We start from the raw sequence: 144,179 nt of genomic DNA, 5'->3' as shown, positions 1-144,179 counted from the left end.
AACAGAGAAAATGGAAAGAGGAGCTCGAGCCTTCATGCCCACGATCAGGGAAAGTGGAAAGAGGAGCTTTAGGGTAAATGTAATATGTTGGGGAGGGGTTGCAGCTTCCATGTCATCACAAAGATGACTGGCTACCACTGCCCACCCAAAAAAATCCTTCTTTCATTCCTTTGCGGGCTCCTTCTTCAAACCACCTGCCATCTTGTGGCAGAGTAGAAGCAGAGGATGTGCCATGCTTGGCCTTTCTTGATAAGAAAAGGATTTCACACCCCCTCTGGCAATCCTTCTCACTTTCGCAACCCCTTTGACAATTAAAAAACTCGCATAGGAGAAAACAAAAAAACACCCATCTGGTATCACAGAGCACACAACAACTCCATGCACGATCCTGCTCAAACATCATCTTCCTTTCTCAAGAAAAAACCACTCTCAGAAAATGAAAAAGGTTTCTTTTCTCTTCTACCAATTAATTCACCACTCCATTGTATTTATAACCTTTTAACACTTCATTTGGTGATGCTCATTCACGTGAAAAATCATCATTTTGGTGTTTTTCAACATGATTATAGACTCTAGAAGACATGCCTATCAAATCCACTACATCCTGCTAAGGCTCATCTATTGTGAACAATTTTGTTTTGATTTTATTCCTCCTTGATTCGACAAATTATGCTTCAGAATCCTTGACAACAAGCAATCTAAGCTCTAATTTCTCAGAGAAATCATGATCTCCCATCTCTAACTCAGAAGCTATCCAATCCTTTTGTGCCTCTGGAACCGTCATCCTCACTTGTCTAATCAACCTCGACTCAGGAGAAACCTTCAAACTAGTCCCTCAGGAATGAGTCGGCATCCAAGCCTTAAAAATTCCTTGTACATATTAGCTTGCCACCACAGTTGTCGCTAGCTCTCATGTTTGTTTAATGTTAGCATTTTTAGGTTGCGAGCTAGCGACCAAATAGTTTGTGGTTAAGTTTTATGGTTATCGCCAGCTCGCAAGGTAAAATGTCTGAAGACGTGATCAAGTCGTGAGCTGGCGACAAGTTGGTTTGGGTTTACATCACGAGGTCTCTAGCTTTTTGGGTGTTAGTGTTTTATGTTACCGAGTTGGAGATTGATAATGAAAATACTTTGGTCGCGAGGTCTCGAGTTGGTCTGATGTCATACATTATAGCCGCGAGAGTTAGCGAGTAACTCATTTCATACAATTGTCACTAGGTCTCATGTTTGTTTAATGTTAGCATTTTTAGGTCGCGAGCTAGCGACTAGACAATTTGTGGTTAAGTTTTATGGTTATCACCAACTCGCGAAGTTAAATCTCTGAAGACCTGATCAAGCCATGAGCTTGTGAGTGAAGTGCTAGCGGTTAAGAGAAACAATTTTATGTTGGCAAGTACGCGACAAGGGTTAAAGTTACCACTATCTCCAAGTCACCGCGGTGACGAGGACTTAACATTTTGTGGTCGAGAATTGGCGAGTGCAATTCAGTTTCCCTCAGTCACTCAATCTCGAGGTTATGAAGGCTTAACATTTTTAGCTTGCGAGTTGGAGATAGAGTCGTAAGGGCTTGTCACTAGGTCACGAGATTTTCTAATGGGCAGTCTTTCAGGTAGAGAGTTGACGACTATGTGCCACGTGTTTTAATGACTTAATATCTTGAAATCGCCAATATATTTTTTTATGGTTTGAAAATAACTTGAAATCGCCAATATTTTATTTTTATGGTTTGAAAATAGGTTGAAATCGCCAATATTTTATTTTTATGGTTTGAAAATAAGTTGAAATTGCCAATATTTTTTTTAATGGTTTGAAAATAGGTTGAAATCGCCAATGCAAATATTTTTTTGGTTTTAAAAACATTACAATTCACCCATGCAAATATTTTTTTGGTTTTAAAAACATTACAATTCGCCAGGATTTTTTACAAACTTTGAGCGATCACGGCTAATTCGCCAATGGAGATTATTATTTTTTCTCCGTAAACCGCAAAAATTCACTAGTAAAATTAAAATTTTCCTCGAGAATTATATAGCTTTCACCAGGTTTTTACACCTTGTCCAAGGGGGGGTTTCTTAAATTTTTCCCTGGCGGTTGGTGCTACTGATGCTACTAATGGGATTATTGGTGTTGTTGATGCAGATGATGTCTTTGATGCTACTTATGGGATTATTATTTTTGTGGGTGTGGTTGGTGTTGTTGATGGCTTTGATGCTACTAATGGGATTATCAGTTTTGTGGGTGTGGTTGGTGTTGCTGATGGCTTTGATGCTACTGATGGTATTATCAATTTTGTGGGTGCAGTTGGTGTTGTTGGTGCCGCAGAGATAATCAAGGATGGCCTTCTGGGAGTAACTAGTTGATATAAGGGTTTGTTGGGTTTTCCTTTGAATTTAAGCTTAGGAAGAGATTCCTTCTAAAAACCTACTCTAGTGTTATCTTTAGGTTTCAACTTCAGTTGTAAGGGCTCATGTCATCCTTGTTTGCAATGTCACAAAGCACTTTGACCGTCATAGCCCATTCTTTGCATGATAGTGAGGCCTTTGACATATTGATCAGTGGGAAGCTTAGCCTTTGGGCTTTCTATTTTGATAGGGTCTTTGTAGATCCATTCTACCAGGTCCTCATCCATGGTTTCCTCCTCCTAACTCTTACCAGGGATGATCCTAACTCTTACCAGGGATGAATTGCGCCAAAGTGCATGCTTGCTTGGCCAGTGGTGTTTGAAGCAACTTTTGAGGTTTTCCATGAGTTCTAAGGGAGGTGAGTAATTGTCCAACACAAAAGAGTTGGCTAAGATTATATTCCCCGGGACATTCCTCGGCCATTTTCATTTTCAACTTCTCTTGCTTTGGTATAGGGCTGATTGAGCTAGAAAGAGAGGTTGGATTAACATATGATGTGGAAGGGATAGCTTCTCTGTTGTTAGGTATGGTGATCTCTGGCTGATGGTTGATGTTATTACAATATGCAAATGGATTTGCATGGCCAAGGATTGTGATTTCTACACCATTATAGGGAAACTTGATACACTGATGATAGGTAGATGGAACGGCTTGCATGGCATGTATCCAAGGTCTTCCTAACAAGAGATTATATGGAAAAGGAAGGTCTAGAACTTGGGAGACTATATGCTTCACCACTGGCCCGATGCTGATAGGTAATACAACAACTCCTCTGGAAGAACGCTATGCATCATCATAGGCCTTAATGGTTAACTTTTTATTGGCATCCACTGATTCTACTGCATACCCCAGTGATGTGACCAACTGCAAGGTGCATATATTCAAGCCAACTCTATTGTCAATCAAGACTCACTTGATTCTGTGTTGGTTTACAAATCCTTCAATGTGAAGGGATGCATTATGTGGTTGTTGGAATAAAGCGTTATCACTTTCAGAAAAAAATGAGGCATGGTGATGACTTGAGACTACCAACCATGTCTTGAAATTGATTTGTGTTGAGGTTGGTGGGGACTAACGCTTCTTGAGGAGCTTGATCCAAGATTTTTTTGTGTGAGGGGGATAAGCGCAAAAGCTCTAATATGGAAATGAGTGTGGGCGTTTTATCCAATTGTTCCACAAGATTATATTGCTTGTGCATGGGTGTTGTTCCTTGTGGTGTTGCTCGAATGGTAATTTTGTTACAACGTGTAACAGTGTTGCATACAGGATTTGGATATTTGATGGTGAGAGTTGCAACTTGTTCATCAACGTCATAGAGGTGATTCACAGTATAATTATATGCAACTTGTGTATAATTAGTTGTAGCATCTGTGTTTCACCCTGAGGTGGAAGGACCCCTTTGATCATGTGATGGAAGTGGATTTTTGAGTATTAGATGATCATCATTGGATGTTTTAGGATCATGTGCTTCTATTTCAATTTATCCTCTATCAATAAGATCTTAAACAAGATCTTTCAATCGAAGGCAATTGTTTGTTTTATGCCCTTTTCCCTGGTGAAATTCACAATGTTCATTATCTCTCCACCATGGAGGCTTGACCTGAGGTTCATAGTTAGATGTTCTTGGTAAGGTCACAAGATTGGAAGAGACCAATTGTCGCAATATTATTTCGATGGGTTCTCCTAAGGGTGTGTACGTGTGTTCTGGCTTGTAGTTCTGTTGCCTTTGTTTTGGTTCTTCTTGTGGCGCATTGCGACCTTGAGTTTGTGGATGAGTGATGGTGTTGTTTTTAGGAGGGGGATTTTGTTCTGCAAACCTGACCACAGGTTGTGCAATTTTTATTGTTTGTGCATCCACTATCCCATCATTGACAACGTTCTTGTTCTTGTTCCAAAAATTTGGTTTATCACTATTATAACGTGGACGAGGGTTGTCTTTGGGTTCATTGTAGATTTTGATAAGTCCCTTATTGATAAGGGATCTTTCACATTTTAGTCCTTGAGTGATCATCTCTTCAAAGGAATTTGTACCCTTCATGTCTAAATGGAATTACATCTCGTCATTCAAGTTGGAAATGAATATTTCCACTAGTTCTTGTTCAGGCAAAAGAAGAGAACATCTACTAGACAGTTGCCTCCACCATTGCAGGAAAGCTGAGAACAACTCCCCTGGTTTTTGTTTGGTGTTGCATAAATCTGCCATCGTAACATCTCGTTCTATGTTATATGCATAATGAGCGATGAATTTTTGAACTAGTTCCTCAAATGTTTTAATTCCATCTGGTAATCGGGAAAACCATTGCGTGTTTGTGCCTCCCAAACTCTGAGGAAAGAGGCACATTAGATATGTGTCCTCATAGGCCACCTCTAAACAAGCTGAGTGAAATTCTCATACATGATCTCTAGGGTCTCCTTTGCCCCTGTACATTTTAAACTTGGGTATTTAGAACCCTCGCAGAAAAGGTGGCATAATATCATTAAGGGAAAAGGATATGGACAAATATCGTTAAGTGAAAACCAAGTAGTTTTCACACCACTATTGAGTTGTTGAGCAAGATTTTCTACTTGTTGTCTCAACATGTCTATTTCTGAAGGAGGGGGAGGTGGAGGATTCCCTTGATGATTAAGGTCATAGCAGAAGTAATCTCTACCTCTTCCACTATAGTTATAGCTATATTGCTCAAATGTTTGTCGTATCTGTGTGGTATCAAAGTTAGAGGGTAGTTTAGCACCCTATTGAGCAAGTCTCAGAAAATGAGTATCTGCATTGTTTCTAAGGATTTCATCAAAGAGTCCATTGAATTTGGGATTGTGTTGAGCTCTTTCTATATCTTCAGGAGTTGGAGTGCTAGGATCCTCATCATTAGTGCCTCGTCCAATGGCCTCTTGAAAATCATTGAGGTTTTCTTCCTCCTCGTCTTTGATCTTTGGTTGTCGGTTTCTCATTGATCTTGTTTAAGCCATTTTTTTGAAAGTTTGAGGTTGGTGAAAGTGATTATGAGGTGGTGATGAAATGTTTGATGGAAGATAAGTGTTTGTGAAATGTTTAGAAGATGGATCTCTAACACTGAAGGTTGGATGTTACCAAAGTTCTTTGTGAATTGCTCTTGTGTTTTCAACAATTTTGATGTGATAAGGTATAGCAAGGTTTGAGATGTGTTACAAACCAAGCTACCTAGCAATGAGAGGATGCACTCATAAACTAGTTTTAACCTGTGTAGAAATACCTCTTAGGATGATTGATCCTAGATGTAGAGACACTCTAAAAGTGATTTGTTGGTTTGATTTAAGCAATTTTTAAAAGAACTCAGGACAAGACCTTTTTGTGTTTTGAGAGTTGAATGGTTTTGTGAAGTGTGAAGGTGAAAGTGGATAGATTGGGGACCTCAATAAAAACTTTTTGTCACAAAGGGGGTTTCCATTTCTTCCTCTCTCTCAGGGGTTGGTGGTTCCCCTCGAGATTTGTTGTAGGTGATTCAATTTTTTGGAAAGAAAGACGGGTTGATCTTGCCCCCTTTGTTTTTGTGATAATCCAGGGCTCTATATTGAGTAAAAGCTCTATTTTTCAAAGGCTCCTTGTCAAATTCGTTAGATTTTCCTAGAAGATACAAGTGCATATGGCACAAGAAGGCTCTGCGTGAGAGAAAAATTTGTCTATTGATATAGAAAAGCTTCCTTCTTTTGATAAGAGCTTTTGAACTCAATTGTCTCTTTTTCAATGTAGTCTTTTGATGAAGACTCCCTTTTCTCAAAATGTGAGTAATGGTCATACAAATTGATACTTTGTTTCACTTGTTGATGTTTGTTTTGTTTATGTGAGATTTTGCCAAGATCAAGAGGCAATGGAAAGCACAAATAAGAGAGACAAAATATATGATAGAAATAAATTGTATTCTATCAAGATGAAAATACTGATCAACTAGATCATCAATCAATCGTTCATTGCATACAATGAATATGAGCCTCCTTATATAGGCAAGGCTATATGGATATGTGAGCACACAAACATGACATGTGGCTCAATAAGAAACAAGGGTAGGTAGGAAATAGGTGTTGGTAGGTAGGAGAAACAATATAATATTCCACATGAGGTGGATCACCCATTGAATGTGGAGTGTAACAACAAGATCAACACCATAAAAGGTGGAAATTCTCCTACACACAATCCTAATGTTGCACAAACACCCAAGTGTCTCATACCCAAACTACTATGAAATGCATTTCCTAAGTAAACTTAAGTAAGGTGTAATAATATCCAAGATGAATAATTATTTACACCAACACCCCCCCTTAAGTGCAACTTAGGGGAATGCACTGAAGTCTATAATGCAACTAAGCAATGCAAGATGGGTCCCGACTATGAGGCCATGCTAGGTACCCATGTACAAATGCAAATGCATGCAAACCAATGCAATGAAATCTCTCACAAAGCGAGGAAAGAGATAAAAAACCAATGGGAAAAAACCCTCCCCCAAAAGAGAGATGAAAACTAGATACAAAGAACTCTCAGAGATATATGTGAAGGACAAAACCCCATGTGAGGAAAAAGTCCCCCCCATATGAGAGAAGAAGAAGAGAGACTAGGAAGCCCCCCCTCATTCTAGAATCTGCACCAATGATAGAAGCTCGAAGATGAATGAAGAAACTGCTCCATGAACGTCGAACAACATTCCTCCCCTTAGGAAGAAACAAAACCAAAGGTGTATCCATGAAGTTTCCCCAACCATGAATGGAAGATGTATGAAAAAACCTCATGATGAATGAAATCTCTGAAAATCACTCAAGTGTCCCCATGTCGATGCTGAAAGATACCCCCTCCAAAGGTGGTAAATTGTGCCACACTGCTGAAAAAGGCACTCCAAGATCTAGTGGAGATGAATGTAGAACAATATCCAAAGACTCATATGTCTCCTCAAAAGATAAAGAGACCTCCTCCAAGTGTTGTACAAAAGTATCCACAATCATGTCAACCTCTAAAGATTGATCATGTAGAGAATGCACAAGAGGGTCAGAGTGATCCCTCACAACAATCGAAAAAGGATCATCTTCATCAAAGAGAAGATGAATGTCATCAATGGTGTCTCCCAGATCTGCAATGTAGGAGTCCATAAACAAACCTGCAATGTCCATCAAGTAGGCATCCCAATCAACTGAAGCTGGAAGACATGAAATATCCTGCTGCACCGAATCATAAGAAGGCAAAACTGTCGCACTAGTTGCATCATCAGGTGTAATAGGTGGTGTGATATCAATAGAAGGAGATGAAATGCAAGGCTCAAGAATGGGGTCACATGCGAGAATCCCTAAGTTCAAATGCCCAAAGTTCTCCTCAAAATCTGAATCATCAACATAGGAAGAACCAACCTTATCAATAGGACCAAAATTTGAAAAAGAGTATAACCAAGATGCATGATCAACCACCCCAGTCGCAATGATAGCTCCACTCTCCAAGTCTCTAATGATAACTGAATTAGGTGTGAACTCCACAATTTTCCTAGTTGCCCCATGTGTGATTTGATAGATGGAAAGAAGATTATTTGTCAAGTGGGGTACACACAACACATCATTGAAGGAGTTATCCCCAATGGCAATAGATCCTTTCCCAATCACATCCATGTATGTATGATTGCCCATCAAAATTTGCGGCATGTGGAAAGGCTCAAATGTAGAAAACATAGACTGCAAAGATGCCATATGATGAGAAGCCCCTGAATCTAGAAGTCATCTCCCTGAATCATGACTTGTAGTAGCACAAAGAGCTTGTCCCTTTCCTTTATCTGTCCCAAAAGAGTGATCCTTTCCTTTATCCTTGGAAGAAGAAGCCAATGTAGACATTCTAGAAAGTAGGTTGATTCTATTCTTCGCAAGAAGATTCTTCAACTCATCAATATCCTTCTTATAACAATGATGTTCATCATGTCCTGACTTCTTGCAATATCCACAAAAAAAATTGTCCTTATATGATTTCCTCTTAGGTGAGAATGGTGAATCACCTTGTTGTGGAGAGGAAGATTGTGCTCCATCTTGTTGTGGTTTAGACTTAGGTTGATTTTGATTCTTGCCTTTTCCTTGATTACTTTGATTCCCTTTGTTAGTCACCAAAGCTTGTGACTTTGAAGATTTGAGAATCCCCATCGTGGTCAACTTAGATTGCTCAAGTATTGACATCTCCGTGAATGAATCAAATGAGGGAGAAGTGTATGAGGAACCTTGAGCTAACCTATGGGTGTGAAAGCTAGATACAAAGGCTGCATACTCTGAAGGAAGCTTGTCCAACAAGTTATAAACCAATTGAGAATCCTTTTTATCAATTCCACAATCCTTTAGCTTTGCTCTTATCTCAGTTGCTTTTGTGACACAATCTTGGATTGTATCAAAATCCTTGGGATCCAAAGTTGTGAGTTCACTATCAAGCTTGTAGCCCTTAATCTCATCAACTCGACCATACAATTTCTTTAAAATATCCCAAGCCTCTTTAATTGTTGTACACTTATCAATGTGAAAAATGAGGTCATTTGAAAAATACTTTCTAAGAGTTCCAAGTGCCATAGCATTCTTATTAAGCCATTCAATTTGAGCATTAGGATTAGCCTTAGGATCAGGTGGTGCTGTAATAATTTCATTTACATAATGAATGAGTCCTTTTTCCATTAGCTTACTCCATGCCTTAATTTTCCATTATGCATAATTATGAGGAGTTAAAAGTGGAAATTTAGGAGAACCCATAGCACCAAAATGAAAAAACACAAGATAGAGAGAGGCACAATCACACAAGACATCCCCCAAAAATACTCAATCAAGAAATCCCCCCAAAATGGTGATTTTGGCACTTTATACTTAGTGTGTATATAATGGGCCACTTGCAAAACAAGGCAAAGTGGACTTCTGATTTCTATTTACAACTTCTCAAAATGAGATCTAAGAGACTTCAACAAATACTGCTAGTGATCTAAATTGAGATCCAAGCAAAATGCAAGTACCAAATATGCCAAAAATGGCCAAATACTGAAAGTACAATTTCTACTTAAAATCACTGCAAACAGATGGCAGATTATGAAAGTAGATGAAAAAAAATGCACTTTAAAAAAAAACGACACCTGAAAAGGAGTCTATATGAGCCCAAACGAAGCCTCCAAAGTTGTAAAAATCGGGATTTCATGATTTCTGAAAAACTTGTATCTGAAAATCATAAAAATTCTGCACCACTATACAGATCACAAAATTCTACCCCAAAACAAAAAAAATTGCTCGAAAAAACGAGTCCAGATGAGTGAGATATCGCTATTTGAAAAATGCTTGTAAAATTATAATTTCTGGAAAATTTCGGCCACAGCGTCAAACTTCAAATGCCTCTAGATTTGGCCTCTGAAGTCTGATTTTGATGAAACAAAAGGAAAAACTAATGTTCTTGGACCTCCTCAATCCAATGGTAACTTCAGATTTGACCCATCAAGCTTCAATAATAACTTGCAATAGAAAACTCCAAAATGCAAACCCCAAATAACATCAAATTTCTCTCAATTAGAAAACCAATGACACTCTAATGGCTTTGATACCATGTGAGATTTTGCCAAGATCAAGAGGCAATGGAAAGCACAAATAAGAGAGACAAAATATATGATAGAAATAAATTGTATTCTATCAAGATGAAAATACTGATCAACTAGATCATCAATCAATCGTTCATTGCATACAATGAATATGAGCCTCCTTATATAGGCAAGGCTATATGGATATGTGAGCACACAAACATGACATGTGGCTCAATAAGAAACAAGAGTAGGTAGGAAATAGGTGTTGGTAGGTAGGAGAAACAATATAATATTCCACATGAGGTGGATCACCCATTGAATGTGGAGTGTAACAACAAGATCAACACCATAAAAGGTGGAAATTCTCCTGCACACACTATCCCAATGTGGCACAAACACCCAAGTGTCTCATACCCAAACTACTATGAAATGCATTTCCTAAGTAAACTTAAGTAAGGTGTAATAATATCCAAGATGAATAATTATTTACACCAACAGTTTATCAATGCTGGATGTAAATTTGTTGGATGAATACTTGGTTTAAAATTGTTTTGAATTTCTTTGACAAGAAAACACAACAAGCACACAAGCACAATAACCTTGCCCTTTTTAAACAAAAGGCAAAAATAGGTGTGGGTCTAGATCAACCCAATCATGAACTTTATTGACCCATTTTACAAATGTATTTTATGTTTCCCAAAACCTAAAGTCGGCCCAAATTGTTACTGGTTTGACACAAGACGAAGACAACTCAAACACACTTTTTATCCCTAAGGTCAAATGGTCAGTTGCAATATTTTCAGCCCACATCTTGATATTTCTTCGACTTTGATACTACATACCTTATGAATCCCATTGTGGCAGGTAAGGATGTGATATACTAAGTCTTGCACGAGCATACCAGATAGATGATCCCTATGATGGGGGAGTCACCACTTTCATCAAGATACAAGTAGCCTTTCAAAAAGCCCTATTTATACTCAAGGAAATATGTATGGTGAGTATCTTGGGGGCAAAACCATCTATGCTCTTGCACTGAACTTTTCACAAATATCCTTAATCAGTAGAACGGGTGGGCTTCTATAATAAAAGGTGTCTAGTAATGTTTGATGTTTTTGGATGTAAGTTCATTCTGCAGTGACTCACTTAAGAGCCTTGTAACTTGTGGTGGGGCCCATATGTCTTTTCGGCAAGTTACACTATAGGAATAGCTACACCCAAGGCTACAGCTTTCGCTCTCACTTGATTTCTATAGCGGCTCAAAGGATTTACTATGCAAGGTTGTTCCCAAGAGTGATGTGTCTCTTGGCAAGCCTCTCTTAAAAATAAAAAATTTCGAGCGTTACTAACACTTTTCTCTTGCACCTAGGACCACGAGAGCCAAGGGAGAGGATAGTGTGTGTTACAAATGGGAGCACACTACAGATTTTGCACAAGTATGCCAAACACTGAAAACACTTGTTCTTTTTAACTAGTTTATTGCAATGTGATCTATATGCTATTTGGAGATTTTGCTCCAACAACCATGGTGTTCTTTTTAACTTCACAAGGCAATTTGTTTTCTAACTAGGAAATTGAAAATCTTGTTCAACAAAATTGAAAGCACGTTGCTCAAAGTAAAAGCGATTTTTGGAAAAAAAATGGACAAGTTGTTTGTTCTTTTTAACTTGCAAAGTAAAACGTTGATTGTGAATTTTATCCTTTGCAAGAAATGAAAGTTGTTTGTTTGTTTTTAAACCCAAAATGAAATATTTGCCCCTAACTTGCAAGAAAACAAAGTTGTTTGTTTGATTTTGTGGTTCTTTTTAACTTTGCAAAATGAAATTCTTTTTAAGCCCCAAACTGAAAATTTTGTTGATTTTTAGTCCAAAATGAAAGATGAAGTTTGTTTTTAAACCAAAAAGTAAAGTGAATTCTTTTTAAATCTAACTTTAAAAGCAAAGCTTAGAAAAAAAGAGATAAACTTCCTAATCCCTAACTCCTCGAATCCTACAAAATAAGAAGTCAGCAACCTGCACAAAAAAAAAAAAATAGTTAGCGAAAAAGAAGGTTTTTCGTGGGCTTCTACAAGCCTAAAATTTTGATTTTTTGGTTACACAATTTTTTTTTTCAACTCTCTATTACACAAGCACTACTATGTGTAAACACAAAAGTGCTACTTTAATACAGACGCACTGGAAGACTGATAAAGGTGCTAAAATAACAACAATAATGCTACAAGATGGACATACGCACTATTTAAATCTATCAAACATAATGAAAATTATGTTAGATAGAGAGCGCAAAGGTGCTAAAAGAGTTACATCAGCATTATAACAAGGACAAAGGCACTAATTCTAAACCAAACATGCTAGAACTCAGACAAAGGTGCTAAATCCCCAGCTATCAAAGGCGCTAAAACGCATCTCAATAGTGCTAAAGTGCAACCTGTGTGTAGCAGTTTGACAATTTTCACAAAAAAAATTAGTTTTTAATCAAAAGGTTGCGTGTTTGATTTAGGTCAGATTCACCAAAAGATGCATTGCAAAAAGGATGCTAGAAACACAAGATTCAAACGTTAGTGTTGTTACTATCAATCAAAAACAAAAGAAGAATGAAACTACAATCCTAAGCATGCATATCAAGAGAGATACTAAAAAGATTATAGAAAGCACGCAAAAATGGAGGAAATACACTAAACCCTCCCAAATGCTCTCCAACATGCTCATAGTTGCTCCTCCCTTGTTCCTCTCCTCTCCAAGTTCCACATGAGTGTAGCCCTCAACTTTTTGCACTACTATGGATGTCTTATGGAGATTCAAGATTATGAAAATGATTAATTATGCAAATGCAAGCTAAATATGAGAAAGTATCTAATTAATCTATGTTAATTTTATCCAAAATAACAAAGAAAAGTGCTCCTAGATGCTCTCTCAAATTCGGTATAAGTTTGATGCATACAAGATTTCTGGATTTTTGGATCCTTTTGAAGAAGGAATGGGCTCTATTTATAGGAAAAATGGAGAAATGGATAGTTGAGATTGAGTAATCTCAACAAGGGCTAGGATTGATGGGTTTATGATCCATGTGAGGGTTTTCAACCCAATCCTAGGATGACAAATGTCAACATGAGATGGCTTGACAGGAGAGAGAAGAAGCATTAAATGCTTGAGATGACATGAAGGTTACATTGGGAGGTAAGGTTAGGCTTGAGTTAGTGAATAAAGCTTTTATCCAATGAATAATGCCTTTATCCAATGAACAAACTCTTGTGCAAGAGTTAGTGGGGATAACCATGGTCAAAGCAATGAATGCTTGAAGAGACCCGTGAGTTAAATGGGGGTTGAGTTAGAAGGAAAGCCTCTAACCATGTGGGCAATTTGAATTAACTATTAATGGTTATGTAAGAGCCATAAATGGTTATGTAAGAACCATTAATGGTTTGGAAGACTTTAGAGGTTAACTTGTTGAAAACATAAAGCCTTTAATGCTTTTCAAAGACTTTAGAGGCTTTGAGAAATGACTCCAAGTTGCTTATGAATGTGACAATAATCAGGAGATGGGATTAGGCTAATTAGAAATGGTTTAGAAGAATCTAGAAGAGGTTTAGGAGGCAAGTGGGTTTGGTGGGTGAGAGAAAATAGGATTTTAATTAAAATAAAATTACTTTATTTCAACCAAATAGTGCATCTTGCATTTGTGGGAGAATGCAAGTGGAGGGGTAGTTTAGGGTTTTAAATAAATATTTTATTTATTTATTTAAATGAGAAAAGAGGGTTAAATTAAATAAATGTGCTTTATTCATTTAATTGATTTAGAGTGTGGCCTAATGAATTAATTTAAATAAATTGAATAATTTATTTAATTAATAGGAGAAGAGGTTGAGGATGAAATTAATTAAATATTAATTTAATTAACTGATTATTGATGGTTAAATAATCAAATAAATAGTAAATATTCATTTAATTAAGTTGACAGATTTATGTGACTACACCTTCTATGAGTCAATCCAAGTTTAGTGTGCCCACATTTGATGTTGTGAGCCCTCTTTCTCTTGATATTGTTAGAGTCATCCCTCCTAAACACGTTGAAGTCCCTCATTTGGAACTCTATAATGGAAAAGGTGATCCTTTAACATATGTCAAGATTTTCTAAACTTTGTATACTGACTTTGCATATGATCAAAGATTGCTTGCCAAACTATTTACTAGAACACCAAGAGATAAGGCTTTACAATGGTATTGCTCTTTGCCTTCCTATTCTATTACTTCTTTTCAACAATTAGCGAATGCTTTTATTCAACAATTTCAAAACAACACAGGTCCTAAAATCGCTTTGACTGATTTAATGCATTGTAAACAAGGTATTAAAGAAAAAGTGATTGATTTCATTGGTAGATATAAGCATTTGTATTCTCAAATTTCTTTTCCAGTGCCTGATAATATTCAAAGAATTTTCATTTCTAATTTGTAAAAAGACATTAGGGACAAACTTCTCCTTTTTTAGCTTACTTCCTTTCCGTAGTTGTGCGCAACACTTCACAATTATCAACTGAATGTGCATCAATTGGAGCAATCTACTCCTATGGCTCCGAGTGATAAGGGTGAGAGTGCTCAAAAAATGTTTGTGAAGTTCAAATCGAATAAAGGCTTCATCAAATTCAACGACAACATCAACAACAACAATGTGAATGCTACAACAGGTGTGCCTACTATTTCTAAATTTTTCAGAAGAGAAAGACAATTTACTCCTTTGAATGAATATGTACATAACATTATGTCTTAGTTATTACAAAGAAATGTTATCAACCTTCCTCCAATAAAACCAGTTGACCCTTCTGAGGCAGCCTCACCTTACTTTAATAATAATTCTTTTTGTTAGTTTCATCATCAACTTGGTCATGATACTGAGAAATTTTTTGCATTAAAAAGTAAGATTCAGGACCTAATTGATAATAATACTATATCTGTGGCAGGTTTGAATGATAAGGGAAACAAATCAGTAGCTCATCCTAATCAAATTCTTAATATTTTTACCAATCCTTTACCCTCTCATACCTCTAACATTATTGAGACCAAATATAGCTTTTTCTCTCCCTCTAATCTTACTACCACAACTCAAAATTTGGTGAATACGGTAGAGAAACAAGAATCACCTAAGGACTCATGTATCACATTTGACCCTAGTGAGACCATTAGAGCACCTGATGAACCTTTATACATAGTTGTGAAGATTCAAGACAAACCTTGTCATGGTGTGCCTATCGATCCCTCTTGCATGGTAAATATCATCACTGAGGAGTATCTTTTCACTTTACATTTTCATAAACCAATATATGATGATACCAATGTGGTCATTAAGTTATTTGATGGATTTTCTTTTCCTACCATTGGTTCTATCATACTCCTTATTAAGGTTCACACTAAATCTATAGATGTCAACTTTGTTGTCATTCCTTCATCTGAACAATTACGTGTGAAGTTAGGTTACCCTTGGCTATCTTCCATGAAGGATATTGCTTCTCCAATCCATAAGTGTTTGAAATTTCCCCACAATGGAGAAATCATAACTGTTAACCATAACTTATTTCGACCAACCGAAGGAGGCCTAGGTGTTCCTATTGATTACTTTTGGCCTAAACAATTTCAATCTCGTCCACCAAGAAGTGATGCTCTCTTTCAATCTTATCAGAAATAGAAGAAATATATGATCTTATCCTTAAGCCATACCTAGAACTCCAACACTTGATATTCCCACTATTCTTGAAGATGAAGTTCTTCCTCTAATGGATAGAACTAATCTTCTTCCTAAGGAAGATTCCCAACCTATTCCTATGAATGAAACTATTCCTTCTCCTAAGAAGAACAATAATATTCCTCCTAAGGCTAGACATGTGCCTCCTCCTCATGATGGACTTGGTCTCCTTCCTACACCAAAAATTCCTCCTTTATATGGTGCAGTTTCGCCTCCTTGCTCTTATAGAGAGAAGAGATCTGCCTCTCCTCTTGTCCAACCTAAAAGACCTCAACCTAAACCTCCAACTACCAAAGATGAGAATATTTATCCTTCAACAAATAGTCCTCCTTTCATAAATATTCCTCCTTCTTCACAGCCTTCCACTAAGACTCGATGTAATCATTGTGCGAGAGATCGCCGACGAAAACGTCGTGCTAGAGCTCGTGAAGTTGTTTCTCAATCTCCCAAAACACCAACAGTTGACATGATTCCCTTTTCTCCTAAACAAGATGTTGAACCTAAATCTCCAAATCATAAGTTGCAAAAAACATATGATGGTTTTACTTCTATTCATGTTAGAGCTCCTCTTTCTATAAATCTTGATGAAGAAATAGGTGAAAATGTTATTCATGATGTCAATACAACTCCTAATGCTTCTGATAGTGAATATGAATATGTTGATATTGACAAACATTTATCTACAAATTTTTCAAAAGCCTTAATCCTAGCTCCTAGAATCGAACAAAGTGACTTGGCACATGAGCATAGTCCTTATTTGGATATTGTGATAGCTCCATCTGCTGTGCTTGATATCACTCCTCTGGCTTGTTTCCCGCCTTCCCGAAATAGTGATCAGCAAGATCGGGAGGTGGATGTTGTGCTGGACTAGCTGCATTAGCATTGTAGATCCTCTACCTCTCTCTCTTTTCTTACTTTTTTGTGACCATTCTTCTATGTGTATCCTTATTCTTCTATTTGTTGTCCCTAGTAATGTCTACTTGAGTACGATGCAAAGAATTGAGATCTCTTTTGGTCTCTTTCATGTTGACTCAAAAGACACTTGTGTTCCCTTTCTTCCAAGGTGGTTTCCTTTCTTTGGGGAATGATGACTATTATATGCATATATATACATGATATACATGAGTTATCATACAACGTACTGACCTCGAGGAAAACGAAACTACCTCATGCTTTGTGTTTTGTGTTCATTATCCTTGGGTTTATTCCTTGATTGGGAGCTAAATCCTTGTGATAACGTGATCCTTCTCTCTCTCTCTCTTGGGTGTATCCTACCTTAAAGAAATCGCTCTCGATAAGGCATGCACGATCACTTTAACGTGGGGGCATACATTCCACTCATATTTTCCTTCTTGATACTTAAAGTTACTTGGTGAACTTGACCTTACTTTGTAATTTTTTGGTATCTTTTCTTTTTCATGACTCATAGTGAGGGGGACCTTACTACTTGCAATCATGGTTCCTCCCTTTTGATCTTCCCTTTTACTTTGTCAATCGAAGTCGAAAGATCATTAGTCCACTAGGGGCTTGGTGTATCTTGCCTCCTTGACATGGTGAAAGTCTTTTCAATCTTGTTTTCTTGTACTTTATCGGTAGTATTGGCATATGGTTATACTCCCGCTAAAGTGGGGGCTAAATGTAACATCATAAAATTGTGACCTTGCAATTTTCAATCGCATTTGGGTCTTCACATTGGTGAAACAAATCCCTAAGCCTGATTGGAGACTTGGGACGTGATTGCACCTCTTGAAACATGCATTTCCTCACATCTGACACTTTCCTCCTGCACTTCTTGTCCTGGATTAGGGTAGGATAGGGGTGTGGCATCCCTATCCTCCTAGGATAGGGGCATGGCACCCTTGTCCTTTCCCTATTTAGGCCCCCCTCCATTTAAGTCTTGCGTTGGGCTTGTCAATGAGAAGTGGGAAAAAGGTTTTCTATGTCGGCCTGAGACAAAAAAAATTAGTGACAAACCCTAATTGGCAAGTATAGAAGATGAATTTTCCCCTCTCATTTGGAGAAGTTAGATAAGTTGATAAGAACAATATAGGTTCAATAAGCGAAATTGGACAAACAGGTAGAAATTGTGATCCTAAGTGAAATAGCATTTCAAGCATCCCTTTCAAGCATTGAACATCTCAAGTCTCCTTTCAAGGCTAGGTGTTGCATTCAAGTCAAGGATTCAACCATTGAAGAGGAGATCCCTATCAACATTCAAAGCATTCAATTCTACATATCCTTTGAAACAACTATCAAAATTTCAATTGCATCCTCTTTTGAGGTGAATTCTACTTCAATCATTTACTTGCAAGTACTTTTCATCATTTGGTTAATTCCAAAATCAGGGTTTGACCTGAAGGCAAACCCCCAATCCCAACAACATTTCCTATCTTTTCTATTTGTAGGTTGCAGGTGTGCAGTTGTATTTGCAGGTTTAAGCTTCATTTCTAGAGACGGAAAATCCCTTTTCGGTGTGTGAATTTCTCTAAGGACCGAGTACACTTTCAATATGGTCCTGGCAAATTTTGCTCAAATTTATAGGGGAGCTTCATCTCGGCATTTTACTACTAATTTCAGGTGCACAGCTTCATCCCACATTTCTATCTCAAGTTATAATCATTTCTTTGCTATCTTTACACTTAGTCTCAATTCACTTAATTCATCCTATCCATTCTAAAAGAGGAGTTACTTTTACTTTCCAAATTCATTATCAATTCACTTAGCATTCTATCTCTTTCCATTGATGTTAGATCTAGTGAATTGAACCACCCTCTTTTAAATGTAATGCGTGAAAGAGGTTGAAGAGGATCCTTTGTGAAACCTTTCACTTCATTCTTGATGAGGGTAAATATTTCCACTTGATCTTTCCTCTTTCCTTTTTCACCATTACAAAGTCATTATTAAATTTAGTTCATAAAGGAAGTGGTCTTTGGAGGATTGAGAGATTTAAATTTGGATTTATCAAAGGTCTAGTGAAGATCATGCATGGTGAAGAGATAATTTTTGGCTTATATTTCATATCTATGAAATACGAAGAGAGATGTAGGAAATTAGGGATGACATACTTTATGTTATTGTAAAATAATTGTGGTTGGGGTTACCCTTATAGAATATAGCATTGTTGGATCTTCATAGTGAAGAAAGATGTATTAGCATAAGTTTTGTAAGCCTTTTCAATAAATGCATTTTATGCACTCTACATACACACTCCTACAACTTCTTCAATAAATTACCCAATATAATGCTAATAAAGCAAAAACAAGCCTAAAACATTCAATTTTTTATCCATGTAAAAGAGAAAGAAATTCAAACCTACAAACACATAGATTGTTCTTATGACGATGTGTTGGACCTTTTCTTTTTTGGAATCATCACTTGGAATATACTTCCAGTAGATCATCTATACTTTGATCCTTAGGAATGACGTATCTTATTAAATGTCCATGATAGTAAAAGGAAGATATTATAGTTTTGTATTTGTTATCTTATGATGACTTAAAAATTATTGATTTCCTCATTTTGTTCATATAAACATTGATCAAATTAACTTTCCTCTTTATAAACTAATATGTGATGAATCTTTCAAACATGTATCTGAAACCTAAGAATATTTTTTAACCGAGTTGCTTCCTTTGAGTGAAATTAATTTATTAGAACATAGGATATGAGAACTACTAAAAGTGATAAATTATTTTCTTTTTGATTTAATGAAAGAGATAGTAAGGAATATTGGTGGATGGGACAAATGTAAAAATAAAAGTGTTAAGAGTAACTTTTTTATTTCGTTTAGTTAATTATTGCTTTTAAGATATACTTGTTATAAATATATTAACATTTTAGGTACTTTTGGATATCCATATTAGTTAAATTGTGATATCAATTGATCATAATGACAACAAATAGTTAGTTAAGTATATCATTCTAGTTCTAAAATCGGTTTTAGTTAAGATGTCATCATTACTTACTCATTATAGTTTTTATAATTATTTATATCTTTATTACTTATTTTAACAACAAAGTTTAAAACCTATTATTTACTTTACATTGCACTTGATTTATTAAGTATTGCATATTGTAGAGAATCGTATGATTTTGTTTTTAATAAACTTTATCAAGAAATTTAGGGAATGTAAGGACACTTGGATTGAAATTATTTATATAGCATCTTCTTATTTAGCTAGACCAAGGCAATTTGTTGATAAAATAATTGGAAATCTTCTTTTCAATCAACCTAGGAATAGGTTGGTAGTTTTAGTATTTACATTTGTATTTTAGAACGAAATTCAAGTTATTGACCTACATTATTATTATTTATATAGTTAGCATCATGTGGATAAAACATCGATAAAAAATCGATAAAAAATAAATTATTTTAGTTGTCAATGTTCCAAAGAGGGGTAGATTATAACTGTAGGGGATTTCTCAAGAGGGATAGATTATAACTATGGGGGATTTCATAAGTGGTTCTAACATTTGATCTTATTATTTCAAGACCTTATTAATTCTTCAAGGAGATGATTGAGACTTATGAATGGCTTAGGATTGCAAGGTTAATGTCAATTTATCCTAAAATTATCTCACTTGACATTATACATTAAAATTACATCCAAGAGATACATTAAAAAAAGAATCAAGTACAATGATCTAGGTCAATGGCCTTCTTGCACCAAGAGAACGTTTTTGCGGATACTAGCTTTGTAAGGGGTTCTTGCACAAAGTGATACCAAACATCAACACGCTTAGTATGAGCACAATAAATGGATTCTTGGCCAAACAGGTAGCACTCTAGCTATCACATATGATCCTCACAACCCTACAATCAAAATTAGTGTCAATACCAAGTCTTTGTAACTATACTTTTCTCTAGTGGTGCACAAGGCAACTTTGGGATGCCTCTTACTCATCCAACTCAATGCTCCTCAAAATAAATTAAATGCATAGCTACTAGTGGACCTTCGACTATCCAAGTGTCCTGCCCAATTTGCATCAACAAATCCCCGTATGTCCAATGATTTAACCACATCATCAATACCATGATAAATAAAATAGTAATAATAAGTACTTCAAAAATATTTAAACACCCGCTTAACGAAAGTCTATTTCTCTTTACCAAGATTAGACATAAACTTGGTCAAAAATCCCATTACTTGGGCTATATCGGGTCTAGTATGAAAACCATTACATACATCAAACTCCCAAAGACACTAGCATTAGGAGCCTTGGACATATCTTCACAATCATCATCAAAACTTGGAAACATGTCTAAACTCAACTTAGTACCAATTGGAATATATTGTTTGGCTTAGTGTCACACATTAAACCTTTACAAAATAGTATCAACGTACTTATTTTGGCTTAATCAAAGCGTTATGTGAACTCAATCTCTTGTAACATCCATCCTGAGAATATATTTTGTAGCCCCCAATTCCTTCATATCAAATGTTCTATAAAGTTGAGCCTCGAGTTCTCTAATCATCACCTTGTTGTTACCAATAAGCAACATGTCATCAACATACAAGACAATGATTAATATTTGATCATCAATAACCTTAATATAAACATAATGATCTCCCTCACTCCTCATATAACCCAACTTTAATAAAAAAGTATCAAACTTATCTAGTACCACATCTTAGGTAACTGTTTCAAACCATACAAAGATTTCTTTAACTTGCAAACTAATTATTCTTTCCCTTTCACAACCAAACTATTTGGTTGTCAAATATAAATCTCCTTCTTAATATCCCCATGCAAGAAAGTAGTCTTAACATTGATTTTCTCTATCTCAAAATCACAAGTAGTAGCAATAGACAATATGAATATAATAGAAGTCAATTTTGTAATAGGAGAGAAAATTTCACCAAAATCAACTCCCTCTTTAAGGGAGTAACCATTGGCCACTAATTTGGCCTTGTATCATTCTAGCTGACCATTTGCTCCAAACTTCTTTTAAATACCCATTTGCATCTAATGGTCTTGGACTTCATTTGGGAAAACTTACAAGATATTATATGTCACAATTGCCTAAAACCACCATCTCCTCTACATAGGTAGCATCCAAGACTCACTTTCCTCTGAAGAAAGAGCCTCCTTGAAGGATCCAGGTTCATCGTCAGTACTCAACAAAGAAAATATACAACAAAAATCTAGTGGGCTATACCTGTCAATTAGATTTTGTTGTCTTATGGAACTCCTAAAGGTAAGAGGAATGGGCTTAACCTATTCATTTTCCTATGTGCCCATCATGCACATCATTTGAACTTTCAAAACCCTCTTCTTCTTCTCTACCCTCAAATCCATCTAACCATTCTTTCACATGTACATCTTCCTACTTCTCAATCGTTATTTTAAAGTGCATTGTCTTTATCTTCTCCTTTGTTTGTTCTTCACTTGAGTAAGATCTAAACTCTCTGAAAATTTCATCTCTAGAAATAATCATTTTTGGGTCAGAAGATTTCAAAGCTTATAAACTTTTACATTCTCAATATAACCAACAAAGATGCATTTATGAGATTTTGGATGTATTTTAGATTGATTCTTCTAAGAAACATGAACAAAAGCTTCACAACCAAAGACCCTTAAGTGTGCAATTGAAGGCTTTCTACCTATCTGTGCTTCATAAGGATTTTTGTTAGTAAGAGTTGAATGAAGGAGATCTATTAATTAAATAACAAGTAGTACTAGCAACTTATGCCCAAAAGCATCTATCAGGCTTAGAACTACTTAACATGCTATTATCTCTCTCCATTATAGTTTGGTTCATTTTTTCTACTACCACATTTTGTTGGGGAGTGTAAGGAGTAGTCTTTTGTCGAATAATACCCACGTGCTTACATAACTCATCAAATTATCTAGAACAATATTCACCCTTGTTGTCAGCCCTCAACACTTTTATCTTATAATTTGATCACTTTTCCACCAAGGCCTTTAATTCCTTAAACTTAGTGGAAGCTTCAAATTTAGAATGCACAAAATAAATCTAATCTAAGTGTATCTCAAGAAATCATCAATGAAGGAAACATAATACCGAGATTTACCCAAAGAAAAAACATCCACTGGACCACACACATTTGAATGAATAATTTTTAAGGATATCTTTACCTTATAAACTCTATTAGGAAATGATAATATATTATGTTTATCAAACACACAATTATCACATAAATCATCTTTGCCAATAGAATAATTTGAAAGACCAAATCAACCAACTTTTTATTTAGAATGTTCCTAAGACCTTTTTCACCATTATGACCCAATCTCTCATGCCATATCATACATGCATTTGTTAGAAAATATTTAGCTGTTAGTTGCTTTATTACAACTAATTATGCTCTCTTGCTTAAGTTCACCTAGGAGTGCTTGCTTATGTTTTAGCTTTTGTGCATTTAGTTTAGATAGAATTGAGCTTTATTTAGGTCCTCATGTTTGCACTCTAGTTCTCCTAAATTTAGCTCAATGCTTTCTTTATAAGCACCTCATTGTACAATTGCAATTAATCATGTAATCTTTGCTTTTGATGAATATGGCATATTTTTCTTGCTACTCAGATTTGTGGAAGGTGTTCTAGTTTGTTGTTTGATCTTGCAAGCCTGTGTTACAAAATTCAATATGGTATCAAAGCTATCAAAATCCAACATGGTATCAAAGCATAGATTCAGCAAACCCCTTCTCAAGATTTGAGGGCTTCTTTTCTTAGAAGTGTTGTAGGGTCAAAAATTTGCTTCTTAGTGAATTTTGAAGTGGGGAAATTTTTTTATTAGCTTTTCGAACAAAATAAGCGTTAGATTTTTTTTCGAAAACTATTTCTAAAAAAATTTCTATTTTCAAAAAATTTCTATTTATAAAAACTTTCTCTTTTCAAAAAGTTTGTATTCTTAGAAAGTTTCAATTTTTGGCAAGTTTCTATTTTCATTTTTTCCCCTTTTTTATGCCTTCTTCAAGCCCTTTTGACATACAGTTGCTTTTTTTGCTATATCTTGATGATACAGTGTCGGTTTTTTGTCAATCATATACTCTTGGAAAGTTGGTTCAAAGGCCTAGATCTACATTTGCAACTGGTTTGATCTGATTTTTCTCCTTGTGACTATAGCAAGTTGTTGAAGTCAACTTTAATTTATGTGCTTCTAAGGCTATAACTTGAACAAACAAACTCCATTTTTTGACTTTCACATATCATTAGAAAGCTCTCAGAGTCCTATATTTAGATATGTTGTTATTCTTTCTAGATTTTTCCCAAGATAACTTTTATTCAATATCTTGTGTTTTCACTTCATGGTTGATTACTTTGTTTTTCATGCTCATGGAAACTTTTTGTTTGCGTTGGATGGCTTCTCTTGGGCTATCCTACATGTACTTCTAGCACTTTGCCCTATTTGGGAATTTTGAGCATCCTTTTTAAGCACTCTTTACTTGTAGACACACTAAGATAAAATGCCACTTTAGTGTATGGTTTTTGGAGATCTTGGACATTTTGTTGTACCTTATTTTGTACATGCACTATATTATAAAGTATCATGGGGGGGTTGTGTAGTGCCTGTTGTTTTTCCTTCACACATTTGTGGACGGTGAGTGTCCCTCAACGACAACATCGAATCCTCGAGATTCTTGTCGCATGTGTGTGTGCATTGGTTGCGTACCCTTTTTTTGTTATAAGTACTTTCTTGTGCATGTTTAGATGTTTGTTCTCCTTCATGCACTTCATGGTGACACATAGTTTTAGTGGACCTATAATTCATCTCCCTTGTCAAAATTATGAGGGGGTTTCTATTGTTGGTGCTAATTCTTCTTGGGTTTCATTTTGGAGTGACCCACGTATTCTGTATTTGTTCCTATGTACTATCCAGATGCACTAGTTGTATTTTGGTGAGATGGAGCTTTTACCATATAGACACTCTTACATTCTAATTTTGTGGAGGCAACCTTCCATCTTCTATTGATCTGTGTTTTTCATACTATCGTCACCTGCATTTTCAACTAGTTGTTTACTCTTGCATAGTTGAGTAGTGTCATTGGGGTCACTTGTGCAGATTTATGTGTCATTGGGGTCACTTGTGCAGGTTTATGTGTCATTTGTATCTTCAACTGATAGATGTTTTGCCTTTGTTTTTCATTTGCTTTTTCAAGTACTATTGTTGGAAGCATTCATGTAGATTGTTGTCTTTTTGATCTTGATTATCGTCTTGGTTTCAAAGGAGGTTTTGCATTCAACACTATAGTAGTTATCATTCTATAGTTGTTTGTAGCTTCTTTGTGCTTCAAGGATGTTCTTCATGTTCATATTTTTCTTGGGCATTTTCTTGGAGGCTTCTTAGTCCTTCATTCCTCTTTGTAGTTCATTTTTCTTTTCATGTAATGCATCTCTCATTTTTGGAGAGGGATTTTATCCGATGTGGTTTTTCTCCTTTTATCCATTTAGAGAGACTTCATTAGTTTGTACATGGGTACCTAATTAGGCTTTTTGTTACCAGGACCCATTTTTGCATTCATTCATTTAGAGTTTTTTTAACTCAATCTAAGTTTCACTTAAGGGGGGAGTGTTAAAACATATTTAGCTATTAGTTGCTTTTTTAGAACTAATTATGCTTTTTTCTTAAGTTGACTTAGGAGTGCTTGCTTCTAATTTAGCTTTTGTGCATTTAGTTTAGCTAGAGTTGAGATTTATTTAGCTCCTTATGCTTTCACTTTAGTTCTTCTAGATTTATCTAAGTGCTTTCTTTATAAGCACCTCATTGTACAATTGTAATTAATCCTATAATATTCACTTTTGAGGAAAATGGCACATTTCTCTTGCTACTCTCATTTGTGGAAGGTGTTCTAGTTTGTTGTTTGGTCTTTCAGGCTTGTATTGCAAATTTTAACATGGTATTAGAGCTATCAAAATTCAATAGCATTTTAATTACTAGTTACATTGATAGGGTTACAAAAAGTAGAGGCATTAAGCCTAAACAATGTCCCTACCTAATATTCTTTAGCTATCACCAAACTCCCTCTTACTAACCTGCAATGAGACTTGTGAAATGCGACATACACTCCAAAATCATTCAACTTAGATAAAGAAAGAAGATTTATTTCAAGTCTTGGAATATGCAAAACATTATCAATGGTTTTTACTCTTCTATCATTGATACATAACTTTACCTTCCCTTTACCAACAACCTTCTTCGTACTCTTGTCACCAAGGAAAATGTCTCAGCCATCATATTCTTTGTAAGAGGATAACCACTCCTTGTTAGGGGTCATGCAGTAGGAGACACATGAATCAATAAGACAAGCATCATCACTAACAATGCTAGCATAAATAAATAAAGCATAAGAATCATCATTAGAGGACCTTTTTATGGAGGAATCAACATTCTTTTCTTTAACTCTACATTACCTCTTCACATACCTCTTTTCCCACAATTCTAACACTTTACTCTTTCTAGGGGTTTTTCATTGTCCTTTAGAATTCTCCCTCTTCTAATCACCTTAGGCCCTTTTTCTTTGGACCTTCCTCGCACGTGCAAGGCATCTTCAGAGCTAACGTTCATAGACTTTCATCTCACCTCTTTTGAAAGAAGTATGGCAAACAAGTTGTCTATATTTGGCTTTGTACTACCATTGCGAATAACAACACTTAGATTTTCCCAAGATTTGAGCAAAGAGAAAAGAAACAAGATATGTTTATCTTCATCTTTTACTTTCACATCTATCAATGCAAGATGACTTATAATCAAATTAAGAGAAGTCAAATTATCTATAATAGATTCAACCTCTTTCATTTTCAAATAAGATAACCTTGTCTTGATATTTAACTTACCTGGACAAACTTTTAGTTTGATAAATGTCACAATCCTCTTCCACAACTTGTCTGTGGTGACTTTTGCAGAGACATTCAAGAGGACGAAATTGGTGAAACACAACGAAATGGTTCCTCATGCCTTCTTGTCCAATTTCTTCCAAGCATCATCATCCAAAGTATATTCCTCTGGTTTCCTTTCATGTGAAACTAGCAACGACTGATCTCTTTCCTCCAAAATATATTCCATCTTCAGTTTCTACATCTCGTAGCTATTGGCATTGAACTCCTCAATATTTATGCTAGAAGTAGAAGTCATGACTTTCAATCCTCTTATCAAATCCATAAAACCACACAACAAAATCTTCCACTATGGCAAAAAACCTTCAACACTAAAAGAGAAAGGCAAACCCCTCTCAACATAATCGTTAGATCTAATACAGACGAAATTGGTGAAACACAATGAAATGGTTCCTCATGCCTTCTTGTCCAATTTCTTCCAAGCATCATCATCCAAAGTATATTCCGCTGGTTTCCTTTCATGTGAAACTAGCAACGACTGATCTCTTTCCTCCAAAATATATTCCATCTTCAGTTTCTACATCTCGTAGCTATTGGCATTGAACTCCTCAATATTTATGCTAGAAGTAGAAGTCATGACTTTCAATCCTCTTCTCAAATCCATAAAACCACACAACAAAATCTTCCACTATGGCCAAAAACCTTCAACACTAAAAGAGAAAGGCAAACCCCTCTCAACATAATCGTTAGATCTAATACCAAACGTTGAGAAACAAGGAGAAGAAAGCATGCAATATTAACTTTCTTTTGTGATTACAAATTTGAAAAGATCACCAAATCTGAAATGAATAAGTGATTGCACCATTCAACATAAATATAAAAACAACCATACCAAAAGAGACACTAGATTTACGTGGAAAACCCTTTTGGGAAAAAACTCTACTAGATAACGAGGGCAAGTATATTATTTTTGTTTTAAAGAGAGAACACCACAATAGTACACTTTAATATAATTCTCCAAATGATCTTAAAACTAAATGGAAACCTCAAAGAACTATTATGAAACAATTATGCCTTGGCTCCAACTTATAGCCAAATGGGAGGGAAAAGCACTGCTATTTTTCCAAAACAAGAGGCCAAACCACATGTGAAAACCCATTCCTTGGGTAATTAATAGTCAATAGACACAATAAAAAAACAAATAACTCTTTAAGTGACTCATCATGGGTGCGAAAACCATAGCCACTTAATCTTTACACATTTGAGTGCTTTGTAGCTTGTAGTGACTATTTAGATCCCCAAATAGACATCTTTTCTCCTCCCAAACTTGGTCTCCTTATTCATGAACCTTCATGTTTCAATATGGATATGGGAAGGAGTTTATTTTGTCCATTTTTTTTATATTTATCACCTTCATGTTCACCTCTTGAAAATTTAATTACAAATATCCATAAAGTACAAATATTTAAAATTTTTCCCACATGTCCTAGGAAGCACTGTCCAAGGAACATGGAGACTTATAAATGGGTTAGGATTTCAAGGTCAATGCCACCTTATCTTAACAAAAGTGACAACTATCCTATGTGTGCCCCAAGTAAAAAGTATGAATAAGACCAATGATGAAATAGCCAAGTAAAACACCCTGTTCACACAAACATATGTAATCACTATTGTAGCTCAATTCTTCTTGGAATTAGTCTTCAAGCTTTCAAAAAATGTCTCATTATATTATTAGTGATCATGATCCCACTTTCACCAACAAGTCTTGACATAAATTATTTTTGTTACAAGGAACTTAATTAAATATACCTTTAAATTGATGGCCAAAGTGAGGTTGTCGAAAAATGCCCTGAAGCATATTTGAGCAACAAATTCTTGGCTCTCATTGAATGGTTGTATAATACCACTTAACACAAGACCACTAAGATAACCTTATATAAGGTTCTTTATGATCATCCCCCAAGTTCTTTGGTTACTTATATTCCATATTCTTCCAAGGTTGAAGTAGTTAATAATTCCATTGCTAAACATGAGGAAATTCTCAAGGTCCCTTATGATATTTTGGCACAAGCACATAATAATGTGAACCGATAAATGGATTAATGTAGAATACAACATACTTTTATAGTTGTTGAGTGGGTATTTTTACATCTTCAACCTTGTAAAACATCCTTGCATAACAAGGTGGGTCATAAGTTGCGTCCAAAATTTTATGGGCCTTATTAGGCAGTGCAATGCACAAATGAAGTGGTGTACATACTTGCACTCCCATCCTCAGATTTCAAAATCCACCCAATTTTTCATGTCTCTTGCCCCAAGAAATTGATTGGGCATGATCCAAGAGTTCCATCAAAACTGCTTACACGAGATCAGGAAGGGTTTGCCTTTTTAGAAAATGAGGCTATATTGGAGAAATACACCAAGCAACTTCATATTCTATGTACTGAGGAGATTTTATTCTAATGGAAAGGCTCTCTAGCCTAAATATGTTATGTAGGAGCCAACCATTATTCTATCTAAATTTCCTTATTTTAAGCATTGAGGATATTTTTTTTGAAGTGGGAGATAATGTTATGAACATTTGTTCTATTATGTGTAGTAGTTAGTAGTTCGTATTGTATCATGTGCATGCACTTTATAATTCATCCTCATGACAAATTAGAATATAATTATTTATCTCACATGCATACGATAGTTGTATTTGTCTTTAGAAAGATTCTTTATATTTTAACAACTTCCCAAGTGAAAGGCATATTGTATGTTTGCGATTAGAGTGTGTGATTTGTTGGGAGGCCACCTGCTTGAAGGAGCATTGTGAAGATAATAAAAAATGCCTTTTTATACCTTTTTGCATGTTTCTACATGTATTATCTTAATTTATCTCACAGATTATTTGCATTCCCATTTGTATTCAAGACATGAAATCATAAAAAAATTCTAATCACACCCATCCTAACACACATGAATCGTCTGGTAATCATTATAGAATTCATATGCACGATTGAAGCTCGTTATCTATCCAGGTATTTTTATGTACAACTAGCACAATGAGAAACCTTGAGATTGTGTCATAAATTATCAAAATTTACTAATTTATTGTATAGAGAGTTTACAAGGTAGAATCTAAAAAGAATCATAGGTCAAAGTCCCAAGTATAGAGTTAGATCTATATTCACGAAGGCGACTCAACAAAAGACAAAGCTATATTTAGATTCTAATTTTCATAAATCATTATATAAAATTTCTATAGATTTTAAAGTGCATCAATTTCATTGCATTCATTGATCAAACACTTAAATCTTTGATCATAAAGCTAAATATTATATTTCTTTATTAATTAATATTTATAATATAATTGTACTTACCATATAATAATCCATACTATCTCACTCCAAAAACTACAATTAATTTAAATTAATTTATTCTTGGAATTAACTAACCTAGATTACCCCAAAGGAAACTGGATCATTATTTTCCCTTGTTATTGCAATTACATTTATATATACATTGAATCAGCAACGGTCCTCTTTTATAAAGTTAAAGATAAACGTTGGTTTTGCAAGTGTAAATGATGGAGTTGTGAAAGTTTCGGACAGTTGCTAAAGGGTTTCAGAGAGTACTTACATACTCCAGAATTGGGTTTTACAAGGGTTTTGGAGAGCTTTGAGAGATTATCAGGAAGTGAATAGCTCTCCGAATTACGGTAGCAGAGCTTCCTGTCTTTTGCAGTAATGGGTGTAGGCTTAACTGCCGTGGCGGAGGAAGATGGGCAGCTCCATTTAGACACAGAAAACGGTGAAGAAATCAGACATGTTCAGTCACAAGTGGCCATTGTGCTGGGGAATCGAAACCCCGAGCAGCCTGGGACGCTCTACATCACCACCAAGTATGGTTAATATCTGCGCACTGTTCATTCTTTTTTTAATTTCTGTTGTATGTGTGTTTTTCTGGTCTAATAAGTTCTACCTGTTTAATTGCATGGTGAGAGGATACTATTTTTTTGGCTAAATTTGGGTAGCCATGGGCTATACATTCCATTAAATTAATCCAAGGCTTGCCCCTGGTCTTGTCAGTAGTGCTTTGCCGCCCCAAAATTCAGTCGTGGTATGCAACTCGAAATTATATTATCTTTCCTGTTAGTTTGTTCCAAATTTCCAAGGACCAGCTAAGACTCAGAGTCTAGGACCTCTCCTAGGCTGCCGGGTCACTCTAGAACTCAACTGCTAGGCCCTCGTTAGTCCAGATTCCAGAATGTGGGTTGTTTCCAACATTCTTTGGTTAAGGTATAATGAATCCAGAATAGCTCAATATCAAACCGGTTGGGTTCGCTGCGGTGCCACACATTGAGAAACGACTTCAATGTAATACCATCTGCTGTCCTTCGAGGTACTCATTTATACCCTGCTCCGTTCATTGAGGTACGCTGCTAAGCCGTACTCAGTGTTAGATGGTTGTGTTACTTATTATTATACTTTACTTTCTGGATGGATGAAGCGTGGCATCCAGATTTGGATTGTTTATCTAATTCATTACATATAACTGTTTTCTGTTGAAGTATGCTGCACCCAGAACTAGATTGATATAATATTGAATATTATCGTCATTGTTGTGCCACACCGAGAATTGGATGCGGCATGTTAATAAATATTATGATGGCCTTGTGTGTTGAGGTACTCTGAACATGTTTGTGCAACGACACGTACATTAGAGATAAAGAGGCACTTTGCCATAGAAACCCAGATGAGTTATTCTGCCATCTCGGAGGCTGCCTTTATATGAGTACAATTTGAAAAGTTTAGGATAGGAAATGCAAGGGGAATCATCGAACAGGATCACAAGTAGAAGTATTAACCCTGAAAAGAAATCAATAGGATCTTGAATTGCCTTTCAACTCCTTTCCACTTACTGTTTGGTAAACATGTTTCCAAAAACCCACATGGAATGTGCTTCTTTATGGTCCATATTGTCTCAGCAGAAATGTTAATGGTCCTGTTGATGCTACTAAAACCATTGGTAAAATAAAAAAATTATTTATTTTGTTTCTAATAATGTTATATCCATTTGTTAAATAGAGAAATTCTAGTTCATTTCAGAAGTCACAGGGCTTATGATTTCTTTTCTTTTTTTCTGGCAGGAGGTTGATTTGGTTGAGCGATGAGAATAAACAACATGGTTATGGTGTTGATTTCCTGTCAATTTCTTTACATGCTGTTTCCCGAGATCCTGAGGCATACTCACTTCCTTGTATTTATGCACAGGTACTAATTTTGAATATTTTAAAAAGTAGAAATTTAAAAATAGTATTGTTTTCTTTGTTGGGAACTTGCTGCGTTGGTTATAATGAAGAGAGGTCTGGTTATATTCCTTAATGGGAATATTTTTACTCTTAAATTTTGACTCCTAAACAGTAATGATACACATTCCTGTCTCTAATGGAATGCAGATGGAACAGATCCTCACCAACCCCAAATCTAGTGATATCAATACAGGGTCAATTATTGATCAAATCCATAGTGCAGTTCATATTTTTTGACGTTAATTGTAGTATTCTCTTCTTGTCACTGGAATCTACTGAGTGAAATGGACCATTAAGCTTAGATCACCTTGAAAGTTTTGGTTCAGAAGTCGCTGTTGGGTGTATTCTATTCTACTAAAAATATCTGCAATTGCACTTAACTTTGCTCAGTTGTCATCTGCATTACCACATCCGTGGAGGGTATCTAGTAGGTCTTCGACCTACATCATCACCATTACCATCGAAGTTGATCCGACCATGGCCCACAGGACTGAACTTTGAGTTATTAACCTGTACACCTCCTTTGTGATTACATTGGATGCATTTGGAAGCCCTTAGAGATTAAAGAATAAATTAATCAACATCCCAAAGGTAACCTCTATATATACTTTTTGTCATTCATAACAATCTTCATATATTTGCTTGTAGAAGACATACATACATACATACATACATACACACACATACATACAGAATCTTCGAATATTTGCTTGTATAAGACATACATACATACATACATACATTATCTTCATATATTTGCTTGTAGAAGACATACATACATACATACATCCTAGTGCTTCCCGGTGATGTGTCCCTTGCCCATTTATCCTTTCCCAAATAGGGGACATTTTGGGGATGTGAACTAGGGAACATCCCCTCTCCGTTCTCTTTTTTGTCAAAAAATTTGCAGGGTATGTTAGGGGACAGCTAATCATCCCTAGGATGGCCAGGGGTCGTCTAGACTTTCCCCATCTTCCCCAAGGATGGCTATGTTGAACACTACCGAATGCTAAGAGGGGGGTGAATCAACATATATTAAAATTTGATTAGATTAAATCATTCATTCCATTAGGTCTTCAGTATAACATTCATTACACAGATGAAAGTAAATAACTGAAACAACAAGTACGCCCACACGAGAACACCAGGATTTTTATGTGGAAAACCCAAACTGGGAAAAACCATGGTGAATCACACTCACAAATTGCTTACAAAGTTTTAGGCCACATGTCGGGGAGCTCACTGCTTCGGACTTGCAGGCTAAGGTGCACAACCTTAGGGCAAGATACAAAAGACTTGCACAACTGAAGATCACTTCTTTAGGGCAAGATACAAAACATTTGTTTAGATACAATAGAGTCAAGAGATTGAACTGCAAGAGAATGGCATCTACCAATATGTGGATAACAATTCACAATTTAATACTCGTTTGATCCAACCTTCATTACTACATTGTACCACATTCGAACCTTTGAATTACTTCACATTAGCTTCGCATGCCACATATAACCTTAGACTCGCGTCATACTTGATTTACTCAATTATTTTGTCCTTTATCTATTAACCGGATCTACAATATCCTCTATTAGGTCAGCCTATAAAAGATGTAGCGTGTTTGTGCACTGTCGACTCCAAACGATTTGTTAACCACATGTGGAAGGCAAAAGAGGTGTGAAGATTCACACCATTTCGACACACCTTCCAAATATATCCAAAAAGGTTCTACATTCACCACACGTCATTGCTCGGACCAAAACACATAAGTCGGCATCACAAGATAAAACATTTTACTCATACCAATCTATTTACTTTTTAGTACTAGCAAGTTGAGGAATGCAGTGCATTCCTTCGAAACATTTTGTAACAACATTATCCTTGAACACAGACACAAATAACTCTTATAGTATAACATTTGTCCATCTGAAAATTAAAATATGAAGAGATTGTTCTTTTATAACCATTCCTCTCTAATCTAGACATCCATTTGATACATGTCCGATACAACCAAAAACCATCAAAGATACTATTCACCGGAACAGTTACTTGAAGTAGTTATACTATAAGTCACCAGGTTTGGCCGAATTTGAACCTTGAAGTTCGAAATTCGCCGAACTTGAAACATTCCCTAAAAATTTGATTAAATTCGAATAAAAATTTAGGGCTTGCGAAAAGCGTTTTTTTTGCGCGTTTTAGGGTTTCGTCGGGTTTGTTTTATAAATACGGGCGGCCATGGACAGAGTTGCAGTCACAGACGCCACGCACTAGTTCCAGTCGCCATTGCTACGTCACCCACGGTTGACTTGCACACGGGCCACCGCCATTGCTACCCTGACCCGACGTCGCCCATGGTTGACCTCCACACGGTTTTAGGGTTTCGTCGGGTTTGTTTTATAAATACGGGCGGCCATGGACAGAGTTGCAGTCACAGACGCCACACACTAGTTCCAGTCGCCATTGCTACGTCACCCACGGTTGACTTGCACACAGGCCACCGCCATTGCTACCCTAACCCGACGTCGCCCATGGTTGACCTCCACACGAGCCATCGCCATTGCTACCCCGACCCGACGTCGCCCATGGTTGACTTGCACACGGGCCACGACCATTGTTGCACAGGTAGGCTTCGACTTCTTTGTTTTTTTTATTTTTTTTATTTTAGGTTTATTAATTAAACAACATTATAATTAAATTTTTTTAGGTTTATTATTTATTTATAATGTTTATAATGTTTAAAAATTTATAATTTTATATTAATAGTTTGTAATTTTATATTATATATTATTTATATATTTTTTATTTTTTTTAGGTTTAATATTTTTATAAGCAATTTAATAATGTTTATTATAAATTTTATTATTATTTATTTAATAATGTTGTTTATTTAATATTTTTTTAGGTTTATTATTTATTTATAATGTTTATAATGTTGTTTATATAATGTTTATAATGTTGTTTATTTAATATTTTTTTAGGTTTATTATTTAATAATGTTGTTTATTTAATATTTATAGATATATTACATGTATTTATTAAATTTTTTAAAAAATTACATACGGCGAATTTAATTCGAATTTTATACATTTCGAATTTTTTCCGCATCGAACTTCATTCGAATTTCAAAGCTGTCGAACTTCGAATTCGAATTCGAACTTGGTGACTTAGGTTATACTGTTTCCAAACCAAGCAAAAAGTCACCAACCTTCCGGTAACACAACATACAATCAATATTTGCCATCCTGAACACCTTCAGATAGTTTCCATGCATTTGCACAACATCTGTACATACTTACACCATCTACACAGAACTCTATAGTCATTTGTCATAGTCAAATCAGAGAACCTTCAATGCCATCTCACTGTTGCTCCACAAGCCAATATATCCACACACTTATCTCACATGCACCTTCCTTATTTTGGACAAAGACAAAATATCCATATAGTCTTAAAAAAACCTTATTTCATCATCATAGATATTTACTAGCATACTACATATAATCTGCTAGACTCCTTTGTACCATGTTTGGATCATCTAGACTTCAGAACCAATTACCAAAACTCTGAATCCTCATCAACTTCAATTTTATATCCTAGTAAGTTCTTACATATCCAACCATTGTATCAAAACTCAATCAAATCACTTTCAGACCAACATCCGGACCACCAACAAGTTTGACATCAATGACAACGTAAACTTATATATGTGCAACAATCTCCCCGTTGTCATTGATGGCAAGACTTGCGCATATACAAAGGGCAAAAACAGACCATCCAACAGTTATCCATTAAATTAGCATACTTTATGTTCTTTAAGACTACAAAACTGTCTCTTGTATTCATCAAAAATATCAGAATCTTGCACACTCCGGTCTACCTTTTCAGCATTTGTAAGTAACTTGATAAAAAAAGACATCCACAACTCCACTGCATCTTTAAAACTACAAAACTGTCTCTTGTATTCAGCTCTTTGTCCTTGTTGTAGAGATAACTGTGAATGAAGCTCTCAAATCTTAGATCTCACAACACCATTACCATCTTTGTAAATATCAAAAGAGTAGGCTAACTCAGTGAGCTGAGACTCAATTGAGTCTATCTCATCCTTAAACTTCTTAGTAGTAGTTGGCCATCTCAAATAGTAGCGGTATAACCACACAACATCATCAACAACCTTTTTGAAATTTTCCACATTGAGTTTGAATTTTTGATGTGCCCTTACACATTTCTCTGTCATCTTATCAGCCATGTCCACTTCTGTACAGGATTCCTTTGAATCACTACTATTAGCACATTCTGAAGCCATGTGTTTAAATAAGAATCTCCACTAACACTTCCAGAAGCAGGTCAACAATGTCCATTAGGAACAATGTTGTTTTGGAACAGATATGTAACCAATGCTTGCTCAATAACCACCTAATCATACGTAGGTACTGCAAGGTATAGATTACCTGTGTCCTTCAGACCATTAGGACACCCAATTATGTCAATTACTTTGTCAACCTCGAGGATTTTCCCTAGATGATGTAGGGGAAGCCACCAATCTTTCTTCTTTCTCAACATTAACCTTCTTTGGTTCACCTTCATCACTCTCCATAACTATAGTATTTGCACTTTCCTTCACAGTCAGATTCATATGCTTGAATTTCAATATCTTATGAGTAGAGGAAGAGGCCTCTGTAGATAAAATAGATAACTTCTTGGCTCTTTTGACTTTTGAAGTACTTCCTTTTGAAGTCATGCCAACATCACCTTCTGTCTTTCCAACACAATTTCTCATGATTTTATCAAACGTTCCAAATCTTTCTTCACTTAGATCCTTAGGCAATGTGAGAAGAATTTGTGCAATAGCCATACATTCATCCTCAAAGACTTCATAGAGAAGCTCGGAAATCCATGAATTCCGTGACACTACTGCCTCCACTACTGCCTCCATGAAACAATTATCCTTATCCGTACCAAACCACAACATTCGGAGAAATCCTATTTCTGATAATCATCTCCTTCTGAAGATCCATGACGAACTTACAACAAGCTTCATTACTGTCATCCAACTTATCTAAATATTCTTTGATTTAGGCACTAACAATTATGTCTTTTCTCCAAACAACATTTTTCTTTCTAGGCAATGCATTTAAGAAATAGACTATCAAACAAACAATAAGAGATCCATACTGAAAGGGGTACTTTTCATCCTTGGTCATTTGAAGATTGTCTAGTAACTGACACCTCAAGAGTTCACACAAATCATAGTCTTTATTCGCCTTTACCATCTGATAAACAACATAAACTGATGTCGAGGCGGAAGATCCCTCCCTGTTTCTGAAATAAACCTATACGAAATTCCCATCATTGCATGCCTTACACCTAGATCTGTAATGCTATCAATTTGAAGAGCTTGCTTGTCAGAGACAACCCCAGTTAGTCTATTCACTTTCTCATTCTTTACGAATTTCAGAACTGGAACCTTTTTGGTAGAACACAGACCGGTTACATCTCTTACAGTTTCTTTGGAAATCAAATATGGCCGATATAACCACAAGAAATTCTCTGTTGGATATTTGTGTCATTGATGTCAAGTTTATTCTAAGTTGAATTGAGCTGCCTAGTTATTTGCTTGAGCTACTTGAGCTCCTTGCCTGTTTGCTTGAGGTGCCTGACTGGTTGCTTGAGGTGCTTACTTGCCTGGTTCAGCTACTTGGTTGCTTGCTGGAGCTGTCTGTGTGCTTGCTAGTGCTGCTTGTGTGTATGTTTAAGCAAGCTGTATGCTTACTTGTCTATTGTCAGTAGGTTGGTCAGCTTTTTATGCCACTTCAACTTTCTATGCCACATCATGTTGCTTGGTGGGACCAGATTCTTCCTTGGAGCGATAAGTTTTTTATTTTTTGAAATCGTATATACTTTTCTTGAATATCGTGGTAGTGGTTCTTAAAAACTCTTTATGGCATACTTGTTTTCAGAACAAAGCACATAATTATTTTGGTAACGGCATGGACAAAGGTCGTGTTTTTTTTGAAATCTCCCGAATTTGCTAATTTTGTGGTTGAAGACGTTTTTCTTTGGAGGCTGTCGCTTTGCGGTGAAATTTATTTTCCATGGTTGTGTGATCTCCGTATTGGTTGGATATTCATGCACTTTCCAATTTTTTGACTTAATGGATTCAAGCGCTTAGATTCAATAGAGGTCGTGTCTATTAAAAGCGCAAAAGACATGATGATTTTTTTTTTGGAACTTGCTGTAATTGGTGTATTCACTGCAATTTGACTTGCTCCGTTTTTTCTTTAAGGTAGCTGAAGCTGCGTTTGTTTTTTGATGAGGTTCGACAGATATTCTATGAACTGGAGCATGGGTCAAAAGAGTGTTGTTCGTGATTCAATAGAGGTCGTGTCTATTAAAAGCACAAAAGACATGATGATTTATTTTTTGGAACTTGCCGTAATTGGTGTATTCGCTGCAATTTGACTTGCTACATACGATTCCTAAGTGTATGCAGTTGTGGTTTCATGGGATAAATTTTTTTTGTGTTCGAGGGGTGTGTGCTGGAGCGATATATATTTCTGAGTATGAGTTCTAAGTTTTTTTTTAAAAAGGTAGTGTTGTCAGATTCTGTAGACCATGTGCTGGCTGGAGTTAACAAATTTTTGTAAGGCGAGTTAGTGGAGGGAGAAGAGATAAGGGCTTCTAATTTTATCGAGCACACAAAAAAATTGCTCTGTTTTTTCTTTAAGGTAGCTGAAGCTGCGTTTTTTTTTGATGAGGTTCGACAGATATTCTTTGAATTGGAGCATGGGTCAAAAGAGTGTTGTTCGTGATTTTTGATTTGGAAGTATGAATGTGGCTGAGTTTGTCTTTGAAGGTGAAATCGTGTTGGGTTCTGATATTTATATGCACATAAGTGTATCGGGATTATATTTTTATTCTCAGACGTTAAAAACACTTATATGTGGTGTTGTTTTTTTTTGATCGATAAAAGGCCGTAGCCAATATTTTATTATTTTTTATAAAAAATATTACATCTCCATTCAGTGTGGGCACCGGTAGGAAAGAATGGAGATAAGAAAACCTCCGGTCTAGCCCAGATCCCTTCTGGAATCAGAAATTATAAATAACTGTACATTTTTACAAATCCTCATCTGAGGATGTAGGCAGACATAATAAGACATTTTAGATTCTATCCGAACATAATATCTTTCAGCACTTTCCGGATGGATCCATCTTCTCAGATATGGCTAATCCACAAATGCTTTGAGCTTAAACTTTGTTATTGATATAATAAGATTGGTATTTTATGGGTGTAGTTGTTGCAGGAAGAGTTGAGTTTGTGCCTTGACTCGTGCGTGTGCTACTTCTCAGAACTGAATTGCATTTTACTAAATGAAGAAGAATTCTCTTTGTTGAAAGAGCAAATTTACTTCTCAGAAGTTGTGTCTAATCTGAAGCTAAATCGAGTTGCCAGAGTAGGCTCTGGAGATTGAGTTCCTTTTCCTAACATCTGAGATTTCTCCTTCTTGGTATTCTGTTTAGCACAACGTGTCTTGAAGAGTGGTTAGTCTGAGTTTTTCATTCTTTGTTTTAGAGAGTTGGTGCTAGTTTGAGTTTTTCATTCTTTGTTAGAGAGAGTTGGCACTATTTGTAATACAGGGGTTGGAGCTTCTTCTAAACACAGTGAGTGCTGTGAAGAGAATTGGTGTTCTCTTTCTGGTTGTGTATTTTGTAATTTGGGTTGGTTCCCATTCTAAAATAGTGAAGAAATTCTTGTGTCGTGGTTTTTACCCGAAAGGTTTTTACACGAGGTAAATCTGAGTTCTGGTCTTGCATTTTGTTTGCATCTTTTTATCTCTTCATGTTAATTGGTTCTTGAGTTTGCTGGAGTATTGAAAATTTTGTAACACTGATTCACCCCTCCCCCCCCTCTCAGTGTGATTCTCAATTGGTATTAGAGCAGGTACCTTCTAGTTAGGCTTAAAAGCTTGAAGGTTGATTCTGTTGGAATTTGAAAATGAGTGCTTTAGAAGGATTAGCAATGAATAGAGCTCCTCTATTTGATGGATCAAACTATGCCTTTTGGTGTGTCAGAATGCGAGCCTACTTGATGTCACTGGGTTTTGATGTTTGGAATTTTGTTTCAACTGGCTATACTCCCTCAAAATCCTCCGTCTACTACTGATGAAAAGAGAGCCTTTGAAAACGATGCAAAGGCCACAAATGCTATCTTGTGTGGGCTGTCAGAATCTGAATTTGTGAAAGTCATTCACTGTGACAGTGCTCAAGCTATGTGGGATAAACTGAAAAATGCCTACGAAGGAGATGAAAAAGTGAAAAAGGCCAAGCTTTAGACTCACAGAATGCAGTTTGAAAGTCTGGAAATGAAAGAAGATGAGAATGTTGAAGCATACTTCCTAAGGGTTGATGAGGTGGTTAATTCTCTCAAAGGCTTAGGAGAATTAGTTGATGATAAAATTGTTAAACAAAAAATCTTAAGGTCTCTACCATTATTGATGCAAAGATTTCTGCAGTTGAGGAGATGGCTGACCTTGATTAAATGACCATTGATGAGATGAGGACAAACACTAAATCATCTAATAGAGACTGCCTTCAAAGCCTCAAAGAAAGGCAAACAAAAGGAGCAAGTGTCAAGTGATAGTTCCGATGTTGATTCAGATTTAGAGGAAGCCTTGTTCATGAAAAGAGTAAAGAAGGAATTCAGCAAACAAAAGAAGAAGATGCCTCTCAAGTGCTTCAATTGTGGAAAGGCTGGGCATTTTGCAGCTAAATGTCCTTATGAGAATGATGAAGATAGTGGAAATGAAAAGAAGCGTAAGTTCTACAAAAAGAAGTTCAGAGGAAAAGACAAGAAGAGTTGGAAATCTAAGAAGAGTCTATATTCAAAGAAGGAAAGTGACTCGTCTGAAGGAAGTGAAGAAGAATCTCTTAGTGATGAAATCCTATTCATGGCCCTAGAAGAATCTCAAGTTGAAAATCATGATGATGAAGATGTTTTGATCAAGAAGATGGAGAAGTGGATCTTGAACAAGAGTTGATTAGCGCTCTTAGTGAAATCAAAAGTCTTAAGATGAAAAACTTGAATCTAAAGTTCTTGCTCAAGGAGGAAACTGAAGAAAAAGATAGAAAGTCACAAGCTCTTGAGGACGCAAAAAAACAAACAAATGATGTGAAATTTCAGATTGATGAGGCTAAGAAACTTGAAGAGGATTTGAAATATCAGATTAAGGTTAAGGCTGAAAGTTGTGAAAAACTTGAAGCTGAGATAGCTTCTCTAAGGAAGATAGAAAAATCAGCCACACTGTTGAATCATCAAGAGATAAATTAGAAAGGTTCACTTTCATTGGACAATTTGTTAGCTTTTCAAAAACAATCCTCAGACAAGAGTGGTGTTGGTCCCGACGAAGGAGAAAGTTCGAAGGTAGGACAACAAACTACTAATGGATAAAACTGAAGGTTTAATCAAAAATAATACTCTCAGACAACCTTTCAGTGCTAGACAAGCACACTTAACGAGGTTTAATCATTCATTCTTTCACGGTTATTGTTTTGCTTGTAACTATTTTGGACACAAGGCAACAAGTTGTAGAATGTCTTTTAGAAACAATCTCAGTTTTGCAAGCAAGAACTCTTTTGCTCCTCTGAGAGATTATACTTATGTTTGCTATAAATGTAATAACATTGGGCATAGTGCAAGAATTTGTAAGAATCACAGGACATTTTTTCGAAGAAAGATGTTAAGAATAGTGTGAAGGAAACCAAAGTTTGGAGGAAGAAGGAGGAGGCTGAAACTAAGTCCTTGATTGTGCAAACATCTCTTCTTGCACAAAATGAGAGAGACATTTGGTATGTGGACAGTGGCTGCTCCAGACACATGACCGGAGATCAGAGCAAGTTCTTAACTCTCAAGAAATACACTGGTGGTAAGGTTAGATTTGGTGGAAACTCATTTGCTAGAGTTGTTGGTAAAGGTACACTCATGTTGAGTGATGGTAAGACTAAATTTGAGAATGTGTTGTTTGTTGATGGCTTGAAACATAATCTACTTATTGTCAGTCAGTTGTGTGATCAAGGTCATAGTCTAATCTTTAGTTCTGACTGCTGTAAAATTAGTAAAGATGGTGTTCATATTGCTGAAGCTAATAGGGCAGTGAATAACTTATACATTCTTGCTGTTTAAATGTACTTGATGAATCTTGGTTGTGGCACAAGAGACGTGGTCATATAAGTTCTGATAATCTTGTTCAGATCAGCAAGAAGGAAGTGGTGAGAGACTTGCAAAGCTCACTAAACCATCTGATATAGTGTGTAAAGATTGTCAGTTGGGCAAACAAAATCGTAGGAGTTTTAATGCTAAAGAGTACTCAAGCACAATGCCTCTAGAGCTGGTTCATACTAACTTGTGTGGACCAACAAGAACAACAAGCATGCAAGGTGAGAGTTACTTTATGCTATTAAATTATTAATTGATGATTACTCACGTATGACTTGGGTGGCCTTTGTGAAGGAAAAATCAGAAGCCTTGGAGAAGTTCAAAGCTTTCAAAGCTTTGGTTGAAAATGAGAAGGGATTGAAAATCAATTGTCTTCGATTAGACAATGGAGGTGAATTTACCTCTAATGACTTCGTGGGTTTTTGTGAAAAATATGGTATTAAGAGACAATTTTCAGCTCCTAGGACACCTCAACAAAATGGGGTGGTTGAGAGAAAGAATAGATCAGTCCAAGAGATGGCAAGAAGCATGATGAATGAATCTAAGGTAAGTGATTGTTTTTGGAAAGAAGCTGTTCATACAACCATAAATATTCAGAATAGGAGTTTTGTAAGGGCAAAGCATAACAAGTCACCATATGAATTATGGAATGGTAGGGAAGCAACTGTTGTAAGTATTTAAAAATTTTTGGAAGCCCATGTTATTTTAGGAGAGATGAAGATAATTTAGGCAAATTTGATCCTAGAGCAGATGAGGGTATTTTTCTAGGATATTCTTTAAAAAGTAAGGCCTACAAATGTTTCAATAAGAGATTGCACAAAATAGTTGAAATTGTAGTAGCAAAAAACATTTAGGAAAAAAATTGGCAAACCAAAAGTACAAGATTTTTTGAAAAAATCGACAAAAAATCAGGAAAAAATCGGATAAAAAAACATTAAAAATTGTAGAAAAAGAGGGAAACTATTTTTTTTAATAATTTCAGGGCATTTCCATAGCATAGAGATATAAAGAGCAAATAAAATAGAGTTTAACTTGTAATTGTAGAAAATAATTTTTTGTTGTTTATATTCATATTACTGATTACATAGGCAAATAATCAGTTAACTTTTTAAGAGGGCAGTCACCAAATACACCAAATAGTTGTCTAAGTATTAACTAAGTCAATGAAGTAACTGAGATCAAAAGTTAACAAACAAATAGTAAAAGTAAAAATCATTTTGAAGTGATCCAAGAATTTCATTGTGATTGAGGCAAGGAGTTTTGTAGGGTTAATTCAATATTTTAGAAAGCTTATCAAATCATGTTCCACAATTACAATGCTTTTTATCATAGTAACAAAAATCATTTGGGGAAAAAATCAGCAAACCAAAAGTATAAGATTTTTTGAAAAAATGGGTAAGAAATTGGATTTTAAAAAATCGTAAAAATTTGCAGAAAAATAGACACAAACTACTTTTTCAAAAAAACTTAAGGGTATTTCCATAGCATAGAGATATAGAGAGTAAATAAAATAGATTTTAACCCATGAATTGTAGAAAATAGATTTTGTTGTTTATATTCATGTTGCTGATTACATAGGCAAATATTCATTTAACTTTTTAAAATGGCAGTCACCAAATACACAAAATAGTTGTCTAAGTCCGAGATCAAAGATTAGCTAAGTCTAGAAGTAACTAAGATCAATATTTATCAGACTGAGATCCAACTATTGTTAAGAATTTAGTAAAAGTGGAAACCATTTTGAAGTGATCCAAGACTTTCATTGTGATTGAGGCAAAGAATTTTCTAGGGGTATTAGCCAAGTCTATGAAGTAGCTGAGATCAAAATTTATCAGACAGAGATCCAACTATTGCTAGGAATTTAGTAAAAGTGGAAACCATTTTGAAGTGATCCAAGACTTTCATTGTGATTGAGACAAGGAGTATAACCCCTGAATTGTAGAAAATAGATTTTTGTTGTTTATATTCATATTGCTGATTACATAGGCAAATAGTCATTTAACTGTTTAAAAGGGCAGTCACCAAATAGACCAAATAGTTGTCTAAGTCTGAAATCAAAGATTAGCTAAGTCTATGAAGTAGCTGAGATCAAAATTTATCAGACAGAGATCCAATAATCGTTAGGAGTTTAGTAAAAGTGGAAGCCATTTTGAAGTGATCCAAGAATTTCATTGTGATTGAGGCAAGGAGTTTTCTAGGGGTAGTTCAATATTTGAGAAAGCTTATCAAATCATATTCCATAGTTGCAATGCTTTATATTCCCTAATGGCAATTGGTAAGGCTTTTATATGTGGTAGAATTCAACAAAAGGCATTTGTTTAGCTGAAGTAAAAGATTAGCAAGCCACTGGTTTTGGCAATACCTAGCATGCAACTACTATTTTAGGTAGAGACAAATTTTATTGATTGTGTGTTGGAGGGTCTTTTATTACAACTATGTAAGCTTGTTTGTTGTCATTCAGATTTATTTCGTGGAGCACTTTAGATATATTTCTCACATAATGAATTGTATGTCTTTGTTTGAGCAAAAATGAACTATATCAATTAAAAATTAAAAATCATATATCTATATCTACATATATGAAATATGTCTTTGAACGTTTAGTGTTGTGGTAGAAAAACTCCATTTGTGAGGTAGCCACCAAGGTTCAAACCCCTACTAGGCCATTGAGCTCATGGGCTTTCTATCCTTGCTGGGTTGTTGAGCTCATGGGTTTGAACAAGTGTGGGGAATGATGAACCCCCCGAAAATGGACAAAATAACAAACTTTTTCAACGTTGATTCCACATTGACTCTGATTTTGTCTCAGACCAACCCTATTTCTAAGCAATTCAGTAATTTCATGCATTTTTCTAGGGTTTTGCAAGTTTTTACAATAGTTTTTTTTTCCCTTTTTTGCCATTTTCTGGGTTTTTAACATTATTTTAACGTGATTTAAATGCAAAAAACTTTTAAAATTGGGTCAACACTTGGTCAATGATTTTTTCAGGGAATAAATTGGCTAGCTCCAGGATTTAGGATTAATCGGGTATAATCGCGATTTTTTGCAGACTATTGCTTCATTGGTTGAAATCACTAATGTGAAAATTCATGAGATTGCTGATTCTTCTAAGAGATTGCAAAGTTGTGATGATAGCTTGTAGGGTGATGAAGCTGAAAATGTTGGCCAGCCAATTCCTACCAATCCACATGTTGGGACAGCCAACAACAATGTTTGAAATACACTTACTAACAATCAAAATGAAGGTGCTGATTCACATTCTGAGGATGGAACAACAGAAAATCAGTCAAGTATAGCAGATGCGTCAGCTGGTCCTACAATTTCACATGATAGAAACACAACTACAATCAGAACTTCTCTCAAGTCTACATCAAGATTTGTTGAGAAAAACCATCCTATAAATCAGATTATGCAAGAGGACAAATCTAGAGCTTAAAGAAAGGTAAACTACTATGAGGATGATGATATTTCATTGCTGTCCATGATTGAACCAAAGACCTTTGAAGAGGCAACAAAAGATAAATCATGGGTTTTAGCTATGAAAGAAGAGTTAGATCAAATCAATAAGAGTGAAACTTGGGAACTTGTCCCAAGGCCTAAGGACAAGAACATTATTGGCACAAAGTGGGTCTTCAGTTTCAAATTGAATGAGGATGGCCAAGTGGTGAGAAATGAGGCAAGGTTGGTGTGTAAGGGTTACGCGCAAGTTGAAGGTATAGATTTCAATGAAACCTTTGCACCATTTGCTAGATTAGAGGCTATTAGAATGTTCTTAGCTTTTGCCTCTTTTAAAGGCTTTAAAGTTTTTCAAATGGATGTTAAATCTACCTTTTTGAATGGTGATTTGAATGAAGAAGTATATTTGGAACAGCCTGATCGATTTGTTATGTCAGAGAATAAGGATTATGTGTGCAAGCTGAAAAAGGCACTTTATGGCCTTAAACAAGCACCTCGTATTTGGTATGATATATTGAATAATTTTTGCTTCAGCAGGGGTTCAGAAGAGGTGTTGCGGACAGCAACTTATATATCAAAGAGGAAGGTAAACATAATCTTTGGAAGTGATTGTGGTTGTTTTTGTTGACGATTTAATCTTTGGAAGTGATTGTGTGTAGATGTGTGAAGTTTTTGCAAATAATATGAAGGAGTTTGAAATGCCATTGTTGGGAGAGCTGTCATTTTTCCTTGGGTTGCAAATTCATCAATCTAAGGAAGGTATATTTATTTCACAAACTAAGTATATTAGAGACATTAGAGAGATGCTAAAAAGGTTTAAAATGGAAGATTGTAATCTTGTTAGTACTCCTCTGGTGACTAGTTGTAAACTCAGTAAGGATGATGAATCATCGCATGCTAATCAAACTCTCTATAGGTCTATGATAGGTAGCCTGTTATATGTTACAGCCACTAGACCTGACATAATGCAGGCTGTAGGCTATGTTGCAAGGTTTCAGGCTGCCCCTAAGGAGACACATGTTCATATAGTCAAAAGAATATTCAAGTACCTTAAAGGTACTATGGAGTATGGCCTTTGGTATCCAAGTGGAAATGATTTCTTACTTACAACATACATAGATGCAGATTGGGGTGGCTCAATTGATGACCAGAAGAGCATGAGTGGAGGTGCCTTCTTCCTTGGTAAGTGTTTGTTTCATGGCATAGTAAAAAGCAAGTTTAGGTTTCTCTTTCAACTGCTGAAGCAGAATATATTGCAGCAGTGTCCTGTTGTACATAAGTTCTTTGGATGAAGCAAACTTTGCAAGATTTTAAGGTAGATTTTAGTCATCCCATTTATATTTTATCTGATAACACGAGTGCTATTAACATATTAAAAAATCCTGTGTTGCACTCTAGGACTAAGCACAATCCAATTAAGTATCATTTCTTACGTGAACAAGTAATCAGTAGGTAAAGCTTGAATATGTGTCTACTCAGAATCAGCTTGCAGATATTTTTTTACGAAGCCCTTGCCTAGAGATACTTTTGAGAGGTTAGACAACAGTTAGGAGTGGTTTCACTCCATCATTGAAGGGTTGTATTTCTCAGGGGGAGAATATGTTGCATTATCTTTAGCCCCTGTTTAATGTTTGTAGATTTGGTTACAGTTTTGTATCAGCCTCTGGTTATTTGCACGATTGAATTAGTCATTGATGTCAAAGGGGGAGCAAGATCTCGGGGGGAGAAGTTCTGTTTTTTTGGCTTCAGGTAGTTGCAGTTGGAAATGGAGGTGCCATCAATGACAAAATGGGGGAGATTGTTGGATATTTGTGTCATTGATGTCAAGTTTATTCTAAGTTGAATTGAGCTGCCTACTTGTTAGCTTGAGTTGCTTGAGCTCCCTGCCTGTTCGCTTGAGGTGCCTGACTGGTTGCTTGAGGTGCTTACTTGCTTGGTTCAGCTACTTGGTTGCTTGCTGGAGCTGCTTGTGCACTTACCAGTGCTGCTTGTGTGTATGTTTAAGCAAGTTGTATGCTTGTCTATTTTCAGCAGTTTGGTCAACTTTTTATGCCACTTCAGCTTTCTATGCCACATCATGTTGTTTGGTGGGACCAAATTCTTCCTTGGAGTGAGAATTTTTTTTTTTTTTGAAGTCGTATTTACTTTTCCTGAATATCGTGGGAGTGGTTCTTAAAAACTCTTTATGGCATGTGTTTTTGGAACAAAGCAGAGGTAATTATATTGGCAATGACATGGACAAAGGTCATGTTCTTTTTGAAATCTCTCGAATTTTCTAATTTTGTGGTTGAAGACGTTTTTCTTTGGAGGCTATCGCTTTGTGGTGAAATTTATTTTCAATGGTTGTGTGATCTCCATATTGGATGGATATTCACTCACTTTCCAGTTTTTTGACTTAATGGATTCAAGCGCTTAGATTCAATAGAGGTTGTGTCTAATAAAAGCGCAAAAGACATGATGTTTTTTTTTTTTTTTGGAACTTGCCATAATTGGTGTATTCGCTGCAATTTGACTTGCTGCATATGATTCCTAAGTGTATGTAGTTGTGGCGACGTGGGATCAATTTTTTAAAAAAAGGCAGTGCTGTCAGATTCTATAGACCACGTGCTAGCTGGAGTTAACAAATTTTTGTAAGGCGACTTAGTGGAGGGAGAAGAAATAACGACTTCTAATTTTATTGAGCACACAAAAAAATTTGTTTGTTTATTCTTTACGGTAGCTGAAGTTGTGTTTTTTTTTTGATGAGGTTTGACAAATATTCTATGAATTGGAGCATGGGTCAAAAGAGTGTTGTTCGTGATTTTTGATTTGGAAGTATGAATGTGGCTGAGTTGTCTTTGAAGGTGAAATCGAGTTGGGTTCTGATATTTATATGCACAAATGTGTATTGGGATTAGTTTTTTATTCTCAGATGTAAAAAAAACTTAAATGTGGTGCTGTGATTGATATAATAAGATCGGTATTTTATGGGTGTGGTTGTTGCAGGAAGAGTTGAATTTGTGCCTTGACTCATGCGTGTGCTACTTCTCAAAGCTGAATCGCATTTTACTAAAAGAAGAAGAATTCTCTTTGTTGAAAGAATTAATTTACTTCTCAAAAGTTGTGTGTAATCAGAAGTTAAATCGAGTTGCTCGAGTAGGCTCTGGAGTTTGAGTTCCTTTTCTTGATATCTGAGATTTCTTCCTGTTGGTATTTTGTTTAGCACATGATGTCTTGAAGAGTGGTTAGTTTGAGTTTTTCAATCTTTGTTAGAGAGAGTTGGTGCTCTTGTAATACAGGGGTTGGAGCCTCTTCTGAACACAATGGGTGCTATGAAGAGAATTAGTGTTCTCTTTCTAGTTGTGTATTTTGTAATCTGGGTTGGTGCCCATTCTTAAATAGTGAAGAAATTCTCGTGCCATGGTTTTTACCCGAAAGGGTTTTCCATGAGATAAATTTGAGTTTTGGTCTTGCATTTTGTTTGCATCTTTTTATCTCTTCATGTTAATTGGTTCTTGAGTGTGCTGGAGTATTGAAAAGTTTGTAACACTTATTCACCCCTCTCAGTGTGCTTCTCATCCTTATGCATTCTGCTTAATATAATCCTTATTACTTCTTCAAAAAACATAGGAAAATCACTCCATGTATCCAATATAATATGCCCTAGATTGGCATATTCGGATTTAAGCTTCTGCAAATCATTAGTTAAATGGGTTCTCCTAAAATTGAGTTTGCTATGATAGAACATGTGTAGACATACTCTCCTTACAAACCGTAGATCATAACTCTCAAGTGCGTTGAATGCAACACTCTCCAATGACTCCCTTATCCTATAAACTAACACAATTTCCATTTTGTCATCTCCACACATCTTTGTAGCAGGTCAAATCTTTGAAAAATCAAGTCTAACATTCTCCCTTACCATCTTTGACTACCATCCCAATTGCAAGGCCATATAATGAATTGTGGTAGAATGCAGTACACCCCCCAATGGCTCTCTCTCTATAATACAACATCCAATTACATAAAGAGTTCCAAATCTTCCGGATTCTCTCAAACTCTTTGGGTTAATTGAAAAGTGGATCCCTCACTTGTCACTTTGCCCATCCTTCCTTTGACTCTTAACCAATGGTTTCCCTAAACATTTGTAACAACCAAAAATTCTAAAAAGGAAAAATATGGTAAGTTTTACTAATTCTAGAAAAAGAAATTCATTTCTTTCATGTTCAGCTGAAATTGAAACTGTTAATAACTAACTTAACTTTAACTAACTAACCATTTCAGCAGAAAGAAAACATTAACTAACATCTAACAGCTTCATATCATAAAGTAAAGAGAGAGAAGAGTTTAAGAGTTTACAGAGTAAAGACCTTTCCGATTTACAAATGTTTATCTCATTACAATAGGGAGAGGGAGACCATCATCAAGGGCTTTTTCGCCCAATCACGGACATAAGTCCCTCGTGCCACTTCCTACTGAAAGGGCCCAACCCTTCACGAGGGAAGCAGATAGAGGATAGGACAAATGCCAATGAGCCTTTGAGCTTGGCGTTTAGAATCTAAACTGACTAACCGGTCATACACTATAGGTACCCCCTAACTTGCATGACAATCTGGCTAGTGGTGTATCTGACTCTTGTGAACTGACAGATGTATGCTGATTGCTGCACCACCTTGGCCAAGGTTTCATAATAAGCACATAGAGCACTGCCCATGTTCACCACCCATACTTGGCCTATTTAAAGAAGAGTTGCATACTTGCAACTTGCTCAAGGGTCTAACTGACCTTTGGTAAATTAATTATAAAGGGGGAATGGTTTATCACAATCATGGAGAGACTAACATAAGTTGCTTCTTAGTTAGGGTGCTGAATTTGTCATACTGGGATCTAGTTCTGACAGTTATTTCAGGCTACTCATGGTTACTTTCCTAGAACTAAGTATGGCTTCCAACCACAAACAACACAAAAAAATCAGGATAGAGCTAACCCAAGGACACGGTCAGCTTTGATCTACATTAACAATGATATAACATAACATAATTTATCAAGGAATACAGACTACTCTAATCTAATATCAAATATGATATGACAAAACAATACTAATGAAGAATACGGACTGCCTTAATCAAATATCAACAAGGAAATAACAGCTTCACATACTTCATGCCTCAGATAATGAGCATGTAGTTCACTTTACAACAATACCATTAGTCGGTATGCCAATAAAGATCCCTGTGATTAAAATATCACTATTCGATGCTTATAACAATATCATATAGATCGAATATAGCTAACAAGCTCAAACTCATTTACAACTTCACCTAGTCAAGTGTTCATTGCCATACAATATGATGCAATCATTGAATATAGTCTAAAGAACGAACCTCAGATAAACAAGAAAACAGAGACAGAGGAACGTTTCTCTTGCCTGTGAATGGATAGAGAATCCCAAGACTTTCACCGAGCTCAAAGCAATTGGCTTGTTCAATTTTCAATGCAATAGAGCTTTCAAGCTAAATTCCATGCACAACAAGTCAATACTACTGCCTTCCCCAAACCTCTCAATCCCAACAAGCATGAAAACATAAAAGTTTTTACCAATTGCAAAGCAACAAAAAAGATGTCGCATATCACTGAAACAGGACGCCCGAACCTTGGTTCGATTGCAACATAAATAACAATCTTTGCTAAAGCCATGCGAGCTCGGTGATTAAGCACTGATGCCCAAAACATAACGTCCAACAGTTTCACAAGAAGGCCTCTGCCAGCAAGATGGTGGCCACTCCGACTTATTGTCAGTGGTCTCCAAGATAAAAGGCTTAATCAATAATGGCGATACTTCGCATACTATCACACAACAAAACATAAATGGATATATTCATATCCATAGATTATCAATGTACGTGTGTGGGTATGAATATGTTCCTCAACACATTAATCGATAAAAATGCCTATGGAGGCAATAATGAAAAAGAGAGACAAATAACAAGATTACTCCTCATCAAGAAAATAGATTTAGACCAAGGATACTCAACTACACGATGATACTAGGGTGACAAAAAGATTATAGGTCAACATCAACAATAAGGTGGTATAAACCTTTCTGTACCAATGCCGAGATGCTCAAAGTATATGTCCGATTAACCGGACCTAGGACTCATTGGCAATATTTTTTTCTAATATTTGTGACCCTCTCCTTGATGATACTCTTCCTCCTTCTTGAGCGTCTTGAGGTTCCTACAAACTCTTGGTCACAAGAAAATTCAATTAGTCACATCTTAAACCGTTTTGTCAAATTCATAATATGCTGCTAATTTAAATAACTTCAAAATTCATTTTCCTTAATTTCATTCATAGAAGAATAAACAATGCCATTGATTAACTAAAACAACGCATAATAAGCAATTTCCAAAAATTAAGAAAGAGGGATGTAACAACATCAATTCCACAAGTTTGATGATCTACTCATAGCTCATTGCATTGCTTCAATGGCAAATGGTCTATATAGGTCCTCATTGGAAGTTGTCTCAAGATGAAAATTCAGCTCCATAAGTTCGATGATCTCCTCACAGCTCATGACATTGCCTCAATGGTCAACGGTTTGCATAGGTCATCATGGCAAGATGCCTCAGATGAAGATTCATTGTGAAACCACCTCCGAGTCACAACCTCAAGAATCTGGCGCAAATTCATTCCGCACACCTAACAAAAATGTTGACATTAACTTTTCTTGAACTATCCGCTAGATATCCGGTTTTTCCTCCTTAACACAACTGTTGCAATTTCCTCAGTTTCTTGATCCGCACTTCATTTATTGTGGTATGATTTATTGCTATTCCTCCCCTTGCGGGAGAATTCCCTGTTCATTATGCTCTGCATATGCTCTTCCTTTCCAAGGTTCAACTATCCTCTCGAATACATGAATGAGTACTTATTTCTGTATAGCTTTAGGAACCCATTAGTCCAACCATAATTTAGCTTTATATAACTTGCCTTAGATTTACCTTTCCACCCTTTGTTCTAACACATTTTTTTTGAATAACTCTTTAGTCTACATATGCGACAAGGGTGTAGATCCCGACACATTTCTCTCCTATGTCATTTTCTGTTCCAATGAGTACATTGCAGACATTGCTTTCCTTGAACTGATTTTTTTGATTTGTTTGCTTTCCTTCACACTTCTGTCCCACTATTGGCTCAATGGGATCTTTGATTCCTTGACCATGTTTTCCCAATCCCTTTCCTTCATAACCCATTCTTTTCATTATCTTGAAGCCAACACTCTTTCCAAACCAACTTCTGTTATTTCCATCCTAAGTGGCAAACACATCATCTTCATTCTTACATCCTTCAACTACATCATACTTACCAGATGTATCATCCAATGAACATATTATGCCACTTGTATCACAAGAGATGTCACACATTGGAGGCCTTGATCTTAGATGGCCATTCTCCTTTGGTAGCTGATCATTTTGTTACCTCAATTTTGATATTTCGTTCTTTTGTAAACTCTTTTCCTTTTCCATCCTCTTTAGTATTTCTTCTAATTCCTCATTCTTCATTTTGATCTCCACAGACAACTCACCCTTTCTTTTAGTTCTTCAACACTGCTTTCAACATTCTCAAAAAGTTCCAACTTTTCTTCTAGCTTCTCATTTTTCCTTTTCACATTCCTCAACACTTCTTTCAGAATACATATCAAATGTTCATTTTCCTTCTTTACTCTTTTTCCAACCTTTTCCATTGAAATAAAATGTCAAACTTCAAAGATTGAAATGACTTACCAAGATTTGTTGTAATGACTTGATTCTTCTTGGTTATTTGGTGGCTTCTATGGTGTTCACATATCTTCTTCTTGGATGCCTCTCAATGAATTGAAACTCTCTCTTCTATCTCAACACCCCTCAACGGTCAACTAGCTTTGATACCATTTGATGTAGTCAAGGATGGAGTGTCTGAAATGATCCGGAACATAATTATAATATAAAACAATAGGAACATGCAAAGAAGAATCCGCACAACAAAACCTCAAGACACAAGAATTATCTTGGGAAAAGCCTCAAAGGGAAAAATCTTGCCTCAAGATGGACCTCTTTATATTAGATGACAAAATTCATTACATTCGCCCCTAAGGTTTCATACGTGCTAGGCTGTAGGCTAGAGTTACAACAACCCCAAGTAACACTATGACACCTTCCGTAGATAAGTCCTTGCCTAGTACATTGCTACTGTCATGTCCAACACCCCGCTCGTCTTTATTGGCTTCCCGTTCTTCTTACTTGCTTTCGGTTCCTCTTTCTCATGTCTACCCTCTTGGAATAATCGCAAGTCACACTTGTATATCATTTGCAACCCTCCAAGACAACTTGAGTTGGCCACAAGCATAAACCTTCACCAATCATGTAACATGGCAGGTCCAAAAGCCCACACGTTACTCTAAAAGAAAGGAACACACTATGCGTTATCCAATGTAGCTTATTTAGTTCCCAATGGTCATCCATGCTATCTTCGGCGAGCACACGTTACAAACCTCTGACACTCCTATTTGGAACATCAACCCAATCAGTCAACTTGCACAGTAACCAATCTATCACTTCTAACTTTCTGTCCACAAAAGATCAACTCCAAAAACTTTGGAATCTGATAGAACATGTGTAGACATACTCTCCTTCCAAATTGCAAATCATAACTCTCAAGTGTTGTTGAATGCGAGACTCTCCAATGACTCCCTTATCCTGTAAACTAACATAGTTTTCACTCTGTCATCTCCAAACATCTTTGCAGTAGCTCAAATCTTCGGAAACTCAAATCTAACATTCCCCCTTACCACCTTTGCCTACCATCCAAATTGCAAGGCTAGATAATGAATTGTGGAAGAATGTGGTACTCCCTCATGGCCCTCTCTCTATAACACAATATCTAATCACAACAAGAATTCCAAATCTTTTCGATTCTCGTGGATGCTCCTGCATCATTGTTCGCCATGAAGGTCTATGCAGTTTTGAAGGTATTAATTTGGGCTTTGTGGTGGGTGCTATGCCCCTCGACCCCACTTTATATTGTAACATGGAATGTGCTATGGGCATTGCTCTCAAACCACATGAGGGGTACAACCCCTTGACATCGTTGGGGGTTTTGCTCCCAAATGCCCATAAAACTATAAGTCTAACCAAGCAATAGACCAATGATGAATCATGATCACACAATCTACAAAATACATATTCCCTATTGCAAATCTCTACATCTCCACAATTAGAGCCAACAATCAAGGATTGTCTTATGAAATTGCTATCAAGATTCAACTGTGTAGTTTTCGAGTCGACTCATTAATATGTCTATGAGCTTGACTCGAGAACTACATAGTTGAATCTTGATAGCAATATTATAATTTGACTTGCTGCAGAAAATATCTCCTACTTATCAAGGATTATCTTGTTTTATAAATTGGACAACTTGTTTAGTATACAAGTATTGCTATAGGCAAAGTTGGCATTCTACAATCTTAATATTTTTGAATACGAGTTAAGTCATAGTTGGTAGGAAATGCTATTTTCACAATGCAAAAAATGTATTTGCACATACAACTCATAGAACAATGCGGTCTATTAGTATCCCATTTGAGGTCAAATTGGAACATAACCAATTATCTTTTTACTCAACCATTCCTCTTTGTTAATGAGTTTGACAACAAAAAAAGGAATTTTTCAAAGGTTTTATAAAAAATTTAGTAGTAAATCATTCACTTGAATACGCACACTGGTCAAGCATGTCTTTAGTAACTCATGCTCACATGTATATATATTAAAAATCGTAATCCTATTCAATTATACACACATTGGTCAAGCATGTTTTTATTAACTCGTGCTCATATATATATAGAAAGAATGTCATAATCCAATTCAATTACCCATCCTCACAAAAGTTATATAATGTCTATGCTGTATTTTAAATATACAATAGTTACAAGACTTGGACATGGCACAAACTTGACAAGCTAATATATGATGAACTTGGTGCGAGTGCCTAGATTTGGCAAATTGAAAATATCGTGAATATAGAGATATTAAAGGATTTAGAGCTTTTATCATGCACCCTTCAATAAATAAACTCTAAAGACACAATAAACTAATCAAATAGAAGCTACTTTGATGACATACACAAGTATACATCAATTACATGGCTACAAAAGTGGATTTTAGCTGAAGGAAGTGATATTTATAAAAATTATAAATATTGTCAAGTCTTATATGTGCACAAAAACTCGTGCGTTATGGTATCTATGGCATTGAAAACAAAAATCATAATATGGTAGAATGGAGCTTGTGTTGCTTACCCAACATTTCTAGCTCATTTGTTTATTCAAAATTTTTTAGTGCCTAAGGTGATCCCCTAGTGTGTAGGGGCATCAAAAGTTTCTCACCAACTTTCTCATATCTATTATACATAACAAAAGATTTTTCTTAAGGGCATCACCATATGTATATGTGTTCTTTTCATTGTGGAGTGTTACCTTTTAGTAATTTGAGTTGAGCAACATCACATTGTTTATGTTGCATATGGTTTTCAAATCCATCATTGTGCCAAGCAAGTTCTTGGCATATATGTGAATATGGCATTGGTACAAGTAAAAATAATATTCAATTTGTTGGATAAGGTGTTGTACGTCTTGTGAAACATATTAAATTTTGTGAAAGTTGTGGTCCACCTTGAAGTGTGCCACACTTTGGGCAGTGCAATATTTTCATAGATATTGTGTGTAGCATTGGAAATGAATTTAATTTGTAGTCCCATAAAGAGAAATCATTTTGAGCATTTTAATTGGAGAGAGGGTTTGTGTTTGTCTTGGAGGTTGTAATGACTTTTGAGTGTACAATCAAACACTTGGCCACCTACAGTTGGGTGGATTGTTTAGAAAACTTAGGAAGTTTTGTTTTTTACTCTCTTGCCTATACTTTGGAAATGTGACTTGGGTGCTTTGATAAGAAAACTTAGTAAGTTTTGTTGCTCTCTTGCTTGTATACAGAGTGCCTGAGATGGGATGAGTAAGGTTGTTGGGAGATAGGTCTATGCTACCAAAATAGCTCTAGGAAGTGAGGTGAAGATTTCCTTGATATTAAGGTTAAATTCTCTCATTGTGTAAACATCTTATTGTGTGAAAATTGAAAAACTAAGAACCCACAAATTGTAATTAAATTTCACCATGATTGCACAAAATTTTAGTCATAAATTGTTGTCAATGGGATTAAATTACAATGATAGATAGATGACTTATATAAACCTCTCATTCAAACTACCCACATAGATTCTCGAATGGCCCACTATCAACTACTAAAACTTCCTATTAAAAACATGTTAACCTTTATTTATTTATTATGCAAGACTCACTAACTTTTGCACCCTTATTATCACCCTAAATAAAGGTAGGAACACTAGTATTGTATTGGGACAAAATACCCAAAATATCACACCATCAAGGACACATCCTAATTTTTTATTTAAGACTTAATAATTATATCAACCAAGATTTAATATTTCCAAGTTTTGTCCTTTATTATATTATTTTAAACAAAGGTAGGATAGTGGTACTATATTAGGATAAACAAACCAAAATCACACACCATCAAAGACACACCTAATTAATTGTTAATTTTAGATCAGACTGATAGCAATCAACGAAATTAACAGAATGAATGTAATGTCCCCGTTTTCGTGAGCATCAGAGTTCGAGGGATTAGCCTATTATTTGGACTCTTGTAGGCTAACATTCAGGATAGAGTCTTTGTGGCAGTTCCACTTCTTCAGTTCAGTCTTGGTTTCAGTTCCAGGGCCTTTGTAGTCAGTGTATGGGCTTAGTTGAGGGACTTACTATTTATAGTAAGTCAATCTAGTAGTTGTGATATTTTTAGTCAGGGCACTTGGATACATGGGGGTTATTCAGTGTTGACCCCAGCTTATGACGACACGTCAAAAGATTGAATATTGAGGGAGTTATTAATATTTTGGTGGTTAAGTTATTTAATTAACTTATATGGATATTATAAAGTCATAAAGTGACTTTATTAGAATTATAAGCCACTTAAATATTATAAAGTGACTTTATAAAAAATTAAAAGGTCACTTAAAATATTAAAAGTTATTTTAAATCATTTAAATGTAAAAGTGCGTCCAAGATGAATTTAAACTATTGAAAAAGTGATTTAAATACATTTAATGTATTTAAAATTGCATTTGGGCGTACTTTCTTGGAATTTGTGCTTTTGGGGATCCAAGGGAAAAAGAGCAATTCAAACTCCATTATTGATTATTTGACATTGCTTGTATTTTCTCTGTGGATTGTCTGAGACAAGGGTTTCAGAGGGCTTGCTATTGAAGAATGTTCATTCTTCATGGATTTGTGATTTTGAGGCTGTGAAAGATCAGCTGAATTATTACAAACTGAGAGGGCTTCACACAGAAGTTTTCAGGTGCTTCATCAGAGGTTATTTGTGTTAGTTATTTGCAGATTTGGAATAAGGAAGGAGGCAATACAGTTTAGAAGCCTCATTAGCAACATTCTTTCAGTTCAATAACTAGCCGTACAGGATTCATTGCTGGCCATACCAATTTGGTTGGCACGTAGGGCTCTAGAAAAGAGGCGTTTTGCTTGAGAGGCTGGAACGCCTACCCAAAGTGCATTCTGAATACACAATTCATTGCTGGCCATACCAATTCAGGATTCATTGCTGGCCATACCAATTTGGTTGGCACGTAGGGCTCTAGAAAAGAGGTGTTTTGCTTGAGAGGCTGGAACGCCTACCCAAAGTGCATTCTGAATACACAATTCCCAACGCCTAGTCCTTGCAAGGTATTGTTGATGTGTATTTTGTACACCACCAAACACAAAATAAAATACCCAGAGGTATCTTATCCTCTCTTGATTAAAGTCTCTGAATGCTGAAGATGTCGCGAAAAGGATCAATCGGGATGACTTCAAGGTTCTTTTTTGTAGGATCTCTACGTGTGGGTAAGCACCAGTTGTCGTCGTGTTTGCTGTTTCTTCAAGGGGCCTTACGCACTTTTAGAGAAAGCTTGTCCGTATTACTTTCTTTCAAATGAGGGAACAGGATTTTCCTAACACTAACAGATTTTCAAAAAATGTCAAAAGGTAAGGGTTTCAAGGAAGAGATACTTAAACTATTCCTAAGAATGACTCAATGAAGACTAGACTTGATAAGATTCTACCAATTTCAGTATCGCCAAGAAATTACAACTCTACTAGAATTGATGCGATCTTCTAAGGGGATTCAATAACTTTCAAATCATCAAGGATATAGATACTATCATAGAGATACATATCAGTACTTCCAATAATGATTGAATTCTTAATCAATCTTAATGTTTCCAGTTGACCACACAAGGCGTCCTCACAATCAGTAAGAAGCTAGTGGTTTGGAATGTGAATCTTATCAAAGATCAGGCACAACAATTTGTCCTTCAAACTTAAAATTTAAATGCTATTTCAACTGAGAGTGATTCAAGAAGATAAACAATCATGAAGATAGCCACAAGTATTGCAATAAAACACCATAACTTCAATATTTTATTGATCTCATAGCCAAATGGACAACAATTGTTCAAAATTCTTTCTTCACTACTCAATCTTGCTACAAACAATGACTAATTTCTGTCCAACTTTCTAACTTTCTTTCACTCTCAACTCTCTCTCTTTTCTCTAACTCTTAAAATGAGATGAGTGAGGGCATATATAGCATCCTCAAATACAATGAATGGCCTGGATCAAAAGAAGATCAACGGCTGAGATGTTGACACCTAAACCCTAATTAGGGTTTGTTACAAAAAAGTCCCCATTTAGATAAACATTACTAATCCATAGCCAATAAAGAATTGGCACAAATACCGAGGAGACATAGACGATTAGGAATTAAGTTGCCACATCATCCTATAACAACTTTTCATCTAGAATTTTGTTCCCTTTCCTATGCTCTTTCTTAGCATATTCAATGAATCTGGACACAATTCCCTCAATCTCAGCAATGGGAATCTCAGGAAGATTCTTCATTCATTCTTCCAAGTGGAGTACTTGATCAAAAGCAGTGAGAAGAGTCGTCTCCCATCCAGGTTCCAGTTCTTTGGTCCTCTCAATCAGGAACATAGTAGTATACATTTGATCTCGTTGCTTTTCTGTGATGATGTTCTCCTTCTTGCAAAAGATGACCTTGATTCTATCCTCCAACTCTTGGATGTCCACATCAGTCTCGATCTCGATCTGCCTGTCAAGGATGGTACACAACACCTCAAACACCTTATCTTGAATTGGATGAATGATGCCTTCCACTCGGCTGCATCTGGTGTTGACGTCTTCAAAAAGGACTTCCTTCATCTGGAGCAGAGCTGACCACTGTAGGAGGCTATGGGTTCCTCCATCCAGTATCTTTTCTTGCGTCAGAATTCGTCTTGGTGTTTCTCTTATCACTTGTAAGACTGGGATGATAACATCTCTAGTGTGAGTGAATGCAGCTACAGTTATCATTAGATTATGGATAATTTCAAGGACTTGGATAGCTCGATGAACTGTTTTCATCATTCTTGTTGCAAATTCAACGGCTACCTTGTGAGATTCATCAATCCAAGAACTCATAAGTTGAACCTGACCTACTGATTCAAGAGGGAGTGCATGTAAAGGAGATACTACTGGATCCTGACGTCTCAAGGGCTGATTAAGATGACTAAAATAGTTCCTCTAAGCACTGACCTCTCTCTCAAGCTTCTTATTCTTTTCCATTTCTTCTTTAAGATTGTCTTTAAGTGCTTCAAATGAATCAGTTGCTTCTTCCATTGCTTGCTCGGAGGTAAGTGGACCAAGCTCAAATGTTTCTAAGTCATACTCTTCTGCTAGAATCTCATCCTCATATTTGTCCACCACTGGTGTAGCTACCTGCACTTTCTTGGATCCTGTCTCATCTCTAATTACCTTAGACATCTTTGTGGCCTTTTTCTTCTCTATTACTTCATGAGAATTTCCTATAAGGCTTTCCAAGTCAAACACATCTTCTTCATCTTCAACCACAACTACCCTTGTCAGTCTCTCTTTCAGCCAATCAGGAATGGCAGATCTTGTTTCCCTCATTTGTATTTCTTTAGGTAGAGGTCTATCTTCCCGGAAAGGAGATGTTGCTTCATCATCATTCTTTTCTTCATGTTTCTCATTAGCACCAACTTGGGGAGATTGACTTGATGAATGCTGAGGTGTCTATCCTTTCTCCTGTTTATCATTCTGCACCATGGATTCCATAGACTCATCAATTTCATATACTATCTGCCTTTGATCTTCCCCTTGACTTGCTTCCTTTTCATGCCTAGAAGATGTGCTTGGTGGGCGATCAGGATTCGTTTTCTACTTCTTCTTGGAAGGTTCTCTCTTCTCAGGTCCTTCTTTCCTCTTTGAGCCTTTGGAATGAGAAGTATTCTCACTCACACTTGCTTCTCCTTCTTCTGGTCTTGCTTCCAAGGTGAATGTCATAGATACATTCTGCTCCTTCAACTTTTGATGCTGTACATCCACCCATCTGCGAGTGCAGGATAAAACGGGAGCCATCAAAACTCTCAAGTCTAAAACCTCGGGCTCATTCCAATCTATCTTCACTTCTTTGTCTTCTTTCTCATAGGATGACTGGAGGTATCTACCATTATCCTGGGCTTGATCGGCTACTCTATAGATTTTGCATTTCCTGATGAGATCCAAAGGCAACTTGGAATGCATCTTTTTTTTGACCTCGACATCATCTTGGACATTCATCCAAAAGTCCTCCACCTGAGATTCATGCCTGTACTTCTTCCCAACTGTTTCCTCTATATGACCATGAGGGTCAAAATTCTCTCTCGAGGCAAAAGATGTGAATGAGTATAGAGATAATTCCTTCTCTGCATCTTCCGCGGCTTGAGTATTAGGACATACTTCAACTGAGTTCCCTAGTATGATGGGCACGGGAATTCCATTTCCATGCTTGTGTCTGGATGCCTTCGCATAAGCTGCCAACTGTCTAGTGACCTCAAGTAGTACTATCCTGTCTGTTGGATATCTTGGCAACATGTAGGGAGGTGAAGGACACCCATGAACTCTGATGTATGTGAATTTTTGAAACTGAATGAACCATGCACCATGCTTCTTCACAAGCTCTTGTGTGTCCAGAGACAGTCGATTGTGAATCCCACCTTGTAATATCCTGGTAATATTCATCGTGAAGGTATCATTGACTAACTTGTAGTCACTTCTAGGCGGATGATGCAGTTGAACATAGGAATCACAAACTCTTATTTCTCCGGGTCCTCTTCCAACAACTCCTCTGTGAGGTAGTCCTGCATACTCAAAACCTCTAATCAAGGCATATACAACATATGAACTCATGTGGAATGATTTGGTAGGTCTTAGTCTTCTCAACTGCACGTCCAGATTGTTGCTAATGATTCTAGCCCAATTGAGCATTCCCTTTCCTTGGACAATTAGTTGTATGAAGAAGAACATCCATTTATCAAAGAAGAAAGCTTGAGAAGCACCTGTGACCCGATTAAGCAAGGTTATCAAATCCTCGAACTCTTCTTGGAAGTCGATTTTGTGCGGTGTATTTGGAATCTTGTTCTGGTGAGGTCTGCTCTTGAGTAGCCAATTCTTGTTGATGAAGTTTAGGCAGGAATCAAGATCATCCTCATAGATCGACCGAGCTCCTTCTAGACTTTTGTAGAGCTCCTTCTAGACTTTTGTAGACCATGTCTTTATGTTCTGGGAGATGAAAAATCTCACTTATAGCTTCCTCTGAAAGATAGGCCAAGATAGTTCCATCATCGGCCATGATCGTTCTTGAGTGTGAATCATAGTGCCGGGCGCACTCGATCATCAACTCATGACACTTGACTGCGGGAGAGAAACCTGCAGCTTTGATAATGCCACTCTCAATTATCTTCTTTGCAACAGGTGATGGCTTTCCGATGTAAGGGGCCTCTCGAAACTTCCTCACATTGAAGTTTCCTAGGTTGGTTTCTCCAACATTACTCCACTTGGACACGATCCTGGTCTCCAATTCGTCATTCCTCTGCCTGGCGAGTAGTAGATCCTCCAGCTTTGGGGGTCGTCATTTGATGCCTACACAAAAACTTAAAATTAGTCTTTAAGCATCATACCTCAAAGCATAGAATTTAAGACCTTTCAAGGGAATCATTCAAAACATTAATTTGAAAATGACATGATGTTGACGTGTATTTTGTACACAATCATACACAGAATAAAATACCCAAAGGTACCTTATCCTCTCTTGAATAAAGTCTCTAACTGCTGAAGATATCGCAAGAAGGATCAGTTAGGGTGACTCCAATGTTCTTGTAAGTAGGGTCTCTACGTGTGGATAAGCACCAGTGGTCGTTGTGATTGCTGTGTCATCAAGGGGCCTTACGTTTCCGAAAATTTTTCTAAAGTAAACAAGCTCTCAAAAAATATCAAAGGGCAGGGTTTGCAAGAGATCTAATCTAGTCTAACCCTAAGAATGACTCCATGTAGACGAGACTTGGCGAGATTCTACCAACTTCAATATTGCCATAAATTAACAACTCAATTGAAATTGATGCGATCTTCTAAGGTAACAAATGATTTTTTCAATACATCAAGGATCAAGGACACTACCACGAAGGTACATATCCAAGATACAACAACGATTGAAGGTTTAAGCGATTCAAATATCTCCAGTCGACCACGCAAGGCGTTCCTACAATCAGCAAGAAGCTAGTGGTTTGGAAAGCGAATCCTACCAAAGATCAAGTCCAACACTTTGTCCTTCGAATTAAAACACTACTTTGATTGAGAATGATTCAAGAAAATGAACAACCATGAAGATAACCACAAGAATTGCAATAAAACACCATAACTTCAATATTTTATTGATCTCAAAGCCATCATGTACAACAATTGTTTGAAATTCCTCCCTCAAAGCTCAATCTTGCTACAAAACAACTTGCTTCTAATCTCTCTAATTTCTCCTTAATCTCTAATTTTTTTAGTTCTAGTTACAAAATGAGAAGAAATGAGGGTATATATAGCATCCTCAATTACAATGAACGGTCCAGATCGAAAGAAGATCAAAGGCCAAGATTATGACACCTAAACCCTAATTAGGGTTTTATTACAAAAGTTCCCCTTTTATTGCACAACATTAAATGCATAGCCAAATATTAAATTTGGCACAAAAATCTAGGAGACATAGACCAATGACAATTAAGGTGCCATGTCATCTATAACAACCTCTCATCTAGAATCTTATTCCCTTTCCAATGTTCCTTTTTAGCATATGCAATGAATCTAGACACGATTCCTTCGATCTCAGCAATTGGAATCTCGGGAAGATTCTTCATTCTTTCTTCCAAGTGGATGACCTGATCAAATGCCTGGAGAAGAGCAGCGTCCCAACCAGGTTCAAGTTCCTTAGTCTTCTCAATCAGGAGCATGGTAGCAAACATCCGGTCCTGTTGCTCATCTGTGATAACATTAGCATCCTTGCAAAAGATGACTTTGACTTTATCCTCCAATTCCTGTAAATCCACATCTGTCTCAACTTCGATCCTCCTGCCAAGAATGGTACGTAGTACTTCAAATACTCTGTCCTGGATCGGGTGGATAACCTCCTCAACATGATTGCACCTAGTACTGATGTCCTCGAAGAGAACTTCCTTCATCTGGAGTAAAGTCGACCACTGAAGCAAACTATGAGGTCCTCCATCCATTATCTTTTCTTGTGCCAGGACCTTCCTTGATGTTTGTCTGATTACTTGCAAGACAGGAATGATAACATCCTTAGTATGAGCAAAAGCAGCTACAGTTATCATCAAGTTGTGGATGACCTCAAGAACCTGGATAGCTCGGTGAATGGTTTGCATCATCCTTGTTGCAAATTCAATAGCAACTGTATGGGATTTGTCAATCCATGAGCTCATAAGCTGGACTAAACTCTCAATCCATGAGCTCATAAGCTGGACTAAACTCTTGACTCTCTCTGCCTCACCAATTGATTGAAGGGGAAGTGCCTGTGTAGGAGATACTGCTGGATCCTGACGTCCCAAAGGTTGATTGAGATGGCTGAAGTATGTTCTCCATGCACCTCTCTCTCTCTCAAGCTTTCTATTTTTCTCCATTTCTTCCCTAAGCCTATCTTTCAATGCCTCAAATGAATCGGTGGCATCATCTAGTGTCTGCTCGGCTGTGAGTGGACCAAGCTCAAATGTCTCTACATCATATTCTTCTGCAAGGATCTCACCTTCATACTTGTCCACGTCCGGTGTAGCTATCTGCAATATTCTGGATCTAGTCTCATCTCTAATCATCTTGGACATCTTTGTAGCTTTTCTCTTCTCTGTCATCTTTTGAGAATCTCCAACAAGGCTCTCTAAATCAATCACACTGTCCTCGTCTTCGATCACAATTACCCTTGTTAATCTTTCCTTTAACCAATCTGGGATGGCCGATCTTGTTTCTCTAACCTGTATCTCATTGGGCAATGTTTCTTCTTTTCTGAGAGGAGATGTCACTTCGTTATCTTCTCTATCTTCATGCAACTCATTATCTTGGAGAGATCCACCTGGTGACCTTCGAGGTGCCTGTCCTTCTTTATCATTCTGCACCATTGATTCCATGGATTCCTCTATCTCAAATGTCCTCTTCTCCTGTCGAGAAGATGTGCCGGATGAACGATCTCGGTTGGCCTCTTGCTTCTTCTTGGAGGATTCCCTTTTCTCAGGTCTTTCTTTCCTCTTCGAGCCTCTAGGATGGAGATTGCCTTCACTTGCGCTTCGAAGGTTGCCATCACTTGTATTTCTGGGATTAGGATTACCTTCGCTTACACTTGCCCCACCTTCAACTGGTCTCTCCTCCAAGGTGAAAGTCATAGCTATGCCCTGTTCTCTCAACTTTTGATGCTGCACATCAACCCATCTGCGAGTACAAGACAAGACTGGAGCCATCAAAGCATCTAGATCCACAACCTCGGGCTTATTCCAATCTAACCTCACCGTTTTACTTTCTCGATCATAGGATGATTGGAGATGTCTGCCACTATCCTGAGCTTGGTCGGCCACTCTGTAAATCTTGCATTTCCTGATGAAATCCAAAGGCAATCTAGAATGCATCTTTCTTTTCACTTCAAGATCATCTAAGAGATTCATCATAAAATCTTCTATTTGAAACTCATGCTTATATTTCCTACCGACTGTCTCTTCTATATATCCATGTGGATCAAAGCTCTCTCTCAAGGCAAAGAATGAAAATGAATACAAAGCCAACTCCTTCTCTGCGTTATCCATGGCTAGAGCATTAGGACATACCTCAACTGAATTTCCTAATATGATAGGTACGGGAACTCCATTTCCATGTCTGTGTCTGAATGCCTTCGCATAAGCTGCCAACTGTCTAGTTACTTCAAGTAACATTATTCTGTCTGTCGGATATCTCGGCAACATGTATGTAGGTGAAGGACATCCATGAACTCTAATATAAGTAAATTTCGGAAATTGGATAAACCAAGCACCGTACCTCTTTACTAGCTCTTGTGCATCCTGTGATAGCCTATTGTGAATCTCGCCTTGCAATTTCCTAGTGATGTTCATCGTGAAGGTATCATTAACTAACTTGTAGTTACTTCCTGGTGGATGATGCAAGTGGACATAGGAATCACAAACTCTGACCTCACCGGGTCCTCTTCCAATCACTCCTCTGTGAGGTAGTCCTGCATATTCAAAGCTCCTGATCAAGGCATATATGACGTATGAACTCATGTAGAATGACTTGGTAGCCTTCAGTCTCCTTAACTGTACGTCCAAGCAATGGCTAATCATTCTAGCCCAATGAATTGTTCCTTTTCCCTGAACTATCACTTGGATGAAGTAGAACATCCACTTCTCGAAATAGAAGGCTTGAGGGGCTCCTGTGACTCGATTGAGCATTGTTATCAAATCTCTGTACTCCTCCTGGAAATCGATCCTATGTGGTGTGTTCGGGATCTTGCTCAAGCGAGGACGACTCTTAAGTAACCAATTCTTGTTGATGATGCTTAGGCAAGCATCTGGATCATCTTCGTACATGGACTTGGCTCCTTCTAAGCTTTTATAAATCATATCTTTATGTTCTGGTAAGTGAAGAGCTTCACTTATAGCCTCGTCTGAAAGATAAGCAAAAGTGTCTCCCTCCTTGGACACGATCGTTCTGGACTGAGGATCATAATGGCGAGCACACTCGATCATCAACTCATGGCACTGGACTGTTGGAGGGAAGCCGGCCGCCTTAATGATGCCACTTTCAATTATCCTCCTGGTGACAGGTGATGGCTTGCCAATATAAGGGACCTCCCGAAACTTCTTCGTACTGAAGTTGCCCAAGTTGGTATCTCCAATGTTGCTCCACTTCGACACGATCTTGGTCTCCAGTTCTTCGTTCTTTTGATCTTCTTTCATAAGAGCTGGACGACTGGTGGATGCTCCCACCTTCGGGGTCGCCATCGTAACACCTACACAACATTTCATGATAAGTAATAGATTTTGCAATGTATAACTATATATTAGAGATTAAATTTAGGAAACTTCATGATAAGTCTTTGAGTTATCATTTCCTAAAAACGATTAAGCTAATGGAATTTCAAAATTTCAAAATTCAAAATTTAAACTATGACGATCAAAATTCAAAATTAAGACAAGGGATCTTCGCCATACCTCCCTTGCGAGCTAACTCTAAAAAATGCAAAATAAGGCGATTTGTCTAGACAAAAATTGGGGTTTTGAAGATTTCAACGTGATCTTCCTCAAGCGAACACCTTCCCTAGTAACTTCGCCAACCTTAGGGGTCTTCAACGTGATGATGGCAAATTCGCTCAACTCCAACCTAAGTTCGCACTCCCTTTTATGATGTTTCGCATCACCTTGATGAAATTCGCACCTTGTCTTCTTGATATTTCGCATATGAAAGGATGAATATTATGGTTTGAAATGAGATATCACATCCTCATTATATAGGCGCTCACCCTCTAATTGCACATAGGCCGACTTGGAAATAAGTCAAATAATAACAAAATTTTAAATAAAAAGAGGAGGCCGACTTTGCAAAACATTTAAAATAAACCCAAGCGCTCTTTCTTTATTTAAATTAATTAATTAATTAATTAATTAAATGCCTTCGTAATTAATTAATTCAATCTTTTAAAGGCAAAAATAATTAGTTAAATGTTTTGCGCAATTTTTAAATGCTAATTTTAATTGGATATTTCAAATTTCATCGATTTTTAGCATTTAATATAATTCAAACTTCATTGGCGCCAAAACATGAGAGAGGTAAGGGTACAAACCATATCGCTCTGGTCCCTGACTGAGGGACAGGAGCGAACTTCATTTCCTAGCTCAAATTTGCGATTTTTAAATATTCACTCCTTGTTTGTTACCTTTCAAATGACGATTTCAACCTTGTGTAACTTCGCCTTGCTATCGTTTTTTGACGGAAATGACTAGTTTAATGAATATCGCCCTGGTCCTTGACTGAAGGACAGGAGCGATTTTGCATCTTTGCTCAAGTTGATCACCTTTTGACGTTTGGTTCCTTGTCCATCATCCTTCCAAAGACATATTCGATCTTGTGAAGCTTTGCCTTGGCGTGGTCTAGGAAGAAAAAGATTGATTTCATGAATATCGCCCTGGTCCTTGACTGAAGGACAGGAGCGATTTTTTGTTCATTGTGCTAATCCTTGATCATATCGACTTGCAATTGCCTTCGAAGTATAAAATGAGGTCCCTTGCTCCCTTTTGAACGTTTGAAACGAACGTGGCCTTCAAAATTTAAGCATACTTAGAGATTTCGCTCTGGTCCCTGGCTGAGGGATAGGAGCGAACTTAGGTGATCTCATCATTTTTAGGCGATCTTTGCAACTTCATTCTTTGTCGAGGCGTTCCAAACATCATTGCCTCCTTGTACCTTGACTTGGAGTGACTTAAACTTGGAGGGAAATGTTAGATAACCTTGATTTCGCCTTGGTCCCTGGCTGAGGGACAGGAGCGAACTTGTATTTGTAGGCTCAATCACGTTTTGCCAATGCTTAAAACTATCTTCAACGGACTTGTCATGCTTCCTTTCATTCACCTTTGACATGGAATTCGTTTCATCTTGGCGAGGAATTTGTCTAGGGAAGAAATCGCTCTGGTCCCTGGCTGGGGGACAGGAGCGCCTAGGACAACATAGGCCTCACTTGGCGTTTTACAATCTTCAAATTATCTTCAACGGGTTCGTTACGCCTCCTTTGCTTGCCTCAAAGTTAAAACTTACTTGATCTTTGCCTAAATCCTGCCTTATAAGGAAATTCGCTCTGGTCCCTGAGAGAGGGACGGGAGCTACCACTAAAATTCGCCCTGGTCCCTGGGAGAGGGACAGGAGCGATCTTGCTTCTATGGTCCATTTTCCTCATGATGACATTTTCAAGTTATATTCAACTGATAAGATGTATCTCCTTTGTTCCTCTCAAATCGCGAAATCGTTCAAATGTTGTAAGGGCAAGACAATTTTGGATTTTAAGCTTCGGTCCTTCAGTGAGGGACAGGAGCGATTTGTCCTCAAACTTCAAAAAATTGCCATTTTGAGTCTCAAAAAAACTTCAAAACCTCCAATTCGCGTTCAACTGCATCTCCTGGCGACCCTCCACAAGACAAATGAAGCAAATTAATAACCAGGATGCATAAAATATCACTTTCGCCCTGGTCCCTGACTGAGGGACAGGAGCGATTTTGCTTCCACAGGCCAAAATATCAAGATTTTAGAGTTTTAAACACTTGACAAGGCAACAATAAGACTTTTCCAATGTCTGGAATCAATTATCAAAATTTTCAAAATTTGGTCAAAATCATTCAATCAGACAAAATTCCATAATTCCATCATCAACACTTAGGCAAAATTTGGACTTATATTCAAAATTCTGACTGAACCTAGACCAACCTACTCGACCCCTGACGAATTTACCCCACTTCAAAATTGCATCCTACGAGAGGAAGCTCAACAATCTCTCAAAATTGGACTGGACTCTGGTTTAAAAATCATCAAAACGGAAACCCTAAGGCTTGACCCTAATCCAGACGACTCAAAACCCTAAAAGCAGAGAGAGAAATAGGCAAAACCGAGCAAAAAAGAGGGGGTCCCCATTTTAATGGGGCGATGTGTGAAATGGTCACAACACATGATAAATCAAGAATTATATATTCTCAAATTAATTATGAATGGAAATTAGATTTTTCAAGACTTAGACTTTAAAAGATTGCTATGGAAATCAAAATAAGTTTTGAATAAGAACTTCAAAATTTGATTCTTCATACCTCCTTCTTTGAAAGCTTAACTATGAACCTTGGAAAAATGAAGAAAGAAGATCAGATTTTGCTGTATAAGGATTGTATTTTGGTCTCCCTTTGAATGAATTATGTCTCAATTAACCTTCAAAAGAACTTCACCTTTCACTAGCCTCCAACCACTTAGCAAATTCTGGAAATTAGCCTCCAATTTAGCAAGAAATTCGCCTCCAATCTGGTATAATTCACTCCTCCAATCTGCTCTTGAAATTTGCATGAGAAGAATAATGAATGAATGATTTGAAAATGCTACAACACTCCTCTCTTATATAGGGCGCTCACCCTACTTAACCATGAGGCCGACCTAATTTTTTAGCAATAAAACAAATAAAATCCCCCTTAGAAGGAGGCCGACTTGCTTATAGAAGCAAAGAAATGGATTTTGAGCGCTCCCCTTCATTTTTTTAAATCTTAAAATTAATTTCAAGGCTTCCAAGCTGGATTTTATATTTATATTAAGGCTTAAAAATTAATTAATTAAATGGTAAAGGCCTTAATTTATGCGAATTTGATCTAGCTTCTCCAAATGTCTTCAATTTTGGCAAATTTAGTGAAAATTGAGGAATATTGAGGTTTGATTGAGGCTTAATGAAGTTTCCTTTCTCCCTTGGGTATTGAAATATTCAAAGCAATGAAGGTTTAAATCACTTCAAGGCTTGATTGTACCTCTTATCCAGGCTTGTTCACTTCATGAATTGAAATTTTCCCAACCAATATTTGCAAATTTAATGTCCTTGTCTTCACAATCTTGCAATTTGCTTTTGACTTAATCAAACAAGGTTGAATGATAGGCTTTTTGATGATTTTTGCCCTGGACCCTTTGGAAGGGTCAGGAGCGATTTTTCCAATTAGGTCTTGAATACCTCATTCCCTTCACTCCAAAATCTCCTGGAAGGCGAGTTCATGTTTGTTTTGACCTAATCAAAGTCTTGCATTTCAATTTTTAGTATTTCACATGAGGAAATTAGGTGAAAATGTGAATTTCGCCCTGGACCCTCTGGAAGGGTCAGGAGCGATTTTTACATTTTAGGCCAAAATTCACCGATCATTAACCTCTTTCAAGGCAATCTCCAGGGTATATTTATCTCCATCACTGAGTTGGCTCATCAAAACTTTGAAGGCAATACTGCATTTTTGGGAATTTCGCTTTTTGAAGGTCTAAATTTCTTCAAGGCATTCCAAATAGGTTCTTTCATTGTAGTCGAGGCCTAGTCTCACTCAAATTTGGAAGAAAAAGGTGACTTTAGGGTTTTTCGCCCTAGACCCTTTGGAAGGGTCAAGAGCGATTTTTCTTGCTTGGGCCTACTCCTTCATCATCTTGTCTTCAATCCACCCCTCAAGGCTAGGCAATGGTCTTCTTCATTCACTCCACCCAAGCTTGGTTTGTTCTTGCAAGGCAAAATAGGGGATTTTGAGCTTTTCGCCCTGGACCCTTTGGAAGGGCCAGGAGCGAAAATCATCCTCTGACCTAGAATCATCATTTTTTTGAAACAAACATCCACTCAAAGGTGGGTCTCAAGGGCAATTTCCAGCTTGGTCTAGTCTTGTCTTAGCACAAACTTGAAAGGAACTCATTGTTTTAGAATTTTCACTCTGGACCCTCTGGAAGGGTCAGGAGCGATTTTTAGGTTTTAGGGCAATTCCTTCATCCTTTCAATTTCAAATCATTTCCAACGCATAGAACATCATGCCTCACTCCTCTTTGAGTCCTGAAAACCAAAATCTTATCTTGAACTGCAAGGAAAATAGGAGGATTTGGAAATTTCGCCCTGGACCCTCTGGAAGGGTCAGGAGCGAATTTCCCTCTTGGCATCAAAACTTGCATTTCTTGGCAATCCAATTCAACTGTAAGGCATTTCAAAAGTCCTCTCACACCCTTGTCTAAGTTTAGTTTTGCCCAAAATTTGGAACAAAGGATAGTTTTGAGGATTTTCGCTCTGGACCCTTTGGAAGGGTCAGGAGCGAAAATCATGTTCTAGGCTTAATTGCTTCCTCTTGACAATCTTGTTGGTTGAAAATTTTGTACACTTGGGGAAATATACAAAATTGTGGTTTCAACCACAGCACACGAGTAAAAAACTCTCCTAATTAAGGGAAGACTCCCCCTATCTAACTAAAACTGAAATAAAAACAGGATGGGACAGCAGTCTTCCTTCTTTCTTCAAGAAAGACAATATCCTTTTCTCTTCACAGAAAAGGATAGCGATTGAATATGAACAGTAGTAACCACTTTTAGGGAAAATGAGAGAAAGGAAATGAAGTTTCCTGAAAGCGCAAAGACTTCCGTCACTTCTTTTGAGACAGGACAACAATATCAAGCTCAAAGACTTGACTATCGGAAGTCCTATCTACCCTTTGCTATACTAAATTTTACAATGAATAAAAGACAACAGCTCAAAGACTGGAATAATTTATTCTTTTAACACAAAGACAAGAACTAATGCAAGCTCAAAGACTTGCTGCTATTTCTTATCAAACAATAAACTTTCCTCAAGAACAGACGGAAGCTCAAAACTTGCTGCTCTTTCTAGAGATTTCCTATTTTAATTAATCTTCTCTACTTGCAGCTCAAAGACTTCAAATCAGATTGGACTAAGCTCTTTTAGAAACACTTTGCATAGAGTAAATAAAAAGAATCAAACTCAAACTTGTAGCACAAAGACTCAAAACTTGAGTAATCCTTCTTTATTATTCTTCAAAACCTTCAATTCACATACATAAGCTCAAAGACTTCTTGCTGTAAATTTGGCAGAGTTTTTGCTTGCTTTCCCAAAAGATAAAGATTACAAAGGGCCCTCTCTTCTATTTATAAGAGAGGAGCCTTCAGAAAAAGGTGGGAGGATCCTAACTAATGTGAGAAATTCCCTCAACCACCAAGACCTATTCAACAACTAATTATGACTTCAATAACTAACTAAGACTTATTCCAACTATAGTCCTAATCGGACACAACTTGTAGTTGCCTTACAAGTAATTACAAAAATGCAAGTGATGACAACTTGCAATTACAAAAATGCTTTTTACTAGTAAACTTGTCGAAAGGGAAACTACAATTCTGAAATTACAATTTTAAAATTTTACAACAAGTGTTAAAAACACTTAAGTTGCAACTCTTGAAGATATGAACAATTCGAACTTCTTAATAACTTTCTGCAATTCATCAGGATCTGGTTCATGAGTGTAAATAGCCACCACCCTAGTCTTTACGATGACATCATGGCATTGGCATAGCGTGGAATTGCCCTTTTCCAATGCTGACCGGATTTCCTGCAACTCAGTTTGATACATGATCAATATTTGAATGGAAGCGACTGAGAATTGCTCACTTCTCCATTCATCATGAATCTTGAGCTGCCGATTTGCAAGAACTTCTTCCTTGGGCAGCAGCTCATCATTCTGATTTAAAATGTCGCAGGATGCCTTTTTACAACGGGAGGTAACATCTTGAAAGATTGCTTCACGCAACTTTAAGGTTTCATCAGTTTCTTCACTGAGTGATTTGAGAACAAGAGATTTGTTCTCTAGAAGTTCCTCATATTCAATGTACGTGACTCTGGAAGGAATTACGTCATGCACCTGAAGAACGCCCAACTGATGTTGAGGCATCTTTCGCCAAGAAACTAAATTTCCCTCAACCTTCTCCAAATTTAGTTTGAAAGCACCCAAGATTTGATTCAACTTATCTTCGATGATCTCCAATTTAACCATTGTTTCAAATACCTGTCTTATGACTTGTGAACATAAGTCATGCAGTTGATCAACCCAGGTGTCTAAGGCTTGAACCTTTTGGGCGGCTCTCTCGATACCTTGGATTGGTTCGCTGACCCTGGAAGAAATAGGTACTTGGCCTTCTCCACTTGAAGGCTGAGTAATACTTTGGATGGCTGCCATGAGTCTTTGATTCTCTACTTCCAGTTGATCTTTCTTGGTCAACACCTCATCATACCGTTGTACCAATGTAGCCACTGTTTGTTGAGCATCATGCTTGACAACCTCATGAGTCTGCTTACCCAGTTGAACTTTGGTGATCCGATAATCAGCTGCTTGCATTTCTTCAACTGGTTTATCTAATATTGGTTCAGCAATTTCTGCCACTGTAATATCCTTTGCCCAAACTGACTGATTTTGGCTCAAGGAATATTGTCAAACACTTTGTATGCTATCTTTCTCTATTCTGATTTTTGTATTTCAGATTGTTTGATACACTTTGAAAGTTGCCAAGAAATTTAGGACGTTCACCAATGATGTTGACAATACCTCTTACAATGAACTAGTATGCGAGTGTAGTTCTTTTTGGTATTTTCAATGCATTTACATGAAAATTAGATATGGAATGCATACCTACAGCCAACTGACATTTCGACAAACAAATGGTATGCAACATATATCTTCTTTATTAAATTCATTCCTAAGTACAATGCTGCTATGGATTTGCCAAGACTAATTGGCTTACAAAAAAACTACACCAATGCCAAAACTGATTCTAAGTTATCACTTACAACAGCAAAATTATATGCCTAAGATTTCAATACTAGCTACTAATAGTTGCAAGAGGAACCTGATAATAGTGATGCTCGATGATGGAGATGAAAGTTGCAATCGGAATCAAGCACAAATACTATAGCGCGACACTGTTCATGCGCACTGTTCACGCGCATTGTTCATGCGTACTGTAGCAGCAAGAACAAACTTTTAAAAGAACGATTACTAATGGCTGCCAATGAATCTTTAGGTCTGCACTTGATAGTCCTCAATATTCTTCAAACCCTTTCTGTTATTCCTTTACTTTAAGCACAAATAGAACTCCAGAGTGAAGCTCTCCTAAAATGCCAAATTCAGTGGATATTTCACCACCTCAAATGGTTGCAACACTGAAGAATTGACGTTCTCCAATGGCTAACTGAAATCAGAAACCCTTGGCTTCTTCTCCCAATTTCATATCAAATGCAATTGACAATAATCCGATGATAAGAAAGAACCTCTCATGTTAATTTATTATTTCCTTGTGGGAGCTCACTTACTTTTCTTTCCAATGTGGGATAAAAGATTTTCTTATATTTGCACCTTATAATATTAAAGTGACTTTATTATTATAAGTTACTTTATAACTTTATAATAACATTAAAATATTTAAATAAATCACTTAAGTCACTTAAACTTTAATATCTCTTGAAATACTTGTCAGATTGCTATGCCGTTTGAAATAGGAATTTCTCCTCATAATTCCCCATGTGACCAAACACACTTTCTAAAAATAGAAAGGGTCCATCTCTATTACCCCTGACTTACTATACATAGTAAGTATGGCAAATGGAGTCCAAATGATATCAAAGAAAGGCCAATTCCCTGAATGTTGGAGAAGAATCAATCCTCAGAAGACCCTCTAACCATCCACATTAGCCTACGAGGGTCCAATTATAGGCTAATCATTGGCTAGCATGATGTCACTAGCTAGAAGGGGACATCACAACCACTCTCATCCGATTTTCATCAACGGTCACCCTTGAAATTGTCTTTGCCCTCTTAACAGCTTTAGATTTTGATTGTTTCAACCGTTGGTAGTCAAAGGGATTAGGTGAGATCACCTGCTTCTTCCTCTTTGCAATGAAGGAACTGAGCCATGGAGGTAAAGCCATTAACTCTGATTCTGGGATAGAGGGAGAAGCAGTTTCTGTTTGAATAACTGTGGTGACCTTGGGAGAAGTGTCCGTTTGGATAGCCACCATAGTCTGCTGAGTGACGACAGGATGTGATGAAGATGTCATGAACTCATCAAAACAGGTCATAGAAGTATCAATATCAGACACAGGTACATATGAAGGATCTTCCGTAAAGATATTCAACAAATTTTCTTGAGGATGGCCTTGAGATGGTTCTGCTGCTGAAAGTGGAAGGATGTTTTGTGGAGATTCTGAAACTGAAGGGGCAGACTAAGAGCTCACATCTATCACTGGAGGAAACATGGGTACCTCAATAGGAAGTGAAGAAAGAGAATTATGTGGGGACTCTGTAGAAAGCAACCGAGGAGCATTATCAGATTGAGTTTCTTCCTTTGAAGCTTCAGGATCAATCACATGAATTTCCAACTGTGGCTTCTCCTTGCCTTGAACTGTTATTTCTTGAGGAGGAAGCACCATTGCACGACTGACTCGCAATTTAATCCTCGTACTAGAAGAGGATGCACCTTCTTTGTTGTCTAGTTGAATTTCAGACTTCCGCCCAAGAGGACCTGTAGAATCATCTTCTTTCCCAACCTTAATCTTAATGAGCTTGACACCATTATTCTTAAGCCAGATATTGGTATTGGCAAGAACTGACTGAAATCTATCCAAGATAGAAGTGCCTTCCTTATGGGACCAGTGGATAGAAGGAAGTGGAGCCTCATCAACATTCTGGTTGACAAACTCAGGATCAAGAACGTTGCCATCATCAATCATACCTTGTGGCATGTTCACGAGGTTTAGATCCACAGTCTGTTCTGTAGTGAGTCGGCAGTAATCCATCTTGCGAATCTCCTTTTCGGTACGGAGATCAACCCAGATATTTTCTATCCGGTGTACATGGATGAAGGTCTTCTTGATCTTCTCCTTCATGCCTCGGTAATCGAAATCAGCTCTAGGTTTGAATCTTTTGAGTCTAATTTCCCGCAACTCAGTCTCCATAGCCCTAGCCTTGATTGAAGTCATTAGAGAATATTGACCAATCTTCAATTGGTTGTTGGAAGAAATACCCATGCCAACCTTGTGCTTAACTGATTGATGTGTATGCACAGCCATGATCTGCCTTCCCAATTCCATGAGAATAATCTTATCTGTTGGGTATCGTGGGAGCATGTAAGGCTGCCCGCCATAACATCCAACTCTCATGTAGGTAAAAGTTGGAAATTGGAGAAACAAACAACCATATTCTTTCACCTTTTCCCATGCTTCATCTGAGACTCTTTTGTTCTTCAGGTTCTTTTCAAATTGACACAAATAATGACCAAAGAAAGCATCCTGAACCCTTCTGAAATGAGACCTACTTGATCTTAGAGGCAACTGATCATAGTATTCCCAAACCGGTACAAGCATGCGGTCACCCTTGGTGGAAAGACCTGGGAAATGTCTAAGTGACGCAGCAATATACACGAGATATGAATTCATGTAGAAGGTGAAGGTAGTAGAGACGACTGCAAGTTACTCACACAAATCATGATTGATTAAATCACCCCAACAGATGTGCTGAGACTGCCTTATTAACATAATAAATTGGTACATCCAGGGTTCAAAAACATTGGAATGCTCCAATCCCATCATATGGCTAAGAAGAGTAATAGTATCACTGATCTCATTCTTGAAATCAGATCGATATAACTCTGCCCATCTGGTAAGCGCAGTGCGAGGTTCATGAATCCATTTGTTGATATGACGCTTATAGTCTTTCTCCCTTTTGGCAAAGTATCCAGCTGCACTTTGCTTGGAGATCTCTATATAAATGGTTTCAGAAGGTATTTTGAAAACCCTCTCTATAGCTTCTGCATCTAGGGGAATGATCACTTCTCCATCATCATTTTTAATAACTGGTGTCTCTTTGTCAAAATGATGAGCACATGCTAGAATAAATTCCGGTTCTAGGGCAGCAACTGGAAAGGATGCGGCATGATGGATATGGTTGTCCAACAACCGTTGCATATCACCCTCCTTCGGATCTTCAATCCTTTGTATGAATTCGAACATGTCAACATGCCCTATCTCAGTATCCTTGATATGATCAAGGGAGGAGGAAATCTGTGACTGCAGAACTTCATTTTGGTATTTATCATACCTGTATTTCATCTTTTTTGGAGTGGGAGATGATGATACATCTGTCATCTGGAAACAACTGGGAATGCTGCAATGTAAATCCAAGAGTATCAAGGCAACATCAAAGTCAGTATCTTTAGACATTTTCACTCCTCCAAATGGGAAAGTTCAACTTTCGAATTTTGGCTTTGTGAGAGGAAATATAAGAGGTGGAAAAATAAGCTTTTGACTTATTTTGGGTTTTGAAACATGTTTTGCAAGTACACAAGAGGGTTGTACAAACGTGCAATCGGGTTTTAAATTCCGAATGCAATTATACTTGCAAAACACGAAGCATGAATAAATGGAAGGAGAATGAATTTTCAGTTTGGAAGTTGGGAAGAACACATTTGCAATTGGTTTTCTAAATCCAAATGCAAACTTATTTACAGACTGAAAATTGAAGGAATGGACGAAAAAAGGTATTTAGGCATGCGGGAAATAACGAAGATGATAAGTACGGATGAGGGAATTGGGAGCGGATAGGTAAAAATGAATTTCGGGAAGATCACTTGGAACTTTGTCATGCCAAAATGGGAAGAACTTTCAATTTGCAATCCGGATTTCAAAACCCGAAATTGGGAAGAACTTGATTTCTTCGTCATTGAAACTTGATTTTTGGACTAAAGAAGGTTAAGTCTTTGTCCAAAAAGGGAAGAACACAAATTTTCCTCTTACTTGCAATCGGGTTTTTAAAACCCGAATGCAAGTAAAGAAGGAGAATTTCCAAAGGGGAAGAACAATTTTTACTTTACAAAATTCTTTGTAAAATGGGGAATTTCCTCTCATAAACCCAATATGAACATGAACAAAACTAAAACTTAAACAAGAAAATGCAAAGAAAGAAACAAGAAAGAAATACAAAAATAAAAATTACCTTGCAAAGATGAGGAGAGATCCAAGCTTGTAGAATCAACCAAACATGGAAGATGAAACCCTTTAAATAGAATTTAAACAAAGGAGGAAACTTAGCCACGCATGGTGACCAAAGAAAAACCGATTTGCAATAAAAATGCCATGAAAAATGCCAAGGAAGTAGTTCGAAAATGATTTGATTCATCATTAAATACAAGAGAAAGCAAAAACGATTTAGGATTGAAAGCATACCTTAAATGAGAAAGGTGCGAAACTTGCAAAAAACGTGACTGGTTTTTAGGGCCCTTTTGGCAAATCGATTACCAATAATGTGCATAAAATAGCTTGAATGAAGTTTGGAATCCAACGCATTTATGATTGAATCAAAAACGCCTTAGGAATGGGTAGATTCGAACCTCCAAACCATGGCAAATGGCATGAATGCAAGATTCAGAAAAAAAAAACGTTGAAGAAGACAAATGGCGAAAATCAGTTTGATAGATGCGTAGAACAAGGGTTTGAATCCTTCAAAGTTGCAGCAAATCCACATTTGGAAGGAATCCCTATCTTTCCTCCAAAAAATTCGAACCCAAATCAGTTTGCAAAGGCATGGGAGAAATTTCAGGTTCTAGGAATGAAACAAGAAGTTTTCAAAATGTTCATATTTTTGCCTCAAGGCAAATTTTGGGTTTTAGAAAAGGAATTACAAGTTAAATTACTTGTAATAGGGAAATAGAATTCCCTTTACAAGTGATTTTACTTAAAACACATGCAAAGGGATTTTAAAATCCCATTTACAAGTTCTATTTAAAAAAAAAAAAACAAAAAAACTTTAAGTCATAAAAACATGTAAAGGGGTTTTAAAAACCCATTTACAAGTTTTACAAAATACTTGAAAGTCATTCTACTAGTAAAGGGGGTTTTAAAACCCTTTTTACCAGTTTTCCAAAAACTTTCAATTGGAGAAAAATTCCCGTTCAAGATTAAAAGCTTCAAGGGGGTTTTGAAAAACAAATTACCAGTTATTGGTAATCATCGAAAAATTCCCCTACATTGAAGCAAAAACATAGCAAACGGACTCGAAACGCGACGAAATTCGAAACGTAGCTTGGGGATGGATCAACGATCGATGCAGTCCAAGGATGGGGCGAATTTCTGCCTCGGGAAGCGTGCCATAGAGTAATTTTTTTTTCATTTTTTAAACAAAAATTTCCATGTGATAGTCCAATTTTTGAAATAAAAAATTGAGGACAACAAATCTCAATTATCTTCAAAAGGCAAAACACACTTCCTCGCACCCATTCAAGCCATAAAAACCAAAAAGTTGTTTTGACCTTGCAAAGAAAATAGGTGTTTTTAGGAATTTCGCTCTAGACCCTTTGGAAGGGTCAGGTGCGAAATTCACTATTTGGCTCAATTCCTTCTCTTTTCAATGATTTCTTAACACTTCAAGTCATTCCCAGGGGCAATTCCTTCTATATTTTACCTTATTCCACACTTGACTTAGCAAAACTGATAGCAAAGAGTGTCTAGAGCGAAAATTACAATCTTGACCAAAAATCTTCATTTTTTTTACCTTGAAACGTCTTTGCTAAGTGGGATTTCATGTCCAAGCAAGGCTAAAAAATAGGTTAATAAGGAATTTCGCTCTGGACCCTTTGGAAGGGTCAGGAGCGAAATTGCCTTTCCTGGCCAGAATCCTTCATTTTCATGACTTCTAAACATGCCTTAGGGTTTCAACAAGCTCATTCTTCCTTTCATCATGCCTTTGACACTTCAATTAGACCAAACAAGACAAGAAATGCCTCCTATAGGAATTTTCGCTCCTGCTCTGGACCCTTTGGAAGGGTCAGGAGCGAAATTTCCGTTTTAGGCCTATTCCATCATCATTTCAAGTTGAATTCACCTCTCATAGGAAGAAAACACTACTCCTCTCTCATCCAAGCCATAAAAACCAAAAAGTGACTTGATTTTGCAAGAAAAATAGGTGATTGAGGAATTTTCGCCCTGGACCCTTTGGAAGGGTCAGGAGCGATTTTTCTCCTTTTGGGCAAAATCCTTCATTTTTCCAAGTTAAAACCTCTTCAAGAGGCAAAAGCAATTCTCCTTTCTGTCCAAAATTCTTCATTTACTTATGCTTCCAAATCAATAAGGATGTCCAATCTTCCTCCCTAGATACCCTGCACATCACACTTTAGCCAAAGTTAGTGAGAAATAAGCTCAAATAAGATTTTCGCTCTGGACCCTCTGGAAGGGTCAGGAGCGAAATCTCCATTCCAGGTCAAATTGCTCAGTTTTCATGTTTCAAACCACCTCACAAGGCAAAGTTAGATCATTTTCTAAGCTAGGAACAAGATTGCAAGTCTATCCAAGGCAAGAAATAGTGTTTAGGATGAAATTCGCACTGGACCCTTTGGAAGGGTCAGGAGCGAAAATCCTCTTTCAGGCATCATCTTGCTCTTCAAAAATCAATCAAATCCCTCTCCAGGCAAGAACATATCAATTCACCTCCAAACATGCCTTAGAAAGTATCACTTAGTCAAAAATGAGGAGAAAAAAAGGCTTACAATGATTTTCGCCCTAGATCCTCTGGAAGGGTCAGGGGCGAAATTTCCCTTTCAGCTTGATTCTGGACGTTTTGAACTCCAATTTTCCTTGAAAGGCAAACATAGATTTTCCTTCACACATTTCCATCAAAATCTTGCTTTTCACTAGGCAAAAATGAGAGCTTTTCAAAATTTCGCTTTGGACCCTTTGGAAGGGTCAGGAGCGAAATTGACATCTCAGGCTAGGTCTTACCTTGGTTCACTTCATTTTACATCAAACTTGATCAAACTAACTCCCTTGCTTCACAATCAGGACAAATCTATCACTCAACTGGGTCCAGGCAGGGTTTTACTAAGTTTTCAGGGCCAAGAGAAGGCAAGAAGGAGAGATTTCGCTCTGGACCCTTTGGAAGGGTCAAGAGCGAAAATCTTGTCCTTGACTAGCTTTCATCACATCAAAGCTTAAAACTCTCATTTAATGCAAAAGATGACAACTTTCTCCATCATGCCTCAAAAGTCAACAATTTTGGTCATACCTCTCTAAAACGCCTCCAGTCATCATCAAGTGCATTCGTTTATCATTCACCATTTCGACCTTCCTTTGATTACTGACTCTGCTCAACTGACTCAGACCGGGAAACAAACATGACTCCGACAAGAAAATCTTCAAACTAGACCTAACCTGACATGAGACCTATTCACCCTGTCTCCTGATCTAACCAACTTGACTCTCTTGAAAGGCATGCTTCATTCTGGTAAACTTGAGGTTTCAGGCAGACGACTAACAACTCCCCAAAATTAGGCTAGACTCAGCTTGAAAGAAACCCTAAAACAAGCTTCCAAGATTAGCCCTAATCTAGCCAGCCCAGGCAAACCACTCACTCACTCAAAACCCTAAAAAACAGAGAGAAAAACAGGCAAAGAGAAAGCAAAACCTAAAGCAAAAAGAGGGGGGTCCCCATTCTAATGGGGCGATGTGTGAAATGGTCACAACAGGTATTCTACCTACTTTCTGGCTCAGAGAAATCATTTCTTGGACTTGTACGACCTTTTTTGTCAGTTTCCCAGTTTTGGCTGGCAAACCCCAAATTTATTCATTTAAAATAAGCTAAGGACCCATGAGTATGCAATTAGCAGTCGGATTTATTGTAGTAGGTATCTTATTCATAATATAGTTGCAGTTGCTCTCAATTTTATTTCTATTTGGTTTTATGTGCAATTCTTGCCTGGCACGTGTTATTTTATGCTTTAAAATTGTTCAAAAACCTTGAAAACCCAAAAAGACAACAATAGTATTCAGGAGAGTTAGAACCAACAGGGTTCTTACAATGAACACAGAGAACACAAGAATACCCCGAGAAAACCTTCCTCTTGAAGGTGAAAAACCCAACAACTAATCTCAGAATATATTAGATAAGAATTAGTGTGTATATTTACAATCTTGCTTCAACTCTTGAAGCAGTATGAACAGCAGTTCATGAATCAAACTAGGGCATCAATCTGACAAACACAACATCATAATAAACTTATTTGAAATATGCTTGACTGGAGATGATTCGCTCATCAAAGAAGACAAATTCGCTGGCATTGTGAAAATCAGATTCAGTGGTAAAATACTTCTTGTTCATATTAACTGAGAACAAATTACAATATATAGGCATATAAAATACTGTAGACATTTAATATGCCAACTAACCCAGCTAACTACACATTGCAAAAGGCAATTAAGATATCACGTAACTAAATACATTATTGACCATTAACAGAGTAAATAAATATTATTCTAACAAAACTCCCCCCCATTATCTTACCTTAGAGTGACAATCTGAGAATCAGATTCTTTCTCAACTAAGGCCTTAAACTGCTGAAATGTACTGAACACATCCGATTTATTTTTCAGAAAATACACCCACATTTTATGACTGAAATCGTCAACAAATAACACAAAGTACTTGCAACCAGTAATAGATGGAGTGTTCATTGGTCCACATACATCAGCGTGAACCAATTGAAGGACCTTGGAGGCTCGCCAAGAATCACCATTCGAGAATGGTGTCCGATGCTGCTTCCCAGCTTGACAAGCTGCACAAACTCCATGATTTTGAGGTTGGATCTCAGGTAAACCAACAACCAAACCCTCCCGATATAACTGAGAGAGATAGTGCACGTTTAAGTGCCCATAACGTTGATGCCAAAGTGTTCTGATGGATGTACTCCAAGCAACTAGAGCGTGCTCTTGAGAATCACCGAAATCAACAAGTCTATACAAACCATGATCCTCAAGTCCCATAGCGATTGTAGTACGAGTCTCCCTATCAACAATGCTGCAGATGGACGAACTAAAGACAACATCTAATTGAGGAGAATGCCTCATGATCTGACTGACAGAGAGAAGATTATGTTCCATGCCTGGAACATAGTAGACATCAAGAAAAATTAAATTTGTACCTCCTGAGTGAATCTGGATAGTGCCCTTACCAGCAACTGTGTACTCTTCTCGTCGTCCGAAGATTACTTAATGTGAGAATGGTTCAAATTTCGTGAACCAATCCCGATGATGAGTAAAATGTTGTGAAGCCCCTGAATCAATATACCAGGCAGAAGAGTGTACTAGATCTGTTGTTCTCTTGGCCATAAAAGCATAGAAAACGGATTCTTTCTGCTCTGAGTGCTCTGCGACATTTACCTTTTGTTGAAACCCTCCTTGCTTCTTTTGTTCAGAAGCCAATCGAATGCGACACTCGGTCTTCATGTGACCAAACTTGTAACAATAATTTCACTGAACGTTCTTCTTCTTCTTGCTGTCCTGAGAAGAACTAGAGCCTTTCGGTTGAGAAGATTGAGCCTTCCCTTTGTTCTTAGCAGAAGACTTGGTAGAGAACGCTTGCTCGGTGGAGGGAGAATTGGTACTGCTTCCGAACTGCTGTCGCTACCGATCTTGTTGTAAAAGCTTGTTACAAAGATTGAAAAACTTCAAATCGACGTCAGTGGAAGTGATATTGAGTGTTTCGATGAAATGCTCATACGAGTGTGGGAGACTCTTAAGAGTTATGACCACCATATCTTCTTCCTCCATTTTTCGACCAATAGCTTCTAGCTGGTTGCGAATATCCTTGATCTTTGTTAGATGCTCCTAAAGAGATGTTTTCTCATCCATCATGATTGTGAAGAGCATATTCTTAAGAGATAACGCTTTGCTCTTGTTAGAGGTTTCATGAAGACTCTTCAAATGATCCCATATTTCCTTCGCAATTTTGCCAGATGGTACCTGAGGTAGCTGCTCATCGGTAATAGAGAGTTTGATGAGCATGATTGCTTACCGGTTGCGCTCATCCCATTTGTCCTGATCTTTTTTGGCAATGTCTGGACATTGAGACGTGCCTAGAACAATTGCATCAAGACATCGGTACTCAAAAATCGTTTACATATGCTGCTTCCAGGTATTGCAATTGCGGTTGTTGAACTTCTGGCTGCTTTCGAGCATTATATTTGTTAGAGATGCCATCACGTACCTCGAGGTCGAATTGGTGAAGACATGAATGCATGAAAACCAGAGGATGAAAACAAAGGGTTTTTTGAAACAAATTCTGCAAGTCGGATTCAGAGGTAGAAACTGAAACCTTGGCATGGTTTTCGAGGCAGAAATTTTCGGAAGACCCAAAATTTTTTAACGACCCAGTTGAGGTTTCGAAAAACCCACCAAGAATCTGCAATCGGAAAAATATTTCGCCTGGGAACAAAGGGTCAAAACCCTAGGCGAAGTTGTAGAAACCCTAGGTCCGAGCAAATTGCAGAAAAATAATAGAAAATTTTCCGTAAAACGTGCCCTAGCTGCCACGAAACACAAAAAATTTGCAGAAAATCGCGCAGAGGCCAAAAACCCTAGTCGACACCGATAAAACACCCAAAAATCGCGAAAAAATTCGCGTGGTGGAGGAAGAAGACTTCAGAAAAAATTCCCGTCGAGTGCAGAGAATAAGGCACGAAAAATCGTGCGGGTTGTAGAAGACGAGAAGTAGATGCTGGTCGAAAAGAAACCACAGAAGACATAAAGCCGAAACGCGCAGACAGAGCCTGCGGGCGCGCGAAAATCGTGGCAAACACTGAACCCCCAAAAAATGCCAGAAAAAATCGCGGAAAACACGATTTACAGGTCGTGAAGAACAAAACATAAAACCGCCAGTGAAACAAAGCCGCCGCAAAAGCGCAATTTTGGGGTTTGAAGCAAGAACGTGTCGAAAAATGACGCGAAAAACCCTTAGCGAAAAAAAAGCACGTGAACTCAGAAAAACCCTTACAAAAAATGGACGTGGGTAGGGAGAGAATTTCTCCCTAAGACAAACCCATGAAACCAGATAGACACACTGGAAAACCCTAGTCGGGGTTTTTGAAAAAAAATTTCTTCAATTTTTTTTTCGAAAATAAACTACGGCTTTGATACCATGTGAAAATCAGATTCGCTGGTAAAATACTTCTTGTTCATATTAACTGAGAACAAATTATGATAAATAGGCATATAAAATACTTTAGATATTTAATATGCCAACTAACCCAGCTAACTACCTACACACTACAAAAGGCAATAGATATCAGCTAACTAAATATATTATTGACCATTAACATAGTAAATAAATATTATTCTAACAGGCATGAAGACCTTTGGCTGATTAGAGAGATCATTCGCTGATTATAGAGTCAGGTTGCTGATCATGGAAGTGAATCGCTGCTCTCAGAACTTGGTTCGCTGTCTTCTGGAAATAATTTGCTGAGCTGAATGTTGCATAAGGTATTGATCTGCCACCCTAGGAATGAATTCGCAGGTCAGGAGAAGGAATTCGCTGAGTATATTTGCTCTGCTGATGATAGATGAAATTCGCTGATTGTGTGTTGAATTGATTCTTGCACTTCATATATATATGAAGATGAGGCACCTCTTCACAAGAGGTCGGCTCCTTTAGGTAATGAACCAATTTGCAAATATTATAATAACTCAAGATGGTGCACATATAGGGTCAGCCCTATATATAGGTTACATTGCCCATTATAGGACCAGCCCAATTTACAAGTTACATTTTTTATATTTGCATATTAATGTGACTAAGGCCGATAGGCCAATTAGTCACCCACAAGTGCTAGGTTGGCCCTAGAAGGAATCCGACCTAGCTACAAACATCAACACTAATCAATATCGATGGATAAATTGACTATCCATCAATATGTGTGAATCGAGATGCTATCCACAAGAACAATACTCTACATGTGAATTGAGACATGCTTTGCACAAATAATGCAACACTCAATTTGTGAATTATGACATACTCAGCATCCACAACAACACTCCACTTGCAAATTGAGACATGCTTAGCATCTTCTAGTGGACCAAGACATATTTTACATCGACAAATACAAGACCAGTGAACATATCCCCAACCACCCCTTGATCCAAAGGAGAAACAAAATTAAGGTCTAGTGCCTCTCAAGTAGTGTATTGAGTTATCAAGCGAGAAGCTAACTCGAGATGGGAACATATCTCCATCCTCCTATGGTCCTTCACCCTCCTAGTCCTTTATTACCCCTTAAGCTCTAGTAGTTAGACGTAGCTTTTGAATCTCGTAAAGCTTGGTCAGCATAAAGAAGTTCTTTAGGCATGGTTGGAAAACCCGTATGAACCTAAGTTATGAATTGAGTATGAATGCGGGTATGGGTGCAAACGATAGAGGTACGATATGTCAGACTAGTTTGGTTCAATCGAAAGAGGAGAGTCTAAGCCCGAAATTTTTGGTGTAAATATAGTATCACTCAAAAAGAGAGTTTCAACAATATTCCTTTGCCTAGCAATTGATAAATCCACATTCTTGACTAATTGTCATGCAAAATATACCTTTTAAAATTCACGGGTAGAGGGATTTGGTTTCGGTTGCTGCAATAGTCGTTTAGGTTTTTCAACTTTCTTGTCAAAGAGCTAGAAGAACATGTTGAATTTGTATACCGAAACCTAAGAGGACAAACGGTCAATTCCACTTCGTACCCGTTTTTGGAACAACTCGTACTTGGAAATGACCAATTTTCAGGCCGATTTGTTAACTTAGATATGAACAATAGGATGTTGAGGCCAGATGAAATTGTATCCTTTACTATGAAAATTTTCAAGAAATGCAAAAAGAAGTCTTCATAACTAAAAAATAACACCACCAATGGACATTGGGCATAAGCCTATATTTGCATTAAATAAAAAAACGTTCAAAACTCTTATTACGTAGAGCTGAAAGGTTGATTTTGATCTAACCCCTTAATGTTTTTACTCAAGAAATATTTAAATTCTTCTTTTGCACCTATTAGCAATAGACTAAAATATAATTGAAAATCCATAATAGAAAGCACACAAACTTGAAAAAAGAAATAGTAAAATGGAGCTAATGCTCTTGTAGTTTGACTGTTTTGAATCCAGAAATAGGATTATGAGTTTGAGAAAGTGGTTTTTTAGGTCAAATGGGGATCTTTTAGATTTGGGCTTTGTTGCAAGGCAAAGGTAAGTGTTGTTGTGGGGCAAAAATGGGTATTCTTGTAGATTAGGGTCAAATGCTAGTGTCTAGGTGTTTAGTGCTTCTGAAATTTTCAAAATTAGTTTGCCGAATTCCTTTGTTCTTCATCTTGATTGTAGAATGTACACGTTGTACTCCTAAAAGTTGAGATAATCTTAAGCTAAATATGGGGGTGAGGGGGGAAAGGTTGTGCTATTAAGAAGGCTGTCCCAGTTAGTTCCCTAAGCATTGTATTGCAACCTCAACATTAGCACTATGGAAGTAGAAGAGTGTATGCAAACCTAGTGATCTTGAGGATGTGGTATCATGGTATGTATAGGGATTTGGTGACCAGAAATACAAGCTATGTAACAGTGGTATGTCTATTGATGCAGGACAAATAGGAAGATAGAAACCAAAAGCATAGGATAATTTTGGATCTGATTAGGGGAAGGCTATGGCTTCAAGGGAGATGAAGAAAATGTCAAAATGACAATCAGTGGCTTCCTATTGAAGAAATGAGGGATTTGTTGAGAGGAAGAAAATCACCAAGGACCCACAACTAGAGATGGCTAAGGGGATTCAACTTTAGTTTTCAAATCTCTTGCTTGCTTCTCTACTCTATAATGGAGGTGTGATGATCATGTATGAGTGGAGAAATAGGAATTGCTTACTAGGTTTTCTCTTGCTTGGAAACCTTACAAATTGAGGCTTAAAACTAAGTTTATAGTTTACTAGGTTTCAAGCCAAAAGATCATGGGAAAAGCTATTTTTTCGAATTTGAACAAGGACATTAGTGCCCACCTCATGTAGGTGTTCGAACATGTATCGTGGAGGAGTTAGGAGTTCAATGTAATATCCCTACATCAATTTAGCTAGATTTCTAAATCTTCTTAATTTTTATCCTTACACTTATTCTTATTTTTAAAATGAATAACTTGTTATTGTTATATTCATAACTTATTAATATCATTTTTTATTTATTTTTTAACATCAAATTTGAATCACTCTATGTTGAAATATCCATTATAGTGATGTTTAAATAAGTAATCATTGATTGATTAAATAATGAAGATTTCTAAGGGGAATTGGACTTGTTAAAGTCTTAAATACTTCATCGATTCCCCCAAGTCTTAATCAATGTTAATAGTTAGAACATTAGTTAATGTGACCGATTCATAATAAAAAGGCATGAACAAAGACCGGTCATGACTCTCTCTAACAGATGTATAGATTGAGAAGTTTAAACGGACCAATCACCTTACCAAAGACATCATGGAAAAAAAAAAGAGAAAGAAAAAAGTCTGATAAATATCGAAGGAAGGAAAAAGCAGATAAAACTGACTGCAGTAATCTGGTCCGACTATTAAATTTATAAAGTAATTCAGATTTATAAATCAGTTATGTTAGGTAATGCTTAAATTTATGTAATCTGGAATATCTAATAGCAAAACAAACAGTAATATAATTCAGAATATCAAGACTACTTGTGATATTCATAATACAAAATGATATTTCTATGACTTGGTCTGAAATCTTAAATCTCTTGTGATTCTTCTAATCCCCAAGGGAGATGGGTGCTGTTAGGTAGAGGCAGAGTAAATCCACTCCAAGATATAAGAGCCCTAAGGATGAAAGGACTGAGGTTCCTGATGTCTGGGCTGAATGAGGGAGGTGGTGTCATAGCGCCCTAGACAGCCAATGGTCTCTTCTGGGATTGAGAGTCAGAAGGGGTTGGAATTAGGACTGGAGTATTGACAATATTGAGCTGTATTATGAGCAACTTTAACCATTTATTTTTAATCAATGTAATATGTTAGGTAGTAATGTTTGTTTTCCCTTTGGAGTTGACAGCCTATAAATAGGGGACATTACATTCAAAGTTTGGTAGCGTGTTCCCACGGTTAGGTTTCTCTGCATTATCCTCATGTGATTAGGGAAAATGCCAAAAATAGGTGAAATAGTCCTAAAACATGACTAAGGGAATGAACACCAAAATGATTGTAGAAATAAGAGAAATGGTCCCTAAAACATGACTAAGGGAACGGACACCAAAATGAGTGTAGAAATGTAAAGTGGAAGTTTTAAAGTAGGCATTTTTTAGTCTTACAAGTGCATATGTGCATCTGAATCATGCGATGAAGAAGCAAAACAAGAGAATTTCAAAATTTTCATTACATATGCAATGAAAAAAAGAAGAATATATGATTCTTGAACTTTTGACCTTCCACATCAAATAATAAATGTTTTACCAACTACACCAAGCACCGGTTGATATACGATGATGCTTATGCTTCCTTTCAAACTATTGACCGTCATTATGTCATGTCCCCTCCTTGATCTTTATATATCCTAATAAAGTAACTATTATTAATTAATATAATAATTACCAACAAATTATTAAATTAATAATATTATAAACATAATATGTAAATTATGTTTATTACTAATATTATTATTTATTTATTATTTTATTCTTATTATTTTTTAGTTTTTACATGAAACATAATTTATTATTTATTTATTAGTAATATTAAATTAATAATATTATGAATAGACAATCGATCACAATTGAAAGCAACGCTGTGTAAATGACAAGAGATTAAGACGTTAAATATAGTAAGACAGCGATCAACTTCAAGGAAGGAGGAGTATACTAAGACTTAAAATATAGGCCGACTTTATCATAATATATAGGCCGACAAACAAATGCGGCGACTAAGAGAAGGCTGAGCAAACAAACACTTATCGGGAGGAAGTTCTGATGTGGCATCCATAACCTCAGAATCGTATACACTTTAGCAAATAAACACCCGATAGTATCACAGCATATGAAGGACCGATAAGGAAGGTGTTCGTCAAATGTATTGCAGATTGATAGAGCCAAGACTATCATAAGAGAACAATTAGGAGTGAAGAACGAATTGAATATGGATTACAATATATAAGAAAGATGGGATTGCAGCTATAATTGTGGCCATCATTTATCAATGAAATCATATAGAACTGCATTAGTAATGATTGGTGGGGTCACAAGTAAATACTAATCATGATTAATTATTAGCAAGAGTTATGAGAAAGGGAATGTCTTCACCATGCCTCTTATCGTGACCTATTAAAGGTGCAATGTCTATTTAAGGAGGGGGGATTAATAATAAAAAGAGAGAAGCTTATGTTAAGGCAGCAATTAATAAAAGGCAGCGATTAGGATAACAACAGTTGTTCATGAAGAGACACGATTAAGGGAAGGGTATGTCAATTCCCAGGAAGAGATACAACTATTCCGTCCATAAGGCATTTAAAAGGATGAATATAAATGATTCAAGGGGGAGACGGATGACATAGGAGATATTAATATCCAGCAGGATCGATCAGTTCAGATCAGAACTGTTATTAAGTTACAGGCAGTAACATCTTGTTCTTGGTGGCATTCATGGGATGTGCTTAATATGTTTTTTTACTTTACGAAGTCCGATAATGTTTCTATGCAGAATTTAATATTAAGGAAAATATTAACATAGAATGCAATATATTTAATAAGGATATAATTATCATGACAGTGGCAGACCAGATCAGACGTGCGTCAGATCTGTCTGCCAATACCAGCCCCTAAACATATTATTACCAATTAGGATTGTTTTAAATGGTAGTAGTATTAGTAGATTATATAAAAGGATACTAGCAAATCCATAAATAATTAGTAATATTATTTAATTCATTTGTTTATATATATATATACACTCAATCAGAATAAGGAGTAACATAATGATTGTAAATATAGATATTGATTATAATAGATATTAATTTAATAATTATGGTTAACATAATACTTTTAGAAATTACTCAATAATATTACATAATAATTCATACAAATAATAATTAATAAATACGTAAATGATTTATAAATGAATCAGAATAAGATTGATTGTTTAATATGGTAAGTTAGCAAGTACTTGATAGACTAAAGAAAGATCGAATATCACAGATTTGACTCATGTAAGATAGTCTTGACTCTTAAACAAGTTAGTTTAAGTCATTAGTAAATAGGTTGATTATGGTTAAATTAGACCAAATCCGAGTTGGGGACATTACACATTAGCACTATTGTTCAAAGATCTAGGAAATAAAGGAATCAAAGAAGAGTCTCCATCAATAACTGCCATCTCCTCTTTGTCTCTTTTTTAGTTCCTATTGTCAGTTAGAGGTCCTCTAATTTGCTTTGTACCTTGCACACAATTTTACAAAGCACAAGTGTGCATGCTTTAACATCGTGGCATGGTATTTGGCAAGGTGATATTTCAATCGGTTGATGCCTCTTCAAATTTTTACCCTTCAATGTATGCAAATTATCTCCCTTTCTTTGACCCAAGGATGGCATGTTTCAAACAATGGTATTTTCTAACTAGGGTTGACTTTGGAACAATTTATAAATGTGAAGCATGTTGCATTAACATATAAATGAAAAATAAATTAACATTTATGGTTTTTAGTTAAATTAAGATTAAAAAAATAGTTAGAATTTGCAGCTATAAAATAGAAAAAAATTACAAAAATAGCTAAGGTTTTTTGTTTTTTATAAAAAGAAATTAAAAATAGCTGGGTTTGCTCCATGAATATAAAATGAAAAAAATAGATAAATGAAATACAAAAAGATTCTTAGTATGAAAATACTTAGAATTTGCTTCAACTCGATGGTAAGCTTCTCCAAATCAATAGTGGGCTCTTCCAAATGTATCGTGGGCTCTTTTAGATTTACTGAGGGCTGCAACAAACCTACGCAAATGGTATACAATCAATGTTTGTTGCTGAACTCCTTTGTTGGGTTTTTTTTTCTACTTTTTTATGGCATGTGATTTTGGCTTCAATACTTTTTTTTTTCACCTCGTGTTTGCAAATGAAGTGAGTGTGCTCTTAGTCTGAAGAGGTCATTGTAAGTTACTAGGTTTTACCATTTTTTTCCCTTTATTTTCCTTCTTTTTTAGCTTGCTGCAACGATTGAGTGTATCCAATGGGACTAGTTGAGTCTAATGAGACGAGTAGACTTGGCGAATATGATTGGGTACCTGTGTCATGAATCCTTGGGCCTCATTTGGGTTTGGCTGCCTTGGGACTCATGAAATTTGGGTAAGTCCAATTGAGTCTTGTATCTATTCCTTAAGTATCTGTATTTTGAAAAATGTGCCCTAAAATGTGATTGTAGATAGAAAACTACCATTTTTTGGCGCTAAGTATTTTTTTAAGATGTCTAGTTTTGTTGAGTTTTTAAATTTGGGGTCTATCAAGTCCAAGTCAATGAGCTATGCATTTAATCTTGATGCGATGGAAAGCTCTAGGTCATTTTTGGTTGGTGTTCTAGCAGTGATGTGGATCTGTTGGTTTCAAATAGATGATCGTTTTTAATGAAGATGTGAATCATGGTGCCACAAGGAGTGCATGGATTATGAAGTGATCTTGCTGTGGGAATATTAGCCATGATTTAGTGAATTTGTCATTGGAGATGGATGGTCTTTTAGTGTCAAGGATGTAGATAATCTTGCCATAGTGAATTCCTAGATCTTGTGATTTTCTTGGTGGGCTCTTTTGGCATGATACAGTTGCTAGAAGACAGGGCTATGCTACCAAAATTGTTGGTGCTATTTCTTGTTGGGTTTTTTCTCTGAAAGGGGTTCTTTGGGTAATTGTGTTAACTGTTCATTTTATTGCTCAATTGTTTAGGTTCTGGTTTATTATGCAAGTATTCTTCTATTAAGATCAGTGTTATTTCCTACTAAGTCTCCAACATTTTATCTAATTCTCCTTTTATTTTGCTAAACATCTGTTGTCAAACTCCTTCAAAATGCACACATACACGAGTAAATAGGCAGCAAGTGTCAAGGACCAAAGCTTTTATTTTCTTTTTAAGTTGACAAATTTGTTCTATCACGGAGGAGTTTTTTGCATACTTTTCATATTCTTTCTTCATTTGTTACTAAAAAGGTTGAATATGGCTTAGTTTGCAGTCAATATTCAAGCCATAAATTATTACACTATTTTGGTTCTTCATTGAGTATTTTACTTTACATTTGTATTCAATGCATCTTAGAGAATGATTGAATAGAATTATTACTTTGTGTCTAGATACACTTGAATAGAATAATTACTTTGTGGTTAGATATCCTAGATTAGTATATTTTGGTTTTCTAGTATTTTACTTCTGATTTTTATTCAATGCATCATAAAAAATGACCAGATGTATTTTTGGTGAATCTAGGTTCCCTTGAATTTTAGGCTTGGAATTTCGATATAAAAATGAATCAGAAAACTGTATTGATGCAAGCCCAAAATTGTCTATACATTTAATGTTCACAAAGACATATTTATCAATCTACAAATGATTGTTCAGTTCATCTTCTGAGACGCTCGTCTTCTCCTACACCCGAGTAATAATAATAAAAAATATTATCAGTGCATTTATTTATCAGTACATGTTGGATTGCATACAATAATGTTAAATTGTTCAACTTCATCCACAAGGATAGTTGTGAGACCAAGCATATCTCTGAATTTTTTAAATTTTTTTCTGCCAAGTGCTATGGTCAAGATATTAACTGGTTGTTTTGCAGATGGACAATATTTCAGTTGTACATTGCCATCTTTTACATGATGCCAAATCAAAGAAATTTGTTGCTGATATGCTTTGTTTGGTTGTCAGAGACTAGATTTGTTGCCATTTTGATTACAAAAGTATTTTCAAACATTAGTGGTGTTGATAAAACCTGTTTCTCTTGCAAAGCCTCAAGAATCCTTTTGAGCCATAACACTGCCTTGGTTGCCTCTTAAGCTGCCATATATTTTTTTCATTGATTGCCTCATAGACTTCCAAGAAATTACTATTGACCTTAATTGTGATAGGAAACCTCATAGTGCTTGAAATTCATCTTAAAGAGGTGTTTGGTGAGTTTACCATACCCTGCTCTTGGGGCATGCTTCAATATCTTATAAGCTTGAACTCTTTCTTCTTGGCCTTTGAATGCAAATCCTTCTAGTTGAGTCATATCTATTGTTTCTTTGAGATCACCATTTACTTTTAGGAATGAAGTTTTCATGTCCATTTGATGAACTCCACCTATTTTGTTGCAATGCCCCCTTCTTTGACCTAGATGTTCCAGAAGGACCCCTTAGCCTATTTCATTCTCGTAGACTAATTGGAGAAGCAATATTTTAATAACTTAAATTTAAGTTGTCTTACATTATTATTTTTTGAACAACTTTACTTTAATTAGTTATTTTATCTGAAAGATGACCATGTGTGTTTAAGTGACTTTTCAGGGACCCAAAGTTGGTCACTTTATGCAATTTAAAAATAGAAGTTATCAAAAGTTCATAGGCAGGATATAAAAAGAGTTGTAAAAGGGAAAAATAAAATCTTTGGTCATTTTTCATTCTACATTGTGAAGACTGGACTCTTGTTCAATTCAAAAACCCTAAGGGTATTTGGCTTTCGCGAAGTGATTTCTTCCTAGTCAAATTGGATGTGGATTCAGGTAGGATTCACAATTGAGCTTAAAAATTCTAAGAACGATAAATTGTTCTGGATTTGAAGGGTTTGCCAATAAGAGGAAATTTATTGTAAATTTTGCAGGCAAATAATAAAATTTATGGGAAGGTGTTATCGGTGACTGGTTTAATTTTTAATAGCATATTCCAAGCCTAGCTGCCAGTTCCAGAGGTTTATAGGATTTTTGGCTGGACCCCATACTGAATGAAGTGCATTCAAAAGAGAATTTAGCCACATCATTGAAGAAATTTTTTTTGCTGCCATTTTCCAGTCTTGCCAAACAATAAAAAGGGGCTGATTCCACTAAATGAAAGAGTGCAGAGGTGTGAGGGTTTATCAATCTATTGTAGGAAAGAAGGAATTCATGATATGAATCCCAGTTTCTCCAGCAGGGGTTTCGGAAGAGAAACAAAGCTCCAATTGCCATTTTAAGAGGCTGAATACCCCTCAAACTGAGTCACATTCATATAAGATGTGTGGCTCCGTATAAATTGGGTTTTTGAAGTCTTGGATGATCTGCAGGAGGTTGTGAGATTACATGAATGATGCAGCAGCATGATTTTCTTGCCTCCATGTGATTAGGGTGTCTATTCCTTCCGGGGTTCTCTATAAAATATTTCCAATTTGCATACAAATGTCCGATTTAATGTATTTGCAATAGTTATAAAGCTTAAATCTCTAGACAGCATCAATATTCGAGCATCTAAGACGCAAGCATTATTCTAGGCTGGATTATTTGAGGTAATACCATGTTTATAGCAATACCATGTAAGTTGAGCTGAACCTGAGGCTTTATTCTTCCCCATGCTAGTTTCTTTTTGTTTTTTGATAATCTTCAATTTTATTTCATTGTGTTGACCATTGCTTCTGCCATTTCTACCTCCTTTTCCTTTATTCTCTCCTTGGTCTCTTCCTTTGCCTTTGTTACTCCTATCACTCTGAGAAGAGCTCCTATATGAAGATTTGCCTTTTTGATGAGCAAGACAAATGTTTTCTCCATTATTTTCATTCATTCTTCCAAAGGCTTTTTCCCTTTCAACCAATTAATAAAGGTGAGGGATTTTAACTGATTGCTTGCTTGCATGGACTCCAAATAGGTTGAATATGTGCAATGAAGCACTTTTATGAATGGAATCATATAGATAATATATATAGTTGAAAAATTTGCGGAGTAATTGCAAAATTCGTTATTCGAAAACCTAGGCAAGTTACTCGCCTATGTGTTGGAAACTTTCTCCATCAACTGAGACCCTTAACAAGGCCAATGCCTTGCACTTTATGATTTTAGATTGGTAATTTTGTCAGTGATCATAGCTCGTCAGGTTTTTTTCATCCATCACAAATACCATCCCACAATTCATTGAAGATGAGAGTATATTCAAATTTTCTTGATCATCATTCCAATAGGTTTCCCTTTCTATATACCAGCCAGACTGATATGTGAAAGATCTCTGCATATCCACCAATCTGATATATTTATTGGTACATGGAAGAAGCTAGTTCTTTTGATATACCAGTTAGTAAGTGAAACTAATCACATGGGAACAAAAGTGGTATGTGGTATTCAGGCAGTACATTAAAGGAATTGTGCTGTCAATGACAAACTAGTATAGGGTCATACTATACATGGAGGTTAAAGCTAGTTCTTTTGATCTTAAGGCACATGGGAGCAAAGTGGTATGAGGTATTCAGGTAGTACATTGAAAGAATTGTGCTGACAATGACAAACTAGTATAGGGTCATATTATATTGTACTTACTTTGTGATGACCTGCTTCGACTTTTATAACTTAATGACATTTCACACATGGGTAAATAGAGGGAAAAGGGAAAGTGAAAAACATGATCTTGTTTCTTTCAAACAATTTATAGGGATGATGCCACAAACACTGGTGTTGCAGCTCTATTAGGTGTTGGATGCGATGGTCAAGTGTGATGGCATTACCCATATTTACCAGAGGCATTACTAATAACAAATCCTGCAATTTGTTTCAAGGTTTTCAATTTTTGTTTTGTTTTGATTTTGTACAGCAATGAATTAAATAAAAGCAACTTGTAATGTTCAAAATGCCCCATGAATACTCACTCCAAAATGGGTAAAATAATCTAAATGCCACTTTAAAAATGACTTCCTTAAAGGATACCCTGCTAAATAAAATAAAATAACCCATTTTTTGAACAAAAACAATTCCACCAATAATAAAGAAATAAATACTTGACAACCTCATTATAAAACACCTCCATTTCTAGACATAACAAATTGCTCGACTATAGTTGTAAAATATGACAAACCTAGAAAATATAAAAGAAATCCCAGATAACCTAAAACAAAACAAAAAAACTAAAACTCCCAATTGAATTTTAGAACCTTGGATTTTAGAAACTTAGTTATACAGATAGACTGCATCAGCATAAGCTAATAGGGTCTGTGAATTGTTTTGGGAACCCTTGCTTGATATATGTGATGTCCCCATCCTAGTCAGGGCTTTAGAGTTGATGAGTTAGCTTATTTCTTGGACCCTCGTAGGCTAACAGGATATAGACAGAGGGTCATGGAGACAATGGATGGAGGATGATGTTCTTCGGTTCAATGTTGGGTTCAATTTAGGCTTCGTCTGAGCAGTTTCTGACTTCGTTTGAGGGATTTGCTATCTATAACATTTTGGCTATTTATAGATGGGAAGTTGGCTATTTTTAGACAGGCCCCTGGTCACATGGGTTTAGTGAGCTTTATCTCCAGCTTCTGACGGTTCATCGTTTTGAGTCATATTGAGAGATATTAATTTTTCAGTGAATTACAGGTTATATTTAATTAATGACGTTTATTATAAAGTCACATTGACTTTTTAATAAAATATTTCACTTAAATTTATTTAAGTGGCTTATTTATTTTCTTTATAGTTGGGCGTCCATATTGAGAAGTGTTGTAACACTTATTAGATTTTTATAACCCTAAAAGCAACCCTAATTGCAAATCATGGGTTTTTGCATAAAGCCGCCCCTTTTGAGAAATCAATTTCATTAATTGTTGAATACTTGATATCTCATTCCTCTCTGGGTTTTGGAGCTTGAGGATTTCAGACTGGATTCTTCATTGGAGAACGTCCATTCTTCAGTGCATGGTAATGGTGAGACTGTGAAAGATCAGTTGAGTTGTTGCAGCTGTGGTTGGCTTCATTCAGAAGTCAAATTGGTGATTATTGCAGGCAGATCTGACTTCTTCAGGCAGATCGGTGATAGGATTTAATTATTTATTGTTGCTGTTTCTTTGTGAGTTGGGCGTCTCTTTCCCAGGACTACAATTTGCTCATTTTGGCGCCATCTTTCATGTTGTTTGGGCGTCTAGTTTCTTATTAAGAGCAGTTCTGAATTGTTTCCTGAATAAAAAATCAGAACTTTGTAAGTTGCTGATTGAATCTTTTTATTCAATAAGTTGGCTAAGGACCTACGGGTATGCTTCTAAATTCTCCAATTTATTGTTTCAGCTGATTAATTTCATGTATAATGTCAATATGTGTTGAAAACTAAAGAAACCCTTTCTGCAACTTCTGTCTATTTTTGAAAGACCTTCTCTAATAATCAAAAACACAAAAAGAATAATAAATTACAGCAGGTTGAAGAATTGAACCAGCAAGGGTTCATCATAGTGGTATCAGAGCTCTGATCCTGCCATCTTGGAGGGTTAAGGGATTTTATATGCATCACCAATAGTTTGGGCATCACAAGTTTTATACCCGCAGGAGATTCAGTTTACAGGGAAACCAATTTCAATTTGGTCATAACCGAATTGAAAATATGGGTGACAAGAATGAAGAAGCCACCAGAAACACTACACAGAATGATGACAACGAGGCAAGGGAGGTCATGAGAGGTATAGCAACTGGACAACAACAGGTAGTAACAGTGTTGCAACAGCTGACCACCGCTATACAACAACTTTCAATGCCTAAAGGTAATGATCAGAATCAAGAAGAGAATGGCAGTATTGCTGGTCACTCCAGAGCTCGTGTGACTAACACACGCACATATGACAAACCCACACGCCCCACTTTTTCAGAGCTGAACCTGAAGATGAGGTTGATTTTGAAGCTGGAGATGACGTGGTTTTTGGTGACAATATCATGGCAATGCATGATGAGTGGGATAGGTTACTACATAGAGTTAAGGATCACCTTAACTTTGACAGGTATATTAGTCAGAAGAGAGATCATAATAGGAATTAGAATAATCAGAATCCTTGGAACAAAACTAATGATCTCAAATATGCAATCAACAAGCTCACACTTTCTACTTTTGATGGCAGCGACAGAGTTACAGCCAGAGCTTGGATTAGCAAGTTGGATACTTTCTTGACCCTACGTCCTATGTTAGAAGAAGATGCTATTAAGTTTGCAGCTTTGCATTTGGATGGGGTAGCCCATGATTGGTGGCACCATGGGATGTTGACTTTGCACCATGACCTCATTACTACATACCAAGAATTCACTGACAGATTGGTTGAGCGTTTTGATAAAAGAGATCTAGAGTTGTATTTCAAGGATCTAGCCCAGCTGAAACAAATGGGCAGCTTGGAATCTTACATTAGTGAATTTCAGAAGCTTTCAGTTACGGTAACTAACATCTCAGAGAGAAGGCTGGTCATTCTTTTTGTTGAAGGTCTTTATGAGCCTATGAAGGGTTGGATTAAGGGTTTTGATCCCCCTATCTTGCAAGAAGCCATGAGGAAGGCACCCAGCATGGAACTTACCGCTCCTCGTAGTAAGTTCACTCCAAACAACTCCAAACCGTCCTCATCATTTAATGACAACAAGTCTGATCCAAAGAAATCAGAAAATGTGGATCAAGGGAAGAAGTTTGCAGCACCTTTGGATAGGGAAACACTTAATGATTTGCGTAGAAGGAAGCTGTGTTTTCATTGTAAGGGCCCTTATGATCAAAACCATGATTGTCCCCTCAAGCCTAAGGGTCAAAATAGGAATATGGAGTGGTTTTATGAGGGAGAAAACATGACTGATAACACAGACCAGCAAGCTGATCAAGATGATTCAGAGACTGAAATTTCTGAGAAGGGAGTTGAAAATGAAGGAGAATTTGATCTACGGGAAGCTCATATGTCTAGCATGCAAGGAGAAGGTTCTTTTAGGTTGGGTGGACTCTGTGTTGGTCAAAGAGTCATTTCTCTACTTGATACAGGTGCAACTCATAATTTCATAGATGCACGGTTGGTGGAGAAATGTGGGATCAAACTAAAGAGTTTGAAGGCATAAGAGTGAAAGTTGCTGATGGTAATGCGCTGACTTGTGATGGAATGATTTCAGACTTACCCATGAAACTAAATAATTATGAATTCAAAGCTGATTTTTATGTGGTTAACATGGGAAACATGGATGTGGTACTTAGCATGACGTGGCTTCATGCAATAGGTGAATTTACACTCAACCTTAGAGATATGGAGATAAAATTCAAGGTTGATGGGACTAATCATGTTCTTAAAGCTATCAAGGTCAGCAACTTAAAATCAATCACTCTTAAAAGAATGGAGAGACTTATCAGACATAACATGGTGGATTGGGCAGCAGAGTGTAAACTAATGCCTACTTATGAGGAGCAGCGTAAAACACCTTACCATTCAGATATTTAGGAACTTAGAGTCAAGCATACAAAGGTGTTTAGTGACATACCTTTGGGTAGGCCTCCTGATAGAGGCATAGAGCACATTATTGAGCTTGAGGAGGGCACCAAGCCCATCATGATTACACCTTACCGACAGCCCAAGCGGTTGAAAGATGAAATTGAGAAAACCATCAAAGAACTTCTAGCAATGGGACACATAAGGCCAAGTAAGTCTCCTTTCGCTTCATCGTTTGTTTTGGTGAAGAAGAAAGATGGAACACTTAGAATGTGCATTGATTACCGTATGCTGAATAAAAGGACTATAAAGAACAGGTATCCCATTCTCGACGAGTTGTTAGATGAGCTTCACGAAGCTTTTTATTTCTCTAAGATTGACTTGAGGATAGGTTATCATCAGATCAGTGTCAGGGAGCAGGATATTGAGAAGACTGCATTCAGATGTCATTGTGGAGATTATGAGTTTTTGGTTATGCCTTTTGGGTTAACCAATGCACCAACCACCTTTCAGTCCACTATGAACAGGGTCTTCTAGTCTTAGTTGAGGAGATTTGTTCAGGTTTTCTTTGATGATATTTTGGTTTATGGTAGAACCTGGGAGGAGCACTTGGTTCACTTGGATACTGTTTTGGGCATACTTGACAGGGAGTCCTTTTACGGCAAGGAGTCCAAGTGTGCATTGGGAATGGCAGAACACTTGTATTTGGGTCACATAATCAGCAGAGAGGGAGTTCGCATGGATCCTAATAAGGTTCGTGCCATTGTTGATTGGCCTATGCCTGAGACCTTGACTCAGCTTAGGGGATTTGTTGGTTTATGTGCCTTCTACTGTCGGTTTGTTAGTGGTTTTTCACGGCATGCTGTACCATTTATTGATTTGATAAAGAAGGGTACATTTGTTTGGACACCTCTAGCACAGGAGTGTTTTGAGAAGTTCAAGCAATTGATGACTACATGTCCAGTTCTTGCAGGTGCGTCATCCTATAGCTTATGAGAGTAGGAAGCTTAGGGGTCCGGAGAGGAGCTATAGTATTTATGATAAGGAAATGTTGGCCATCATGCATGCAATAGCTAAGTTTAGGCAATATTTAGTCGGCATTAAGTTTTGTGTCAAAACTGATCATAATAGTTTGAAGCATTTCCTTGGACAGCGAGATCTAAATGAGCGTCAACAGAAGTGGGTCAGCAAGTTACAGTCTTATGATATTGACATCTCATTTGTCAAAGGGACTCAGAACATTGTTGCTGATGCCTTATCTCGCCGTCCCCATTTGAGCTCCATGGCAGTTGTTTTCGAGGATTGGAAACACTTGATTATAGCAGAGTATGCCAAGAATCCATGGGCCTCTGATATTATTGATGGTACAGTACAGGACAACAGGTACTCTCTTGCGAATGACCTCATCATTTACAAAGAGAGGATATTTCTAGTCCCAGGTTCTAAGGTGAAGTGCATAGTATTGAGGTCTTTCCATGATTCACTTATGGCTAGACATCCCGATTACTTTAAGACCTATAGGCAGGTATGGGAGAGATTCTCTTGGAAGGGTCTCAAGTCTGATGTTCTTTAGTACGTCAGAGAGTGTTCTGTTTGCCAGCAGAACAACCAGGAGCACAACTTTCCTCTAGGGTTACTTCAGCCGCTTCCTATTCCTAACAGGAAGTGGGAATGCTTGTCTATGGACTTCATCACGGGCTTGCCTAAAGACCAGGGTAGTGACCACATTTATGTGGTAGTTGATCGGTTGACTAAGTATGCACATTTCTTCCCGATCACGACTACTTATTCAGTTGCACAAGTGGCCTATCTTTTTTTTCGTGAGGTATTCAAATTGCATGGTTAACCTCGGAGTATTGTTAGTGATAGGGACAACAGGTTCATGGGTCATTTCTGGCAGGAGTTATTCAGACTTTGCGAGACAGAGCTCACTCCGAGTACTAGTTACCACCCCCAGATTGATGGACAGACAAAGATTGTCAACAAATGGGTGGAAGGATACCTGCGAAACTACATTTCAGGGCAGCGGAAGGCTTGGGTGAAGTGGCTACACTTGTGCGAGTATTGTTATAATTCCACTCACCACATGACTATTCAGATGACACCTTTCAGAGCCTTGTATGGTTATGATGCACTAAGATTCCTGGATTTATTGTTGAGAGATTGCAGAGTGCCTAGTGCTGGGGATTTGTTACAGGAGAACTAGGACATTATGAGAGCTCTTCGTGAGAACATCCAGAAAGATCAGAATCAACAGAAGCAATATGCTGATCAAAAGAGGGTTGAGCGAGCATTTGACATTGGAGATATGGTATATCTGATGCTTCAGCCCTATAGGCAGTCCACTCTGAGGAAGAAGGGTGCAGAGAAACTTAAGCAACGCTACTATGGACCATTTATGATTGTTAGGTGTGTTGGTGAGGTGGCTTATGAGTTAGATTTACCGGTAGATAGTAAGGTTCATAATGTGTTCCATGTGTCACGCCTTAAGAAGGCATTGGGACAACATATAGTTCCTTCTGCAGTTTTACCACCCCTGGATGATGAGGGGATGTTAGTGCTAGTACCTGAGGCCATTCTGGAGTTCAGAGAGCGTCATTTGCGGAGAAGTGTCATAAGGGAATTTTTGATTAAATGGAAGGATTTGTCGATAGAGGATGCTCTTTGGGAGAGTGATAGCATTTTACAACATCCAAGAATGAGTTTGCTTGAGGACAAGCAAATTCAGGGAGGGCGGATTGTGATGTCCCCATCCTAGTCAGGGCTTTAGAGTTGATGAGTTAGGGCTTTAGAGTTGATGAGTTAGCTTATTTCCTAGACCCTCGTAGGCTAATAGGGTATGGACAAAGGGTCATGGAGACAATGGATGGAGGATGATGTTCTTCAGTTCAATTTTGGGTTTAGTTCAGGCTTCGTCTGAGCAGTTGCTATTTATAGATGGGAAGTTGGCTATTTTTAGACAGACCCTTGGTCACATGGGTTTAGTGAGCTTTATCTCCAGCTTCTGACGGTTCATCTTTTGGAGTCATATTGAGAGAGATTAATTTTTTAGTGAATTACAGGTTATATCTAATTAATGACGTTTATTATAAAGTCACATTGACTTTTTAATAAAATATTTCACTTAAATTTAATTAAGTGGCTTATTTATTTTCTCTATAGTTGGGCGCTCATATTGAAAAGTGTTTTAACACTTATTAGATTTTTATAACCCTAAAAGCAACCGTAATTGCAAATCGTGGGTTTTTGCATAAAGCTGCCCCTTTTGAGAAATCAATTTCATTAATTGTTGAATACTTGATATCTCATTCCTCTTTGGGTTTTGGAGCTTGAGGATTTCAGACTGGATTCTTCATTGGAGAACGTCCATTCTTTAGTGCATGGTAATGGTGAGATTGTAAAAGATCAGTTGAATTGTTGCAGCTGTGGTTGGCTTCATTCAGAAGTCAAATTGGTGATTATTGCAGGCAGATCTGACTTCTTCAGGCAGATCGGTGATAGGATTTAATTCTTTGTTGTTGCTGTTTCTTTGTGAGTTGGGCGTCTCTTTCCCAAGACTCACAATTTGCTCATTTTGGCGCCATCTTTCATGCTTTTTGGGCATCTAGTTTCTTAATAAGAGCAGTTCTGAATTGTTTCCTGAATAAAATATCAGAACTTTGTAAGTTGCTGATTGAATCTTTTTATTCAATAAATTGGCTAAGGACCTACGGGTATGCTTCTAAATTCTCCAATTTATTGTTTCAGCTGATTAATTTCATGTATTCTGTCAATATTTGTTGAAAATTAAAGAAACCCTTTCTGCAACTTTTGTCTATTTCTGAAAGACCATCTCTAATAATAAAAAACACACAAAGAATGATAAATTACAGCAGGTTGAAGAATTGAACCAGCAAGGGTTCATCACAATATACTTCATGTCTGTGGATTCAGGCCCTGAACTTGAGCTGCAATATGTTTGTACATGGTCTGCCAGTATTTTGGGGTTCGATGAACAGGACAGCGCTAGCAGATTGAAGACAACAGCACAGAGTGTAGGGTGTAGGACCATGGATGGAAGAATGGGGCTGAGCAGAAACTAGTGAGCTAAATTTTGCTGCAGTAGCTTCAAACCAGACTTTGCTTAGTTCAGATTAAAAAAAAATAGCACCTGCGCTTTGATACCAATGTCAGGCGAGGAATTTGGACTAAAAAATGAGCTTGAAAATTGTATTGATTTAAAACTCAAAATCGTGTACTGATTCAATGTACACAAAGACATTTATTTTTCGTAAATGACTCTTCAGTTCATCTTCTAAGATCTCTCTCACACACACACACAAACACACTTATTTAACTCCCTAAGTAAACTGTGAAGTACTCTTAAATCTGCTTATATCTGTTAATCATGTATTTTATCAGCAGTGTTGCTTTTATTGTTTTTCAGATCTAACAAACACCACTGACTATTTTTTCTAGATTGAAAGCACAGAAACAGATGGTTATGGCTATGAGGATTTCGACGATGAAAACTCAACAAATGATGAGGACCTGGATTTGTCACAGGTTACTGAGATACGTCTCGTTCCTTCTGATGCAAATACATGTATCCTAAAACTTTTTTAATTTGTTATTATAGAAAATTGGTTTGTAAATCTTGTTGCCCTTCGCTTAAAGTTCATTGATTTATAACTTTTATGTGCACTGTAGAGCAGAATGTAAGAGAATAATGATGTTTATGGCTTAGGATCAACAATTATTCAATTTTTCCTTGGACTATATTGTACATTTGAGTAAAGATTAAATAAAAAATTTGAATTTTCTTACCATAAACTATAATCAAATGGTCATTGATATGGAAGATGTTATAATTATTTTGGTAGGTAAGAAGTGCATCATCCAACAGTTTCTGAATTTGGTTTAAGCACTTTTAAATAAATGCTTCTTTTGTGTATAGCATCCCACCTTTTTGTGGTATATGGTCAGAAGTTGGGATTGTACATGTGCAAATCAATTTGATTCTTCTATCATGGTTTTATACATATTTTGCAGACTTGGACGTTTCTTCTGTGTATAGCATCCAATTTGTTTGTTGTATATGGTCAGAAGTTGGGATTGCACATGTGCAAATCAATTTGATGCTTCTATCACGGTTTTATACGTAGTTTGCAGACTTGGACTTTATTGACTCTTTCAAAAATCGCTGTGTAAATCAGGGTCAAATGTAGGGTTTTATAAACAACTATTGCCCTTGAAATCGCGTTTTACCCATGTTTAACCCAATGAAGCAATAGTCTGCAAAAAATCGCGATTATACCCGATTAATCCTGAATCTTGGAGCTAGCCGATTTATTCTCTGAAAAAATCCCGATTCATGAAAAAATCATTGACCAAGCGTTGACCCAATTTTCAAAGATTTTTTGCATTTAAATCACGTTAAAAAGCCCAAAAATGGCAAAAAAGTGAAAAAAATCATTGTGAAATCTTGCAAAACCCTAGAAAAACGCGTGAATCTACTAAATTGCTTAGAAATAGGGTTGGTCTGAGACAAAATCAGAGTCAATGTGGAATCAATGTTGAAAAAGTTTGTTATTTTTTCCATTTTCGAGGGGTTCATCATTCCCCACACTTCACTTGTTCAAACCCATGAGCTCAACGACCCAACAAAGGTAGAAAGCCCACAAGCTCAATGGCCTAGTAGGGGTTTGAACCTTGGTGGCTTCCTCACCAATGGAGTTTTTCTACCACAATACTAAACGTTCAAAGACATATTTAATATATTTAGATATAGATATATGTTTTTTAATTTATAATTTATATAGTTAATATTTGCTCAAACAAAGACATACAATTCGTTATTTGAGCAATATATCTAAAGTACTCCACGAAATAAACTTGAATGACAACAAACAAGCTTACATAGTTGTAATAAAAGAGCCTCCAATACACAATCATTAAAATTTGTCTCTACCTAAAATAGTAGTTGCAAGCTAGGTATTGCCAAAACCAGTGGCTTGCTAATCTTTTACTTCAGCTAAACAAATGCCTTTTTGTTGAATTCTACCTCATATAAAAGACTTACCAATTGCCATCAGGGAATCTGAAGCATTGCAACTATGGAATATGATTTGATAAGCTTTCTCAAATATTGAACTACCCCTAGAAAACTCCTTGCCTCAATCAGAATGAAAGTCTTGGATCACTTCAAAATGGCTTCCACTTTGACTAAATTCCTAACGATTGTTGGATCTGTATCTGATAAATTTTGATCTCAACTACTTCATAGACTTAGCTAATCTTTGATCTTAGACTTAGACAACTATTTGGTCTATTTGGTGACTGCCCTTTTAAAAAGTTAAATGAATATTTGCCTATGTAATCAGCAATATGAATATAAACAACAAAAATCTATTTTCTACAATTCATGGGTTAAACTCCCTGTCTCAATCACAATGAAAGTCTTCGATCACTTCAAAATGGCTTCCACTTTTACTAAATTCCTAACAATAGTTGGATCTCTGTTTGATAAATTTTGATCTCAGCTACTTCATAGACTTAGCTAATACCCCTAGAAAACTCATTGCCTCAATCACAATGAAAGTCTTGGATCACTTCAAAATGGCTTCCACTTTCATTAAATTCCTAACAATAGTTGGATCTTAGTCTGATAAATTTTGATCTTAGCTACTTCATAGACTTAGCTAATCTTTGATCTCAGACTTAGACAACTATTTGGTGTATTCGGTGACTGCCCTTTTCAAAAGTTAAATGAATATTTGCCTATGTAATCAGCAACATGAATATAAACAACAAAATCTATTTTCTACAATTCATGGGTTAAACTCTATTTTATTTACTCTCTATATCTCTATGCTATGGAAATGCCCTGAAGTTTAAAAAAAAGTAGTTTGTGTCTATTTTTCTACAACTTTTTACGATTTTTTAAAATCCAATTTCTTACCCATTTTTTCAAAAAATCTTATACTTTTGGTTTGCCTATTTTTTTCCCAAATTATTTTTGTTATTATGATATAAAGCACATTGCAATTGTGGAATATGATTTGATAAGCTTTCTAAAATATTGAATTAACCCTACAAAACTCCTTTCCTCAATCACAATGAAATTCTTGGATCACTTCAAAATGGCTTTCACTTTTACTATTTGTCTGTTAACTTGTGATCTCAGTTACTTCATAGACTTAGTTAATATTTGATCTGATTTAGACAACTATTTGGTGTATTTGGTGACTGCCCTCTTAAAAGGTTAACTGATTATTTGCCTATGTAATCAGTAATATGAATATAAACAACAAAAAAATATTTTCTACAATTCACAGGTTAAACTCTAGCTTGCTGGTTCGGGTTCGGGTTCGAAGAACCGGTATGCCGGTACGGCAAAATTTTGAAAAGGGGTTTGGGTTCGTTTGTACAAAAACATGTAAATTTTTTATATATATATTTTAATATTTGTGTAGCCTGTAAGTATGAATTAAGATTAGCATGTCACATAGCATCATATAAACAACATAACAAACATAAACTTGTAATCATAGCATCATGATCATACCATAATAGCATCATATACATCAAGTTTAATATCAAAATGACAAAAAATATTCAAGTATCATTGTTTCAACTTTCAACAATATAAAGTTTAATCATCAAATGGATCAGCTAATTCATCCTCCTCCTCCTCCTCATCATCATTGACATTGACATTAGATGAGCCAACGCCACTTGCACTTGCACTTGCACTATAAGTTTGCTCGCCCTCCAAGTCATCAAGTGTCAATGCAAGAAGTTGAGAAGCGGGAGTATCCAAATTAGTATGCTCTGGCTCTATATCACACATCTTCGTTTCCCCTTGTGTGTAGTCACGTTGTTTGTGTGAAAGAAGATGTAGGTTGGAATGCACATATACTAAATTCTCTGCTCTTTTTGATAGCAACCTATTGTGCTTTACTGAGTGGATGAAAGAGTATGTGCTCCAATTTCTTTCTGAAGCAGATGAACTAGCAACCTATGAAGACAGAGTAAACAATTAAAGTTATACATTAATAAAATTAAAATTAAAAATTACTAGCAACCTATGAAGACAAAATAAACTATAAATAAACTTGTGATAATTTTAATTAATTAAACTTGTGATAAAACTTTTACAGCGAGGGGTTGTAGGTGTTGGAAGCATGCACCATGGAAGTACCACCAGCTATGAGCATCCTTCTTGGATCTATGACGAAGTGCCTCAACACTTAGACCATTCCCATTTGCGAATTCTATGAACTCATTTGTAACAATATCTCGCAAATCATCATCAGGATATAGTCTAAGAAATGCTGCCTTGTACCCATCAGATACTTCTAGATCTTTCCATGGTGGAATCCTTCCTGGTTTATCAAGAAACTGATTGCTATAGTACTTTGGTGTCAATGCATAGGCAAGAAGATGCAAAGGAGTGGTCATCTTATTCTACCTTTCTACAATAATTGCTTTCACTTCTTTGAAGAATTGCTCCTCGGGGTCATTCTCTTTTGCATTTATAGTGAACTTTATTTTTTCAAGCATTGAGTCAATACCATCATAATCTCACCAATGCAAGGCCTATTCGTGTCGGTATAGCGAATCATACTCATAATGGGCCCAGTGATACTTAGGAGATATGTAACAAGATCCCTCCATTTCTCATTCAATATTCTCTCCCTAATTTTTTCTGCTCTCTCATTGCTACTTTGCTTCCATACAGTCCAATTGTTGCTGATCACCATATTGCATAGTGCCACTCTAACTTTCACAAGTCGTCTTAAGACGATTGTGTTTGATGCAAAATGGGTCTCAACAACCTATAACACAAATTAATGCCAAAATGATTAAAAAATAAAGCGAAACTTCAAAGAAGAATACACAAAATAGCTTACACAATAATATTATGAACATTGAAATTAAAAAAATCAGAAAATGTAAAATTAAATTATTATTTCACTTACCTTCAATAGCTCCAAATTCGAAAAGGATCTAAAAATCCCTCGAGACGTGGTGGTTTGTGATGAACATCTGGATGTCCTTAGCCTTTGCATACACATCTCTGATCCATTTTATTTTAGTCCCAATCCTTTGTAGCATAAGATTGAGTGAATGGACCGTACAAGGTGTCCAAAAGATGTGATCATAGCGTTCCTCAACCAACAAACCAACAGCTCTACAATTTCTTGCATTGTCCATTATGACTTGGACAACATTGCGGGGTCCCACTGACTCAATGGCGGAGATGAGAATTTCTGCAATAAATTGGCCATCTTTTACTTGGCTCTCACAATCCACAACTTTCAAAAACATTGCCCCTTTAGGGGACACCGCTATGACATTGATCAAGGAACGATTTTTAGCATCTTTCCACCCATCTAAACAATTGTTACACTTGTCTCTGCCCATGAATCCCTTATGGGTTTCAATGCATCTTCAACCCTCTTCACCTCTTTGTCCAATAATGTTCCACGTACCTTCTCATAACCTAGGCCCTTATACCCTCTTGGAGTTTCATTAACAGTTTTTATCATTTGCTTCCAATATGGAGAGCGAATTACATTGAAAGCCAACTCATTTGCACAAATGCACCTTTCTATATCTTGGTCAGCAATGTCTCTACTCTCATTTTGAAATGCGGTTTCTAAAGGCCCCTTTGTTCTTTTGCGTGTCAAAGGTGGTTCATTTTCAGGTTCATTTGTGGAAAAGAAGGGGTCGTTTGTACTACAACATCGGGATGAGATGGGGCTTGCATTCCCCTTGTTTTATTTGCAAAGGTTTGAGTCAATCTACGGGCTTCTCTCTCTTCTGCCTCTTCATGCTCCTTAAAATATGTCATCACTATCTCATCTGGTATAGGGTTACCATCTTTTCCAGGGCATTTTTTGATGCCTCTTCCTTTTATTCCACACAAATGGCCTACTACCCGATAAGATGAACTATTCCGTTCAATACCACATCCTTGGCATCTCCAACGGAATCCCCCACCTCCTAGAAGTGGGTTTAAAATGTCAACATACTTCCATAAGGGAGAATTCAAATCATTTCTTTGTTTTGTAATTGTTTGTTCATTGCCAACGGAGGAAGAGGTAGATGCCATTCTAGTTCCTATGGAAATAAATAACATAAACATATTCAAAAACAAAAACAAAATAATGAAAAACAATTAATCTTTCATGTTTGAAAATTTGGGAAACAAAAATAGTTGGAAAAAGATGTTAAAAAATCTACCTCTTGTAGGTAATGTGAGTTTGCAAATGTATGGAAATGATGCTGCAGCACTTGTTGAAGCTTCAAAAATCAGTCTTCAGCTCTTCCTATTTGATCTTGGAAGCCAAATTTTGTTCACCCTTTCTTCAACCTGCTCTCATAAAACTTTTGTTTGCAACACAAATGAGGTGAAATGAGTGAATATGATGTTTTAGAAGTCACTTTGAGGGTATAAGTTTCACTTTTTACATGGCGGATTTAAAAAAAAAACTAAAATTTTGCATAAAAAAGTGCGTTTTGGGCTGCCCAGCGATCCGGGTTCGACCTGGGTCCGCCCGGGTTCGACTTGGTTCGATCTTGGTCCACCTAGGTTCAAACCAGGTTGAACCCCCTCTGGGAAATTCGAACCCTTGTCGAACCAAGGCCGGACCGGACCCGAACCAGGGGTGTCTAGGGGCGAACCCAGTGCTAGGTTAAACTCTATTTTATTTGCTCTTTATATCTCTATGCTATGGAAATGCCCTAAAGCTATTTAAAAAAATAGTTTTTCTCTTTTTCTACAATTTTTTCTGTTTTTTTTTTTAAATCCTATTTTTTCCCGGTTTTTTCAAAAAATCTTATACTTTTGGTTTGCCGATTTTTAATTGATTTTTGGTACTATGGTTTAACTTGTGTTTTGTTCTCATTTAGGTTTTCACTGTATTTTTTGCCACGTTTAACCTGTGTTTTACCTGACTTTGACCTGAGTCTTCATCTTTTTCGGTGTGTGTGCAATTTTAGGTGAGTTAATTGGCTATTTTGACGAGTGTACTCGCGATTTACTGGCGAGTTTCTGTCTGCAGGTGCCAGTGAGTAAACCTGTGAGTACTTAACCTGCGAGTACTTGGCAACTTGGCGAGTACTCGCTGGGTTTTCCATCCGTACGTTTATATATTCTATTGTAAGGTATAATTAAGGTCTCAACATTGCCTTCCAATTCCCTTAAACATTTTCATTTACACCGGTAGAGGTTGTGCTCAGTAGAAGCATCACAGTTAACTGCTAGACCACAGGCAAATAGGTATTTATAATTCCTTTCATTTAGTATTTGTCTACAATCTACTTGTTAAATATGCAAAGTTTACACCAGTCTATTAAGTATGTTTTATGGCAAATTTAATATACTAACACAAAGGTTGGTTTGTTGATTGTAGTCATTCAAGCACTTTGACTTTTCATCTAATTATTGATTACAGTCTAATTTTTGACCTTTATAAATTTATATTACAAATTGACAAGTATTTTCTTTTATGTTATTGATTAATTAAAACCAATAAATAGAAAAGCTTTATCTATGAATCAAACAGAATTCAATTTTTTTGAAGCTGACCAGTATTTACTAGGTGAGATTGTTTCTGGTTTCTATGGAAATTTTTCTAAACTCTCAATTAATTCTAACTCTTTTGGAACTTCCTGCATTTCGAAGTTGAACTGTAACTGTTACATAAAAGTCTCCTCATTTTTCCGCTTCACTTTGCTTGATGTCGATGATAGTGTGCTGCTTTTTCACCTTCTAATCTGTGTGACTTATTAAATTTCATACAGTGGGTGTGTGCTTCCAGAATGTCATCATGACAAGCTCTAATCACCAGGACTCACAAATTCCTGAATTATTTTTGTGGTTTGATTGCATTCTCATTATAAAATCATTGGGTAAACAGTTTATTTACTGTCAAACTTTCACTTGTTTTTTCCCAGCTTTGTACTCTTTTTTCATCAGAGTAATAATATGAATTTATTTTGAAGATTTATTATCTATAGCTTAAAGAAGTTCTGATGACAAAACATGTCGTCTAGTTCTCTGAAGATTTTTTCCTTTTAACTTGTCAACTAGTTTCTATGGTTGAAGATTCTTTTAATTTGCAAACTATAATTCTAGTCTATGGAACTGGACTCCTTGACCAATATAATTGTATGCTAGTGGACGATCTGTTTAAGGTGTTGTGTGCCTGTGCAGAGTTAAATCCAGAACCAGATGGAGGTTTGTTGTGCTTACGTTGGATTTATCTATGTCGTTTCTTTTTGCTTGATCAATTTCCTCTGAAGACTGGATTAACTAAGATTATTTTTTCTCTTTGACTCTTTAGAGGTAGAAGGGGAAGGTGATTGGATTTTCAGTGCTGAGGACATGGCTAATTCTGGTCTACTTGCCGGTAAGCCTTGCTGTATGCTTGTGAGTGACTTCTGTTTCTAATGTTCTGGTATGAGCAACTGACCTTTAAATTCTTTCCAAAAAATAATGGCATTCCAGTACAAGCTGGTGAAAATTTTGAATATGATGAAGAGGACATGGCTAATCCAATTGGTTATTCGAATGGCTTGGTACATAGCTTGCCTGAGAATATTTTAGAGGTTTGTACGAACCATTATGAATTTGATTTTTGCAGTGTTCTTAAATTTTATTTATTATATATAGATTATAGACCGTGCCAGTAGTATTGTCATTTGTATTTACAGATAAGCTCATCTAAATGCTTTTGCCATGTGTTTCTGGTCCTCTTAGCTTCGAATTGATGATGAACGTTTTGAAGATGCACCAGAGATGGAAGATGAAACACAAAGACCCTAGAACTAAAATCTTATCAGATGAGGAAAATGCAGTAAGGGTGGTTGAGAATCTCATTGGTTGCTCTTGGTTATTCAACTTAAAGTCTCTTGGCTTGAATGAGCATGTTTAGCTTTCTATCCTGTGTGCATGCAACTTTGCTTACTGAGTTTAGGTTTACTTAACACCAGCTTGTATGTTTGGATTTACCTAGCTTCTGTTCAAGGCAGTTAACCTTAATTGACAATTGTAGATTAAAACTGTATTTGGTTAATTAACCCTTGACTCTGACCTTGAAAGCAGCATCAGTATGCACTGATGTTATCTTGCACAACTTACTATTGAAAGGCTAAATTGTAATATGATCAAAGATGTCTTATCTTGCTGGTTGATGTTTTGTGGGAATATCTGGTTCATCTTTTGTTCAAAACTCAGTATATTATTCTTTGGGAGAATTTTAAATTTTTTGAATTGAGGCTTGAAATGTATATGCTGTAATTTCTGAGAGGGAATGTCGTCATGATGTCCTAATTTTGGGAATATCTACAGTCGTGTGAACTTGATTATTATTTTTGGAAGCTTAACTATTAGATTGAGTATCTGATACAAGCTAAACCAACAAATTTTTGAATTCAATAACTAAGATTGTGGCACTACCAAATATAGTTTAGCTCCCAATTGCAAACAAAATAAGTGAACAAAAAGAAAAGAATTAACGTGTTTAACATTCTGACTGTATTTAAAAAAAACCATTGCTTACTAAGTTGACTGTTGTTTCTTCTGGGGAAGCCAATGAGTCGAAGTAAGTTAAACATTTAGGCAGAGCTAAAGAATTATGAAATCTTCTCTTGTTCAGGAGTTTTTTGCAGCCATATAAGGTAATGTAAAGAATTAAATTTCATAAGGGCTTCTCTTTTTGTTCATTGTTGTGCTGTTCAATGGAATTTAACCACAGGCAGAGCTAAAGAATTATGAAATCTTCTCTTGTTCAGGAGTTTTTTTGCAGCCATATAAGGTAATGTGAAGAAAAAAATTTCATAAGGGCTTCTCTTTTTGTTCATTGTTGTGCTGTTCAATGGAATTTGTGCGGTCCAATAAAGTGTCGAGTCACACTGGCTAGTGAAAGTTGAATTATGTTTGTTGAAGGAAAAGCTAAGGATTTAGGTCTGAGGGAGTGGGTTGTATAGAACTGTAAAATGTACGCTTGTCTTCATTGTGATTAAGAGTTGACCTTATTAGTTTTGTTATTATTGTTATGTAATATGCTATAGGTGATTGTGCAGGGGTAGCACTGTACTGTAGTAATGGTGCTAATTGCCTTGCACACTGAAAAGTTAAACTTATGCCTAGATGGTTACCATCTTGAAAGAATGGAATTTTAGGTCTTTTTTGTTTATTTATTTTGTTGTTTAATTCATGTTATTTTATAAGTAGGGCCGTAGACCAAGAAAATATTATAACAAGCAGAATGATTAAGAGTTTATGTTACAGGCTTTGTCACCAGAGAGACACAACAGACAAAAGTGCATATGTTTTTACAACTTAGTGTTAAAATGATGAATGCAGCTCCAACTAATCTCAAATACATGCTACGTATATACCTATACGGTATATTGTGGCAATCAAGGAGTGTAGATAGTAATGCTGGCTCGTGTGATGTTAGATGGCTGTTAGACCATTAGCATTGAGAGACCTATTGTTTGATACGCCTCAAGCGCCCAACTCCCCAAAAAAGAAAACGGATTCATACCATAATAACTGACTATTCACATTTTTATATTAAACACTTTTAAAAAAAGATTTGGCAAAAGTTGCCTACATCCTACATCTTTAGTATGAAGCATGCTAGGCCTAAAAAAGATTTATCAAAAGTTGCCTTCATCCTACATCTTTAGTATGAAGCATGTTAGGCCTGACTGCAGAAATAAGAACTCAGGATCATGTTTTGTCATCATGAAAAAAAGTCCGCAGGACATATGGTGGTTTGACCTAGGTTGGTGAAAAACCTGCGCTGAAAGAGAGGTCACAAGTTTTAATCCTGTAGGAGGTAGGTCATGGCATGCCTTGTATTGAAATACAGATAGGTGCTTCTTCATCCCCAGTGAGAGTACGAGTAGTTCCATATGCTTCAAGCCACTTGTAAGCTAGGTTGCTTGGCATTGTGGATTGTAAAAAGATTCCATTACCATTCTCTTTCTTTCTTCCCATTTATTCTTAACTTCTCCAACACCACTGCAAGTCTGGCATGTGAGATGGTCTTTGGAAAGTATTACTTGTGAAGCGTCATATTTGTATTGTTGTAATGCTATATGCACGCTCCAATTAGTTCATGTTATATTCTCATTATTTATGAATGTGATGGATAGCGCATCAAATTGAAGAATGAGTCAAGACGGTACTTATTTGTGCAACATACATTTTTCTTAGCCTTAAATATTTCTCGACTTCGTAATAATCAATGTTGCTGCCATAGAGTAGCATCATGAGACTGATGTTCAGGGTTTGGTGCATTCACATGTTTAACAACAATCATCATTTAGAAAAACTTGATCATATTAAGATATTGGAACAATAATATTCATCCATTACTTATGCAAGAGAGTAACCAACTCAATCATCAAAACGCTCTCACAAGAACACCAAAATTTTACGTGGAAAACTCAAACTGGGAAAATGCACAGTGAGAATCAAATTCAATATAGATAATAATTGTTTTGCAATGAACAAGTCTTCCTACCAAGGAGCTCATTGCTCTGGACTTATTGATTAAGGCACACAACCTGATGCAAGATACAAAAGAGGACTTGCTCAATTGAAGATCACTTCTTCAGGGCAAGATACATAATTGCTCTTACAAAACAATAGGTATAGTAGATCGAATTGTATTCAAAATAACATATGTTAGAATGTAGATAACAATTCACATTGTATACTCATTTGTCTGCTCTGCACATCTCTAAATCTTCACACTTCCTTCACGACACTACTTTCGCATCCATCAATCACACGCCATTCTTTTATTATTTGTCTCTCTGTGTTCTAACACGACCAATTTGCTTTATATATCAATCGGATCCAAAATGAACTTCACTAGGTCGGTCAAAAGGATATGTAACTTATACATAGCATCAACCCAAAAATACATCATTCGGAAGGTGAAAAGAACGTGCGAGGATTCACACTAAGTCGACACACCAACAAATCAACATCAAAAGCCTTTACTCACAACCACTCGAACCAATACGCACAAACTGGTATAATACTTGATCTGCTGAAAACATATTGTCTTGTCTTGGACCTAAAGAAAGTGTTTTACCCCAAAAGAACCACAACATCTTGGTTTGCAACATAGTCACGATGAGCAAAGCAATCCCGATAGTTAATATGATCATCTCAGACATATCCGGTACAATATATGCATCATGTACAGTCTGATACAAATTATGTACGATTTGAAACATAACATGTACGAACTGCTCTTCGCCATGTACAACCTGCACACTTATGTGTCTGTATGGTTCAATGGCTGACCCGTACAAGCTAGGCTTGTTCTTACGTACGACCAAATCTGGATGCACTCTTTGCAGGGTTTGATGCTCCTCACGTACGATTCTATACAACTTGATCCCTTCAACGTATGGACCAACTTCCACCCATGCGTGTGTTCGTACGACTTCATGTATGGGTTGATGGTGCTCACATACAACCACCTACTCTTCATCTTGTACGGGTTCTCCCACCCTCCTATCTTCCATACAGTCTGGTAGGATGTATAGGAGTTGAGAAATACAACCCCACAGTAGCCTGAAGATCTTCTGCAAGCCGAATAACTTGTTACAAGGAGAAGGAATGAAGCAAAATCTGAAGAACACACAAAACACAGGAAAATATTCTCAAAAGATGAGAGCTCCAATTCACCAAAAAGTATTGTGAAAAAGATAATACAATGAAAAGAAAAAAAAACCTCTAATAGCTCAAGAAACCCTAAAAAGGGAAAACCCTAGGCTTGCACATAATAATTAATTAAAATAATTAATTATATGCACCTAATGTTAGCTTAAGTGTAAAAAGATAATTGGGAACTTAAAGAATTAAACAAATATTGTTTAATTAATCAAGTAAAGACCCAATTATTCTAACACCCCCCCTTAAGCTAGACTTAGGGAGAAGCTAAAACCTAGAACAACTACTGAAAGCATGAAAGATGGGTCTTGGCAACAAGGCCTGATCAGGTACCCAAATACAATGAAATCTCTATGAAACGGAGACAAAGGAGAAAACCCAGTGGGAAAAAACTCCTCTCCAAAAAGAGATAAAAAAACATGCTGAAAGAAGAAAAAGGAAGGAAGGCCTCATAAAGACCCCCCAAGGATGACTTCCTTCACCCCAAGCATAGAGCGCAATTGAAGATAGCGCGGCGACACAAAAGGTTTCGTGAAGATGTCTACACCCTGCTCAGAAGTGGGAATGTACTCTGGAATGAAAACACCATCTTGAATCAACTGACGAATGAAATGCATGTGAAACTCAATGTGCTTCGTCCGCTGATGCTCTACCGGGTTGCGAGAAATATGAATAGCACTCTGATTGTCACACCAAAGAACAGTGGGACCATCAGGAGGAAAACCAAACTCAGTCATCAACTGTCGAAGCCATAAGATCTCCTGACTAGCGAGCACAACAACTCGGTACTCAGCCTCTGTAGATGATAATGCATGAGCAGTCTGCTTCTTGCAAGACCATGTGATAGGACCAGAGCTAAGATAGAAAACAAAGCCAGAAGTAGACTTTCGATCAGTGACATCACCAACCCAATCTAAGTCAGTGTAGCCAACAATGTGAGGTTCCCCTGATGTGTAATGAATGCCATGAGAACTAGTGCCCTGAATGTACCTCAAAATACGTTTGGCAGCTTGCCAATGACTCTCATGAGGATCATGGGAGAATCGAGAAACAAGACCAACCACAAAGGAAATATCAGGATAGGTGTGAGTCAGGTACAACAAACTGCCAACCAACTGCCTGTAAAGTTTAGAATTGACTGAAGGAGTGGAACAAGCTGTAGTCAAAACAACCCCTGACTGAAATGGAGTGGGAGCAGGCTTGCAATCAAGCATGCCGAAGCACTGAAGCATGTCAAGAGCATACTTCTTCTGGTAGAGAGAGATCCCATCAGAAGACTGAATCACCTGAAGACCAAGGAAATAGTGCAACAGACCAAGATCTGTCATCTCAAACTGATCCATCAAGTCATGTTGAATATGCTGAATCATAAAGGATGAGCTACTCATGATGAGAAGATCATCAACATATAGCACAAGAATCAAGATGTCACCCTCAAGAAGCTGAATGTAGACGGTGTGATCAGAATGACTGCGGGAGAACCCAATGGAGAGCAAGAAAGAGTCCATCTTCTCATACCAAACCTGAGGGGCCTGTTTGAGACCATACAATGAACGCTGAAGTCTACAAACCAAAGAACAATCCTGCACAAATCCCTGAGGTTGTTCCATGTAGATTTCCTCCTGTAGATCCCCGTGCAAGAAGGCACTCTTCACATCCATCTGAAAAACAGGCCAACGCCGAGAAGCTGCAAGAGATAGTACAAAACAAATGGAATTCATCTTGGCAACAGGGGCAAATGACTCGGAGTAATTAGTACCCTCAACCTGTGAAAACCCCTTCGCAACAAGACGAGCTTTGTACTTATCAATGGAACCATCAACAACATATTTAGTGTGAAACAACTAGCGACACCTAACCATCTTTCTGCCCTAAGGAAGAGGACAGAGATCCCAAGTATGATTCCTCATCAAAGAAGAATACTCCTCCTCCATAGCACAATCCCACTCAGGGTGACCTGTCGCCTCTGAAAACTTTTGAGGATCATCTGAAATAGAATGACTCAAAAGACTAGAACCCACTGTATGAGAACGAGTGCGAAGAGTATTTGAAGGATCACCAGTCATAGGACTTGCCGCCTCAATAGTAAGGCGAGCCCACTTGGGCATCTGAGGTGGAGTAGGTGGAGGTGGGGATGGTGGATCATCAACACCATCATCAAAATCATCCGCAAAAAGATCCTGAAGGGGTGCAGTGACCGGAGTAGGCAGAGGAGTAGACACTAGAGTCGGGGTATCCACTGTGGGAAGACGCTCATCAAACTGAATATCCCGTCGAAACAGGACCTCTCTGGAATCAAGGTCAAATAAACTGTACACCTTAACATCCTTACAGTAGCCAACAAAAATGAGTGGTTGGCTCTTCCGCTCCATGGCTTTCCTCTGAGCATCAGGAATAAAGGCCCATGCCTCACTGCCAAACACTTGAAAAAAGGAAACATCTGGCTTGTTATGAGACCAAGCTTCCTCAGGAGTCATATGTCGAAGAGCCTTGTGAGGCATTCGATTCTGAATATAGTTGGCACAATTGATTGCCTCAGCCCAAAAAGACGAATCCATGGACCTGGACTGAATCATACAATTTGCCATCTCCCGTAAAGTTCTGTTCTTGCGTTCAACGACACCATTCTACTGAGGGGTGTAGGGAACAGTAAACTAATGCTGCAAACCATGCTCAATGCAAAAATCTTTGAAAGCCTGATTCACATACTCCCCCCCATTATCTGTACGTATCCGCTGAATAAAACAGCCAGACTGCTTCTCTACACATGTCTTGAAGATTCGAAATGAATCAAAGACATCAGACTTGTACTTAAGAAAGTACACCCATGTGCGTCTAGAGAAGTCATCAATAAACGTGAGTACATACTTGGCCCCTGAAAAAGGAGGAGTGGGAAATGACATGAGGTCATTGTGAATCAATTCCAAGGGAGCCAAAGCATGAGAGACTCTTCCCTTCAGAAAGGGATCTCTTTGATGCTTTCCAAGCACACAACTATGACAAACACCATCAGTGCAGGAAATCTGTGGGAGCCCAAGAACAAGTGCCTGTGTACTCATCTGCTGAAGATATCTGTAATTGACATGGCCCAATCACTCATGCCAAAGGTTACTCACTGAATCTGCATGTGCTGTGAGAGATGAACCTGTACCCAAAGAGGGCTCAAATTCATCAAATCTGTAGAGACGAGATGCAGAATCCACACTACTAGTAGCCACAACCAAATTAGGGTCATGGAGGTCCCGAATAGCCACATCATGTGGTGAGAACTCAACTGTCTTACCAGAGCCAGAGTGGCAAATCTGATAAATGGACAGGAGGTTCGTCGAGATGTCAAGGACAATCAGAACATCCTGTAGAGTACCCCCATCCAAAGAGACAGAACCTGAACCCAAGACGGAAAGCTGAACTGAGTCACCCACTACATTCTGTGAAATACCATAAGAGGCTAGAGAAGTAACCAACTACTGAGTGTGTGTCATATGGTGAGAAGCACCAGAGTCTAGAATCCATGTGGACCCATAGGTCGAAGCTCTAGCAGTGAGAGCATGACCTTTCCCTGTGGAAGGAGAAGACGCCCGAGGCAAGAATAGACAGAAGATGAAGAAGGGTTTGTTTGTTTTTGAGAGTTTAGGTGTTTTTGATTTCTGATATAAATGACAGAAAACGAGAAAAAAACACTCCCCCACAATAGAGAAACCCAAACCCTAGTACATAGTAATGGGAAGGAAGTAGTGCATAAGCAAAAAAACTTCAAACTGATATCTCATGTACCTGGTGAAAATTATGAGAAAAAATATTGCAAATCTAAATAGAGCATGCTGAGAGCTTTCCAATGCCTATTCATTTTCGAAAAATGGAGTCCGTTTGCCCATTCTACGGCCCCGGAAGTGCAAAAAGGAAGCCCGAATCTGACTGGTAAAAAATACAGTCAAACAACAGATTCAGGAAAAACAATCACCACCATGAGGTCTGTCTCGGAATCACCTTTCCGACACCTATTCGTTCGCCAAAATCTGACTCTGGATGCACAATCTAGGCCCAAAAAACCAACTCTCTCAAAAAGACTAGAGAGGAGGAGCTGGTGGATGTCCGGGCGGAGGGGCTCGGGCCGGGCGGAGGTGGTGCGGCTCGGACTGAGTGGAGCACTGGCTGGACGGAGGGGGCAGTAGAGTGGAGGCGGAGCAGACCTGGGCGGAGTAGAGGTGGCAGCGACGCTGGGCCGGAGCGGTGGGCGCTGGAGGTTGTCGCCGGTGGCGGGGGCTGTCGGAGGTTGTTGCAGGTGGCGGGGGTTGCCAGAGGAGGAGAGCGCCGGAAGGAGCAGCCGACGACGGGGGCTGCCAGAGCTGGAGCCGGAAGGGACAGCCGACGGGCGCTGGGCCTGATGGATCCGCAGGGGTCGTAAGGTGCCGGACTGTCAGGTCCGGTGCCCCAAAAAAAACTTTTTCACCCTCCTTTCCTCTGTAGTTTTTTTTGGGTTTTTTTTATAAAAAAAAATAATCAAAAAATCCAAAATTTGGCCTGCATGCCGTAAAAAGGCAAATTTTTTTTTCTTCAATTTTTTCTCAATTTGCGTGCCAGAGCCGTATGACCTGGATCTAAGAAAAAAAATGCTCCCAGAGGCTCAGGAACCAAAATAGGTCGAATTTTATATGACCATAGGGGTTCTTGGGCCTTCTGAGCACGATGGTGAGGTCAGTTTAGGCCCAAAGTGCTCAAAAAAAATGTCAAACCCTAGGTACATAAAAAATCCTGAAACCCCAGATCTGCTTCCAATGCAAAAAATTTTCAAAAATAGGAACAGGTAGCTGCAGATCTGAGCTCTGATACCATATAGGAGTTGAGAAATACAACCCCACAGTAGCCTAAAGATCTTCTGCAAGCTAAATAACCTGTTACAAGGAGAAGCAATGAAGCAAAATCTGAAGAACACACAAAACACAGGAAATATTCTCAAAAGATGAGATCTCCAATTCACCAAAAAGCATTGTGAAAAAGATAATACAATGAAAAGAAAAAATAACCTCTAATAGGTCAAGAAACCCTAAAAAGGGATAACCCTAGGCTTGCACATAATAATTAATTATATGCACCTAATGTTAGCTTAAGTGTAAAAAGATAATTGGGAACTTAAAGAATTAAACAAATATTGTTTAATTAATCAAGTAAAGACCCAATTACTCTAACAGGATGTAGGTAAAATACATTTGGTTCCACGTATGACTTGGGTATATTCTTAATCGTACGACATGTTGGTTTTCTTATTGAACAACTGAAAGTTTTTCCTTACATATGGTGTCACCCCTCTGTACAATACCCTTCTCACGTATGAATTTCTTACATATAGAGTTGACTCAGACTTCTGTATCCCTTTGTACAGGTTGGTAGGTTTAGCAAGTTGCTTGCTCCCTTTTGCGTATCGTCTGGTCTCATCTCGTCCTCGTCCATACAACTTCATCTTTTCCTTGTACGGTTTCATTCTCTTCTTGTCATACGACCTTCCAATTTGCTCCTCGTACGACGTAATGTTCTCGTACGCTCTTGACACTTTTCCACCATACTGTCTTGACAATTCCTCTCCCATCCCGTACGACCATTCTTTGTACAAACTGTAAGTTATCCCACGAACATCTGTGGCATACAACTTCAACTCATACAGTTTACATTCATACGACATTTTGATGCTGTTTATGTACGGTCTTCCCTTCCCTCATTTGTACAACTCACCTCCACTCTCGTACAACTTCCTCCAACTTCTCTTCTCCTTCTCATATGACCTAACCCCATACAATTTCCTTGAGCCTATTCTTGTACATAATGTTCGGACTTGGCTTGTGTACAAACTTTGCACTTCCTCAATTTAGCCAATTTGGAGCATGTTACAGTCGGGTGGAAGACTTCCTAATCCTCCATTTGTCACTGAAATAATCTATTTAGAAAAATCATCTCATCCTCAAAGCAATCTTTCAGTTCGAGCATACCTTCCTAATTAGGTTCAATCGTTTCTCGTCCTCCATCCCAAAATCTCCATCCTCAGACTTTGAGCTGGAGGATGCTAATTCTTCACTCATCGTTTGGTTGCTCAAGTCATTGACGTGCTTCCTCCCATTGCTCTCGAGAGTGCATTTTTCTTCCAATTATGATTTGTCTTGGTAGTAATCAACCATCCCCTCCCGAGGAGTGCGTCATATGCCTTCTTTTGTAATGGGATGACTACAAAGTCCAAGAGAAGTTGTTGTGTCCCAAGCATTCATTTTTGTGCCATCGATGTTCCCAACGACTGGAGGCCATACTGGTCGACGTGTACCAAGTGGAAGGTTGGTGGCCAGAGTGTCCACTTCCACAAACAATTCCAGGTGTCTTCTGGCAGTACGTTTACTCTCGGCCTCCATCAACAATGGTGTTTGTCAAATTCTTCCCCATTATTTCTATCTCGATGACAGCCGACTTCCTCATGATGCTCACCATCAACAACATTGGATCACTAGCCTCATTCCCTTCGGGTGGTGGTTTTCTTGTCAGTTACTCCTCTTCTGGCTTAGATTGTTTTTGGATGATTGTGTCGTCACTGATCGTGTTTGCAATTTCCATTCTCAATGTAGTATTCTAAATTGTACTCCTTTACAACTTTGATTGCATTTGAGCCCTCACCTTGGCATTTGCGCTCTAAGGCTCGAATAGGACCTGATTATGCTCTTGCTTTGCATATTTATCACCAATTTCACTTTGCACATCATCCTGCCCCTTTATTTTGGTGTTTGATTAGGCAAGACTAGGGCACCATGCCTTGGTCCTCCCAAATAGGGCCTCTTAACCATTTTAAAATTTGAGCGGGAATCCCAACTTTGTGTTGGCTCATGTCGGAAAATTAATTTTTTTTTCGATGGGCAAGTATAAAAAGAAGTCTATCCCTCTCATTTTGATTTAACACATCCAATTCGACAATCATATTGATCGACCAATTCAAGCAAGAAAGCATTCAAGTTCAAGCAAGAAAGCAATTAGCCTTCATTCAAGTATTAGAGTAGAATAGAGTCAAGATTCAAGCATTGGAGTTGACATTCATGTTTTATGTTATTGAACACTTCATGAAACCCTAATTCCATGCAGAGACAAACAAAACTTCACAAGGAGGTATATTATTTGTGTTTTTAGTCATTATTCAACATCTCCCTCAAAAGGAGAACATTTACATTATTGCAATTCAATTATATTTCATTTTTATTTCATGGTTAATTCCAAAACTGAGGTTTGACCTAAGGCAAACCCCTATTCCCAACCTATTTCCCTTCCCTAGTGTGTGTAGGAACAGGTATGAAGTTGCAATCTTTGGGATAGACTTTTTTTGTAGAGACAAATCGATCCCCCATTGGAGTATGAAAAGTTCGGAGGACCAGAGCGACCGTTACACCAATCCTGACAAATCAGTAGCTCCTTTTAGGAACTGGTCCAAATCCTCTTAAAATATCAGATCTAGGTTCGTGGCTCAATCCGACGATTGTAGCTCACTATTTATGCATTTTTACATCAATTCTAACACATTTACCCTAATTTCAGCAAATTCAATAATTCAATTCAATTCAAGGGAAAGAAGAAAGCATATTGAATACCCTTGGAATTAGATCAATATTCAGACCTGTTAGGCTTAGGTCTATCTAACTCCCATCTTTCCCTAATGTATTGGTCCCTAAGTAAAAATTAGTGGTTTTCTTCCTTCTAATGGTAAAAACCCTAATTTTTCACCAAAATTACATTTTGGTGAACTCAACTCCTTACACTTGTAATTCTAATTTTTGTTCTTATATATGAGTGTTTATTAATTTCAAATTCAAATTTACATTTGCAAGTTTAAATTTTCATTGAATTTTAAAAATTTAGAGGTTAAATTCATAAACCCTAATTTTTAATTCTAAAATTAAGCTTGTGGGTTCTCTAATTCGGATTTATCATTTCAGATCTGATTATTCATTTGAATTAAAATTTAAAATTTCCATTCTAGATCTCATTTTAAAATTGAATTACATGAGTTTAGTGGTTGAATTTACAAAAACTCTAATTTATAATTCTAAAATTTACCATTTAATTTTTAGATCTAATCTTTATGAATGTTATGTTATGATCTAGATACATTTATTTTTTAAGTTCATAAATCAAATTGCTTAATTAGCTGGTTAATCAATCATTTTCATAATTTTTTTTTATTGTTTAATCATATTTTTCAAAATCAAATTCAAATTTCTCTCCTTTGTGCATGAGTTTTACTACTATCAGTCTTACGCATAACATTCTCGTGAGAAGAATTTGTAGAATTAAGGCTTCCCAAGGTTTAATTACTAAGGATATGGAGCCTAATTTGGATAACTTGTTTCATGATAATGTGGGTAGTTCTTCAATTCTAACAATTGATGTTGTTTATCCCCATTATTTACATAATACTGATGATGAGGGTGAATCACTAAGTAGGGTTTCCGTTGACCAATTGGAGAAAATGGACAATGAATTTGAAAATATTCAAGAATATATGAGTCAACAATACTCGGAAAGTGAGGCTATCCCATTGATTAAAGGATTAAAAAGAACGGTTCAAAGTGATAAAATTGACATTGATTTGTTGTGTGGCTTTGCTCATATTGTTGACACTAATATCATGCCTTTGAAAATTTGTGCTGATGTCCTTGGTAACATTCAACCTCCTAGTGAAATTAATCATTGTATTCCTATGTCTACTTCTATGCCTAGTGTGCCTGCTTTTACATCCAACATCATGGCCACTTCCACACAAAATGTTATTCCTACACATGTTAGTCAAGGGGGAAATCTTGTTAATCAAAACTCTTTCATTCCTCCTTCTGTGAGTCTTCCATTTGTTACCCAATCATCTCCCATACCTACCTATCATAGTGTCCCACCTCCTTATTCTCAACCTCCTCCTTTATTTAACAATGTTACTGCTCCATCTCAATCCAACATGTCTAATTTCAACCCATCAACTGAAGCAACCATTAATAGCCTAGCCCAAACTGTGTCATCCTTGCAACAACAAATAGCTTCCATGAACCAATCAAAGTATAATGTTCCCACATTTGATGTAGCGATCCCATTATCTAATTATATTGTCTGTTTTCCCCCCTAAGCATGCAGAAGCCTCTCAATTGGAGCTTTATATTGGAAAAAGTGATCCTATGACTCATGTGAAAACATTTCAAACTTTGCGTAGTGATTTGCCTATGATCAAAGACTTTGTGCTAAATTGTTTACTAGAACATTTAGGGATAAAGCTTTGCAATGATATTGTTCTTTACCTCCTTATTCAATTACATCATTTCAACAATTGGCTAATGCTTTCATTCAACAATTTCACAATAATATTGGTCCTAAGATTACTTTGACCGATTTAATGCATTGTAAGCAAGGTGTTAAAGAAAACATGACTGATTTTATTAGTAGATATAAACATTTGTATTCTCAAATTTCTTATCCTATGCTTGATCAATATGTTCAAAGAATTTTCATTTTTAATTTTCAAAAAGACATTAGGGATAAGCTTCTCTTTTATGAGTTTACATCCTTTATGCAGTTGTGTGCAATACTTCATAACTATCAACTTCAAGTGAGTCAATTTGAACGATCTCCTTCAATGGCTCTGGTTGATAAGAATGAAAGTGCTCAACAATCTTTTGTGAAGTTTAAAGTGAATAAGGGATTCATCAAGTTCAATGACAACAACAATACCTAGGTAGCAGTTGTGACAACAGGTGTGCCTCCTTTATCCAAGTATTTTAGAAAAGAATTTACTCCTCTTTCTAAATATTTGCATAACATTATGACACAATTGTTGAATAAGAATGTGTTGAAACTTCCTCCCATAAAACCAATTGACACAACCAAACCTTTTCTACCTCATTAGGATGCCAAAATGTTTTACCACTATCATCGTCAACTTGGTCATGATACTGAAAAGTGTTATTCCCTAAAAAGTAATATCCAAGACCTTATTGATAACACTGCCATATCTGTAGCTAGTGTGTATGACAAAGGAAATAAATCCATAGCTCCTCCTAATCAAAAGCTCCAAATCTTTACCAATCCTTTGCCTTCCCTTCTACTAATGTGATTGAGTTCGAAGATCTTTCCTTTTTTCCTAATGATCTTGGCCTTGAGTCTAATAATGTAGCGAATCTTAATGATAAACCTACACCTCCTAAGGACCTATGCATTACCTTTGATCCTAGTGAGATTATTGAAGCACTTGATGGCCCACTATATATCACTATGAGGATTACAAACATGATGTCACGAGGCGTTCTCATGGATCCCACATGCATGGTAAATGTGATAACTAAAGAATATCTTTATACCTTACAATTGCATCAAGTAACATATGATAAATATGATGTGGTGATTAAAATATTTTATGGTTTCTCTTGTCCAACTATTGGCTCTATTACTCTTCTTGTTGAGGTTGGTACGAAGGCTTTAGATGTCAATTTTTTATCATTCCATCCGAACAATTTCGTGTGAAGTTGGGACATGCTTGGCCCTCTTCCATGAAGGCGATCACTTCTACTGTTCATAAGTGTTTGAAATTTCATCTTGATGAAAATATAGTAACAATTAATCATAGCATGTACCAATTACTTTTGGTCTAAACAATTTGAACCTCTTAAGCCTAGAAGTGATGCTCTTTTTTCAGTATTAATAGAGGTGGAAGAATGAGATGATATTATCACCAAGCCTAGAGATCCTAATCCCATTCCCCTTCTTCATGATAGACCTAATTCTCCTCCTCATGATGGACCTGGTCTTCTCCCTACACCTTCTACTCCTCCTTTATATGTTGCGGTTTCACCTCCTCCATCTTATAAAGGAAATATCTCGACATCTCCTATCTTTCAACTTAAAAAACCTTCTCCTATGCATCCTTCTTTTAAGGAAGAGAGTAAGCCGATGCCTATTGATCCTAAACCTTCACAACCTTTGGCTAAAACTAAAAGAAACCATTGTACGAGAGAACGCCAACAAAGACGTCATACTACAGCTCGTGAACTTGCTTCTCAATGAATTTCCTCCTCGAAGACTCCAAATCTTGACATAATATTGTTTGTCCAACCTTCACGTAACCCTAGGGAGGAAGTTCAACCTAAATCTCCAAGACATAACATGCTTAATAAAAATGATGGTTCATGTTCTATTCCAATTAAAGATCCTATTTTTATTAATCTCAATGAAGAGATGGATGAAAATGATGTTCATACTAATCATGTTGATTCAAGTGATGAATATGAATATGTTGATGTTGACAATGATTTATCTAAACAAATTTCACAAGCTCATTAATCCTAGCTCCTAATAACAGACAAAGTGATATATCATTAGAGCATGGTCCTTGTTTGGAACTTGTGGTAGCTCCATCTGCTATGCTTGAAGTTGCTCCTCTTGCATATTGTCCACCTTCCCAAAACAATGTTCAACAAGATGGGGGGGGCAGATGAATTGCTTGATTAGCTTCATTCGTGCCATATATTCTCTCTCTCTCTCTCTTGCCATTTCGTAACGTTCCTTTGTTTGTTTTTGAATTCTTCTGTTTGTTGCCCCTAGTGTTGTCTACTTGAGGATGATGCAAAGTGTTGAGATCTCTTTTGGTCTCTCCCATGTTGACTCAAAAGACATGTGCCCTTATTCCATAGTGGTTCTACTTTCTTTGGGGGATGAGGACAATTCAATGCAAATAACCCATGATATACATTATTTATCATAAGAGCATTCTAACCCCAGAGTTAAGTAGAAACCTTATGTGTTTTGTGTCTTGTGAGCATTATCCTATGATGTATCCTTCTTTGGGGCATATCATTGTGATAGTGTGCTTCTCTTTTGGATGAATGTATACTAGCTTAAAGAAATTTATCTCGATAAGGCATGCACAATTGCTTTAACTTGGGGGCATACACTCCCCTCAAGGTTTCTCTCCTTGTGCACCTCGATACTCAAGTTACTTAGCAAACTTATCCTTTTGCTTTGTAATTTTGACATTTTTATTTTCATGACATAGTAAGTGAACCTTACTTGGCTTGCAATCATGGTTCTCTTTCTCTTTCTTTCTTATGATGTCCCTTTTATCTTGATCTTGAAGTTGTAAGATACCTAAAGTCCACTAGAGGCTTGGTGTGTCTTGCCTCCTTAACATCTTGATAGAAGCCTTTTCAATGTGAACCTTTGTACTTTATCGAGAGTATGCTTAGTCTCATATTCCCGCTAAAGTGGGGGCTAAATGTAGCATCCTAAATTGTACTCCCTTAAAATTTTGACTGCATTTGAGCCCTCACCTTGGCGTTTGCACTTTGAGGCTTGAATAGGACTTGATTATGCTCTTGATTTGCATATTTATCACCAATTTCACTTTGCACATCATCCTACCCCTTTATTTTTGTGCTCGATTGGGCAGGAGAAGGGTCTTGGCCCCCCCTCAAGACTGGGGTGCCATGCCCTAGTCCTCCCAATTAGAGCCCAAATTAGGGCCTCTTAACAGTTATAAATTTTGAGTATGAATCCTAGCTTTGTGTCAGCTCATGTCAGAAAATTATTATTTTTTTCGACGGGAAAGTATAAAAAGAAGTCTACCCCTCTCATTTTGATAACACATTCAGTTCGACAATCATGTTGATCAATCAATTCAAGCAATCAAGCATTCAAGTTCAAGCAAGAAATCAATCAACCTTCATTCAAGCATTAGAGCAGTGATAGAGTCAAGATTCAATCATCAGAGTTGACATTCATGTTCTATGTTATTGAGGACTTCATGAAACCCTAATTTTGTGTGGAGACAAACAAAACTTTACAAGGAGGTATATCATTTGTGATTTTAGTCATTATTCAACATCTCCCTCAAAAGGAGAACATTTACATTATTACAATTCAATCAGATTTAATTTCTATTTCATGGTTAGTTCCAAAACTAGGGTTTGACCTAAGGCAAACCCCTATTCCAACCTATTTACCTTCCCTAGTGTGTGCAGGAACATGTACAAAGTTGTGATCTTCAGGATAAGATTTTTTTGTTGAGTTGAATCGATCCCCCATTGAAGTGCAAAAAGTTTGAAGGACCAGAGTGACCATCACACCGGTCCCAACAAATCAGGAGCTCCTTTTGGGAACATGTCTGTATCCTCTTAAAATCCTCAGATCCAGGTTCATGGCTCAATCGGACGATAATAGCTCACTATTTATGCATTTTTATATCAATTCCAATACGTTTGTACACTAATTTCAAGAAATTCAATAATTCAATTCAATTCAATTCAAGGGAAAGAAGAGGGCATATTCAACACCCATGGAATTAGATTAGTATTCTTACCTCCTAGGCTTAGATCTATCTAATTCCCATCTTTCCCTAATGTATTGGTCGATAAGTAAAAATTAGTGGCTTTCTTCCTTCTAATGTTAAAAACCCTATTTTTTTACCAAATACACTCAATTGCGACATAGTTTGAAGAAGGTATGCCACCTTGATGGGTATGGTTGTTTGTAGCACTTGCCAAACTATGTTCTTCTTTTAATCCCACAATGACATAGTTGTAGTTACATTGGAGGTTAGTTGTTTCATTTCCAACACTTGTTCTACTTCGACTCTGGCTTCTCAGAGCCGTTCTTTCTGCGTACAAGCATCCGGGTACATCGCCTTCTTTATTTGTGCTCTCATGATTGCCAGGACTACCTCATCTTGTTCCTCTACATCCAGTATATTAATACCCTTTCACTTCGAGCAGTCAGTGTCTTCATGATTCTCAGGTCCACACCATTTGTACAAAAGTTGTATGTTGTCTTTCTTATTTTGGCAGACTCTTGCACAGTGCCATTCACTACATTGTAAACATTGTATGATAGGATATCCCTTGGAGTCGTACTATATTTGGTTTTGTCCTCTTTGATTTCGATTGCCGCCAGGAGATACATTTTATGGTTTCAATGGGCTAGGCTCTCCCTTTGTGAAGAGTACTTGTGTACTTATAGTCTTCAAATTATATGAGCACTCCTTTATTGAATGACCCATCACCTGCCAAATCTCACAAAACATCTTTTTAGGACAATTACCTTTTGTGTGCCCCTTAATTTTACATTCAGTACACCATAGTTCATTACTTTCTTATTGGTTCCTCTCTCGGCCTTCAATTCTTTCATCATTCTCAACATATCCGGTTGGAGGGTTGTACGGTTTTGGATTCTTCACCACTTCTACCTTTGCTGCTCTCGTCATCGGTCTTCCTCTTCCCTCAGGAGGATGTTTTGTTTTCACTTTCGATGTCCATTGCTCGATTGTAAGCATCGACGTACGAGGATGAAGATACTACTTTCATCTTTTTGTGCAGTGAAGGGATTAATCCCTCAGTGAACCACCTCTTCTTCAACCTGTGGGCTGGCTGGTTCTCCATCTTGTTCAGTAGCTCCTTGAGCCTACGATTGTGATCACATAAACTCTCATTTTTCCCTTTCTTGGTATTATAGATTTCACCCATGATCACATTGTCATCCCTTAGAAGTTTGAACTCCTCTTTGAATGCTTGCTTTAGTTCACTCCACCTGGCCTTGTCCTTAGCATCTAGTTCTGTGTACTAGTCAATAGCAATTTCCCGAAGGGTGGCGGGAAATGCCTTCAGCCAATAATCGTGTTCATCTTGGCCACTGGCCTCCCATATCATTATGCATGTCTTATAATGTTGTACATGATCCTCCAATCCATCCCCTGTAAATTTAGGGAGTTTCTGCTTCTCTTGGGTGTTTATCATTGTTTTCACTCGAAAGGTACTAGAGGAGTCTTCGACTCGAGCCCCCTTATTCTTGTTTTTTAGATGAGGGATAAGTTCCCACAAATTGGTTTCTCTCCTACTTACTCCCTTGTGTGTTGGACTTGGGGGACTATTTTGATCGTGACATTTCGGTGCTTTCCTTGTACTCTTGGCCATGCTTGTGTCCTCTACACCTCCACCTCCAACATCGCCAATACTCTGGGTACTTCTAGGTGTGCCAGACCTGCGTGGACTGTTTTGACCGCTACATTCTGGTACTTTTCTTTCACTCTTGGACACACGCATTCCCTCTACACATCTACCTCTAGTGTCCCAATACTCTGGGTACTTCTAGATTCTGACTCGTCCCTGTGCTCCCTTCGACTAAGGGTCAGAAGATCAACAAATCACTTGGTCTTGACCACCCTATGACATCTTCTGACTTTTATTGGGGTCTACGGGCATGAACCACTCAAGACTGACCTGACTTCTTTTAAGTCAACAATGCCAAAATGTTTACCACCACAATTGATAAATTAAATATAAGAAATAATTATATACATGACAACGCATACTAGACACAAAAATGAAATATATCTTTATTCACACATGCAATTATTACAGAGAAGAGACCAAAGATGGCTGACCAAGGATTACAATAAACCTAACTATACCATACTACCCTCCTTGGTGGTACACAACATATTTGGAGGACCCAATGGTTGCCGAGAGGAACACAACTGTCAAACAATCGACACATTAACTACCCAAGAGTGACAACCCACTTAATACAAACAATTAATACATTGGTAGATAACAAATATTATCAAATATAACCATAGGCATTTTATGCTGACTACAAGTTGACCACTAAAGATAATATCCTTATCTCTTAGTTATTTCTACTTTTCCTTATCTCCACCTTGTCATTTTAATGGCTAGGACTGAGCTTGTTCTTTATCATTTAAGCTGACCCTTCTTTAACATTCATTTCACTTGAATGTATATTATGTTCCTAATTTATTGGCACATGTTTTTTCTTGACCACATTTTGTTGCACTAGACTCTTCTTTTTGTCCATCATTTTATTTATAGTGATGCTATATCTTCTCTTTTTTTACCCTTTGCATCTCTTTTTCATTATTTACGTTATTCCTATTTGACATATAAGTAGTAACATTATTTCATGTAGGAACTTGCCTATTTCTCAATTGATATCTACTTTGGACCTACATTATCAATGCTTTTGTAAGGTCTTTTGTGTCTTCATTTGATGACTTATACCTTTTGTATCTCTACTACATGAGATCCCTTAAGTTTTCAAATCACAAATGAGTAACTCATACTGATTGATACTTGCACTATGATCATATTGGAAGATTTGATCAACTACAGAGTTAGTATATTCAATTTATTCTTGCATCGATTCATACTCAAATGCCCCAAGCTAATCAATTTTATTTTCATAGTATTCATTAATACCTTCCTCATTAGGGAATGTAAGCACATCCAATGTTAAGTAGCTGATGATGAAATATCTCTCTTGAAAAGTGATTAGAACCACTCCAAGGTTCCTTGTGAGCTAGTCTTAGCTGTGTAGGATAGTCGAATTGGGTTATGTGGTAGTTTAATCAAGGGACATTTGTTGGTAATCCTCAAATTTTAATTATTATCTAGAATTTTGTATCAATTCCCTCTCTTAGATATTATTTTTTTGGATTTTCAATGATGTAACATCAATGATAACAAATATGAAAATAAACTGCTTTATGATCTAACGAGATAGTCTAACATAGATTATGAAATAAATATTAAAAGAGATAGGGTGCTATGAGAGACAAAATGAAATAAATATACTCTATTTGGACAATAATAATCACCACATTCACTTTGGTACATTAGATGATTATATTGAATCTCATAAATTGATTATGCATAATATAGAAATTGTAGCGTCATAAATTGTACGCACTTGCTAGGGTGGTACAATTTCACACCTAGTTTAGCACCCGCCTTGGCGCATTTTGCATTTTGCATTGCATTTCCCCTTCAGCACTTAATTAATTAAATTAATTAGGTCTAAGGTTCTATTTCATCATCTTCCACATCATAAAGTTGGGCCCTTTCATTAAAGTGTGCCCTTTTCATTTTATTCCTCCAATACATCATTTAATCAAAAACCCTAATTAGGTCCTATTTTAAACTTGGGGGCTTGATTTCGGGGGTCAAAACATCTCGAAATCACTTGTAACTTCGGGATTCTCTCTAAAATCATCATATCCGATAGTCCTAAAAATTTGGTGAAAAGTTGTCGGGACCATGGCGCCCGGAGTGCAACATGGTCCCAGACATTTTTCCCGAAATTTTAGGAGCGCGATCCAATCATAAAATAAAGCTTAACCCCAAGAAATTGGTAGGATATTCAATCTCTAGGTCGGCCAAAAGATGAAATTACGACCTAGGGTTTCCTACTTAAGAGCTCTCTTTCTTCATTTGAAAGGATCGGAATTTTTGGTTTTTAGGGACCTTCTATGCAGCGAAAGAGCAGATCTTTGAAGACTTCAACAACATTCAACATCCTTCTATCAAGCATTTATCAATTTCATTCATCCATTTAGGGCTTGGAAGACATTGAAGAACAATAGGAGATTACCGACTGAAGATTGGCTTGTACTCCTCCCTTGAGGGTTGGGTATGATTTCATGTTGTTTTCATGTCTTTGCATAAGCTCCAATATATCCTTTATTCATGCTTTAGATCACTTTGCATCTTGATTTAGAGCATTTACATTATCATTTACAAGCAATTAGGGTTTACTTTCTAGGTTGCTCTAGTTTGCTTTCTTGCATTTAAGGACCTTGCACACACACTAGGTCTGCACACACAATACATTTTACAATACAACTTGGCTATTCGTGGAGGTGGAAATCACCGAAGCGGGGGTTTGACTAAGGCAAAAACCTATATAGCCGCCGACCACACCTTTTCAGATATAAGTGCAGGTTTCGGAATTCGGACAACGCCGTAAGTTATAGATCCGGAAGAAGCAGACGGAGACCGAACTTCACACCAAATTTCAGAGCAAAAGACCAGGACAGGGGCGTGGGGCGCCCTGGTCCTACCAGGACAGGGGCGCTGGGCGCCCTGGTCCCTGGGACAGGGGCGCTGGGTGCCCTGGTCCTCCTGACAGACAACATTTTCAGCATTTTTGACAGCTTTTCTAGAGTGCAAAACATCAGTTTTCGAAGCAGTTTCAGGGGCAGATTCAGGACAGTGGCGCCCGCGCCCCCGTCCCGAACATTTTCATTCATATTTTAACACCGGGTACGCATTTACATTCTTGTCTTGTCCTTGTGTTTACAGCTTTCCATTGTTTAAGTTCAATTCTGCAATCTTGTTATTAGTTCATACTTGCACTTTGGGGTTAGGGATTGAACTTGCATCATTTTATCTTCCAATTCAAACAAAGGAATAGAAATCCTAATAGGTAGCCCGTGGCTCTCTCTTCCACAAAAAGAAGTAGCCAATTGTGTGATACCTCTAGGCTCTTTCGTATTCCACAAATGTGTGATTGAAAGTGAGATTAGGGCATGTTTGCTTAGTGTCACTTTTTCCCCCACACATTTTGGTGAACCCGACGTGAACTCCAATCTTCTCTAATTCTGATTTATGTTTTCAAATTTGAGTGTTTATGCTATTTCAAATTCAAAATTGTATTTACAAGTCTCAATTTCTTGCAAGATTCAAAAATTTAGAGGAAATTTTTGCTAAAACCCTAATTTTTCAATTCAAAGTTGAACTTGTGGATAGCTTAATTTGGATCAATAATTTTAAATCTGATTTAGGAACTCATTTGAATCATAAATTTCGTTTTCTAAATCTACATTCTAAGTGCTTGCATTGGTTAAAATTAAACATTTCCTTCTATTTTGCATGTGTTATCATTTGAAAGAGGAAAATTGTTGTCATGATGCATTCATTTCATAGATGTGATAATGGGTTAGCTTCCCTTGTTTCAATTTTTCCATCTCCTAAAGAACTTCCCCCTATCTATAACAACATTTTAGTGCCTAAAAGAATTGCTACCAATCCCTTTGAGACTCTCCCATGCTCTAAGGATGAAGTCTTTAAGAGTGATCTTGATAATTCTCCTAAAATGTGCCCTTCCTATTTAGCTATCCTAGAGGAAGAGAATGATATCATAAACACCTTTCTTAATGTTACTTCACCTTCCTTCCATGATGCCTCTCTAAGTGAAAAGGTATTGATGGACATTGACTTATTTTCTCCTAAAGTTGGTCCTTCCAATGGGGGCATGTTAGTTCAACAAGAGGTTATGAACACTTCTTTCAAAGATCTCCTTCCTAAGCATGAATATTTGGAGAAATATGTTCATGTTCCTCCTAAAAAACACTCCCTTCATGAGGATCCTTTTGTGCAAGAAGATGACATTATCCCTACATTTCCTAGTGATGGCATTTCCTTTTCCAACAAAATTCCCGCTAGAGATGATGAATTAATGATAAAGGCTTACCCTTCTCCTAAAGTTTGTCTTACCCATAAGCATCCCTTAGAGAAAGAAGATGAAATAATAAGCAATTTCCTTAATTCTCTCTCCCCTAAAGATCATATTGAACATATTTTGAGGAAAGAGGATGAGTTTAACACATCTATTGATGCTCTCCCTCCTAAGGATGAGGAATTAATAAACAATGTTATCTCCTCTCCCGAAATTAACAATACTTCAAACATTCCTTTCAACAACTTCACTATTTGGGATGAACCATTATAAGAAGGTGTAGATTATTCTCTACCCCTAGCCAAAGGGGATGAAACCAAGATTGAAAACTCCCTTGATAGTTTCTCACCTTCCTTGAATCTCAATTATTCTCCCTCTAAAAATAAAGCGTCTCCCTCTCCTCAACTTGGTTCTACTCATAAGGAAACCCTAGTTCAAAGCAAGATGGTTAACATCTCTTTCAAAGATCTCCCTCTCAAAAGTGAGACTTTAGAGAGTGATGTTGATCCTTCTCCTAGAGAGTTTATTCCCCATGTAGATCCTTTGATGATAGAGGATGATATGACCTTTCCTAGTATTACTCTGCCTACTAGAACATCAATGCCTACCCCTTGTCTCTCTCCTAAAATTGATAAGATTTTAGTGCAAGAGAAGACTATCAACAATTCTTCCAACACTTTTGTTCATTCCTCTAAACCATCCTCAATAAATTTGATACATGTGAATGAAACACCTAACAAACCTCTCTTCACTGTCCAAGGTGCTTGTCCTTCTCAAAATTCTCAACCTTTAAATAAGCCTATCTTAGTGGTTCAAGGTGGTTATGCTAATGATTCTTTTTGCACTCCTAAGAAACCTATTATTACTGTGCAAGGAGGTTATTCTACTAAGAGCCCTTATGAGTATGCTAAGCAACTGACTAGAGAGAGTTATCATGCGGTTGCTCATACCTATAACACAAGAAATAATAGGCAACCTAGTCCTCCTCTAGTTATCCCAACTTCACTTCCTCCTTCCCAACCTATTCTTCCTCAAGCTCCTCATATTTCACAAGTTCTTGGTAAGGAATATGATCTCATAGAACAACTTAAAGCTACCCCTGCTAAGATATCCCTTTGGGATTTGATTCAAACTTCTTCCGCTCATCATGGAATGTTACAAGATGCCTTGAAAGATTTGAATGTTCCTCCACCGAACACATCTAGTAATATAGCATCTTTGGTTAACTCTGTGATGAATCCTAAAGCTCAAATTGTGTTTACCCAAGATGAGTTGCCTACTAGTGAAATTCAACATCAATATGATCCCTTGATGATTGTGGTTATCATAAATGACACTGCTATAAGACGAACACTGGTAGATAATGGCTTTGGCCTTAATGTGTGTAGCATTAATCTATTGCATAAGATGAATGTGGATACATCCCTTATTGAGCCTGACTCTCATCCCATTCGAGGCTTTGATAATGTGGCTTCATTAGGTATTATCACCTTACCCATCACAGTGGGACCTATTACTTTGCCTACTCCTATCCATGTTATGTCGGGAAATCTAACATACAACTTGTTATTAGGGAGACCTTGGATTCACGGTATGCAAGCTATCCCCTCTACATTGCATAGACAAGTTAAATTCATTTATAACAATAAGAAATATACCTTGATAGGTGATACTAATTTTCAAGCTTGTTTGCAAACATCGACTTCCAAAGGGAGTTCTTCTAAATCTTCCTCTTCTAGTGATGACTCTTTACCTATGGCCAAATCATCATCCTCTGATAATCAAAATTCTTTGGATGAGTCTGAAGTTCCTGAAGAAGATTCTTCTCAACTTGAATCTACACATGAAAAGGCTTTTGATCCTGAGAAGGTTCTCGCAGAAGATGATTGGGGATCTCTTGACTTTAATCCCACCTTTGTAGGTGAGTATAGGGTTCCTCCTCGAGAGCTTAAAGTTAAAAAGAAGGAAGAAGCTAGAGATCAATCAATCTTACTTGAACCTATGAGCAATAATTTTGTGACCGCTTCTCAAACTTCTTCTCCTCACACTTCTAATTCTGAAGAGTTTGATTCTTTGTCTTATGAAAAACCACCTTCTCTTCCTGAAATGGCTGATCGTTATGGTCATGGTTTTCGCATTTTTGCTAAGCATGGGTATCATGGAAATGGTTGTAGCGCTCATGAACAAGGGATGAAGGTTCCTCTAGAGACTAATTTTCACAATTATGCCTTTGGACTTGGCTATAATCCCTGCAAATGCACCAAAGCATCTAAAAGACCATCTCTCAATGTGAATGCTATATTTAGTAGTGATGATGATCTCACTTCAACTAAATCATCTTCTACTTCTATCAACTCTCATTCCCCTCATAAGGAAATCTTGGCGATGAACAAATCTCTTTATGACTCCCCTCAAATTTCTAAATCCACTTATGAATCTTTATCCCCTATTCATCATAAAGTCCTTTTCTCCAGGGATAAGGCTCTAATAAATTACACTCATCCCTCTTCTAAGATTTCTTGTGACTTTTCTTCTTCAATTTTTATCATTTTATACATGTTTTTGATCTCACTTATAGTTGAGCATTTGGCATGTCATATTCAAATACCTCATTTAGTCTATCATGTCTTTAAATAACATTAATGGCTATTATGTTGCTCATCATTATGTGACATTGGTAGCTCATTTACTGGGGGCTCATTGTCATTCATGATGGTACAATTTCAAGTGCAATCATATTTTTGAAGCAACATAATAGCCTAATTTTCTATGTTATCTCTTGTTCCTATGGGGACAAGAGTGATTTCATACATCCCTTCTTTTTATGGTTAAAATTTCCCTTTGGGGTAATAGTGTGGAAATATTGATCATCTTTTCTTTAGAATCCTCTTTTCCTAGATATGGGAGAAGATATGTATTCTCTTTCTTATCCTACCCACTTCTTGTGAGGAGCATTTTACATACACTAATGTCTTGCTTGCATGAACTCATGTGAGTATGTAGTACATTTTGCTTATGTCTAAATCTCTCCCCAGAAGATTGTGTAAGTCCTTCTCTTTGTCCTTATCCTTGGGAGGCAATGATCTTTCCTTATTTTTATCTAAGGATCCGCTTTTTCCTATTTCATGGATGGTGTGAACTTTATTACTTGATGTTATTCCTTGTATGCATTTGTTGTTGTTTGTTCAAGGGTTCTCTCTTACAAGAGGTGTAAGTCCTTGACTACAACCTCTTTTGCACTTGGTAAAATACATCCATAATGAATTCACTCTCCCAATTGGGTTAAAAAGAGCGTCATCCTTCATTAAGAATCACTTTCACCTCGCAAAAGAAGGAAGTATTGCATTATTATTCTCTTCTTTGTCTTATTCTAGAAGATGTTATAATTGTCTAAGACAATTCCTCTCGGGGATAGGTGTCTTTTGTACAAAGATCTCTTCTCCTCTAAGGATCTCCTTTACACATACTACAAGATATCCCTTTTTCAACTATCTTATCCATGCTTAAAGAGTGCAAAACTCTCTTGCTTGGATCTATGAAATTGTTGCATTTTTGGGGCATCTTCTTTGGTGATGAAGGTAGGTATCCTTGTTCTACTTTACTTATGACATAAACATTACATTTTTTGAGCAATGGGTCATTCTCAGAACCAGAGCACAGACTCTTAGAGCGAGATGTCTCCATTTTTCTTTTATGCAAGGTGGTTATTCTCAAAACCAGAGCACAGACTCTTAGAGCGAGATGTCACGCTTTTGTACTATACATATACAGGTTGTAGCATACTTGGGCATAGACTCCTATGAGGTGCTTCTAACCTCCCTTACACACACATGCACGAGGTTGAGTGGAACTAGTGGCATAAGGCTAGACTTTCTCACTCTCCTCCCTTACATGGATCACCTAGACAGACTCTAGGGGCTAGTTTTCCATGTCCTTTTCCCATGGATCACCTAGACAAGATCTAGGGGCGAGAAGTCCATGTTTTCTCTCTCACTATTCTTCTCATGGATCACCAATGTGTGTATTCATGCTTTTTTTCCTTTCTTTTCTTCTCTTTGCATTTTGTTTCCATTTACATCCTTCATCTTGTGTTAGAGAACTCTCAAATCCTCACACTCTTTGTTGTGTTGGAATTGAGATTTAGTCCTCTTTCTTACCAAATAATTCTCCATTAGTTTTTGATCTCATATCAAATCTTCTTGTGAGCATTTGTCATCAATATTCTTTAACAATTCAAAGTGGTAAACATGATACCCTGTTTCAACTCACTAAAATTAGCAAGCCGAAACAGGGGAGGCATATAGCTACCCTTGAATTTTCATCACCTTCCTTAGTAAGAATTAGGTGATTTTGTGATCCAACGTGTGTTTTGTAGGGTGCAGTTCCTAACTGTGTACTGCAGATACCGCTGGGGGCTTCGTTCGACAGACTTATGGATATATCCTTTTTCAAATAATGTTTACTTTCCTGTACTTTAGCTTGCATATGCACGTAGTACTCATATGACCGCTAAAGTGGGGGCTAAATGTAGCGTCATAAATTGTAAGCACTTGCTAGGGTGGTACAATTTCACACTTGGTTTAGCTCCCGCCTTGTCGCATTTTGTATTTTGCATTGCATTTCCCCTTTTAGCACTTAATTAGGTCTGAGGTTCTATTTTTATCATCTCCCGTATCATAAAGTTGGGCCCTTTTCATTAAAGTGTGCCCCTTTTATTTTATTTTTCCAATACATCATTTAATCAAAAACCCTAATTAGGTCCTATTTTGAACTTGGGGGCTTGATTTCGGGGGTCAAAACATCTCGAAATCACCTGTAACTTCGGGATTCTCTCTAAAATTATCATATCCGACGGCCCTGAAAATTTGGTGAAAGGTTGTCGGGACCATGGCACCCGGAGTGCACACGGTCCCGGACATTTTTTCCTGAAATTTTAGGAGCGCAATCCAATCATAAAATAAAGCTTAACCCCAAGAAATTGGCCGGAGATTCAATCTCTAGTTTAGCCAAAAGTTGAAATTAAGACCTAGGGTTTCATATATAAGAGCTCTCTTTCTTCATTTGAAAGGATCCAAATTTTGGTTTCAGGGGACCTTCTATGCAGCGAAAGAGCAGATCTTTGAAGACTTCAACAAAATTCAACATCCACCCATCAAGCATTCATCAATTTCATTCATCCATTTAAGGCTTTGAAGACATTGAAGAGCAATAGGGGATCATCGACTGAAGATTGGCTTGTACCCCTCCCTTGGGGTTGGGTATGATTTCATGTTGTTTTCATGTCTTTGCATAAGCCTCGTTATATCATTTGTATTCATTCTTTAGATCACTTTGCATCTTGATTTGGAGCATTTACATTATCATTTACAAGCAATTAGGGTTTACTTTCTAGGTTGCTCTAGTTTGCTTACTTGCATTTTAGGATCTTGCACACACACAAGGTCTGCACACACACTACTTTTACAATACAAATTGGCTATTCGTGGAGGTGGAAATCACCAAAGTGGGGGTTTGACTAAGGCAAAACCCTATATAGCCGCCCACCATACCTTTTCAGATATAAGTGTAGATTTTGGGATTCGGACGACACCGCAAGTTGCAGATCCAGCAGAAGCAGACAGAAACTAAGCTACGCACCAAATTTCTAGGCAAAAGACCCTGGGACAGGGGCGTGGGGTGCCTTGGTCCTGCCAGGATAGGGGCGCTGGACGCCCAGGTCCCTGGGACAGGGGCACTGGGCGCCCTAGTCCTTCTGTCAGACAACAAGTTCAGCATTTCCGACAGCTTTTCAGGTTGCAAAACAACAGTTTCAGGAGCAGAATCAGGACAGTGGTGCCTGCGCCCCCGTCCCGAACATTTTCACTCAGATTTTAACTCTGGGTATGCATCTGCACTCTTGTCTTGTCCTTGTGTTTACAACTTTCCATTGTTTAGTTTCAATTCTGCAATCTTGTTAGTAGTTCATACTTGCACTTTCGGGTTAGGAATTGAACTTGCATAATTTTATCTTTCAATTACAACAAAGGAATAGAAACCCTAATAGGTAGCCCATGGCTCTCTCTTCCACAAAAAGAAGTAGCCAATTGTGTGATACCTGTAGGCTCTTTTGTATTCCACATTGTGTGTCAAAAGGTAGGATTAGGGTATGTTAGCCTAGTCTTGCTTTTTCCCCTACACACCAACATAACCATAATGTGAAGAAATGGTGAACTCATGAAGCGCTTCACACTCTTTCCCAAAGAATCAAACTCTAAGACATAAAAATTTCAATGTAGTTAGCAACAATCATTAGATATGTCTTTATACCTAGTGTCATATCTACCTTTCCAGTGGATGTACTTCTCATCTCTTTCAAATAGCTCTGAACATGCCTAAAAGAAATGTGCTGTGTTGAACCCCAATTCTATCGATCTATCCTCTCTATATCTTCACTTTTAAGATTGTGATCATCCACTTTAAAAATGTTATAAACCATCCTAACATGATTAAAAAATTATCAACTCTTCTCCTAAAATCAAATCTTGTCGACTGCTAAATAAATAATTCACTATATTTTTGCTGTTGTGGATGTAGTCCTAGTCATGTAATCCTATTACATTGCAACCATTGGACAACCCACTTAGTTTCCACCCTTCCCAAGGAATTTGATATCAAATACCTTTTTTTGAACAATAGTCCATCAACACAAGTTGTGTTCTTCTACTATCCCCATCTGAGGAATGACCAACAATAGGTCCCAAATTATTTTCTACATGTCTCTTCCACAAAAATTCTATTCTTTCCCATTGTTGATGAACAAAATTTTCATTGAACCTATTGCATGTTGGATGAGCAACCACAACTAAACAAGGAAGATTTTAATGTAAAGGGTTAGCAATAATAACATGTGCATAGTGCCCAATAACATTGTTCTTACAAGAATCTGTTATGATATCATAGCCTGCAACTCCCTCACCAACTGTCACCAAGAAATGTGATTGGCATTGATTTTCTTCTTTATTATCACAAAACCCACCAATGTATCACTTTTTGCTACCCACCTAACATACTTTATCACAACAGTTTCATCTTCAACAAGGTAGACAAGAATTGGGCCATCTATACTATGTTTGGTTTTATAAGAAGCATACACTTTTTCTACTACCTAAAAAATGTAGTCGTGCTCCCCTAGGATGTATGCCAATGCCTTTCTAACTTGCCTCAAAGTTGTAGAAATTGAAGGACCATCCAGATTCAAGCTAATAATGCTATGTAATATAGAACCTCCCCATAACTTGATCATCTCATAAAGGGATTTAGTGGATGTACTATACCTTCTCCATATCTTTGGATGCATCAGGTTTAAAAGATATCATTGAAAAAATCCCAAACTACATATTTACCTTGTAATTTTCCTTGTTTATGTGCCTCACACACATCCTTGCAAAACCTAAAGACATCTTTCATTTCGGTTGATTCAAATGACTTC

At 37.0% G+C, this 144,179-nt stretch overlaps 1 protein-coding gene across 1 annotated transcript; it reads left to right on the top strand.

Moving 5' to 3' along the window:
- The first annotated feature begins 29,992 nt into the window (after positions 1–29,992).
- Positions 29,993–113,894, top strand: LOC131067661 (chloride conductance regulatory protein ICln). Its single transcript, XM_058002771.1, has 7 exons — positions 29,993–30,351; positions 31,600–31,723; positions 105,175–105,301; positions 112,886–112,945; positions 113,052–113,117; positions 113,216–113,316; positions 113,468–113,894. Exons 1-7 carry the CDS (start codon positions 30,197–30,199, stop codon positions 113,531–113,533), a joined length of 699 nt encoding a protein of 232 aa, XP_057858754.1. The 5' UTR covers positions 29,993–30,196; the 3' UTR covers positions 113,534–113,894.
- The last annotated feature ends 30,285 nt before the right edge of the window (positions 113,895–144,179 follow it).

This window comes from Cryptomeria japonica, chromosome 5 (genome assembly GCF_030272615.1).
Source record: "Cryptomeria japonica chromosome 5, Sugi_1.0, whole genome shotgun sequence".
NCBI classification, from domain to species: Eukaryota; Viridiplantae; Streptophyta; class Pinopsida; order Cupressales; family Cupressaceae; genus Cryptomeria; species Cryptomeria japonica.
The sequence above is the reverse complement of the archived record's forward strand: the minus strand, read 5'-3'. Positions and strand labels throughout refer to the sequence as shown.

Bases quoted from the DNA above. Each gene is read 5' to 3' on its own strand.
- LOC131067661 (XM_058002771.1), top strand. From the start codon at position 30,197: ATGGGTGTAGGCTTAACTGCCGTGGCGGAGGAAGATGGGCAGCTCCAT. The intron at 30,352-31,599 runs GTATGGTTAATA...TTTTTCTGGCAG, and splicing joins ACGCTCTACATCACCACCAA to GAGGTTGATTTGGTTGAGCG. The intron at 105,302-112,885 runs GTATCCTAAAAC...ATTGTATGCTAG, and splicing joins TCCTTCTGATGCAAATACAT to TGGACGATCTGTTTAAGGTG.